The sequence below is a fragment of the Hirundo rustica genome, chromosome Z, assembly GCF_015227805.2.
Source record: "Hirundo rustica isolate bHirRus1 chromosome Z, bHirRus1.pri.v3, whole genome shotgun sequence".
NCBI lineage: Eukaryota > Metazoa > Chordata > Aves > Passeriformes > Hirundinidae > Hirundo > Hirundo rustica.
Genome location: NC_053488.1, coordinates 194001 through 315896, shown reverse-complemented (window position 1 = coordinate 315896; position 121896 = coordinate 194001). Strand labels below are relative to the sequence as shown.

The 121896-nt window shown below is 52.0% G+C and overlaps 6 protein-coding genes across 9 annotated transcripts in view; 3 read left to right on the top strand and 3 right to left on the bottom strand.

Moving 5' to 3' along the window:
* The first annotated feature begins 10202 nt into the window (after nt 1-10202).
* Nucleotides 10203-32036, top strand: ATP8B1 (ATPase phospholipid transporting 8B1). Of its 2 annotated transcripts, none has more exons than XM_040090244.2 (29): nt 10203-10354; nt 12600-12703; nt 18715-18907; nt 21019-21116; nt 21411-21524; nt 22040-22138; nt 22244-22305; nt 22735-22807; nt 22903-22973; nt 23325-23407; nt 23561-23719; nt 23874-23962; nt 24245-24435; nt 24517-24725; nt 25153-25196; nt 25336-25492; nt 26057-26245; nt 26481-26593; nt 26807-26971; nt 27063-27174; nt 27387-27462; nt 27571-27703; nt 27898-28183; nt 28795-29018; nt 29427-29510; nt 29760-30005; nt 30158-30296; nt 30378-30508; nt 31018-32036. In XM_040090244.2, exons 3-29 carry the CDS (start codon nt 18727-18729, stop codon nt 31246-31248), a joined length of 3759 nt encoding a protein of 1252 aa, XP_039946178.1. In that variant the 5' UTR covers nt 10203-10354; nt 12600-12703; nt 18715-18726; the 3' UTR covers nt 31249-32036. The 2 variants fall into 2 exon arrangements, with proteins under 2 accessions (XP_039946178.1, XP_039946177.1); XM_040090243.2 differs by having other exon boundaries at nt 10203-10359.
* A 178-nt stretch (nt 32037-32214) lies between these two features.
* On the top strand, nt 32215-39341 carry NARS1 (asparaginyl-tRNA synthetase 1). The gene is made up of 15 exons (XM_040090759.2): nt 32215-32312; nt 32867-32949; nt 33098-33163; nt 33261-33353; nt 33527-33616; nt 33755-33833; nt 34177-34247; nt 34500-34586; nt 35447-35668; nt 35770-35969; nt 36142-36277; nt 36882-36995; nt 37433-37564; nt 37717-37848; nt 37994-39341. Exons 1-15 carry the CDS (start codon nt 32270-32272, stop codon nt 38123-38125), a joined length of 1680 nt encoding a protein of 559 aa, XP_039946693.1. The 5' UTR covers nt 32215-32269; the 3' UTR covers nt 38126-39341.
* A 1699-nt stretch (nt 39342-41040) lies between these two features.
* On the top strand, nt 41041-53478 carry FECH (ferrochelatase). The gene is made up of 11 exons (XM_040090601.2): nt 41041-41115; nt 43555-43660; nt 44738-44857; nt 45206-45354; nt 48210-48344; nt 48599-48705; nt 49040-49138; nt 49247-49354; nt 49685-49849; nt 50185-50244; nt 50464-53478. Exons 1-11 carry the CDS (start codon nt 41067-41069, stop codon nt 50596-50598), a joined length of 1233 nt encoding a protein of 410 aa, XP_039946535.2. The 5' UTR covers nt 41041-41066; the 3' UTR covers nt 50599-53478.
* Nucleotides 53479-63973: 10495 nt separating this feature from the next.
* Nucleotides 63974-75642, bottom strand: ONECUT2 (one cut homeobox 2). 2 transcript variants are annotated; one of them, XM_040090482.2, is made up of 3 exons: nt 75481-75585; nt 74496-75414; nt 63974-65275 (listed from the first exon to the last, which is right to left on the bottom strand). In XM_040090482.2, the coding sequence occupies exons 1-3, from the start codon at nt 75583-75585 to the stop codon at nt 64989-64991; spliced, it is 1311 nt and encodes a 436-aa protein (XP_039946416.1). In that variant the 3' UTR covers nt 63974-64988. The 2 variants fall into 2 exon arrangements, with proteins under 2 accessions (XP_039946416.1, XP_039946414.1); XM_040090480.2 differs by having other exon boundaries at nt 74496-75642.
* Nucleotides 75643-79067: 3425 nt separating this feature from the next.
* On the bottom strand, nt 79068-86710 carry ST8SIA3 (ST8 alpha-N-acetyl-neuraminide alpha-2,8-sialyltransferase 3). Its single transcript, XM_040091239.2, has 4 exons — nt 86517-86710; nt 85539-85661; nt 83273-83830; nt 79068-83055 (listed from the first exon to the last, which is right to left on the bottom strand). The coding sequence occupies exons 1-4, from the start codon at nt 86693-86695 to the stop codon at nt 82773-82775; spliced, it is 1143 nt and encodes a 380-aa protein (XP_039947173.1). The 5' UTR covers nt 86696-86710; the 3' UTR covers nt 79068-82772.
* A 24984-nt stretch (nt 86711-111694) lies between these two features.
* WDR7 (WD repeat domain 7) overlaps nt 111695-121896 on the bottom strand; it is a 38629-nt gene continuing 28427 nt past the window's right edge. For both annotated transcript variants that reach the window (XM_040089965.1, XM_040089966.1), the window contains 4 exons: nt 121355-121454; nt 113915-114019; nt 112949-113152; nt 111695-112863 (listed from right to left, as the gene is read on the bottom strand). In XM_040089965.1, coding sequence (XP_039945899.1) covers nt 112949-113152; nt 113915-114019; nt 121355-121454 — 409 coding nt within the window. In that variant the 3' untranslated portion in view covers nt 111695-112863. The remainder of the gene's footprint in view (nt 112864-112948; nt 113153-113914; nt 114020-121354; nt 121455-121896) is intronic.

The window sequence follows — 121896 nt, the reverse complement described above, 5'->3', positions numbered from 1 at the left end:
TGTCATAGAAAACTCATCAAAGCTATAAGCTGAGTTGAATCAAGCTCCCACAAAACATAAATTGTTAGTTGTTGCTCAGTTCCCAGTGACAATATGACACTGCAGGCAGGAGCAAGAGAAGAAAGTTAACCCTGGAGAAGTCAAGAGAAGCCATGTGTTTCTGTCTGTAATTGTAGTTTACAGGAAAGGAAAAACCCAACATTTTGGGGCTATTTAAAGAGTAGTAGTAGAATTGCATGAGGTGTGGTGCCACAGCGCTTTGGGCAGGGGCTGCTGATTGTTCTGGAAGGCCTTTGATACAGTCAGTGGCCTGTTTTGCAGACAATTCCTTGCAGCTCACCGTCTCCCATAGCATGGAAGTATTCTGGGTGGTGTGGGAGTGCAGGGGCCAGGTCCCTGGGGAGCAGTGCCACTGGCAGAGGCCAGCTGGGCAGTGCTGTCACAGAGCGGGGGCTTTCCTTCCAGCTCAGTTCTTAACCTGAGGATCCAAATACCAAATACCATGAGATTTGTTCTGCACGCTGTTTCTTTCACTTGGATTTCGCATTCTGCCTGTGTTACTACACCTTGGGTTTGTTGGGATGCGTGCGGTACTGAGAATCCCAGGCAGACATCCCCGGGGAGGACAGCAAAAGAGAAAAAGAGGAAAAGCAAGACGAAACCTGCAGCACTTCTGGAAGTGAAGCTGCTTGGATTTACACTGTGTCGGGCTCTCTGAACAGCGTGTGAGCCCCAGCTGTGTGTGACACTCTGTGTCTGGGTGGGTGGCAGGGAGGGACAGCATCCAACAGACCCGGGGCTGAGAGCTGGGGACAGAGTCAACCACAGGAGCTTTCCACAGCTTCCATGGGAAAACGGCTGTTCAGGTGAGTCACGGGGGCCTGAGTCAGGCCCAGAGCCTCTAATCTCTGGGGCATCTCCCAAGCAATGCTGTCCCTCCTGTTCCACCACCCCACAGGCCACTGCAGGGGCAGGAGCTCTCCCTAGTGCTCCCTGGGCTGCTCCCCCCTTGGGGGAGGAAAAAACCCCAGACCCAAAAGATTGGTGTCATTAACAGTCAGGCTCATCTTGCTGGGTCTCTTGTCTCTCAAACTGGCCGGAGTGGAAAATTACCTCCTTCTGTTGGCTTCTGTGTAACTCTATGCAATTTGATTTCTCCTGGTTCTAATATTATGGTGCACAGGCAGTAAATATCAGCTGTCCATCCTCTCCAGAGATTTGTGCTTTTACAGGTCCATGACCCTCTCCTTCAGTCCCTTTCCTGCTGCCAATATGAAGCACACCCAGTCCCTCCAAGATCCCCAGCTTTCCTTAACCTTCCAAACAAGCCATTTCAGTTCTAAGCAGTGCCTTTGCAATGCTCACCCCCCTTTCCTCCCCTCACAGCCCGTTACAGGGTGGCTCCTTGGGAGTAAGAGCCGTGACAAACACAACCCTGAGCCAGCAGACTTGCACCTTCCTATAAAGCACTTTTTGGCTGCGGGTTTGGTACTTGCAGCATGGGGCTACCCCACCAAACACGGTTTTTCTTAGCTCACGTCCTGCTAAAGCTCTGGAGCCCTGTTCCTGGGAAGAGGGACACAGGAATCTGAGTCTCATGGAAGTTTCCAGATTGTTGCCAGTATAGTTCATTCTGTGCAGGATTATCGACAGGGAATTTGCACTAAAATCCCTCTCTGCAGACCTTTAAGGAGACATTTCAGTGTTCAAGCTGGAGAGCTCTGGGAGGGAGCCCAGCTCTTGCAAATCCTCCATCATTCCTGCCCCAAACTGTAATCAGCACACCCACCCCACCCGTCCCATTGGAATTCCAAATCAAGCATGCATATCTCCTTTCAGGGCGGAGATTTCTCCTGAACTTTGGGTTTCGTAACCCCAGTGTTTGGGTTGCAGCTGACAATCGTTTCTCCTGTGTCTGCAGGGCATGGAATGGCTTGTCCCATTCCAAAAGCCAAGTGCAGCACGGGAGCTTTGTGGAGGTTTATCCAAGTTAGGGCAAGCCCTCCTCCTCCAGGGAGATTTTGGAAGCACGAGGACAGATTTCTCAAAGTAGGCTATCCCCATGTTTAACGTCATCTTTCTAAAGGAGAATTCATTCACTTATCTCATTTTCATATCCTCTTTCTAAAGGAGAATTCGTTCAATTACCTCAAATCCCTACAGCCTCAGGATTTTGCTTCTTGTAGAATAGAAGGCAGGTCAAGCTCACAGTCTCACCTGACCATGTCTGAAGGAGAAACAGGAGTGACCCCTAAGACATAACCTTTAGACCCTTCAAAATGTCACAAGCATAAAATTCATAACAGACAAACAGCTTTAGTGGGGTTTGGCAAGAAATCTCAGCCCCCATCTTTGCTCCTGTCCAAAAGAGAGCTGTTTGGTATCCCTTTCTCAAAAACAGTGTTGATTTACCATTTCTGTGCCTTCATTTCAGTTGTGTGAATTCAGACAATGCAGACAAGTGTTCCTGAAAGCAGGTGTAAGAAGCTTTCAACCATTCCCATACATTGCTATAAAGATTTGGGGGGAAAAGTGACATTTTGTGGTTTCCTTCAGGTGATGTCCCCAAGTCAAATCAAATCAAATCTTTTAGGAAATACCTGCTCTTTAATAAAACATGCTCATTAGAAGAAGGATGATAATAACCTGAAGGCCCTGGAAGATCCTCAGGCACAGAAAGCAACAGCATCCCTCTTAAAGGGGTGAAAGATAGAGCTCCAACCCCACAAACTTCTCACCAGGATGTGCCAGGATGTGGCAGCCATCCCATCAGCTCACACTGAGGCATTTGGATATTCCTGACCAATGGCTGTTTGGTTCCATTTGGGTTTGTACGGTTTTTGAAACTTTCAGTCCATTCAACCTGGGTGGGCAGGCTGAGCACCACGGAGGAGGGAAGAAAAAGGAACAATCGAAACAGAGCACAGGGAAACAAGAGGGATTAGTTTGAGGAGAACTGGGAGGAGAGTAGTGAGCAAAAGGGTGAGTAGGAGGAAAATCAATCTGAGCTGTAGGCGGCTAAGAGGTACATAAAGCCATGAAGATGGTACCAGATTAGAGTCGTGAGTCAAACACTGAAGCATGAAACAAGTCTACAAAGGGTATCCCAGATTCTTCTAATTCACACAAAAACTTGGGGAAATAACCCCTCTGCCTGTTACACAAACCTAGTACTCATCCTGTGCAGCAAGTAATGCTCAAAGGTGACTCATGGAGCTGATACATAAATGTGGGGTCACGTGGTGGCACAGGTTCCAAATGTGTCCAAAATACAGGGAAAGAATAGAATGGGATTAAGAACTGTGCAAAAATGTAAGAACTGAGATTGCTTTGGAACGCCTTACCCTGAAAAGGGAAGAATTTGTATGGTTTATACTTAGAGAGCCAGCTTAAGCTCTGAAGAGGAATCAGTTCAACCCACCCAGCCTCTGAATTACAGTCATGGACATTTTTCCTCAATCAGCCACACAGAGAGCAGAGACACTTGCCCTAGCAAACCAAAAGTGGCCAGATTATAGGAAACCTGCGCTGTTTTCTCTTGCTGTAAAATCTTACCTGCCTTACTATTTATTTCTGTAAGGTTACAAGTCTTTATAGCACCCTCTAAACTTGTAGCAGCCATGGGTGAAATTCAGTCCTGAACTGGCTGAACGTCATGTGGAGACTGTTCAGCTTCCATGTTCATCTCCATCTGCTGTGCTGGGAAGAAAAGCCAGAAGGACGCCGTGAGTGACACCTCCTCTGGCCAGCAGCTCCTGCCAATGGCACATTGTACTCTCCAGGAATGGGGTCACATAACTCACGTACTCAACCCACCCTCAAAAGAGCAAACTCCTTTTCTGACACAGAAAGATGCAGAGATAAATCTTCATCAGCAAGGTAGATGTACAGATCTGTCAAAAACACCATCTGAGGCTACCTGAGGTTCAGAAGGCTGGCATTTCCGTACCAGACAAATATGTTTTGCATTTCTGTTCATCAGTTGTGAGCACAGTCCTTTCTGCTGACGCTCACGAGGATGGCAACACATGGCAGAGGGAAGCTGGGGACAGCACAGCTCCATCCACCCAAATGAGGCTCCTCGGAGCTTCTCTGGCAAGACAACCATTTGCAGGAATTCTGAGAGCAAGAATAGGAAATAGTAATCAACCAGAACCAGAATGTGTTGTTTATGTGTGAGGGTACAGGCTGAACACTGCAAGGAGCCCAATTCCCAGCCTCCCTAAGCAGGAGTCAGGAACAGTTCTCCAGAGATGTGTTAAATTATTCTAGAGTGAGGCTGATAGCGTGGCATCTCTGTGAGCCTGTGCAGCTACTTTTCTCGCTGAGTGGGAGGAGGATTAGTGGAGAGAGAAAGAAGACATCAGGGAAGGTGTTCTGTGTTGTCAGAAGCCCCAGCACGTGTGACTCTGTGGGTGGCTGCACATCCTCACGGAGTCCCCACGGATCGCGCCGGGGCTCTGCCTCTTTTCTCATCAGCCAGAGCTGGATGCATGCTCCTGTGGGCACACACCTACCACGGGAATATGTTAGGGATTTGTTTTGGTCCAAATAGCAGCACTTTTGGAGAAGCTGCACAAATTTAATGCAGATGTGCCTCCATCAAGATTGCTGACATTTTTATAGACCAGCACACACAAAGCATAAGTCACTTTTACCAGCAATCCAGCGCTTAGGCATTTCCACTCCGCTTACTTTGGGAGTTTAATCAAACGAATGTTATCACCATCTAACATCATTAATCAGCCATTTTAAGCAGTAATGGAGGCTTAAAGTAGGATGAGTGAGTGAATTTCTAGTTAGCTCATGCTACTCTACATATTCATTTTAAGTTCTTGAATAGAATCACAAAATATCCTAAGCTGGAAGGAACCCACATGGATCAGCAGAGTCCAGCTCCCAACTGGCCAGTACAACCTCTCCGTGCCCTCGTTCTGTTTCAAATCAATCTTTGCCACAGCTCCACATGAGCTCTGCTCAGTCATTCCTTTTCTGGAATACTTTCCCCTTAATTTCAGGCTTCAAGCCACATCTGGAGGGAACAGCATTTCAACTTCCATAATGCACTTTCCTTGGTGCAAAGACCAAAAGAATTTCTTTTTCCTGTGCATATGGAGCCTGCAAAAGAGCCATAAGCCAGAGAAAGAAGAAAAGGATGCTGTGACAGGTTACATATATATGTATATGTGTGTGTGTGTGTGTGTGTGTGTGGCCACTTTATTGTAATGCCTCTATTTTATATATATATACACACACACACACACACATATATATATGTATACATATATACATCCATGGCTCTTGGTACAGGCCCACTCATGAACATGGTGCATAAAATGACATTGTGAGGTGGATAAAAGCAGCAGCAACTTCCCTGAAAAACCAACAAAGGGAGTCACCTTCACGTGTCTCTGGTAAAACAGAGGGATGCTGCTGGATGATGGTTTAACCCTGCGGATTCTGGGGACAGCAGAACTGTGTGGTCCCAAGGCAGGACCTGGCTGCTCACAAGTGGCTCCTTACCCGTTCCTGCCTGCAGGGAACCATTGCTGGAAATCCGTGCACAGAGCAGGGTGTCCTCCTTGCAAACTGCTCATGCAATAGACAGAAAATACCAATCCACATAACCTATTGTTCCTTTCATGTCTCAAACCTCTGCTTCCCTGCCCAGACAGGCTGCCCGTGTGGCAAGAGAGCAATGGCAGGGCAGAATAATCCATTAGGAGCATCTGGATCCATACCCTGCAGCCACGATTTGTCCATGGTGTTCTTACTTTCCTCTCCTTAATTGTATTCCCTGCCTGCTGGTGTGTGAGCAGCATTTCAGTCTCTGGAATCACTTCACTGGGACATATCTTTTGGAGTTGCTTCAGAGATGATTTAATCTCTGTAAAATGCTTTATATTTGTAAGTAATATTATTGCTGCGTACCTTGCTCTCTCCCGGAGCATTCCCCTGCTGCAGTGAATTTTCATGGAATTATGGCCAGAATTGCCTGGCAGACTGGTTTCTCCCATCTCTTTTTGCATGCCAGCCAGTCAGGAGGACAGCAATGTGCACTGTCCAGGGTGACATCCCAAAGTAAACGCCCGCACAAAGGGCTCTGAGTAATGTTGTAGTAACTCCTGATCACAGGAGTGCCTCCAGGGAAACAGGAGATGGATTCCCTTTTTAAACCACATAAAATAATGGCAGGGGTTTGTCGCTGCCTTAGCCAAGCCAACATACATTCCCTTCCCTCAGAAAGTATGAAAGCAGCAAATTACCCCAAATGGGCCTGGTTTTGTGCAGACAACAATGCAAGTCATAAAATCAATAATATCCCAAAACAATTGCCCAGAGCTGAACAATGGGATACGCTGGGTGAAAGCTAAGCAGTAATGATGCTCCCTTAAGGAAAGACTCACCACAAATCACAGAAGACAGGATGCAGCAAGGAAGAGTGACAGCCAGAAAAGCCTGAATTTTGATTTGTGGCAACACAGACTCATAGGAAGAAAAACAAAACAAAAACAAACTCAAACAAACAAAACCAAAAACAAGCCTTATACTGTTAAAAACTCAAATAAAACCCCTAATAAAAAAGCCAAACAAACAAATTTAAAAATTCCAAAACAAACAGAAAAAACAACGAAACAAGAAAAAGAAGACTTCCTAAATGTACTCTGATGGGAACATTTCCATGGTCAGAAGTGTCCAGAGACCAATCTGTGAGCAAAACTCACCTTCCCACTGAAATTGCAAGTGGGAACCTGAAAAGGAATGAAGCGCTTGGACACTGCACATCTCCAGGACTAAATCAGTTCAGCTCTTCTGGAGAAAGGAAATTCAGAAAGGAAATGCAATGAAAACCGGCACAGAACTCGGGGCAGTGATTTTTAGGTCCTCAGTCTTATCCTCCATTTCCAAATACCCCTGCAAGACCGTGCGTATACTCTACTTGTCTGAAGGTCCCACTGTGCCAGCAGAATTTGTCATTTCCCACATCCCAGGAACTCCGCTCCCTCCTGCTTCCTAAACCAATGCTGGGTGACAGCACGTAGATCTCGTGCTCTAAAAGCATCCTTTTAAAGCCAAAAGCGCCCCGTCAGACCCGCAGCGAAGCTGGGAGCAGCAGGTCAGCCCGCAGAGCTCACGCCGGGAATTCGGCGGTGTGGTTCGCCATCTGCTGGCAGAAGCGAGGAGTGACACCGGAGCTCCTCAGGAGAACAGGCACGGCTCCAAGTGGAGGCAGGGCCCCGTCCTGTGTTCCGCAGGAACGTCAGACCCCGGTTTCACAACGTGGGGAAAACAGCTGCTCTCCACATGGCGAACGTCCCTGCCAGGCCTGGTGGAGAGGTTTTACAGAAACATGGACTTGTGTGAAACCCGCGGATCACAGCCAGAAAGAGGAATGCACAGGAAACAGCTGGTTTTGAATAGCTGGAGTAGGAAAAACCTGCACGCCTCCATGTCCTTGCAGGGAAGTTTGAGTTAGGATTTCTGTGTCTGTAAGCACGGGAGGCTCCCTCATCCAGGGAATAACCAGGCACGCTCCCGGGGCACTTTAGCAGTCACTGCTCCATCTTTGTGGAATTCTCTGCTGAGCTGCACTAACCCCAACAATGGTAATTAACAATTCGGTTGGAATGGAGCCTGATTTAGGGCTGAGCTCTCTCCAGCCAGTGCCAAATGTGAGGCAAGAGAGTACCTGGGCAGAGAAAAGCTCCCTGGAGAAACCTGTGCACAAACACACCAGTCTCTTGCTAATGTGTGCTTAGAAGAACTTCTAAGGTTCTGGCACAACATGAACCCGCCCCTGTTATTGATTTAGTCACCAGTATTGCATCTGAAATCACACTGCTGTGTGAGGAGGCACAAAGGCACCGGGATCCCTCTGCCAAGGGTTATCTCTGGAGCTGTGCCTGCTATTGATTTGTTGGTTTTTCCTCTTTTGGGTATCGATGTTAGGAAATTGAAACTTCCAAAAGATCTGGGCTCAGCCTTCTTGACACTGAAACAGGGCTTTAGCCTAGGAAGACCTCTAATCTATCAATTTTGTCTGAAAGTTTTTAATTTAAATGGAGGAGGGGAAAAGGGAAAAGGAGAAATTCTCCACATTTTAAAGTAGAAGAGCACAAATCTTTCAGCATGTAGAATTGCCACCATTTATTTTCTGCCTACAAACTACACAAGTTGTAGCATCTGCCCTTTCCTCAAATCAATAGTTTTCAAATTTAGCATCTATATCACTTTTGATTCCAGATTAGCTGAAAGGTCTAGAGAATTAAACCCCATTTGGACTAATTGCTAGAGAAAACAATGGAAAGATGGACAGGGAGAGGATTGCTTAGAAAGACAATCTGCATTATCCCCTGGTCTCTGCATATTAGGAAATGAGTGAAATAAGAATGTGGATAAATAGGAGTGTTCAGAACTGCTTAAATACAGGATTACTGATAAGTGTAACCCTTTCCACACAGTCGTGTCCCAAACCCTGACAGAACGAGACAAACAGGAACAGAAGTCAGGGAGGAGAGAAGGAGCAGCGGGACAGAAAGGAGCATTTTGACAGGCGTGTTGTTGTTTAGGGGTGAAGGGGCACGAGTGAAAGATGAGAGTGAGGAATAAAGGAGAGGACGCAGGAGAGAAGCAGAATTGGAAATACCTGCTGGAACTGACCAAGGGCAGGACCTGAGAGGGGCAGCGCTGGATGTTTCTCCTCATGGCCCCAGCACAGGGAACAGCTGCTGCTTCCCTCAGACATGGATCTGCACTACGTAAGTGTAAGACTAATATTTGGGCTGGGCCATTAGTCACTGTTAAGGGGTCCTTTTCTCTCCAGTAGTCTCCTTCCCAACTGTGTGTCCCACAAACCAGTCTTTGCATGCGGCCACCGTGTGAATACTGAAATGGAAGCCAAATGTTCAGCCCGGGACAGGAATTAACATCCTGCACAGAATGGGGATTGTCAAAGGCACAAAGTAACCTCTGCTGCTTTGTTAAACCAAAATGTTCCTGATTTTAATTAACTTTGGTTTTATTCTGGTGTGAGGAATTTGAGGCAGGCAGTAAAAGAGAAAAGTGCTGAAAGACACAGCTCTGGAACTCAGCGTAACATTTTTGGTCTAGGAAAACCAAGTGTGTTTGAACAAGGCTTTTCTGGCACAGGAAAATTGAGTATTGTTGCTGCTGAAAAAGAAACCAAGTGATCTCTCCGATACCTGCCCGTCCAAAACAAAGATCACTTTTAGTGCAGAGCAGCAGCCCATCATCACTTTAACAGACAGAATTCTCCAGGTTTTTGTATTTAATCAGATCAGTGACCATATCTGCGTTCCACTTCCCCTAAATTGCATTATTTGTGAACAAATATGCCTATCAGAAGAGCACTACTGTCATCCCTAAATATGACCACTTTATCTGTTAATTAATTTATCTACTTATTAATGAGCAAAACCATGGGTTAACGATATCCTGTGCATCCCAACTCTCCAGTCCTTCCTCAGAAGGATTTGGGACCCAGGAGTCCATTCTGAGCTTTTAAAAGACCAAAAGGTTAAAACCCCGTAGCCCTTCCTGTAATGCTGGACAGTTCAGTGAACGAGGAGCGATAGAGTAATCCCGGCATTTAGAACACCGCCGGTAGGGAGATCCCGGCTGTCACCAGCTCTTCAGAGGATCCTTCCCCCGGGCTGGCGCTGGAGCAGGGAGCTCCGGAGCACCTTGGCCCCGCAGGGCAGCATCTCCCGCGGGTGCCAGCAGCGGCCGGAGGGACCCGAGCGGGGAGGGCCGAGCACGGGACCGGGCACGGGGCTCCTCCCCTTCTCCCCGGCCGGAGAACCGGGGGAACCCGTCCGGCCGGTCTGGCGGCGGCTCCCAGGGAGCCGGGGCTGGCGCGGAGCCGGCGGCGCTCGGGAGGCGTTGAGCGAGCGAGCGGGGAGCCGCGGGCACAGGTGGGGGCTCGGGGCTGCGGGGCCCTGCGGTGCCCCCATCACCACCGGGGCCGTGCGGTGCCTCCATCACCACCGGGGCCGTGCGGTGCCACCTCCGCGGGTGCCGCGCCCGGCGCGGGCAGGGGGTCAGGGCAGGGCTCCGGCCCGCCCCGCCCCGCTCCACCGCCCAGGAGGGGCCGCAGCTACCCCGGGCGTACCCGGAACGCTTTCCTTTCTTTTCTCTTCCCCTCCCGGAACATCACCTGCTCGCAGAGGGGAGCCCGACGCGTTGTTTTGGAGGGTTTAAAACCCGGCGTCTGGCAGCGCAGGCCTGAACTCTGCGGGAATCGGCCTCCCCCTCCCTCCCACCGGAGCTCGTCGAAGTCGGCGCAGTCTCTCCAGGCTGGAAGTTTAAAGAAAGCGCAGGACTTTGCCGGGAGGTGAGGTAAGGCACAGGGAGCAGCGGAGCTCGGCTGTCTCCGGTCTCTCCGAGCCCCCCGGGCGCTGACTCGGGCTCGTGGCCCTGGGCTGCTTGCCCTGCTCCCGGCTTTCCCCCAGCCCATATCTGGAAATGATGAAAACAGCCTTCAGGGCTGCGGGGTGATTACCCATTAGTCATTATTTATACAGCCGTCAGAGCAGCAATAGGTTTCCGCGTTAATGAACAGTAATTCTGCAGCAGAACATGCTGGACAAGTCACTTGTGAGATCAGTAACTTGCTTGGAAAACAAACCAAAACAAAGAATCGGTATTTTGGTGCTGTTACTTCGTGCTTTGTGCCTGTAGCTTAGACAGCATCCCTTCCTCGGAGCGGGGGTGAAGCTGTGCTAAACGGAGCAGCTAATGGAGCATCTCACCGCTGGCTCGGGTGTCAGCGGGAGCGCTTTGAAACCGAAGAGGCCGAGAAGCTCCGGGAGCTCTGCAGGGACGATGCTGGTAACGAGTAACAGCGCGGGGGCTTTGGTCCCCGGTCCCAGCCGTGTTCGGCTCTGCACAGCCGCTGGGACTTGGTGGCCGCCTGGCCCCTGAGCTGTCCCCACCTGTATGGCTGCTGCTGGAGTCTCCGGATCAACTCCCTGGAAGTGTCCGTGCTCGATCAGGCTTGCTCGGGGTTCTGTTTGGTTCTGGGTTTTGATTTGTCTTTCTCCTCAAAGCCTGGTTTAGATGTTGGGTAGTATCCGGCCATTTTTGAAGTTTTCCTGGTCGGCTTCTGCACTGGTGGTCACCTTAGAGTCTGGGTGCTTTCCTACCTGACCCAGGCCTCTGTTTGTGTTGACTTGTAGTTATTGTAGAGATTATTTTCAGTAACTTCTAAACTGTTCTCACCTCATTCTGCCGTATGAGACAGCGTGTGAATGTTCTGGACCTTTGCTTTGGAGTTCGGGGTGGTGAATTCGTAAAGCCACTGGCACTGAAGCTATTTTAAAATGAGTCTCAGTTTGTTTGTCTGCTCTCCTGTCGGTGTGTCTGTTGTTTGAGGGCCGAGAGCGTGAAGCACTGCCTGCTCTTAAATGTGGAAAGGGGCTTGCTTGGTGTTGTTTCAGATGCGAGGGGTTTTGATGTTCTTCCTGGCCCTGGGCTTTGTCAGGCCTCTGTTAAATGAGATGCTTTGTGCAGCTGTAATTGAATGCGGGAAGTTGGCCAGGAGCTTCTGAAACCCAACCCTGGCTCTGTCAGTGACTTACGCAGTGGCTTTGGGCAAATCACTTAACCTCTCTGTTCCTGTGCTTGTGGGGTGAAGAGCGTGATTCTCGTTCGAGGATTCTCTGAGCCCTGCTCTGCAGGGGACAGGAGCTCTGTGACAGCGCTGCTTTTTGGAAAACTTACAGAATCCCTCTGGAACGTGTGTTGGCTTTCCCCATGTGTTCTGATATTAACGTGAAAAATGGTTTTCATTTGACAATTTGACAATTGATAGTGATGGGAAAGATGTGCACTAATGTCTTTATGAACAGGGTGTGGGTGTTAATGTCTTTGAAATGTCTGAACCAACCTCAAGCCATAAGTTTATCACAGAGCCCGGACAGTTTGACTCCTGAACCTTGGGGTAGTAGGACAAATGGCTCCGCACAAAGCCTGTTGCAGAACCCAGACAGCCTGAGCTTCTGGACTTTGGGGTAAAATGCCAGGTTCTAGGGGGGGTTATGTGGTAGGCAGTTCAGGAAGGCTGCACCCAAGAGTTTAGGCTAAAAGGAGGCTGCACCCTCCAAAAACTCGAGGCAGAAAACTCCACAGGGGAGGACTCTCTCCCTTTATTTGAATGAAGATGCAGGACTCCTCTGTTTCCTTGGTGGACACTGGCTTTTCATAGCACGATTTTTCCTCAAAATGGACAATTTGAGCAAGTCCATGGGTGCTCTTGGGTACAAAGTGCTGTACAGTGATGCACAGGGAGATGTAGAACAATGCATTAAAAGAAAAAAGGGGCTGAGGAGAAGCTGTACAGCTGTAACGGTAAAGGAAAACAAGAAACAGAACAAGGAAGGAACCATTTGCTGAAGTGACTGTCCCTGAGAGGAGCAGCATGGAAAGGTCTGGAGAGCTGAGCAGAAATCTCTCTCTTTCTTAAGAAATTTTGCAAGGCAAATTAATGTCACAATTTTTCTAAAGGATCTCTTTTTGTTATTGCATGCACACAAAGTGGAATCAGGCAATAAACCATTTTCTATTTTGTTTCATTGCAGATGGAGCCTGATTTGAAGCTGAACACAGGGGATTCTCTGTGAGTGGGCAGTGCCAGCATCTGTGATGCAGTCTGGGCTTCAGTTGCACACTCCACTGGATAAAGGTCAGTTTAGGAAAATGGCTTCAGTGTCCACTGTAGATGCTGCCAGAAGAGGTGTATTCATGGAATCTCCAGTCTTGGTAGCAGGGAGTAACCTTTAGTCCACTTAAAAATAGCTGCTGGTTTTGATGGTGACAGTGATTGCTAGGGAAAAAACCCTCTATAAAGTTCCAAAAATCTTCTACTCCAAACAATGCAGTTTAAGCGTGCACAAAAATAATTCTTTTTTCCTCTATTAACCTCAGTATGGGCTGTTGTATAATGTGAACCTCGGGACCAAGGTAATACCTTCTAAAAGGCAAAAACCACTTCAGAGTGCATTGGAACCTGCATCTTGAGCAAAGGTTACCAACCCTCTTATCTTCTGCAAAGATAGCTCGCCTTGCCTTGGACTTTAAATGATGGAACTCTGCAGACCTGTTAATGAGAAATCCTAGGGCAGATAATGGGGAAAATGATGATGTTGTTTCTGCAATGGCCCTTCCCCAACCTCAGGCAGCTGGCCTGTAAGCTGTGGGTCTCCTTCTCAGAGTGACTTTCTGTTAAGTTCTTGGTGTCTAGTAAATCTCTTCCATGTGTCAAACTCTGATGGCTCATCCGGATCAATTCATTGTATTGGAATGTCCTTCATACTTATTTTCATACAAGTTTTAATAAGTAACTACACTGGGGAGTACACAGCAGCCTCTGCTTTCTATTTTTATTTTTTTTTCCCCAAGATGGGACTTGAACATTTGCCAGCAGCATAGAGCTGTACCCTCCTTCCTCTGTCTAGAGGGTTTCAGGGTCTTGGTGCCTCAGCTTGCAGTGCGTTCAGGGGAGGAACTGTCACCTCCCTGCAGCCAGGTTTGGCACGAGCAGCTTTTTAAAATAAGATTATCGGTGTGGGGTGGTGCCAGAGTTAGTTTTACTGTGGTGTTTTCCTCGTGATGTTGCAGGTAATCAGGGTTAACATGGCATTGGAGGAGGGACTGGGGTTGCTTCCTTGCAAAGGAAAGATCAGTGGGTGTTGCAAGGTTAGCTGTGCACAATAGCAATTAAAAAGTCTCTTGGAGCTGGATTTAGTCCTTAATCCTCAGAGTTTATACAGCCTCCAGAGCAGTAACAGATGCCTGTGTTAAGATACTGTCGTGACTCAAATAGATACACTTTGTATTTAAAAATGGTGCGTGTAAAACGTGTGCAATGAGGGCTGGGTGCATGGCAGCACTTGACGGTGCAGCCATGCTGACTCCTCTGGGACCTGTCACTTGCAGAGCAGGATTCCCAAGGATTTCTCACCTTGCAGGGAGAGCTGGAGTCCTTGGTGGTTCTCTTGTGTGGAGATCTCAGGCTGTCTCGGGTGTGACACGTTGTGCTGTCCTGGGTTGTGTGGGTGCATGACCTCCCCACAGCTTTTTATCCACAGCCATACTGGGATCACTCTGATCTGAACCTTCTGGGGGTGATTCTGAGTCGCCTCGTGTTAGGCACATGTTGGCAGGTTCCAGTGGGAGCTCCTGCCAGGGTCCCAGCTCAGGGAAGCTGTGTAGGCTCAGGAGCTGGGTTTCATTAATTACCTTATGCTCTTGAGCCCCAGCTGGCTCAAAGTACAGACCTGAACTCCTGAGCTCAGCTTTCTCCGGGGCATCCCAGGAGCTGGGCTTTACCTTTCTTAGGGTGCATGTGACAGCCATTTGTATGTAGAACAAATGACTAAGGGAAATCATCCCCTTCGAGATATAATGTTTGGGTGTTCAATTACTGTAAAGTAGTCATTCAGGAAAGTAACTGCAGCTGTCGTGTATGAAATAGTTCTATTAATTGATCAGCTTTTAAGCATGTAATTTGCATGGCAATCTACCTGAAGCTCAGTAGTGTTTGGAGTGAAGGTTATTTCCTTGGCCTATTTATGCTGATTCATGCTGTTTTAGCTGCTGTTTTCTTTTCCTCTCAACATGTCATAAAGATTACCTGGAAGGTTTTAGTTGCTCAGAAGACCCTTCTATCTGCCTGTCCAAGCACTTGTTACCAGTAACATTCTGTATGTGCTTTGAGTAACCGGTGACCCATCTCATCTGTTGGAAGCAAATCCAGTTTCTGATTCGCCGGTTTCCCTGTAGCAGTTCCGGTTCCAGGGAGATAAGTTGCTGAATACATTTTTAATGAATGCGGATACTCTGTGAAAGGCTTTGGCTGGGATCCCCGAGGGGAGAGCAGAAACACAATGTCCTTGCTCTGGGGGGTTAAAACTAACCTTAGGAGCATTCACCAGTACCGATGTCCTGACCCGACAGTGGATCCTGGGCTGCCTTTGCAATTCCAAATTTCAGTTCTCAAGTGCTGTTAGAGCTGTCCTTTAATCCTGTGCCCATGGATGAAAGATCATTCTGAAACCTCTCAGGGTATAAGCTGGGCTATGGACTTGAGCCCCTTGAATACAGGTGTCTGTTCCTGTGGAGCCACCCAAGAGCTCTGTGGGCTCTGATTCCTCCTTTGGGTGCTGGCTTGCAGCCCTGGGTGCCCTCTGGGCTGCTGTTCCCTACCAGGCTTTGTCCGTGTTCCCGTTTTGGCTCCGACTCTCCGCCACTGGCGAGTTGAGCAGTGTGGGACAGCTGGAGATGGCAGAATAATTACTGCTGTCTCTTAGGGGAAATGTAATTGGAGTGATCATGCGCCTGCCAGCGGGTCCTTGTAGGAACCCCACCTCAGAGGAAGGTGTCAGACACGGCTTTCTTCTGCAGTTCTGGGATTTTGTACTCAGCCCTCCCGTAAGCAGGTTTTGTTTCACATTGCTCCAGTAACACCTAGTAAAGAAATAAATCTTACATATCTGAGGATCAGGCTTTGCATTTAAGTACCTTTTTAATGCCAAGTTCAATCAGTGAAACATCTTGCTGTAGCTTTTTTTGTCCTGTTTGCACTCCAGAGACCTAAAGCAGTTCAAAAGGATCTCTCAGGGTTACTTTTTGTACCATTTGAGTTTGCTTTATGATTCTTACCTAAAATACTGATGTTGTTGTGTTCTGAAAGAGCAGTGCGAGGCCGGGTTTGAGCAGCTGTTGAGCTTGGCAGTGCCAGAGCGTGTGAGCCGTGCAGAATGTGGTGCCAAGGACAGGAACATGCAGGGTGTGGGCTGTGCACGAGTTGTGGTGGCCAGCAGGTGTGTAATGCTGTAATGCTTCACATCGTAGGCCTTTACATCCACAAGAAACACAAAATAACAGCTTCACTGGCATTTTAATCCTTTTACTGTACGTGTCCCTTGTGCTAGATGGATTCGTTAGCTTTCAGGGCACTTTGAGTGAGGATCTGATTTACAAGAAGTCACCCCAGGTTCTTGCGGCAGTGTCATGTCCAGTGACTCTCCAGAGAAAAATTTAGAGTAAGATTGGTCTGGGTTGTTGTTTATTGCCTTGAAACAAATGCAGTAAGTGGAGTTTTTACAAGGTTTAATTTATTCCATATTATCTGGTGCTTGTCCTGAGGCAGAAGTAGACACAAAACCTGAGTGACTGACGTCCTGTGGAACCTGCCCTTTTAGTAAATAAACTGTATCAGGTATACTTAAACCTGTGCTTAATACTGTTTTGATCTCCTTTACCTCCCCATATATCCATACTGCTGTTGAAACAGCAGGATTTTCCAATCTAGAAGGCAGAACTGGGAGCTGGGCATTGCTCCCCACCTGCCCAGGCAGCATGAGCTGGCACCTCCTCTGGACTGTAGTGGTTAATGTAAGGTTTTCTGATCTGAAATGGATCTGAAACCATGTGAAAGCCCCTGTTGTCAAGTCAGGAATAAAAAATGAGGGCCACGCAGCCCAGAACCAGCTTTTTAAAGTGTTCTCTGAGTGTTTCATCAAGCAGTATCTAACAACTGTGTTCTCCCTCAGGCCCTCCATGAACGGTTTCCACAGTCAGAACAGCGACCACATCAAGAATCAGTAGTGGCCTCCTCTCCTTTCCTCTCCTCTTGCCATGTTTGTCCCCCTTTAGTTTCTGCTGGGTGCTTCCTGCATCCAGGTTCTGCTGGGTGCGTGCTCCCCTCTCTTACCGGCTGCCTCAGGATGGGTTGGCATCTCCCCTTTCACATCGTGATCGCTCCCCACCTGCCTCTGAACTTCTGACATGGCTCTGCCATCCCAGCCAGCCCTTTCCTTCCAGACTAGGTGTCAAGAAACTTAACTCTAAACCAGTTTGTCAGCCTGTCACGGGAGGACTCTTTTGCTCTGCGTCCCACAGCAGCTCTCTCTCGCCTCTCTCCCAGCTGCGGGAGCTTTTCTGCCGGCTCCCGGCCAGCCCCGGGCACAATTCCAGTGCCTCCTGCAGCATGCTAATGGTGTGCCTGCAGCACAGAGCACTCCTGCTGCCTGCAGGGTAACTCTTAATGAGATCTCCGCTCTTAACGAGGTTTTCCAGTGGGCAGTTTAGTTGTCTGAGGAGGGAAAGTGACTACAGTTAATTTAACCTTATCCCAGATCACTTCACTGGCTCTGTTCCTAGGGAGCATTGCAGGCTACTACAGCTGGTGGCATTGTAGGGACTGCCATGTAGCCACACATCTCTAATGGAAAACAAAGGAAGCGTGTTTTTGACATCTCATCTAACCCTTTGCATGACTAATTAGTTCATTAATCATTAAGCAGTTAATCAGTAAAGTTTAATAAGACTAACAGCTGAGGGATATCAGCTTGTTTCAGTTGTAGAGTGAGAGCCAGTCAAAGATCTGGTGGCATTTTGTGTTCTAGGGACTGTGTTTGGGAGGAACTTGTTCCCCCCAGCAGTCCCCACGAGAGGTGCTAGCAGGGCAGAAAAAAAGCACCAAAAAGAGGAGAAATAAGCCAAAATATCCCAGTGAGGTATTCAGGGGCCTGAGTTGGAGCTTTTTAGGAAGGCTATTTAGGAAAACACCATCTGTCACAGAAGTCTCAGTTTCTACATCTGTATTAGCGACCGCCTGTCATACTCCTGGGTAATTCCATCAGGGAGAGGCCTCCAACAGCTTGGACGGATCTTAGGAGAAGTTGTGGATTCCTGTACACTCAGCCTGGTGGATTTGTTGCATTTTGTGGGCTGTCAGTGTGTGCTGGGAGAGCCCTGCAGCTGGGGAGCGTGGCGTGCCTTGGGCTCCCTTGCCAGCAGCCTGCCTCTGAAGCAGCACAGTCAGTGCCCAAGGATTATTTGTCTCGCCCTTATACGAGATACTAGGGATGGGAGACAATGCAGCTTTGCAAAACCAGACGCTGAGGGGGGATGTCAGCAGGTTTGGTGCCAGCCCTGCTGGTTGCTGAGTTTGCTAGCCAAGGCAATGCCATGGTGGTGAGGCAGGTTGAGGGGCAGGCTTGGAAGCTGATGTGGAGCTCAGGATTACAATCACACCCCAGCGATGGCTGGAGATATCCAGAGTTGAGGCACAGCTGAAGGCCACACGGGCACGGCCACAGCTCAGCTGGGGACCATCCCTCCTCTGCTCCAGCTCAGGGCTGAGCCAAAATGCGTCCCACTGTGTCCTCGGGTGCTCGGACACCAAGCTGGGGGATCTTGCAGTGACAAACTCTGATGTTCAGCCTAGGGGAAGAGACAGGGAGCGAGGCTGGTTTGGTGAGGCTGGGCAGGCTGGGATGGAGGATCAGCTGTGTGAGCTGAACCCCTGGATGTCTGACCTGGCGCTCGGTGCCCGGTCCCGTGTCCTACTGTGGCCAAGTAGGGCTCCGGCTGCTGTGGCTCCTCAGGGCACGATGTAATGGCTGCTGGGAGACGTGTCCGTGCCCTCCCCAGTTCCTACGTCCTGTGTCAGGAGCACACAGTGTTCCTGGGGCTGTAGTGTGTAATTACACATAGCAGAACAGTAATGAAGGGCTGGCTGGGACAAGAACTGCCCCCTGACTTCCAGTGCTGGAAAACGAAGCCACTTCTGGGGAAACTGGTTTCAGATGTGGGGTGCGGTTTCCAGCAGCAGCAGAGTCAATTAGACATGTGGTTTCCAGCTTGCTACGTGAGCTCCTTTCCCTAACTTGTCCAAAATGCTGGCAGGGCGCTAGCAGCATGATCTCGGAAAGGGATTCCGAGACCACCTTCGAGGAGGACTCCCAGCCCAACGATGAGGTGGTGCCCTACAGTGATGATGAAACGGAGGACGAGTTGGACGGTCGGCAGCCTGGGGCTGAACCGGGACCGAACCAAACCAGCAGGGACACCCAGGAGAGCCGAGACCCGGGGAAAAAAGGTAACAATCAGGGACTTGATTTGGGGAGTAAACAATGCTGGATGCAGAGGCTGAGCCTCGGGGACCGACTGCACTTCCGTGTTTATTTGTCCGCTAAGGTTGGGAATGGCTTCTCTGACTCTGGAGGAGTGATTGATGGCCGTTCAGTTTAACAGATGTCAGAATGAAACTCAGCTTCATTCCAACCTGCAGCCCAGTTCTGTGCCACTGCTCCTTGCGTAAAGATAATGAGCTGCATGGTGACCTCCTCTTAATTAAGGCAGGCCCTGGATGTACGTGGCCTGTGCTCTGGGAACTGTTCAGACAGACCTTCAGGCACTTGTTTTCCCACTCCTCTGGAAATGTGCTCCAGCATAAACATTTTGCTGTGCTCAGTCAGCGTTTTCCCTGGATTTCTGCTTGTGCAGAACAGATTTCCACCTCACTGCTCACTTTGTAGCCTGATAAATTTCCTGAAAGGTAAAAGGTGAGTAGGAGGAGTTCAAAGGAACCGGCAGGTACAGCCTGTGGCTGCTGCCAGCGTAGGAACATCAGTGGGAGGAGCCTTTCTGGCATCCCTGTTCTGAACCTCTGCCGAAGAAACATCTGTAGCACCCCTAAATTCCCTTTTCTCATGCTGCAACACCAGCATTTTCAATGTAACCAGAGCCTGTGTAAGTCATACGGATTTTTTTCCTGTTTGTGTGGGAACAGTTGATCAGCTCTCATTTCATCACCACCTGTCATGTGTTTTCATTTTACAAGCATCTGTCACATGTTTAGTTTAAGGGTTTTTTTATGACGACATCCTTTAAAGTTGATGAATTACCAAAGCAGCTTGACAAATATTAGGTGGTAGTACCACAGTTTAAAGTAATTTTGAGATGCTTCCTTCCTGCAGGTTTACCTCAGACCTAATTTGCCAGGTTTCCATCAACTTTATCAACACTGCAACGTTTTTGCAATGCGTTAAACAAACATTTATGTAGACTTTGTTTGTCTTTATGCCCTTTCATTTTGACAAAATTTAGTAGCTTTCTCAATTCATACATATAATCTTTTAACTCAAAACAGAGTTCTTTGAGATAAATATTTGCCTGTTATCTTCTGGGCTTCTAACCAAGGTGCCGGAAATGAAAGTTGTGTAGTCACAGCAGAAGTCCAGATAGGTCAGTCTGGAATTTGCTCCATGGTGGGTAGGGAAAAAAAAGTCTTTGCAGTCGGATTTGTGTTTTGAAGTGTTAGTCACAGCCTGCCAGGCCCCACGCCTCTGCCACAGGGAGTTTCACCCCATGCACGGGTGAAGAGGATCTCATGAAACCAGGAAGAGCACCCATTAGGGACAGTCACTGTGGGCTGGAGGACACGGGGAGATGCTTGGCCGGTGAGTCAGGAAAGCCGCATTTCAAAATCCTGCCCATGTCATCCTTCCCAGGCAGGCAGAGCTTCAGCCCAGGAGAAGGAGTTCCGGGCATGTGGGCAGGGCCTGAGTGTTGTGTGGCTGTGGGTGGCAGGGCGTCTCTGCTGCAGCCTCCAGGAAATGGGAACTGCAACAAATGGGAGGGAAAGCGGTGGCCCGTGAAAGAGCGGGCACAGAAAATTACCTGATGGATGCAATTCCTGTTCCTGAGTTTTCTCACAAGTGAAAAAAAGCGGTGGCTGAAGAAATAAATGAGCACCTCAGATTTTTGCTTTTTTAACGGGTGTGAATGAAAACCATAGCACGGTGTGGTTAAATCAAACCATTGCCTTAAGAGGTGAACTGACCTCTTCATTTCCAGCAGCACCGATACACCGGTTGGAGTGTTTAGCGTGTCGCAGGACCAAACCAAAAGAGGGGAGAGAAGGGAATTTAGCATGAATAAATGTTAACTCTGCAGATTTCCCTCAGAACATTCAAATGTTAAGCAACACTTCTTGCTACCTCTGAATGTACTTGAATGTCTAATAAAGACAAACAGCCTGGAAATGTCTTGAAAAGGTTTTTGTAAGGATATGGACTATAAAGCAGGTAAAGTGTATTGCTTCAGTCGAAAGTACCTTTAACATACGGATTTGAGAGAAAACCTGAAAGTGGCAGATTTGTTTCCTCATGTTTATTAACACTGTTTGACCCCTTTTGTTCCTTCCAGACTGCAGCTGGCAAGTTAAAGCAAACGATCAGCGCTTTTATGACCAGCCGGGCTTCAAGAGAACAATCTTCCTGTGCTTCAAGAAAAGCAAATATTCGGTAAGCTGTTTTATCCCAATGAGGTGCTAATTGTCGGGTGAATGCTTCCTTAATCCCGGTAAGGTCTTTGGAATGGCTGGTGAGTGGTGTAAAAGCCACGGTTCAGAATTCCTCAGTGTTTCCAGCAGAGGAGGGGGAAGAGTAACTGGGTTGGGGTTTTGGAGTGGAAAATCAAGGTATCAAAAGACGTGTTTAAGGTGAGACGGAGAATTAAGAGCCTAAAAATATGGACTGTACATTTGTGTGGGAAGGAGGAGCTCTGCTGTGTGACTGATGTTCGGATTTCTCCCACAGGGAAATGCAATTAAGACGTACAAGTACAACCCCATCACTTTTTTACCTCTGAATCTGTTGGAACAGTTCAAGAGAGCAGCCAACTTCTACTTCCTTGTTCTCCTCATATTGCAGGTGAGCAAGATGGACAATGCTGTCTGTGAAGGGGATTTGAGCTCAGTAATATTTATGACACAATTCAGTGCTGTCGTGCCAGGGAATTGAGGGGCACTATCTCATGTGCTGCAGAGACCAGGCCCATCACAACAGAAACCTGCAACAAATCTGGATGAGCTATGGCAGAATTCTGGGATGAGCTAGTTGCACAGAATTAGAGTGAACTTCTTGCAGAGCTCATGAATTTCATGAGGAAAAGATGTTTCTTGAGTTCATCTCATAAATCAGAAGGACCAACAGATTATATGAGCCAGTGCAATTGTTAAAGGGAAGCTGATTCCTAAGCAGCATGACAGCCAAACTCTTCCCACAGAGTTTTGTTCATTTTTACAACCTGACTTAAATTTCTCTCTGTGGTGGTTTTTTTTTGTTTGTTTGGGGTTTTTTTCTCTAGTCACATGACTATGAAATGTTAAATTTGATTTAAATTTGATTGATGACTGTACTGAACCGATTTTTTTGGTCTTTTGTAGTGTATTCCTCAGATAACTACCCTGTCGTGGTACACAACACTGGTGCCCTTGCTCTTGGTGCTGGGAATAACTGCAGTCAAAGACCTGGTGGATGACATTGTAGGTGCCACGTTCTGTTCCTATGAACAGCACACCCCACCCAGTGTAGCTCATGTCTCCTGTTGTGACACAGAGCAGGGAGAACATTCTTTGCTCTGGTTTCAGGCTCGTCACAGGATGGACAACGAGGTCAATAACAGGACATGTGATGTCATCAAGGATGGAAGGTTTGTATGGTCCCTTCGGAGCTCTCTAAGTGATGATTGTTGCACTGTTGCTAAACTTTGCCACAGATCTCAAGCTGTAGATGATAGGAAAAGTTCAGCTCTGCTCTCTACTGCCTGAAAACATGATTGAAGCTGGAAGAGAATTGCTTAAAGTAGTAATTTAAAATTAATTAGCTGGGACCTAAGTCTGTGCTAGGAGCAACTTCTTCGGAGGGAAGGACAGGAATTCACAACCAGGTGAAGTGGGAAGAGAAGAGGTACGTTGACTTCTGAGCTGTAGACCCTCAACTAAATTACAGGTTCTGAAAAGCAAACCCAGAGTGCACCAAGAGGTCATTTTTGTTCTAAGGAAAGTTCAGTATGATAAGATTTATAGAGTGCATCATGTTCTAGATTAGAGTAATAATTATTAAACTATCTTGATATTAGGTTCAAAGCCACAAAATGGAAAGACATTAAAGTTGGTGATATCATTCGTCTGAAGAAAAATACTTTTGTTCCTGTAAGTGCTTCAGATACATTTTGTTTTATGTTTCTAGAGAGCTCTGTAGGAGTCCTGACCTGGCTTTATTTGATGTCTATTTCTTTGTTTTCTAGGCTGATATTTTGCTGCTGTCCAGCTCAGAACCAAACAGTCTGTGCTATGTGGAGACAGCTGAACTGGATGGGTACGGTTCTACTTGAGGAGGTCTTGGAGTTAATTTGGGCTGAGTAGGGAATGAGCGAGGATTATGTACTTTGGAGTCTGCTTGTTAAGCCACCCTGGGGAACTGCATCCAGCTGCTGATTCCCACAGTTCAAGAATCATTAAAAATTGTCCACTGCAGTGCTACACACACATCAAAAGTGCCGGAGAATGTGACATAGGAAGAAAGAGGGAAGGACATGGATTTTTTTTTTTTTTTTTAAACTTTAGTATAGCTTGCCCAGAGAAGTAGTGGTACTTTAATTTAATTGTTTAAACTTTCCTCTTATATCCATGGTTTTAATAAAATCACCTTTTTATCCTTTCTTCTTAGTGAGACTAACTTAAAATTCAAAATGGCCCTAGAGGTGACACACAGACACCTTCAGGAGGAAAGCGCCCTGGCAGACTTTGATGGTTGGTACAGTTCTACACCTAATACTATTAGAACGTAGCTCAAATAGTTTGCAAGTCAATAAAAGTAAAATAAAGCTACTTTGATGGGAGACACAAATCAATGCATTTGGATTTAACTTGTACATTAAACGCATTCTCCTCCAAATTTTCTAGGTCTGATTGAATGTGAAGAACCCAACAACCGACTGGATAAGTTTACAGGAACATTATCCTGGAGAAACTCAAATTATCCCCTGGATGCTGATAAGATTTTGTTGCGTGGCTGTAAGATCAGGAATACAGACTTCTGCCATGGAATGGTCATATTTGCAGGTGTGTGATATTTCCCCACTAAAAGCACTAGAGTGAAAAAGAATCTTTATCCTATAGACACCAACTGTATTTCATGTCCCAGTTTGGTAAAACTCCGAATGTTTGCTTATCCTATTTTTCTCTTCTTTTAATTTTTCACTCTTTTTATTTTTAGGTGCTGACACAAAAATAATGAAAAATAGTGGAAAGACAAGATTTAAAAGGACAAAAATTGACTCTCTTATGAACTACATGGTTTATACTGTAAGCCTTTTTGTTTAAAATTCAGATTTTAAGAGAATAGTGAATGCAAAGTTAGACTGCTTCTTCCTCCGTGTGTATGTGTGTAAATAAATGTGTTTAACCTTTTTTCTGGCCTGCTGAGCTGGGATGGAGCAGGAGGAAATCTGAAAGGTGCCTTAGTGGGAAATGTTTGCTCCGTCACTCCTCACAAATACCTGTCATGTTCTGTTTGGAACACGGGGATTTGGGATTTAAGCCGATCAAATGTTTCTGGAGTGTGAGAGGCCTCTCTGTGTCCCGTAGATCATCGTGGTCCTTATCCTGCTGTCAGCTGGGCTGGCCATCGGACACACCTACTGGGAGCAGCAGATTGGCAACTCCTCCTGGTACCTCTACGACGCACAGGACTGGAGCCCTGCCTACCGGGGCTTCCTCAACTTCTGGGGATACATCATTGTCCTCAACACCATGGTGCCCATCTCCCTCTATGTGAGGTAGGGCAGTTCCTGGAGGTGTCATTGTGTGCCGGTGTGAGCTGCAGCTGGCAGTGAGAGCATTCCTTCTCTCTCATTTAGCGTGGAAGTGATTCGCTTTGGCCAAAGCTATTTCATCAACTGGGACCTGCAGATGTACTACCCCGAGAAGGACACGGCTGCCAAGGCCAGGACCACCACGCTGAACGAGCAGCTGGGCCAAATCCAGTACATCTTCTCTGACAAGACTGGAACCCTTACGCAGAACATCATGACCTTTAAAAAGTGTTGCATAAATGGGCAAAGATACGGTAAGTTGTGCGAAGGCTGTGCAAAGGAGGAGGAATTTTAATGCCTGTTGCAGATCAGGTACACGCAAGTTCTCTTAGTTCCAGCTGAACTTGCACAATTGAGACCTGGCATTGGGTAAAGCATAGGGTTGAACTGTTGGGGTTTTCCCACTTTTGAAGTGGAAGTTAAGGAACTTTAGTGGGAACTTCTCAGCTTCCAGGAAAACTGGTAATTTGCACAAGTTTTTGTACAAATTTGCTTTCGCTAGAAATGCTCTGGGGACAAAGTCAAGAAACAGAGAAGGAAATTTTAGTAAGAGCAGCAGTTTGTGCTTCTCCTTTCATTCCAGTCATAGGGTGGTACGTGTCCTAGCTGTGTTTTCCTTTGTGGTGGGTTGTAAGAGCCCTCTTGTGCCTGGTCCCCTGACTGCAGGTGCTTTCCTTGCAGGAGACTGCCGGGATGCAGCGGGGCAGCTCCAGAGCCACCCAGAGGTAGGTTCATCCCAGCCAGCGCTGTGTCCCGGTCCGTGGGACGGGAACACTCCCTCGGCAGAGCCCCGAGAGGGGTGGGTGGGCACAAAGCGACAGTGCCTGTGGTAACTCAGACTCTCTGCCCCTGTTTTCTAAGCAGCAAGTTGATTTCAGCTGGAACGTGTATGCGGACGGAAAGTTCCTATTCTATGATCACTATCTGATAGAGCAAATAAAGTCTGGAAAGGAGGCAGAAATCCAGAAGTTCTTTTTTCTGCTTGCTATTTGTCACACAGTCATGGCTGACACTTCTGATGGTGAGTATGGCCTTTGGTTTGTTTTCCTCGTGTAGCAGAAAACAATAATTCAAATCCAGTTCCACAAGGGAGAGATCTGTAACTAATGCAGATACCATAAGGGAGGAGTGTTAGGCTGCCCTTTTAAATTAAACAAAACTAAATGTAGAGGTGATCAGCTATTGAATTTGTGAATTCACCGGTTGGAAGATTCCATTAAAACATGAGATATTAATATTGCTTTACTCCCATCTTTGTGGAATCTCCACGAAACCAACAGTGTCCTGTCCTGTCTTGTTCCTAAGGTTTTGGGGGTTGTGTCCACTCACTGTATTGGTGTCTCTGGCAGAGGATTTGTCTTTTGGAGCTTCTTTTGAAAATCTTTAAATGACTGGATTAAGAAATTAGGAATGTCGAGGTAGAAAAGGTGTAGTTTTGCTCTGGTATGTGGAGGGAAGCAGGCTGAGGACTGATCCTGTTTGGGAAGTACGTGTAACAGCCTGGGGGGTGCGTGGTCCCCGTTCTGTGTGCACTGCAGCAGCGTCCAGCTGCACCCTCAGCTGTGTCCTGGCTGCAATCCTGCAGGTCAGCTCAATTACCAGGCGGCTTCCCCGGACGAGGGGGCCCTGGTGACGGCCGCCCGGAACTTCGGGTACGTTTTCCTGTCCCGAACACAGAACACCATCACCATCAGTGAGATGGGCGTCGAGAGGACCTACGATGTCCTGGCCATCCTGGATTTCAACAGCGACAGGAAGAGGATGTCTGTCATTGGTAAGCTGATTGCCACCAGCCTGCATGGAGAAGGCCACTTGTATCTCAGGGGTGAAAGAAGATGTGCAAAGGAAGCTGGGTCAAGAATTAACAGCTGTGTGACAGTCCTGGGGCACGTTTGAGTCCACTAAAGGACAAATGCTATCTTGTACTTTGGTACTGGGCAGTAGGCTGACAAATCCAATCTGAAGTACCCTTTGTATAAGGGTACCACCTCTTCTGTTTCCCTCTGCAGTAAGAGAGTCCGGTGGCAATATCAGGCTGTATTGCAAAGGGGCTGACACGGTGATTTTTGAGCGGCTGCACCCCAGGAATCTAAAGAGAGAAGCCACAGAAGAGGCGCTCGATGTACGTTTGTATTTTGTTTGCTCTTTTTAAAACAAAAATAATTTCTGACAATAGCGTTATTAATTTCCTTTTCCTAAGCTATTAAGACAAATGGAAACCTGCAGTTGGTTCTGAAAGTTGGACTCGTCCTGTCAAACTTGTGAAATGCTCATGTTTGGATTGCAAATGAAGAGTTTTCTTTTGTGGATATGTGTGGGTTTAATTATTTTTCAGGTCTTTGCAAATGAAACTCTCAGGACACTCTGCCTGTGCTACAGAGACATAAGCCAGGATGAATTTGATGTGTGGAATAAAAAGTTTATGGAGGCCAGTTTAGCTACAAGTCACCGAGATGAAGCTCTGGACAAAGTGTATGAGGAAATAGAAAATAACTTGATTGTAAGGAGCTGTATATTTTTAGTACATTTCAATTCTTATATTAAAATGTGTTTCAGTGCTACTAACCACCTGTATTTCAAATCCTTTCCAGCTGCTTGGTGCAACAGCTATTGAAGACAAACTACAGGATGGAGTTCCAGAAACGATCTCCAGACTCTCCAAAGCAGACATTAAAATCTGGGTGCTTACTGGTGACAAAAAAGGTGGGGTTGCTTACAGCCAAAAACAGGAGGACTTTTTTTCCTGTTCATCTACACTGTGGCATTGAAAGGGAATTCTTGTACTGAAACTTAAATCAGAAATTACTTAAGAGCACTTGAGGTGCTTCTGGCTGCTCCTAACAATTACTTGTGACAGAACTTTCAGTAAATACTTTCCGCTATTAATTTTTTTTTTTTTTTTCTTTTTTTTGTAGAAACTGCTGAAAATATTGGATTTTCTTGTGATCTCTTAACAGAGGAAACTGTCATCTGCTATGGAGAAGATACTAGGCAAGTGAAAACACAGAGGAGTTACTTTTCAGGATTTTCAGTCTGAGACTGACGTAGCTTAAAGTTTATCCTTGACTTTTCTCTAACAGTTTCTCCCTCTCTTTCCAGTGCTCTCCTTCAAACGAGGTTGGAAAACCAGAGGAACAGCGCTGGATCCAGTCCAAATTCCTCTCTCAAAATGAACGAGCCCTTCTTCCAGGGCAGCAGAGATCGGGCTCTAATCATCACTGGCTCCTGGCTGGTATGTACAAAGGCTGTTCTCCCGAGTGTTTGGGGTTTTGGGGACTCTGTTCCTTTGTCTGCACGAGCAGTTCATTAAAATGCCAGCAATGGGCGCTGGGAGCATAACGACCTCAGGTGGGTTGTTGGGCAGTGCCTGGAATAGGACTGGAAATGGTGCAGAAAGGAACACAAGAAGTTTTATTCTTTTCACAGAATGAAATCCTGCAGGAGAAGAAAAAGAAGAAAAAGAAACTTAAACTGAAATTCCCCAGAACAGCAGAAGAGAAGAAAAAACAAATGGAGAAAAGGATAAGGGCAGAGGCCTACAAGGAGCAGCAGCAGAAGAACTTTGTTGATCTGGCCTGCGAGTGCAGGGCTGTGATCTGCTGCCGTGTGACACCCAAGCAGAAGGCCATGGTGGTGGAGCTGGTGAAGAAGTACAAGAAGGCCATCACCCTGGCCATCGGGGACGGGGCCAATGATGTGAACATGATCAAAAGTAAGGCAGCTGCCGAGCTCTCTCGCTAGGACAGATCTCCTCTGGCCTGCTCCTGCAGTCTCTCCACTGTCCCTCTCTGTCAGAAGACTCTTCCATCTGCTTTGCTGCCGTGGGGTTTTTAGCTTCTGTGCCTGTTTCCCTTTCTGAGGAAGCACTTTAGGAAATGGTTAGTGGTATTTCCTGATCGATTTTATTTTTTTCTGTATACATTCCCTGAGCAGGAACTTGAATCCCATCTGTTCTCGTGCTGTGTGTTACAGAAGTGTAATATAAAGACCAAAGCAGTAGCTTGGCTGCCCCTTGCCTGGTGGCATTAGCCATCCCAGACTGCACCTGCTACCCTTTGAACAGCTTCTCAAGAGATCCCAGTGAGAAAAAAGCATCTAGGATAGGGTTTATGTCCCGAGGGTGATTGTAAACTGCCTGGCCAGTTTGTTCAGGACTTTACTCACTCTGTCTCATCGCTTGGTTCTCCTTTTGTCAAATATGCTGGGTGCATTCTGACAGAACAAGCACTGAGAGAAAAAACAGGTGGCAGTAGGAATGTGGCCCTGGTCACGTTCCTGTCCCTTTGCCCAACCATGTGTGTGGTGTTTGTCTCCTTCACCCAGCTGCCCACATTGGAGTTGGGATCAGTGGCCAGGAGGGGATGCAGGCTGTCATGTCGAGTGACTACTCCTTCGGACAGTTCCGCTACCTCCAGCGGCTGCTGCTGGTCCACGGGCGCTGGTCGTACATCAGGATGTGCAAGTTTCTAAGATACTTCTTCTACAAAAACTTCGCTTTCACGCTGGTCCACATCTGGTACTCGTTCTTCAGTGGCTTCTCTGCCCAGGTAGGAAGGTGTGCTCGTGTGGGATAACAGGCAGATGCTTCTGTCACTGTGGAACAGCAAGGGCTTAACCTGGGGAGTGTCAGGAATGTGAAGATGTCACCTGCGATTTCTGCAGGAGGATGCGATGAGTACTGAGAGGGTTGGTTACAAGCAGTCGGGTATGATTCCAGAGCACTAAAGTCAGGATCATTGCTGCACAGGGAGGAAGATTTGGAAGGAGTGGGGCAGCTTAACACAGACTAAAGAGTTTCAGCAGAGCCTTGAGCCAAGGTGCTGCTGCCTTTGGGTGAGCACTGAGACCAGGAACTTCATGCTGTAGTAGAGCACATGTGAGTTTTCAAAGTAACTGGAGAGGAGGGCTATGATAAAATGAAATCACTAAGTCCTGCAAATGCCCCTGTGTTGCAGGCAGCCTACGAGGACTGGTTCATCACGCTGTACAACGTGCTGTATTCCAGTCTCCCGGTCCTGCTTGTCGGCTTGCTCGACCAGGTATCCCCATGATTGTTACCACAGATGAATCCAAAGGTCTTTAGTTAGGTTGGTTTTCCATGAAACAAAAAGGGTTTGGTTTTGGGGGTAGCCTTTAAGAATGTCTTCCTTTTGCATTACTCTGTGCAAATCCCTGCTACTAGAAAGAGAAAGGGATCTGCCATTCCCTGTGGGACACTTCAGCTTCTCACTCCTCAAAGCTCACGCTGAGAACAACGATTCACAACTTTCTTTTTCCTCTTTATTAAGGATGTGAGCGACAAACTGAGCCTTCGGTTCCCTAGACTTTATGTTTTGGGTCAGAGAGATTTACTTTTCAACTACAAGAAGTTCTTTCTAAGTTTGCTCCATGGAGCTGTAACTTCACTCATCATCTTCTTCATCCCGTACGGAGCCTACCTTAAATCTATGGGACAAGATGGAGAAGCCCCTGCAGATTATCAGTCCTTTGCTGTCACAGCAGCATCCTCTCTGATATTTGTTGTCAATTTTCAGGCAAGTAAACTTGGTTTTCTGAGCTCTGGCACTCTGAGAACACTTTCTGCTCACTGTTCTATACTTCTCTACTAAAAAGGTAACAACACACAAAAAGTAGTTGACATTATTTGGAATTAATAAGATCACTTGGCACTTTTGTTTGCTTTTAGATTGGCCTGGATACGTCTTACTGGACTTTTGTTAATGCTTTTTCAGTATTTGGGAGTATTGCACTTTACTTTGGGATCACATTTGACTTTCACAGTGCTGGAATCCACGTTCTCTTCCCTTCTGCCTTTCGGTTCACAGGTCAGTCCTGGTGGTTTGTGGTTCTCAGTCCTGTCTCATGTAGGTTTGTCATCAATTAACTTTAGCTCTTTTTATTCCCAGGAACTGCTCCGAATGCTCTGCGACAGCCATACCTTTGGCTTACCATGATTTTATCCATTGCTATTTGCTTACTGCCTGTAGTGGCACAGCGCTTCTTATCCATGACAGTCTGGCCTTCGGAGAGCGATAAAGTGAGTGAAATCTGCGTTATCTGGGTCAATCTGGCAGTGTTGATTTACAGGGGCTGCTGTCAGTGCTGAGGTGCGGGCTAGTGGAAGGTGCCCCTGCCCATTGGGACAAGATGGGCTTTAAGGTGCCTTCCAACCCAAGCCATTCTGGGATTTTATGATGTTAGGGACAAGTAAGTGATGGTGGCCTTGGAGGAGTGACACAAGCCTGGCTTGGGTCCTGTGGGCAGAGGAGTGGCCGCAGGGTGGCCCAGAGGCAGCAGCTCAGTGGGGGCTGTTTCCTTGTGTGCCTGGCTGAGATCTGGTGATGCCACCAACACCCTGTGAGGATGCTGGGGGTCCCAGTTTAGGTTTCATTTCGGCTGGGCCGGTGTGCCAGGGTTGCACATCGAGAGTGTAGGGGATAGGTTTGGCTGCTCCTGCTCTGCCTTGAGCCAGCACACGGCTATGACAACAGTCCAAGCTGCGGGGATGCTGTCCTAATGCAAGACCCACTGTGCATTTCCCTGCAGATCCAGAGGAACCGTCAGAAGTACCTGCTGGAGGAGCAGCAGTGGAAGCGGCGGCAGAGCGCGTTCCGCCGCGGCGTGTCCGCCCGTCGCTCGGCCTACGCCTTCTCCCACCAGCGCGGCTACGCCGACCTGATCGCCTCGGGGCGCAGCATCCGCAAGCGCCGCGCCCCGCTGGATGCAGTGCTGGCCAGCAGCGGCCCGGCCTCCGGGGACACGAGGGACACGAGCTGATGGACTGCCTGCTGGGGAGGAGCTGCTTGTCACAGCCACCGCGCAAAAGTGTTCCGCACAAACTCAGGGTGTCTCTTAACCACGTGGCTGAAGGATGTGAAGATTTTTATGTTTTATCGCAGAAGTTTTGGGGTTTGGACTCCTGGGAACATAGAAGGGCCAAGAGTTCTCTGTGGAGCTACTGATCCTTGTGTGACTGCTCTGTATGACAGTGGAGGATATGTGTGCTGGGAATGGAAACCCAGCAGTGTCAGTTTTCAGTGATGCCAGGAATTGCGGACTTTTCACTTTTTAATACTATGTTGGTATAAAACTGTATCTACATTTCATATTTGTTGTTGAAAGCAATTTTGCTCGTGTGCCCCATTTTATTAGCTGCTCACACATGATGGCACAGGGGGTGCTCTGCCCTGGGGAGGGCCCTGGATGCTCCCATCGGACCTCTCACAGCTGGGCTGGGATGTCTGTGGTGATAGACTGCAGCCAGGGTCAGACCGGATTAGGAATTAGGACAGATCTCAGCTCTAGAAGCTGCCCCTGGAGCTAGGCACAAGCTATTCATTTCAGTTCTGGACACAGTCAGTGATGGGTAACTAGAAATCAGTCACTTTAATTGGAATGTATTTCACCTGCTGGTGCCTTACAGTCTAAAAAGTGTTTTTACGAGTTTCTTTACATTTGCACATTCTTTACTCAAGTCGAGGTGTTTGAATGTTTCACTTTTATCTACTTCCCCCTCCCGAAGTAAAGCTAATTATTGAAATGGTTTTATAGTAAAAATTATCACCTACAGCACTCATTCAATGGAATGTACATTTCAACAGTAGAATGCAAATAAATATCCCAAACTCTATTTCCTCGCAATGCGTCCGCGGGTTAGGCTCGCCGCGCCGCTGCGCGCAGCAGGGGAGGGAAGGGAGGGACGGCGACGCAGGGAAGGGGAGGGGAGGCAGGGCCGGCTGACGCAAGGCGGCGGCGCGTTGGCTCAGCCCGCCCGTGATGCACTTCCTGCACCGCGGCCATGGCGGGGGACGTGCTGGGCAGGACGGCGGCGCTGGCCCTCGGTGAGATCCCGGGGGGTCCGGCCCCGCACCGCGACCCCTCCGCGTTCCCCGCAGCCCCCGCCTGTGCCGGTGTCCCGGGGGGGCCGGGCCGGGCTCTCCCCGGGCTGCCCTTCTCATTTCTGGCCCGGCCGTGGCCCGGCCCCGACCCTGGCTGGTCCCCTGGCCTCCTCTCCCTGCTTACCTGCACCAAGCTGTTCCCGGGAAGGACTGCTCCTTCTGGGTCCCGATGTGCAGCAGTGGCTCCCGAGGCTTCGGTACCTCGGCAGCCCTTGAGATTTTAGTGAACGCACTGCATGGGTTGATTTTTTTTTTTTTTTTAATTAAATGAAATACCTGAAATAATTCTTACCCTGGCTGACCAGCTGGTGCCTTTGAAGGTTTATTACTGCTGATAACCATCAAGATTTGGTATGATAGAAAGCGTTGGGTTGGAAGAGGCCCTTAAAGGTCACCTCATTCACCCCCCTGCAGTGAGCAGAGACCCAGCCGCGTGTGTCCAGTTTATTTCTTGTAAATTTTTTTGAGTAATTGCCTGTATTTATCATGTATCCCAGAAGAGCTGTACGTGTCTGAACGAGAGGGCAACGACTCCACTGGTGATGGGACGCAAAAGAAACCATTCAAGACTGTGTTGAAGGTGAGTGTGTAAAATACCTGCTTTGTTTGACAGAGCATGGAATGTGTTCTGGGGCCAATGATGGCCTTTGTATTTTTAAATGTGAGTTTCATACCTGTTTTTGCAACCTGATTTTGGTAATTTTTGTTATTTCCCCCCCACTTTTTAGGCGTTGATGACAGCAGGAAAAGAGCCATTTCCTACAATTTATGTGGATTCCCAAAAAGAAAATGAGGTGCTGTGGCATTGGAGGGGTTCCTAGTGGGAATTATATTACTGTTTCTTGGTGTGAAGTGACACAGTGTAATCTGCTCTCCCCTTGAATTCTTTAGAGATGGGCCATCATTTCCAAATCACAGATGAAGAATGTCAAAAAGCTATGGCACAGGGAGCAAATGAAAAATGAAGCTAAGGAGAAAAAGGAGGTAGGCTGCAGAAGGAACAGAGCACCATTCTTTTCCAAAAACTTTATGGTGTCATTATCATTCCTGTCCCTCCAAGAAAGCTGCAGGCTGTTCCTCTCTGGTGCCATTGTTTCACATGTTATTTACAACTGGCCTGGTTACAGCTATTTGATAAGTTACTTTTTTCAAACCAGGCAGAAGATCTCTTGAGAAGAGAGAAGAACTTGGAGGAAGCCAAGAAGGTTGTTATCAAGAATGATCCCAGTCTTCCAGAGCCCAAGTGTGTGAGTATGATCCCATGCCTTGGTGCATGGTCTGTGCTAGGGCATCTGGTGAGCACAGAGATTGTGCTGCTCTGGGGTGAACTCTAAGGGGTGGTGAGCAATTCCCCTGTTTAATGGCTTTTATTCCCTGCCTCACAGGTGAAGATCAATGCTCTGGAGGCTTACAGAGGGCAGAGAGTGAAAATTTTTGGCTGGATCCACAGGTTACGGAGACAAGGTAAAGCACGAGCGTTGTTGAGCCCATGCATGGAGATACACTAGGTACAGTGACCTCCAGAATTTGGACACAGAATGAGTCTAGCAGCACCTGGTCTCAAATTTTTAAATCAGTTAGGTGCCCTCTTTGGTTGATCTCAATGATCACTGCAACACTGACAATTCCCCCTGATGTGTGGGCATACGGACATTTCTTAGTTCAGATCCAGCAGGATTTTCAGTTTGGAGGCTAGTCCTCCAGAATATTCCCTTGACTTGTTTTGTGTTTTAAGCTAATGCTGCCAAATGAGGAGCTAACCAGCACCTGCTCATAGTGAAACCAAATTCCTTCTCTTTTTAACTAGGGAAAAATCTGATGTTTATTGTCTTGAGAGATGGCACAGGGTTTCTACAGTGTGTCCTTTCTGATGAGCTGGTAAGTTGTGATGATTCTATTCTGTCATTAATTGAAGAGTTGGTACCTCACCTGGTGTTCTCTTATGTCAGTGTTATTAAGTTCTCCAGAACCTGGTTGTGTTACTGTTAAATTGTTTGTCCTGCCAGTGCAGTTTGTCAGTGTGGGAGCTGTGTAGGAGTGACTATGTGCTAACGTGTGACTCCAGTTGATGCCGTAGGAAAGCGAGGAATAAAAACTTGCTTACCTGTGCCTTTGTCTGTCTCGCTGCAGTGCCAGTGCTACAACGGGCTGGTGCTGTCCACGGAGAGCAGTGTGGTGGTGTATGGCACGCTGAACCTCCTGCCCCAGGGCAAACAGGTACAGGAGCTCCTCCGCCCTCTCCTCCTCCCTCAGGGGTCAGTGGTGTCCTGAGGGAAGCACAAGCAGAGGTGTAAGGAATCACTGGGTTATTTCAGAGGGAGTTAGGGCTAGAGAAAGCACAAAGCTCCCAAAGCTGTGCTGTCACCCGCTGTTCAGTGGGAGACAGGTGAACTGTGTGACTGTTCTGCTTCTGCCTGAAATGATTTTCCACTGGTACACAATTCTTAAAGTATAACGTGGAGAATTATGTTAAATGACATGGCTTCATTTTCCTTAACAGTTTTTATTTTGTGAGGTTAAGAATTTTTTCACATCTCTCTTACTGAGATGTGTGTGTAGGATCGACCCAAGGTGAGGTAATGTGAGCCCCCACTATTACATTTTGGTAAAATCTGTGGGTTAGCCTTTGAAAATCTGGATTTCTACTGTGAAAATGCTGTAATTGAACTAAAAATGCAGTTTGTCAGGGCTGGAAGGCGGCTGTGACCCACATGGGGGAGCTGGTGAGAGCAGAAGTCAGTGACAGACTGTTTAGGTTGGAAGGACCTTATAGCTATAGCTGTATGTCCATATATAGCCATGGGCAGGGACACCTCCCACCATCCCAGGTTGCTCCAAGCCCCATCCAGCCCGGCCTTGGACGCTTCCAGGGGTGGGGGCAGCCACAGCTTCTCGGGGCAGCCTGTGCCAGGGCCTCACCACCCTCACAGGGAAGGATTCCTTCCCGATATCCCATCTGCCCTGCCCTCTGTCCATGGGAAGCCATTCCCCTTTGTCCCATCACTGCAAGCCCTCGTGCAAAGACATCCAAGGGGCAGGCAGTGGATTTTTTCCCCAGTGTTCCTCTCTGCTGGCAGGCTCCGGGAGGCCACGAGCTGAGCTGTGATTACTGGGAGCTCATCGGCCTGGCCCCGGCAGGAGGGGCTGACAATCTGCTCAACGAGGACTCGGAGGTGGATGTGCAGCTCAACAACAGGCACATGATGATTCGAGGCGAGAACATGTCCAAAATCTTCAAGGTGCGCTCCATGGTCGTGCAGGCCTTCAGGGATCACTTCTTTGCCAACGGATACTATGAAGTAAGCGTGTGTTCCCTGTCGGCAAGGGGCTGCTCTAGTGCCCTGACTCACCCGTGCCCTCAGTTCTTCACTCAAGCAGTGACAGCCCTGTTCTCCAACAGGTCACACCACCAACCTTAGTGCAGACGCAGGTGGAGGGAGGCTCCACCCTGTTCAAGCTGGATTACTTTGGTGAAGAGGCATACCTGACCCAGTCATCCCAGCTCTACCTGGAGACCTGCCTGCCAGCTCTGGGAGATGTCTTCTGTGTTGCTCAGTCCTACAGAGCTGAGCAGTCCAGGACCCGCAGGCACCTGGCAGAGTATGCGCAGTTGTCCTTGTTTCTTTATAAACAGCTTGATTTCCTTTACAGTGTGGGAGTAAAAAGGGATCAAAAGTGTGTGTTTGGCTTGTGGGGTTTTTGAATGAGTTTGTTTCGTAGCTAGAGGTGTGTTGTTTGTATGTGACTTTGCAATGGTGTGCCTCTGTTTCAGGTACACTCACATTGAAGCTGAATGTCCTTTTATAAGCTTTGAGGATTTGTTGGACCGTCTGGAGAACTTGGTGTGTGATGTCGTAGACAGAGTCTTGAAGTCACCTGCAGCGAGTTTACTGTATGACCTCAACCCGGTAGGCAGCAATGGGAATACCCAAGAAATTAGGATCCTAAGCCTTTTCCCGTTCAGCACATTCTTCTGGGAGATGCAGGGCACGGCAGTGAGCTTACTTACTATTTGTAAGAAGAAGAATATTAAACATAATAACAATGAAAAATCTGCAAGGCTGGTAATGACCAAAGCAGAGAACTGTGGGGGAAAGATGTTCCCTGCTAGCATGTTCCAGGAGCCAACAGTGTGCCAGGATTTATGGAAGTGTGTGCTGTGCCAGTGGAATAAAACCCTCCATCCCAGAGATGGGATACCGACCGGCTGGTGCTTGCTGGTGGAGCATGAGGGAGCGATGAAACAAGTGGTGTTTCCATTCCTCCCCTGGAATATGGAGTCCTAAAGCTCTGGAAATACTTCCTTATCTTTCCTCCCAGGTGATCTACAAGATTTACTGGGCTTGAGGTGGTTGTGCCTGGTTCTAGCTTTGTAGTACTGAGCTTGGTTTGTTCATTTAAGCAATAATTTGATGATGTGTGAGCTGGGATGGGTCGTGGACATGCTGATCAGCTAGAAAAGTACCCCATTTAAAATGGTGCTCCTCCACCTGTGTTTGCTCTTACCCACAGGGTTTCCAGCCCCCCAAACGTCCCTTCCGACGCATGAACTATGCTGATGCCATCGAGTGGCTGAAGGAACACGACGTGAAGAAGGAAGATGGCACTTACTATGAGTTTGGGGAGGTACGTCCTGCTGGGAGGCGGAGTAATGTCATGTAGGAATGCAGCTGTGGGTTGGGATTTGGCCTGATGTCCTTCAACGTGGTGATGAAAACCTGTGTTGTCACCTGTCATCAGTTCCCTGGCCACACTTCTCCAGCATGTGAGCATTTTTTGAAGGGACCCAGGAGAACTTGACAGCACGGCCAGGATTTTTTTTCCCCTTTGTTTTCTCTCATATATTGTGGAGACTTAGATTTTAATTGAACAGATTTTTTTTTTTCCCTCCCCAGACATGTGGGGGTTTTTTCTTCTAAAATAAGTTTGTTTTAAGAACGTATTCGGATGAAAGCGTGGACATGCTTGGTCTGAAACTCTTTGTTTCATGTCCACTTCATGTGGGAGTTGTGTAATGGAGTCGTTTTGGTGCTGAACACTAATCAAGCCTTCTCTAACGGTAGGATATTCCTGAAGCTCCTGAGAGGCTGATGACGGACACCATTAACGAGCCCATCCTGCTGTGCCGCTTCCCTGCAGAGATCAAGTCTTTCTACATGCAGCGCTGCAGCGACGACTCGCGCCTCACCGAGTCGGTGAGTTGTTCTACCTGCTGAGGTAGCTTGGAGCTCCGGGAAGCTCCTTGGAGGATCTCTGCCAGCTTTTGTCGCCGTGGCTGGCCCGGGCCACGTGCGCTCCCCTGCTGCGGCGTGGTGCCGTAAGCGGGGCGTGCTGCGGTGCGTTGCAGGTGGACGTGCTGATGCCCAACGTGGGCGAGATCGTTGGCGGTTCCATGCGCACCTGGGACAGCGAGGAGCTGCTCGAGGGCTACAAGAGGGAGGGCATCGATCCCGCGCCCTACTACTGGTACACGGATCAGGTCAGTACGGCACCGCCTGCTGCTTGGCTGGACTAGAGCCGGGGCTGCTGCCCTCTTAGAGGGGTCGGTTGGTTTGTTTCTGGGGATATTACTGCAGCTGTGAAATACGAGGAAATGTGTAATATCCCCTCCCTGAATTTCACAGAGAAAATATGGTACGTGCCCTCATGGAGGATACGGTTTGGGATTGGAGCGGTTCCTGACCTGGATTCTGAACAGGCACCATATCCGAGATGTCTGTCTCTATCCACGCTTTGTCCAGCGCTGCAAACCCTAGCCATCCTTAGGAAAAGCTCCTGGAAAACTGAGCAGCTGATGCTCGGGAAAGAATGATACATGCTGCTGTACTACAGCCTGTCTGACAACAAGACTGCCTGCAACCTGTTGCTAGTTCAAATACCAATTTAGGATGTGGAAAGGACAAAAACCAAAACCTCTTTTTTAAAACAAAAATGCTAGTAATTAACTGGAAAAAGCCTTAGAAAAATTGTTTAGGTGCATTTGTGCTCTTAAGTCATCACAGAACAAAGATTAAGTTATCATTTAAAAAAAAAACCACTTCTGCTTTTAACTTCGGTGACTTAAAGTATGTTGGGCATTTGATCATTTTGTTTTTAAATTTGCTTTAATTTTAATCTCTTTTCTCTCGGGGTTTCTTGTTGGGGAAATCAGGAGTTCAAGCTCTTGAAATTCCCTAGGAGTGCCCTGTGAGAATGGTATGGAGAGCCAGGAGCAAAGGATAAAAATGGGAATAAGTACCCTGAGCACTGCACGTTTTTAGTTCCTGCTGATTCTAATGGGGGTTCTCCGAGTTGATTCGGTAGCGAGGTGTGTAGTACAGCGCACAGAGTTCCGCTGTGAGGGACGTGGGTTGGGGCTTGGGGGGTTTTTCAGGTTATTTATTGCTCAGCAGTGCTGAGGCTGCTGGCAAGGCAGGCTTTGCTCCCTTTCCCAAGAGCTGTGGATGCAGCGCTGCCGTGGGTCCGTGCACACCCAGCTGTACGTGTCTGGTGGCTCCTGGCCACGGGGGGTTGTGGCGCCTTGTGCTCCCCGTTTGCGAGCAGAAACGCGTGACTGAGACCCGGAGGAACGGTAACGGAAACACAGTGAATCTCCAGCCTGCAGCCCCAGCAGTGCTTTCCCGTGTCACGCTGAGGTGTGTTCATAGAGCAGCTCCCTGTTCCCTTGTGCTACTGCAGCTGAGCAGCTTCCCTGGCTGTAATCAATTTATCAAGTAGGGATAAGGAAATACTTCGTGTCTTGAGTCATCTGTATCGTTTTTGCCATAAAGCAATTGCTTTACCAGAGAGAAATAGAAAGGCAGGTGCATGATTTGCCACCTGCACTGAGACTTGAGCTGGATTTACCATTCACTCCTGGAACTGTTGAGCTGTGGATACCTGTATTTTTGTAACAAGTGATTGTTTTTTTTTTCATTTTGCATGTTATATAAACTGGTCTAAATCAGCAACCAATAAATTGTGGCAACAGAAGCTGGTGTGCAAGGCAGTACTTGACATTAAGGCCTGTTTCTTTTACTGAGTCCTTGCAGCTTGTGTGATACAGTGTGGACAAAAACCCAGGAAAAGGGAATTTTCAAGTGCAGTAAACATATCCCAAGAACTGGCATGAGCTGTTTGTTTGTTTGTTTGTTTGTTTGTTTTTAAACAAAATCCCCATTAACCCACTTAAAAGCGTGAATTTTTCTAATTTGGAGGGACCACCTCAGCTGCCTAGTGAAATGTCCTGGAGAGAATCAATGTGGTGCTGACTAAGGTTACTGAGGCAGCAGTGCTGGGGGGAGCAGCCTGGACTTCTGGCACCAGGTAAAGACTGTAAAATACTTGACTTTTAGTGCCTGAAGTAATGGGAAGGGAGAAGTGTTGGGAAAAGATGCTTCTAGAAAAGCATCCCTTGTTTGGGATGAGTTTTCAGTCCTTAAACCTGACAGGGCTGAGCTGCTTTGTAAAGGTTAAGGGCCTCCTTATCAGGGGAGCTGCTAGAGGAAGGACTGAGGGCTTAGGAAGTGCTCATGGAAGAGGCAGATCAGATAAGGAGCTTAAAAGGTGACCAGATGAAAGATGCTGTGGAACTTACCAGTGACTGCTGTGCAGTTCCCTCGGCAGCTGCTGGAGAGATGTGGGGTGGGATCTGGGAAAAATGCTGCAGCTCCTTGGAACACAGCCTGTATTTATTTTTATTAGGAAGGAAAAACAAGCCTGCAGAAGAGAAGAAAATGTGCAATCAGAGCTTAGATCTCTCCTCATCTTCACTTTCATTTTCCCTCACAGGGTCTCTAGACAATCAGATTGGTAATTGGATTAGGAACTGGTAAACTGTGCTGCCAGCACTGGTTTCAGGACCTTCAGCCTTGTCATGGCAGTTTTGGGGTGACTGTCCTTTAGCTTTGATTAGATTACTGCTCCCTGTGTGCACTATTTTATATTTATCTATGCTAAAGGTTACCTGGCCCTGCTTTGTAAGGCACTTTTGAGGAGAACATGGTGCTGCCAGCCTTTGGCACCGAGAGCTAGCTCTGCCTTGGCCCTTCCATGAGCTGTCCAAAACTACAGCTGGAGACATGGAATGCAAACCACCCACATGTGCAGGATAAGTGCTGTGGTGTTTTTTCCTTTGTGTTTAAATTATAGTATCATTATCGTAGAATCATCAAGCCCAACCACCAACATAGCACTACCTCTGGAATTCCTAAACCACTAAACCACATCACCTAGTGCCGGATCCAGATGCCTTTTAAACACCTCCAGGGATGGTGACTTCACCACCTCCTTGGGCAACCTTTTCCAGGGCCTGAATTTCTACTGGGAATGGAGGTTACCAGGTGAGCTCTGTGCTCCTGCGCCAGTGTCTGACAGGGTGCAGAACCGAACCCTCCTCTCTCACGAGGCGCCCGCTGAGAAAACCCCCCAGCATTTTTTACAATAACATTTAAAATCTCTTTTTAAACGCTTTTACCGTTTTAAAACGTTTTGCAGTTTGGAGCGTCACTTCAAACCGGGGATTAATCGCCCTTACTCCGTGGGAGTCCGCAGGGACTCTGGAGGGGAGCCGGGGCAGCGCCACTATCGGGACATCCACCTCAGGATCGCCGCCCGCTCTCCCCGGACCGCCCCCTCAGCCGTGTGGGTAGCGGGGCGGTGCCGGGGCGGTACCGGGGCGGTGTAACGCGAGGGGCGGTGTCGGGGCTGTCTGAGGGAATGCGGGCTGCCAAGATGGCTGTCGCCGCCGCCGCTGCCGGCCGTCACCGTGAGTGTGAGGGCGCCGCCGCGATGGCGGGAACGGGGGGCCGGGGGCGGCGGGCGGCCTGAGGGCTGACCGGTCACCGTGGGCGCTGCGCGGGCGGGAGCGCGGCGGCACGGCCGCCAAGGCGTTACACAACACCCGAAAGGCGCCTTTCATAACGCTGACCCGCGCCGGGGCCGTGCTTACCGGGGCCGTGTTCACCGGGGCCGTGCTCACCGGGGCCGTGCTCACCGGAGCCGCGCAGGATAATGGCGGTTTCTTTCCCGCCACTGCCCTGAGGGGGTCCGCGGGGTCTCCCGGCCCGCCCCGCGGGGGCTCCTCGCCTGGGGGCTGCCATGGCCGGGGGGCTCGGCAGCCGAGGGGAGCGCGCCTCTGCTCCTGTCAGCCTCAGCCTCGCCCCCATCTCCCGTGTGGTTGTGTGTTTGACCCTCCTTGGAACTGAGTTCGAAACGAGCCGCTCTCCTGTGTGGAAGCGCAGCCTGTGTCGCGGCTCGCTGCAGGTGCGGTTGGAGGTGTGAGCCCCGGCAGGGTCACCGCTGTCCTCCCGCTGCTCGCCCCTGGCCGGGCAGCGCTCGCTTCGTGTCCCTGCCGGCAGGCACCTTGTGCTTACCCACCCCAGTGTTCTTTTTAGAGTTTAGTACCATAGTGCCACTTGTGAAAGACATGAAAGAACGCTTTTACCTATGTTCCATCAGACTGGGATCATCCTCGTTGCACATCCCGTTCTGCACCGTGTCCTTCATGATGCAGGTGGAAACATGCATAAACCTCACGTTAAGTCAGACAGTTGAGGAATGCCCTGACTTGGAAGGGACTCCTGGTCATTGATTCAGCTCCTGGCCCTGCACGGGTCACCAGCAATCCCACGCTGTGCCTGAGAGCATTTTCCAAGTGCTCCTGGAGCTCTGGCAGCCTTGGGGCTGTGACCATTCCCTAGGGAGCCTGGGCAGTGCTCTACCATTCTCTGGGCCAAGAACAAATGCCTTCTTACAAAACAGAAGTATCAATACAGCCGTTTAAACTTCCCTTTTTATTGTTCTCTATCATTGGTGTATAATGTCAGCACCTCAGAACATAATAACCCAAGAACTGGAAGTAAAAAAATACAAGTATTTGAAAAGAGCCTTTCAGGCATCAGCAGTGCTTGAAGTTCTTTAGTTTGCAGCCTTTTGTATCAGTGCAGACACAGGCATCCACAGCTATGCGCTGGTAATCCCGGGTAAGAGGCTGGATTTGCAGGATGCGTTTCGTTGCTGTTGATTTCAGCAGGTTTTGAGGCCGTTCAGCATCTGTTCAGGAGGTTATTAGAGAACTGTGAGCTGTAAGATGCTCTTCCCAGCGGGTGGGTCTGCTGCCGAGGAGCTCTGTGCTATTGGGGCTCAATTACTGCTGAGCTCCTGCGGTCTGACGGGGGAAATGTCGCACTGAACAATTGCCGGAGAGACGGGCATGCAGAATTTAACCTTTTTTATTTTGCTGTGAGCAATTCACACTATTTTTGCACTGCAAGAATACCACGTAGTGACAATGAACTCTCGAGGAGAACGAAGTGTGCCTTTGAAAAGGCAGGCTGTAACCAGCATGGAATTGTATGGAATGGGTTGGAAGGAACCTTAAGGACAATCTGATTGTGTTCAGCTGCAAGGCCCCTGACATAAGGACGTGGGGGTGCTGGAGAGAGTCCAGAGGAGGCCACAGAGATGTTCTGGTGGCTGGAGCCCCTCTGCTCTGGAGCCAGGTTGGGAGAGCTGGGGTGTTTAGCCTGGAGAAGAGAAGGATCCAGGGAGACCTTGGAGCCCTTTCCGGTGGCTAAAGGGGCACCAAGAGAGCTGGAGAGGGAGGTGGGTGCGTGCAGGCTTGTAAAATGCTGGGGTTTGTCTGATGCTGAAGCCCAGATTGATAGCCATCATCTGGCTGGCTAGTGAGAAAGAAGGTTGTCCAGGTCTCCAGGTAAGTGGATTCTGGAGTTGCTGCTCGGTGTTCCTGACAGGAGCAGATGTCTAACCTACACTGTAGACATGGTGTGGAAATCCTGTGCTAGCCCAGGTGTGTCTGACCCACGAGGAATTACACAGTCTGACACTTACTCCTCAGTGTCAGCCCCTTGTTTCTACTCTGTTGCCACCAGTTAGCTTGGAGTTATGATTGGACCTCACAGACTAGCGAGGCTTTGGTTTGGGTTTTGGTTGCTGCCTGCTATCTGCAGAGCTGTAAGTATAAAGAGAGGCAGTAGCTGGTGATTTGCTGACTTTCTTTGATTCCAGGACCCGGAGCTCGACTGAGAAAGCGCCGAGCTCACGGCGCTGCCAGCGGGCGTGCGTGGCTGCGGAGGGCTCAGCGCCGTGGTGGCGAGGAGCCCTCGGCCCAGCGTTACGGGGTTATGGGCGCTGTTATCTCTCGGCAGCTGCGGTGCAGGCTGTCAGCGCTGTTATCTCCCCGCAGTGCTGAGGAGCTGCGGCCAGCTGCGGGTGCCGGCGCGATGGAGAGGCCAGGCCACGGCCGCCGCGGTGACGGAGAGCACCAAGCCCCAGGTCCAGCCCCAGGAGCGGTAGGTGGGGGGCTCTGGGCCGCTGCCTCTCCCTGATAGAAGCAGAGCAGCCACGGGGCTTGGTCTGCTTTGTGTGTGGGTGATTGTTTATCTGCTGCCTGCACTCCCCCGGCCTCGTGCTCTCCCTTCTGCGGGACAAGGACAGCCTTGTTCCTGCGGGGCTCGCTGAGCCCGGGGCCCACGTGAGGCCTGAGGCAGTGGAGGAGCAATGGAGGGACAGTAGTCATCATTACTGTTTGAAGTTCTGGTTCCTGCCTCCTGGGTTTTACTCAGCAGCCTTCTGGTACACGCTCCAGCAGAAGGGGAGTGGGAGCTGAGGTCCCGAAACATTGGGGCAGGTCTGGGCTCCTCTCAATGCATTGTTGCAAGATTTTGGCTTTAGCAAGAGGAGGGCAAAGCTCCCCTTTGAACCTAAACCATCTCTGGGAAAGTGAGAGGTCCTGGTCTGCGGGCTCCCTTGGGCAGGGGAACAATTCCCTGGGGAATTTGGGTGAGAGTTGTGATCAGCAGCCGTTCTGTAAATGCTGATAGCACTATCTATGGGACCTCATCCTTACAATGGTGTGCCAGACCTGCACCTGGATAGGAAACGCATTCTGGAGAAACCCAACCCAAACACAACTGGCCCTGCAATGAATTTATGTGTAGAAAGGCTTCTTGCTGCTGCCACTGGTGCAGGAGGTGAGATGTGTCCCCACAGTAATGAAGACAAAGACTTGTGTGAGTGGCTTATCTGTTTTCCCCGGAAGCTGTTGCTTGGCTTGGTTGGAATCCACAGCTGAAATCCTGTTTTATAACCTCCCTTAGAGCCAGCAGCTGCCAGGCAGCTTTCTTAGTGTGTTTCCAGCTAAAGTTGGTGTTACACAGTGGTTACTTTTTAAAAAAGCAAAGATCATGTAGATACTTGTGCCTGGCTATTCCTGTTCCTAGCACAAGCGTTTACATAAGCAGGAGGAGCCTTGGAATAGGAGCTGCCTTCGCAAAAGGCAAATCCGGGAGGATAAACTGGTTGTTTTGTCGTCACGATAAAAATAAAAGCAGTGGGTCTAGGGTTTGAACTATCTCTTGCTTCCATAGGAAACCTAAAACAGGAATCTTGATGTTGAACATGGGAGGCCCAGAGCGGCTGGATGACGTCCACGATTTCCTGCTGCGTCTCTTCCTGGACAGAGATCTAATGACGCTTCCAGTTCAAAAGTGAGGAGCGCTGGGATCTCCTGTGGCACTGGGGGTGTTGGGTGCTGCTGCCTGAGCTGTGGGCTCTGATATTTCCCTTCTGTGGGGAGCAGCATCCCCTGTGACTACTTCGTCCTGGGAGCAGTCAGTGCAAGAGGCAGTGCTAGAGCCCCCTGGAAGTGGGTGTGCCACGGTCATTCACTTTTAACTGCAGATTGCAGTGTGGGAAGGGTGGTGGAAGGGAACATCAAACAAACCGTGCTGCTCCGCTGAAATGCACGGGGATTGCCAGGGGAAGCCCGTTGCGGCAGAGCTCTGGCAAGGGGTGGTTGGGCTGTGCCGTTAACACGTCCCTCTCCCGTGCTGCAGTAAGTTGGCTCCGCTCATCGCCAGGCGCCGCACGCCCAAGATCCAGGAGCAGTACAGCAGGATCGGCGGGGGCTCCCCCATCAAGAAGTGGACGGCGGTGCAGGGGGAGGGCATGGTGAAGCTGCTGGACAGCATGTCTCCTCGCACCGGTACTGCTCTGCCCAGCCCGCTGCGGGCTTTTGCTCTCTGCCTGGGAACCGTTTGCTTGCCAAGCAGCTTTGGTTCTTGGCTTTCAGGGTGGGGTGGATTCCAGCCCTGCTGGAAGTCGTGCCAAAGGTAGCACGGAAGGGGTTCTTTTTGTTGGGAGGTTGTTGTCGAAGGCTGGGCTCGAGGAGTCACCTCTGTTTCTCCTGTGATCACGGGAAGATGGCTGTGATAGACTGAGTGTGTTGTTTTCAGGTGTCCCAAAGCCAGGACACCTGGACGTAACACACTTAGTGTGTTATTTTATATGTAAAATAGACGCTCTCCCTTGGTGTGTGGCATCGTGCCTTGCCCTGTAAGCCCTGCTTGAGCCTGAGGAAGCCTGCACTGAGACAAGCGGCTGAGGCTTAGGTGGGAAGAGAGGGGAATGCATTTCATGTGACCTAAGGTGGGTGTGGGAGGAAGGGTTCAGAGTGCTCTTCTCAGCAGCCCCTTCAGGGCTGAAAGGAGAACATTTGCAGAAAAGACAAGGCAGTGCAGGGCATGGCTGAGCGATAGCAGCGAGCCCCACCCGGGGACACAGCAGCAGATAAGGCTGGACAGTTTGGCTGGGGTGGAAGGAGGTGCTCTCTGTGCCAGTCCTTCGTGAAGATGAGAAAACTTCCAACATGAATAGAGCCTCCCTCCCCTGTCTGTGTGTCACAGGATCTCTCTGAAGCTGACTCCCTCCCAGCAAGGAGTGCTGACTGGTATGGGGTGGCCTGTGCCAGTGCCTGGTAGCAGGACTGTGATGGGAAATGGGTGCAGATGTTTCTGTGAATGTCCTTTCACGCAGGGCTCTTTGTGGCACGTGCCTCAGGCTCGTTTAGAAAGGGGCTAGAGGAAAAGGAGTGCTAAAAGGATCTGGAAGGTTAAAAGCAACCTTCTTGGAAGGCTAGAACCAAGTTTATTTCATCCATTCAGAATGTGTTTTGTCACTGGTACCTTCCTTCAGGTGATGTTCAGTCCTTTCTCCACAGATGTGACAGCCTGGCTTAGTTCCAGCTGTGGTCCTTGCAGGTACAGCCTGAGGCCTGCTGTGTCATCCAAGGCAGGAGTGTTCTTGGGGCAGGACCCTTGAAGGGCCAGGCTTGCAGCATGTTCTGCAGATAAGGCTGGGAAGGTTTATCTGCTTTTCCCAGTGTCCCACTCCCACCTGCTTTTGTTTGGTGACCACTCTCTGTGCAGTCACACCCTTCTCTGGGCACCTCTCCCACCTCATAAGTCCTTTGGAGACTTCTTTTTTATTTGACAAGCAGCTGCAGTTTAACAATAGCATGTGCTGAGCGCTGCCAGCCTTTCCTTCAGCATCTCAAGTGACCCTGCAGAGCACGGTGTTCCTTCAGAACAGCTGGATGTGCTTGCAGACAGCATTTGGGGATTTGGTGTGCTTGCAGACAGCGTTTGAGGATGTGGTGTGCTCACAGGTAGCTCTTTGGGAGTGCTGAGCCCTCTTCATGGGTGACTGGCAGGAGGTGCTGCTACCATGTGAAATGTGGCAAAAAAGAAATACTTTTAGGGTCATTTTTGCCTTGGTCTGGTCTGGGCAGGAAGTGAAACCTCAGTGTGTCAGCAACACTGATCTCATCCTAAATCCCACGTCTAAATCCCGACACAGCACTCACCAGCTACCAGGAGGGGAGCTGACTCTGTCCAAGCCAAGCCAAGGACAGGATGTCACTGTTATTTAAACAGTCTCTATACAGACAGCAGCTTCTCTCTTTTGCTGCCCATGGTGCTGAACAAACCCTGACCCTGTGAGGGCATTGCTTCCAGGTTGGGCGTGTTCTTCCCAGGATTTCCTTTCCCGGGTTAAACTCCTACAGTCCCTACTGTGGTTAGTCAGACTTTTGTCTTCAGTGCCATTCAGAGATGTTAATGAGGTTACTGACTCTAGGGCTCCTCAAGTTGGGTCTTTCTTTGCTGCTGCTCCCAGCTGGGAGCTCTCCTGCCTCCTGCAGAGAGCTGGGGCTGACTAAACCTGTTTTCTGAATCCCGCATAAATGAATGGAGCGGAGCCCAAGCACGGGACATCTGCTTCCTTCAGAAACCTGCTAAACGTTATTTCAGAGCCACTGACCTGGAAACTCTGAAAAAGAAACTTTGCTTTTGTTCTCCTAAGAACCTCTGTCCTCCACTTAAAAAAACAAAACAGCAAACCTCCCCAGCCTGCCTCCCGTCCCCTAACCAAGCCATGCTCCCAAAGCTGACACCCGAAAGATTAGAGCTAAAAAATGGAGGAACCTGAGATGTCCTCAGGGGGAATCATATTGCTGCCAAAATTAGGTGTTAAAGCCATGAAACCTTTTGTAAAAGCTCTCCAAAGTCGGAATGGGAAAGCACGTGTCCCTGATTCACTGCTCTGCTGCCCCAGCCAGCAGTGCTGTCCTTGGGGTCTGGGTGTCATTGGGGCAGGGAAGGCAGCTGGAGCTCTGAGGGCATTGGTGTGTTCATTTCATCTCATTTCATTTAAAGCCACACTTTTTTACCGTTACATCCTTAAATTCAGGACTTGCCCGGTGAAACACCGTGGCTCTGTCCAGGCTGGGAACCACACCTCTGCTAAGTGCAGGAGAGGCAGGCAAGTGATGTTCCTGCAGAAGCAAACCATAATGTAAATCCCTTTTCAATTCTAACCACAGCCAGGCGAGGTACCAGCAAATTGCTCAGCCAAAGAAGGGGCTTACACGAGAGTGCTTTACGAAAGTAGCCAGAAAATGATCAGCAAGCAGCTCCAGCCTGCCTGTTCTTGTGTGTGTTACGTGTAAAGCTGTGTTAGTGTGAATCCTCACCTTCTCCTGCCGTTTGTGTCCCGCTGCAGCGCCTCACAAGTACTACATCGGCTTCCGGTACGTGCATCCGCTGACGGAGGAGGCCATCGAGGAGATGGAGAGGGACGGCATCGAGAGGGCTGTGGCCTTCACCCAGTACCCCCAGTACAGCTGCTCCACCACAGGTGAGCCCTGAGTGGGGCACAGGGGCCGTGGGCAGTGCCTGGGAATGTGGATGGATCGTTGAAGCTCTGCTCAGCCCGTGCATTGTGTGCTCTGGGGTGGAATTGTTCCCACTGGAGACTCTCAGCTCTGATTTACTGTTGCATTTTAATTAGGCAGCAGTTTAAAATATGATAATAGCCTGCTGCCAAGCTGTGTCAATCTGACAGCTCGCTGGTGGCCTGGCTGAACTTGTGTTGTTAATTCTCTGTTTCAGGAAGCAGTTTAAATGCCATTTATCGTTACTATAACGAGAAGGGGGAGAAGCCAAAGATGAAGTGGAGCATAATTGACCGATGGCCCACACATCCCCTTCTCATTCAGGTGTGGATCTGAAGGCTTGGAGGTTTATGTCTTTTCTTTTAAAGCAGAGAAACAGATACTGAGGAAGGATAGCAGGGAGGCTTCAATCTGAGGGTGCATTTCAGTTGTGTGATGAAATGGGTCTTGTCTACCCTGTCTGGAATTACAGAGGGGTTATTTCATGGCCCGTGCTTTGGCCAGATGATGTGTGAAAGTGTTTTAAAGGCTGGGTGGTGGCTGGAAGGACCCACTACAGTGGGAGCCCTTAACGTGGGAGCTGCCTGCCTGGGTCACTGAGAGCAGGACGCCTCCCGGCGCTCCCGACTCAGCTCTTTGTTTCTGTTTCCCCGAGCAGTGCTTTGCTGATCACATCCAGAAGGAGCTGAACCTGTTCCCACCAGACAAAAGGAAAGAGGTGGTCATCCTCTTCTCAGCCCACTCGCTGCCCATGTCTGTGAGTGCCCTCAGGGGAATGGTGGGGCCGCAGCTGCACGAGTGCCAGGCCAGTCTGGTCCTTCCCGGGGTGTTCCCTGCTGACAGAGGTGTGCTGTGTCTGGTGCAGGTGGTGAACCGCGGCGATCCGTACCCTCAGGAAGTGGGAGCTACTGTCCAGAGGGTCATGGAGAAGCTCAACTACTCCAACCCTTACAGGCTGGTGTGGCAGTCCAAGGTATGTGCTCAGGGGGGCCGTGCAGGTAAACCCTGTGCAGGGTCTTACTGGACTGAACAAAATGCACCCTTATTTACGTTTCCAGTTCTTTTTTTCAGTCTCGTTCAGGCCAGCCCGGGTTCTGTTCCTTTGAGATGGAACGGTGGGAAGTGTGTCTTTGTTAAACATTCAGTGGAGAAAGTGAGAAGTACGCCCAAAAGCAGGGAAATAAAAACGACTGTTTCTATCCCCTCCACGACCTGCTCTGTCACCCTGCCTTAGGAAATGTGGGTGTTCTTTGTAGGAATGATTTAATGGTGCTTTTCCTTTACCTCTGCTGTTCTGTTCCAGGTTGGACCGATGCCTTGGCTGGGTCCCCAGACAGATGAGACCATTAAAGGACTGTGCCAGCGAGGAAAGAAGAACATGTTGCTGGTCCCAATAGCATTTACCAGTGACCACATTGAAACTCTCTATGAACTGGATATCGAGTATGCCCAGGTTTTAGCCAACGAGGTGAATGCTCTGTGGGTTTGGTCCCTGTGTGTTGAAATGGTTTATTTTCCTGTAAATCAAAAATTAGTCTGAACTGGCTTAACCACAAAACAGGTGGGAGGTTGTCTTTCTAGATCTGGGTCTTTAAACCATTACCTATATTGCTAAAAAAGAATGAATTGGTAGCAAAATGTAGTGTTGCCCCACAGTAATTTTTTGCTGTGCTAAAAACCATGATACCGCATTTAATCCTGACATTTTGGGGCAACTTCTGAATGAAGTGGGAAGATTTTGAAGGCTGCCCAGTGAAGTATCAGATCCACAGGTTTACCTTTTTCCTCCTTATTTTTGCTTAGTGTGGAGTTGAAAACATCAGAAGAGCGGAGTCTCTCAATGGAAATCCCCTGTTCTCCAAGGTATCTGCCGTGCTGGTTGGCTGTCAAGGTTTGCAGTGTTGTTTCCTGCCGGGTGTGGATGTTTTCAGGCAGCTCTGATGTATTCTGAGTTGCAGAGCAGCAGTGGAACTAACGGGTCTAGCACAGAGGGGTTTATCGGGGGCGCAGCGCGCCCGGGCTGGGCTGGGGGGCATTGCCCAGCTGGATTTGCTCGCTCTGACCGTTCCCTGTGCCCCGCAGGCCCTGGCTGACCTGGTGTGCTCCCACCTGCAGTCCAACGAGGTGTGCTCCCGCCAGCTGACCCTGTGCTGCCCGCTCTGCGTCAACCCCGTGTGCAGGGAGAGCAAGGCGTTCTTCAGCAGCCAGCCCCTGTGAGCCGCCTGTCCCCAGCCCCGGGGGACGCTGCCCTGGCCCGGCCAGCCCACGCAGCCGCACTGCTGGGCTCCCTGCTGTTACCCCTGTGCCGGCATGGAGAACTTCACCTTGGGGTCACTTTCCTTTGTTCCAGAGGGGAATAAGGGCATTTATCCTGTGGGGTGTGAGGAGATCTCATCCGACTCCGATGGGACTGAGCGTGAGCCCAGCAGTGAGCACTGAAAAACCTACACAGCTTTTTCACAATTAGCTTCTATTTCTATTTCTATGCAGGGATTTTTTTGTATGCAGGGGCCTCCCTTGCCAGGTCAAAGGTACAGTTGCTTTGGTTTTGCTTGAGTCTGACCAGCACAGTCTGTTGTCTGTTCTGAGAGGGACTTTGCAGCTGGCTTTGGAGATTTTGGAGATGGAGTGACTTCTAATGCTTTTTAATAATGTGTGTGTATATATGTATTTTTATTTTTAGAACGTGAAGATAAGGCTTTGTTTTGGTTTGGTTTGGTTTGGTTTTGGTTTTCTCCTGCCAGAAGCTTCTGGTGAAAGCTTAGCTGGGATAGTAGAACGCACAAAACTTGTTTACATTTTCTAGGAAAAACATTTTCATTATCTGCAGGAAAGTATTTGAAGAGCATAAATTGAAAGGAATTGGCCTGCTTGGGTGATACTGGAGAATTTGCTCCACTGAAAATGGCTTATCTGTTAAGCAGAATGGCTTTTGAAGTTCTTCTTATTTTTATTACAAAGGGCTTTCTGTGTTTGGTGAAGTAAATTTAGGAGGCCAGGCTTGTTCTCCAGGATGTTTATAGATCCACTCTGTGCTATCTACTGTGCCACAGTCCTGTGGTTTAGTGGGACACCCGTGGAGTGCCATAGGTAGGGTTGATCCTGTTTAATGGCCGTTATTTAAACGGAGATGATCAGTTAGGAGTAATTTAGTCTCACATTGCCAGTGCCTGAGAACAGGCAGGGCCCTGGCACTGAGGGTGTCCCCAGGGTCCCCCTCCTGCCCCACACAAAGCTGTGACCGTGGCGCTGAGCCCGACGTGCGGCGCCTGGCTGGCACCTCTGGGGCCGCACGTTTACTTGATGTCCTTGGCACTGAAATGCCAGGACCTGGGCACCGCAGGCTGGTCCCTGGGCATTGCTGGGGCTGGGCAGCAGGTGCCACGCTGCTCTGCTCGGGTAACCGTGAGGCACGAGCAGTTTGGACCTCTGGTCTTTGGAGAACAGGGCGTTTAGAGAGAGAAGAGGCTTCTTGTGGTACATCAGGGTTCGTCCTGCTGTGTTTTGTTGTTGGAATTGAAGGTGAGGTACTGGAGGAGTGGATGGATGCTGTGTTGAGTGCAGTAAATCTCTAATACCTCTGGAGAGTTGCTTGCTCCACTGCCATACCTGCTTCCCAAGGTGGAACAGACCGAGGTTCCTTCAGTGCCAGAACCTCCTGTGGCACCCTGTCGCTCACAGGAAAGTCTTCCTTGACCCTTCATGCCTGTGCCTGTTTCAGTGGCAGGGAGCCAGAAGCTTCTCTTCTCCCTCCTCTCCCTCCCCATGGGCTCTGCTCGCTGCCTGGGCAGGAAGAAGGAGCACAAATGTCCAGCCTGTCTGGGAACACTGGCCTTACATCTCTCGTTGGGCAAAGAGCTTTCTCTGCTTCACTTCTCTGAGTGACGCTTAGGGATCAGTGCAAAACAATCTGGTCTGGCAAATCTTCCTACTCCTGTTTCCTCACAGCTGGAGGGAACGTGGACCTTCAGGTGGTCCAGGCTGTGACTGCCACGTTTACAAGTGTGGAAAGCAAAGGTTAACTCCAGATGACCCTTGTGGTGTTATAAATACAGACGGCTTTTCATTTTCATACTGGAGAGAGCCCTGAAAACACTAGCTGGCACTGATTCCGAGGCATTACCTTTGTCCCCAGTAATAAAAGGTACTTAAAATTCACTTTTGAGTGTTCTAACCACAAGCGGTATAATTACTCTGTTGCTGGTATTACACCATCATGTAGAAATCACTTAATTTTCCAGCTTTTAGCAGATGGGGCCTGTCTCACAGAGCTGGTAGTGCTGTCTGCTGTCAGAGGGGAGTTTTCATCAAGGTTTCTGAGGAGCTCCTCATCTCTCAAGCCAATGCCCGGCGGGTTGGGTGAGTGTCTGCCCTGAGGAGAGGTGAATCCCGTGGTGCAGGTGCCTCCCTGAGCCCTCCTGGAGCCCTGGGCGCTTTGGGGAGGGCAGAGGGTCACCATCCTCCTGCCCCAGGAGTGAGCTGGGCAGGGGATCTGCCCACCACAGCTCCCAGAGCTGGATATCTGCTGGAAATTGAGGAGATAGGAACAGCCCGTGGTGTCCTGGGGGAAGAAGTGGGAAGTAAAGGGGCGAGGTTGTTTTCCTGCTTTCACACTCTGCAGTTTGGCTTAGTTTTTCATTATTTGAGTGAACTTTTCCCTCTTGAGTTTCTTTTTTAACCTGTCCCTCGGTCCTGGCTGCATTTCAGAGAAGGTGGAAGCTTCCAAAAGGTGCTGTGACACCAGAGGGTGTGTGGATGGTGTCAGAGCCGGCCTCCTGCCGTCCCCCAGAGAGGAGGATGGCACAGCTGGGTTCGTGGGGCCAGGGTGTCCCTAGGAGTTCCTAAATTCGGTGAATTCTCCCTTCCCACCATACCCAGAGAGATGGGGATCACCGTGAAGTGTAAGCTGCAAGGCAGAGCAGCTCCTGGGATTTTGTTAATGCCACATGTGTACAGATACTTGCTTTTAGCCCAACATATGCATTTCAGATTGACCAAGGACTTCCATTTGATGGACCACAGCGAATTGGGATAATCCTACTGTGTGTCATTTGCCATAAGGGTGGAATTCCAATTAAAGGGTTTTTTAAGAAATAACCGAGCTGTGTGTGTTTGTAAGAGCCCTTCATGCTGGTGTTTGGAGTTCTTGCTGCACCTCTGGTGTCAGGCTGGGATGAGTTAACACCCCCTAAAAAGGCTGGAGAAATTGCAAATTTAGACCCGGTCTAAAACCTGCCTTTGGTTTTCCTGCTAAATTTGTGCTCAGCAGTAAGTACCAGGAAAAGGTTATTGAATTAACTGGCCTGGCTGATGAGCATCCTTTCCATGACTGTGGAGATGGATTATCTGTCCAGAGAGGGATCATCTCCAGGACACGTGGCCTTTCATCCCCCGGGGTCTCTCCGGGAGCGGCTGCCCGGTGACATCTGAGCCCCAAAGGCCAGCAGAGCACAAGGCCACTGTGGGGAGGAAGTGCTCCTTGCCATCCCTCGAGCTGTTCAGAGCCAGGCTTGGAGCACTGCTCTCCTGGAAGGTGTCCCTGCCCTTGGGGTGGTGGTCTGTAGGCTCCCGAACCAGTCTGGGATTCTGTGAGTCTCTAGAGGTGCTGCCTGTGATCCCACTGCTCCCTTCCAACCCAAACCACTCTGGGATTCTGTGATTCTCTAGAGATGCTGCCTGTGGTCCCCACTTCTCACGGGGCAGGGAAAGGGGCTGCAGAACTGAAGCCTGCTGGCAGTTCCGGGAATGATGGAGAGGGAGCTGTCACGGGGAATCCAGAGCACTCCCTTCTCCTGTCATGTCTAAGGATGATCCATAACGTGTGAACATCACCCGCAATTGAGGCCTAATTGTGTTTCTGCAGCAAGCAGGCGGCGCTTCCCAGGAAGCTTAAACGAGCACTTAAGGGATAATGCTCAGAGCAGCCCAGGGGGCTCCGTGCCCAGGCCGGGCTCCTCGCAGCCGACTCCCCCAGCGCTTTTAGCCCGCAGTTACTGGGCCATTACGGCCTAGGCTTGTGTTTTACTGCCTCGGATCTCTTGTGCTGTCAGGCGGGAGGGGAGGGATGTGTAACACGACCCAAAGTGGTCTTGTATGTTTTAATCTGCTGGTTTAATATCTTATGGCTTCCTGCCATTATCCCTTTCGGAGCTGCACCCTGGAGTCACTCCTGGAGGTTTGCTGCGTGCAGGGGCTGAAGGCAGCTTCCAGTGGGTGCAGCTTGTGGCAGGCAGAGCTGGCCTTGGCTTCTTCTCTGTCCGTGGGGGCATTGGTGACACTTGCTCCCACCTGATGATCCCACCGTGGTGTCCTGCTGCGCTGCCTGTTCCAAGGGGGTTTTTGTCCTGGTTGTTTTCCTTCAGCACCTCCATCCCACGTGTGCTGTGGCATCGCAAAAGCTCCTGCTGCTTTCCTCCAGAAGGCACAGCTCCTGCTGTTTTCCCTGCCTTGCTGTTGGTGTGCAGCTTTCTCCGCAGGCTGCATCCCAGGCTGTTTCCCGAGGGAATTCCCACAGGGTTTCCAGTGCTGCATGGTGTTTGGATCAGAAGAGCTGCCAGCACCTCATCTGCAGTCAGGGTCCCACAGGGCCGATAGTTACTGTCGGGTTCATCCTGATGGATGCACTGCCGCTCCCGGCACTGCCCCAGCAGCAGGAGGAGGATGAGGAGGGTGGGAGCGTCTGCTCCTTCCAGGGAGCAGGGACAGCATCCAGCCTGGCTGCAACCCCGGGATGGAAGGGCTGGTTCGGTGCTTTGCTTTTCCACCTTTGCTGACAAAACTGAGGGGGTTCTGCAGCGCTTGAACCTGGAATAATTGTGATTGTTGGCAGGGTTAGCACACAGCGAGCCGAGGGGAATTCACAGGAACGAGCTGCACGGGCACAGAGCACAGGGGGCACAGCCCGGCACCGGGAAAAGCTGACGCTGATCCAGCGTCCCAGCCCGGCTGCGATCCCACCACACCCCCAGCTCATCCTTCAGCTTAATGAAACGGTCCCATTTCCTTCTCCCAGCTGTGCCCATTGCTAAGTGCCTGGAAAATGCATTCCCGGGGGAACAATCCTGCGAGCGGGATGGAAATGACCCGCCGTGGCTGCATTAGTGTCGGTGTCACCTCGTTGGCCTCTTTGCCCTTGAAGGGTTTTTACCCTTCCTGCGCTCGGCCCCCATCCCGGTGGCACTGGCTCCTGCAGTCCTCACCTCCCTGTGCGGGAAGGGGGTCTGGGCAACCACTGCGTGGGCTCAGGGCCCCCTCCTGCTCCAGAGGAGCCCCCTGCACACCCCAGAGGGAGAGGAAAGGAGGCTGCAAGGGGCACCGTGACACAAAGTGCTGAGGAGGCAGCTCGGCCTTTATCTGGCACCCGCGGCCACTCGGCAAAGTGAAATGAAGCAGCGTAAATTTAATTAATGGCAGGATCTGGCTCGGTGTGGAGAGAGGGACACAAAGAGAAGGAGCATGAAAACAAATTTTTCAGTGAGTTTATTAACCCCAAGGTTAGACACTGGTGCCAAGGTTAGGTCCCAGACAATAAACCCTGCAGTGCCTTGTTACTGCTCTGGGGCTGGGACACTGCTGGGGGCTCTGGGGTCCCCCCATGCCCTCCCCAGGCTGACCCTGCTCCAGCTGGTCAGAGAGGAGAGTTAGGGCAAGAAAGGGCTGGTTTCCTTTGGATTTTAAAGGCAGAAATACAACCAAGTGCTTTCCCTGCGCACTTTGTTTTGCTTTTTTTCGAGGAAACAAAACAAACAAGACTTGCCCACAGCTAGGGTAATTGACTGACTGAAGGAATGAATGAAGGCAAACCTGCTACATCCTCCTTGCCATGGAATCTCAGCTCCAGGAACCTCCTGCCTCCTCCCGTAGAGCTGCTTCGGGGAAAGAAAGTGCAATAACGAACAGAATTTTACAGCAATTACATTGCATCATATAATTCTGTGACTTACATAAATATAAAGTGATTTCTCCTGCAGTGTCACAGCCACACAAGCTGTGCTCGTGGGAGAAGGTGCCAGATCCTCTCCCAAGTACTTTTGCTCCCACTTGGCCAGGCCCTCAGTGCCAGGTAGCATTTTTGGGATGTGTTTCCCCACATTAGTCCTGCATTAGTCTGGCCACACTCAGCTCTCCTCGCCCCTCCCACCCCTGAGAGCTGTAGCAGCCCAAGCCCAGCCAAAACCCTGTGGGATGGGGCTGTGGTGGAAAAAACCCGGGGAAAAAAACCAGGAACTTTTGATTGCACAAGGAAGCAAAAGCATTGTTTTCCTCCTTTATTGAACTTTGGCAAATAATATGTGTGTGGGGGTTTTACATCAATAGCTATAAATAAAACTTTGAAAGCAACATAATACTCGTCATTGAGATAAAGGACATCTATTGGCACAAATCAGTGAGTAAAAACCCTTTAATGATAAAATAACATTCACTCTTTAGCTACTTTATTTGTCTGAAAAACTCAGCTTACACTCAGTTCGACGTACCACCTTCCACAAAGTTAAAAAAGGACATAAAATGACATAATAAAATAGACCTTAAATTTCATAATACAAGTACCTTGGCAAATTCCAGCCAGCTGGAGCAGCTGGTGGCAGCCCCGCTGTGCCCGTGCCACGGCCTCACACAGCCCTGGTAGCCTGGGGACTGAGCAATGCAGGTGTACTGGGCGCCTGGTCACAACAACTGCGTGTCGGCGAGGAGCGGCGGCGTCTGCCAGCGGGGCTCTGCCCAAACATCCCGGCTCTGCTTATTGCGGAAGAACGTGGAAAGCTTTTCTGGAAGATGAACCACTGTTACAATCATCAACTGTCTTACAAAAACCCCTCCTTAAAGTTCTTGTGTCTGGTACTGTCTTTGGCAGAGAAATCAGGAAAGAAAATAACCCGACTGTGTCACACAGCTTTCGTTATTATCACAACCTACCGAGTAAGGCCAAAGAGGAACGTCTCCTTGCACTATGCACTAACGAGAGCACGTGTCTAACTTACCCTTAATGACAGACGGCAGCAACGCCGCACTGCCAGGACCCAGAGGCGTCCTGGGGGGCTGTGACCGCCGCCTCCCCAGGCCTCCTCTCCCACGCAGAGGAAAGGGTACGGAGCAGTCGGTTTGGCTTTGTGGCCAGGACGGCCCGGGATCAGCGGGACATGGGGGCTCCGAAGCCGCGCCCGCAGAGAAAACACAACCCGTTGTTAAACGGGGCGGGCTGGAGGGTGGCTCTGGCCGAATCCGAGATAAAGCGCCGTGACAAAGCCGGCCCCGGGGCAGGGCGTGGGCAGGGGCTGCCCGCGGGGCAGGGGCAGCGCACGCAGCGGGAGCGCCGGGATGGATGGATCCCCGGGCCGGCCCCGGGCCGGGAGAGCGCTGCTCAGCCCGGCCGAGGCCAGGGGTGCTCCTGCTGTGCCCGGGGGCTGCCCCAAAGCCAAAGGAACTCCCCATGCTGGGAAAAAACGCCCGGCAGCCTCCGTGAGCGGCGGGAGGCGGATCGCCACGTGAGGGAAGGAAGCGGATCGCTGGCGACAAGCCGCCGCTCGGCCAAACCTCTCCCCGGATGGCAATTTCGTGGGAATTGAATTTGGGTCTGTTCAGCGGCACGGGGACAGAGCAGAGCCGATCTGGAGACCCGCCCTGAGCAGCGCTGGGAGGCACGGGGCGAAACCGGGCGTGATTTCACAGCGGCAATGCAAACACGAGTGCGCCACGACTGCGAACAGCTAACAGGCTCCATGCATAAATAAACACCATCAACCCAAAGACCTCGTCCCAAACCCAAAGGAAGAAGTTGCCATCAAGAACCACGATGCATCACACTGCTAAGGGTTTGCCTCATGCATAAACATGGCAGGGCTGATTGGCAGTTGCTAATTATAATACTACACCGTCACACAGGACAATCAGCTCTTCAGACCAAGTAGCACAAATGTAGAAAATACTTTTTTTTCCTTTTTTTTCTTTCCTTTTTTTTTTTTTTTTTTTTTTCCTTTTTCTTTTCCAACAGAGCAAATGAACACAGATTGTTTCTTCAGCAAAATATGAAACTGTAAACTTTGGGCTCATTCTGCAACTTTTCCCCGATCCATAATAACAAAAAAAAGACCAAAAAACAATGGGAAGAAAGACTGACGTACATTTTTAAGCGCACCTTCTCCGTCTAGTACAAAAGCACAACCTAAAACATATAAAGCTTCTTCTGTTTGGTTTTTTTTTTTTTTTTCTCCTTTAAATCACAGTTACCAAAAAAGAAACAGTGAATAATTTATTACATACGCTATAATAACATTACGCTAAACAGCTATTCTCTATGAGGTATATCTGAGAAAATTCGGTAAGGGATTGCACGGTCTGCGTTGCCAACATGCCCAGTTCGTAATAAAGCTTTGGAACCATGGAGAAAGAGAGATCAGGGAGAGGAGGGAGGAGGAGGAGGAGGAAGAGGAGGAGGAGAAGGAGGAGGAAGAGGAGAGCCTTTGGTATTATCAGGAGTCTGTTCTTTGCAGGGCTGCCTTGCAAAGCACCACAGTACAAAAGCCCACCAGGTACAATTCGGCGGCCCAGTCGAAGCTGAGGTATTCACAGGAAGAATTAAAAAAAAGCACAGAGAGGTCTAGACTGGCAAAATCGTTGCTTTGGTTCAAGCAAGGCACTCGTCCCGTGGTAACATCACTCTTGGCAAGTGAAGCAGGAGTCGGGGGGGGCCGCGGGGACCCTGCCAGCTCTGGGGACTGTCTGCGTCCGAGGGCACGGGGACAATCGGCTCCCCCCGCCTGGAAGGCATCCTGAGAATTATTATAGCTTTGTATTGAAGGAACACAGAGACACAGAGAAAAGCACACTTGGCGAGTCCTACCGTTTCCAACACGGACTTAAAGCCCCAAAGAAACACCAAATAAAAGGCAACACTTAATTAAAGCGGAGCATTTGTGTCGAGCTGTCGGTAACCTCTGTGAATCCAAGGGCACGGCTCGGGCAGATTCCTCAGGGAAAGGCCCTGCAGCAGCTGTCCCAGCCTGGGCTGGGGCTCGGGGGGAGCCAGCAGCGCCCATTCGGCTCCTCAGAACGTTGCTTCAGCCGTAGCAACAGCATAAGACAGGCTGAAAACCCCGGTGCCAAAGGGCACCACTAATTCCCCAACCAAGCCACCAAGCAGCTTGGAAGCAATCACTCAGGAACGGGATGCTAATGGAGCTTAATGTAGCCTCGCTTCATTGCTAACTTGAGAAAAGTAATTAATTGATTTTTATCTGAAAACTGTAATTGTAAACAACAACCAAAGGTGAGGAGAGGGAGCAGCTCCTGCATCTGTGCAAGGCTGTGAAGGGGGGCACAGGCAGGAGAATCCTTCCTGTGCCCCGGGCTCTGCGGCCTCACGCCAGCCCTGGGCCCTGCTCAAGCACGAGAACAATCATAATAATAATTAGCAATGCTAATTGCTGCTGCAAACACAGCCCGTGCCGGCCCAGGCAGCTCCTGCAGAGCCCTTCCCCAGGGAATGTACGGATGGACAAACCCCAGAGTCACGTCCGGGTCCCACGAGCTCTCCGCTGGAGGGACCTGGAGCAGGAACTGGCTCCATGTCTCCGGATGGTTTTGGCTGGCAGGAAGGAGAAAGGAACACAGAAAAGGGCATCACCAGAACTGGCAGCTTCCAGGGCAGCGTTTCTTTGGGAGTCTGGGCTCTGCTGGACATTTCTGGGCGTAGGAGAGAACAGTGGGAGTTATCAGAGAGCACAAGCAGAATGCAGACCGCACAGAGAAAGAAATCTTTGGTATCTTTGGTATCATCAACACGATTAAAATTACAAATGGAAAAGTCAGTGAGGTAGCCTCTTTGGTTCTCACTAGAAATAGAAAGGTTTTTTCTGATTTTTTGTTTCTTTTTTCCTTTTTTTTTTTTCCTTTTTCTTTTTTTTTTTCCACACACAGAAGTTCATTCTTGGAAGCAGCTAGTTTAAGGGTTTCTCTCTTTTTGCTTAGCATGGATTATTTCCCCCCCAGCTTAAGTTTTAAGAAGACACAAAGTTCAGGCAAAGTATCCCAGTGGTTTTTTGGGGGTTTTTTTTCCCTATTTTTCTGAACTCACAGTTTTAGGTTCAATATTCTTTGCTTGTCTTCAAAGTTTGCTCTGCTGTTCTTACAGGAAATCAGCCGTAGTGCTTCATAAATAATTCTAAATAAAAAATAAAAACTCTACAAGGGCATCCCCGGGTGATGATGAATAAGTTAAATAAATAAGTTATATTATGAAGGCTTCATGTGCCATAATAGAGGTATGTCACGCTTCCTAACCAGGAGAGAAGAGATTAACTTAAATAATTTAAACTTTGATATTTAAACAATTAATTAAAAGAAGGAATTAAAACTAAACTTCTGTTTTAAGGAAGGAGTTGCTCTTCCCCTGTCTGACAGAACCTGGCTGCCCTACAAAGCAAAACCAGCTCTGAAGTGTGTTGCATCCCCGATGCGATGCAACAGTCCCATGGACAAATAAACAAAATCACTCCCAAATGAATTCACAAATGGCTGAATTAAATAGATACAAATAGCTAACGTCAGAGCCTGACCCCACACCCCCCCCCCATCAAATTCAGGCAAAACTCCCACTGAATTCAAAAGTTAAACCGAAACACAATGGGGTTCAGACCGAACTGAGATCTCAGGACCTGCCCTAAGACTAAATTAAATAAATTACATTATCCATAGATAATATATCAGGTTAAAACCCACGAGTGTCTGGGAAAAAAAAATAACAAAACCATTCTAAGCTTTGCCTTCTTAAAAAATTTAAACAATAAAAATTCCCCACAATAAATATAAAGGAGGCCAAGTAGAAAGTTTCCCCAGATCATAAAAATACTTAGGACTTGTGACAAGCGAGGGCAGCATCGGCCGTGCCCGAAGCCAGCTCACTCTTTGCAATCCCACGTCTTTCCCCGGCCCTCCCTGGGGAGAGCAGAGCAGAGCAGAGCAGAGCAGAGCAGAGCCCCTGCCCTCCCCTGGAGCTGAGCGGGGTTTGCTGGGTTCAAGGTTTGAGTCCTCGAGGTCTTTGGGTTCAGCTGTAGGTAAGAGAGATCCACAATAAAGCTTTGCAACCGAAGGCAGTGAGCACATTCTTTGTTCCTGCGCGGGACACCCAGCAGTATCCGGGGTTTCTGGAAAGCTGAATTCATCTTGGCTGCGCCCAAGGTTGTGGCTCCGAGCTCCTGCTCCAGAAGATGCTGGGGTGCTCTCTGTACACACGAGTCTTTGGCAGCACAATAAATAAAGCGACAAGTTCCGTGACACGGCTCTCGAGAGTCGTTGACACACGGCCCAGGGATGGAACACAACGCTTTGTGGGCAGAGCACAGCACGGGCCCTGCCCACACGGACAAAGATCTCCACCACGGGCTCTGCCTCCGAGGGAGCTGCTATACGAAAGCCAGCAGAGCACACAGTGAGAGGGAACACGTCACACAGGGCCACGAGGGACGCAGGGATAACAAATGCAGCGGGATTTTGGGGTGAAAATGGATTGTGACTGCTGACAGATTTGAGCCTCCCAGCCCAGAGAAGCCTCGTGCATGTTGCTACTCCGTAATGCTACAGAACAAACACTTCCACAATCTGGAGAGAATTTCACTGAGGAGAAATTGGCAAGGAATTCAGTACCTGGTCTGAACTCCCTTTGTTGGGACTATTGGATGAGCTCTGAGCGGGAGCAAAAAGCTGAGGTCTCTGCTCCCAGGCCTCACCAGAAGCTGTGGACAGCTGCCCTCCGCCTCTGGGGAAGCTACCTCCCACGAGGCAGAGCTGTGGCACTCTGGATGTCCCTCAGGTGAGATGAGCCTCAGGCAGGTGTCCCAAAGCCAAGCACTGCTCAGAGGATGCCTGGGCTCCTTCCCTGTGGGATCCAATGCACTTCCCTGCCCTCTGACTGCAGGAAAGGGAGGTGAGGAAGGAGCACTGGGGGTTTCACTGCTCCTGTGTCCTCCCCTGCCACTGCAGATTGCAGGGGCACGCTTCCAGCACAGCTCCCCTGAGGGCAATGCCGAGCTCAAACTGCACCAGGGGCTGGTCTGATGGACACTTGGGTGGGAATGAAAGTGAAACTGCACTATGACCACATCACCTCAGCTGGGCCCTGCTCCACAGCATGCTGGCTCCAAACTCCACACTCAAATACCGGGCATTGGGGTGAGGGGCCTTCAGAACACATCAGTCCAGACTGGGACCATTTTTGGGCAACTTTATTCCATGTCTGGCTACAAGGATTCTCCAAATCTCTTTGGAATCTGCCTGGAAATCTCTGCCAAGGGATCCTTTGATTCCCAGGGCAGGCACATGCTGTCAATTCAGCTGTGAGGATCCTGAATTTGCTTTCCAGAAACTTTTCCTGTCCTGAGCAGATGAGGCTTCTTGATTATTTTTTTCTATTTTAAGTGCAATCATTGGAAAGTGACTGCAGCAGTTCTGTGAAGCAGTTAAAATGAAGCCCTTGTTTAAAGGCAGAGAGGAGCAAGGTGCGCTCCGGCTCTGAGGATAAATTTGGACATGCCATGATCCGGATCATCACGACCTGGATCAAACATTACAAGGCTACCGCATCAGAAACTGCCGAACTGCCCCAGGAACCGCTCAGTGCTTGGCTTTGGTTCAGGTGGAGTTTGGAGCCGGGCTGTGGTGCCGCTCAGCACTCACTGTGACAGGATGGGAACACACGTATTGCAAGGTTTATCCCTGGGGAAGGGAGAGAAGGGTGGAGGTCACTCGACCGATGTCACGCACAGGAGGGTGCCTGTTCACAGCTCCAGACACACAGGAGACCAACACACAAGTCACAGCCAAGCCACAAGTGTCTCCTGCAGGGAGGAGACGCACCAACGTAGCACCCCAACATCCTGCACTTGCAGGAGTCCGTGCAGCTCCTGGAGAGATGCTGTGGGGGGCAGAAACAGGGAAAACAGAAATAAACCCACCCTTTGGTTGCGCAAAGATTCAGGAGAGGTTACCTGTCCAGAGATCAGTGGGCTTATGTGCATTAGTCGTGCAAGAGGAGAAAAAAACTGAAACACAAGTAGTGAGAATCCTCATCTTTGGTATTGTAGCTGTTGAGGTTTTGGTTGCTCTGTTCCTTGTTCTTTTGAAAAAACTGCATAGGCACAAATTAAAGACAATCTTCAACTTTAAGATGACTTGAGTTGTCAAATGAAGCAGCAATTGTACTGGCTTTGCTTTGTTCTCGTTCTCGTCAACCCTTTCTTTGAGATCTGCTTCCGAAAATGTCCAAGATGTCTGTAGAACACAGTGTGGGACTCATTTGCTTCCTGACATGCTTCTTTGCCTGTTTGTTTTTTTTGGTTTTTTTTTTTTTTTTTAATTTTCGTTTCATCTTTCAATGGAACAGTTCGTTGCAGAAGAAGTAGGTGCAGAAAACGTTTCTTTGGTTTCGATTAAGTAGCACATAAAAAAAGTCTCAAGTGTCTCTAGCGGAGCACGGCCGCGCCGCGCCGGGCACCGGCCAGCGGCCGTTCCGCTGCCGCCAGGGCGGCCCCGCTGCACGGAGCTGGAGAGACGGCTTGGAGCTTGCCAGGCTTCCCCAGCGCCAGCCAACCACCCGCACCAGCCACGACAAGAGAAATGGCGAGTTAGAAACATCTTTGGCTTGCAGAAATCCTGTCTCTTTGGTGTGCTGTGTTCCTGCTGGCTCGGGGAGCCGGCAGGGAAAAGGAACTTAGGGATGCAATAGAGCGAAACGCGGCACATCTGAAACGGTCAGTGGCATCTGAAGGGCTTGTTTCTGTTTGTTTCCCTGCTTGAAAGTTACTGTAAAATACTGATAAAATGAACAAAAAATACACTGAACGCTAAAAAAGGTTTCGGTAACAGCTGTTGCCGAGGAGAAACCAGATTCCCAGAAACTAAAAAGGATGTAATAATGTAAATTCATCTAGATCTTCCAAAACATCGTGTTTGCTCCACGAACTGCAGCAGTTCCATCAACCTCCTGAGTGTGCACTGGGTACAAACACAGAGCCTGTGAGGAACTGCCAGCTGTGCTTGAGGCTCGTGCCGTCTCTGCGGTGTTCCCGGGACGTTGGGCTGCAGCTGGCACGGCCGCCCTGGGCTTTGTGCTTGATACTTTGGGCTCAAGAGAACTGAACTTTTCTAATCCGAGAACAAGCTGATTAAATTAAACTAAAAAATCGACAAAAAAAACCCTTTAATCTGATTTTTTTTTTTTTCCCCCGAAAACACTTAACAAAACCATGCCTGAGTTTAAAAACAGGGTCTTGGGTTTTTAGTATCCGACTTTGTGCTCCGTTGTCGTGCGGCCGCAGGGTGGTGCGGCCAGCACGCGGCGGGCGCCGGCCACGGAAACCTGGGGCTCGGGGGAAACCTGCCTCAAGAACGCCTCCCCTACGTTTCAGACCTGCCTCGCCTGTCCTGAGCATAGCATCGTGTGGAGAGAGGTTAATGCGGAGCCTGCGCCTGCTAAGAGTGACGAGAAGCCGGAGGGATGTCCTGGGGAACGGCTGGGCTGGGGTTGCTTGCGGGGGGATTGTGCTTTAGGTCACCAGCGAGGGGCCACGCTGCGAAGCCGCTCTCTCTGCGCTGTGCCGGCTGCGCCGTGCCCCTCACGCCTTGGTGCAGGTGCTGGGGGCCGAGGAGGAGCCCCCGGAGCTCAGGTCGTCCTGCCACTTCTCCAGGCTGCGCCGGCGAGCGTTCATGAAGAAGTTGCTGACGGTGGTGAGCTCCAGGCCCAGCTGCTGGGAGATGGTGATCTGCATTTCTTTGGAGGGACGCTTGTTCTCCTTGAAGATGGCGAAAAGCGTTCGGCGCTGGAGGTCCGTGAAAACCAGGCGGGATTTCTTCTGGGAGTTGTTCCGCTCTTTGTTGGGCTCTTGCTCTTTGCGTTTGCAGGCTGGGAGGGGGTGGCAGAGACAGAGAGAAAGTGTCAGGGTGGTGCACACAGACCCCAGCAGCCGCCCCGATGGCAGGCACTGTCACACGGTGCGGGCAAGTGTCACCAGCTGAGCCAGCACCACTCTGGCACAGGGCGCCAGAGGGCTCCCAGAGTAATCCAGTGGGCTGCACTGCTTTGGCATTCCCAAAACCTCTCAAGAGCCAGGAATAACAGCTGTAACTAACTTCTGTCCCTTTAAACAGCCCAAAGCAAACCCCAGCCAAAGCTCTGATAGCAGCAACTCTGTGTAACCACCAAGGGGAAAAACTCCCCTGTGCCTGCTCGGCCTCCCAGCACAGGGGTCAGGCACTGGCTTACCTGGTGCTGCCCTGCTCCTCCCCTGCTGTGCCACCGCCCCAGGGCACCACTCCCATCGCCTGTCCCCTTCCTGGGACATGTCCCGAGGGTGAAGCCAGGCAGAAGCACGGTCACAGCCCAGGTCAGGCAGGGCAGCAGTGCTGCACATCGCTGAGCCGTGCTAATGGATCCTAAACCCCATTTGTATTAATAGCTGCTCTGTATTTATTAGCAGAGAGAGAACAGCAAGTGCCGAAACCAATACCACTGCCGGAGCACACCCACACTTAAAAATAGCCTGCCCGGGCCGTCTGCACCGGGCACAGAGAGAAAATCCATATGTTGACATAGTTAGGTAATGTGCTGGGACAAAATGAGCCCAGAGAATTGATAAGCGGGTGGGTTTTAAGCAGCCCTGTTAAATAATTCTGCAGGTCTGGAATGTGAAATGAAGCTGGCCCAAAAGTAAAAGTCAGGCTGTGAAAATGTCTGTAATTAACCCAGTCAGGTCTGTACCTGTGTGGAGCCTGGCTCAGGCACTGTGGTACTGACTGCATCTCTCCGTGCAAGGGCAGGACCTCCCAGCATTTCTGCAGGAAACTGGAGTATTTTGTTGGAGCGCCTCACCCTGACCCCCATCAGCTGCCAGATTCCAGTGGCTGCAGCAGAGCTGCCTCTGGGAGGGAGGTGAAGGTGACACCTCAAAATGCCCCCCAGCGTAAGAGGAGGATGGTCCTGAGGGTGGGGCTGAGACCCGTGGGAGGCACGGCAGCAGGAAGCAGCACGGGTGCTCCTGCCTGGACACACCCGAGGCATCACGGTGAGCCTGCAGCCGTGTCCCAACGGCCAGACGCGCCTCTCCGAGGCCATTACCCCAGAGGCAGCACGAGGGAAGGATCTGGGCTCTCTGACACTGCACCGATAACACCCAACTGCCTGTGTGAGCTGAAAAAGCAGATTTGAAACTGGGATTGCTTGGCCACGCGTCCAGAATCCACACGGAGATGTCCCCGGTGCTGGGGACATGATGAGCACCTGCATCTCTGCTGCAGCTTCTAATAGGTTCCGGGACACTGGGACGAGTGGAGTATTTCCTACCATCACTAATTTATGTCCTGAGATACTCTGCCTTTTACAGTTATTGGTATCTGATAATAAATAATGCAGAGGTATGTGCTTTTTGATGCATTCAGTAAATACTTTCCTTGAACTGTTGAGTTTGCTCTTGAAAAGGCCCCACAAAGGCAAACGCTGCACCTGACGTGCATCTCTCACCAGAGAAAAATGGGGTGACCACTCTAATAAAATCAAGTGATTTTCCGGGAAGAAAGAGAAAGGTTTTAACAGCGGAGGGAAGGGAAGAGACCATCTGGATTCTAAGCACAATTTGATTTATTAGCTGCGGTTAAACCTGAACACATCCAATGGAAGAAAATGGACAACCAGCGAGAACTGAAAGCCTTAACTGTGGGGAAAAAACATAAAAGCATAAAAATAAATTTAAAAAATTTTTCTTCTGCATTGGATTAAAGACACTCTTTCAAAGAAACAATATAGGAACTGCTCAGAATTGGGGTCAGTGCTGCCTCCCTTAGCGCGGACCAAAGCAGAGCCCCACAACTTGAAGGGCATTAAGAGGGTGCTGCGCCGTGACACCCTGAGTATCATCGCACTGAATTTCCCTGCTAATAGTTCATTTGTCTGATTTTCTGCAGCAATGACTCTGATTTTCCATTTCCCTCCCCACAAGAGAGGAAGCTAGCCAGCCCAGGCATTCCAAACAGCCACAAATCCTGAAAAATATTGGGAAGCTCTTAGTGCTCAGCTCAGTGCCACCTTCTGAGCCCTCAGGCATGGGGCAGGGATGCTCCAGGGCCTCCCTCGTCTCCTACACTTTGAGGACAGGAATGTTACCAGCACTGGGAGGAGGAAGAGGCCGGGGAGGGGTCCCAGGGGCCAGAGCAGTGCCTGAGCAGGCCTGGGAGAAGCGGAGCCACTTGCTGGGATACTGGAAACATCACCAACACAGCTCCCGTGCCTCTGTGGTTCTGGGGGGCAGAAGTGACTCTGCAGCCATGAACAAAGAGCAGGCGCTGAGAGGGAGCCAAGCAGAGACCAATATTCCTTTAACCCAGCACTATGTTCTCACTCTCCCTCGTTCCTAAGGACGAGCCGTGAATGTTGATTCCGCCCCAGTGGTTTGTGTGGGTGCAAAGACACCCAAACCCAGTTATCTGTCTGATGGAACTAAAACTGCTCCTCTATTCCATTTTGGAGAGGACTCAATGCGAGGGAAATGTAATTACTCTGGTAACACTGAACGCAAGGAAATGACCACGAAAACGTTTTCTGAAGATTTTAAACGTTTTTCTTTTGCTGTGATTCACTTAAAGCAGCCCTTCGTACATCCCTGTTACTACAACCTCTTAAAAACTAGGCCTCAGAAATCAATCTGATTACCTCTCTGAATTAAGTATGCACGAATGAGAGCGATTGAGATCAATACAAATTAGGTTAAGTACTCCGCTGTGTACAAAATCATTATGGAACAAGGAGCAATCAGAATGAAGATGCAAATAATCACATTGTCAGGGTGGGCAGCCAGTGCTGCTCATCCCAGCTGCTGCACGCGCATCAAACTCCTCATATTTGAAACCCTAGGAATGCCCTTGATGGCATTTATCCAGTAAAAACAGATTGGATGTGTAGCACAAAGTTAATTCTGTTCTTCCAGAGAAGATCTGCTCGCTCATCCATTGTAGTGGTGAGGTGTCCCCTGTCTGGGGATCCAGGGATTCCTGCAGTGCTCACAGAAAAAATAATCTCACAGCCTGGCTGTTCCCAGGCAGGAAGGTGTTTTCTTGGTACCACACCTGATTTTTCCCTCTCAATCCTGTCACAATCCCAGGGAATGCCACCCCCCTCCAAGCCCTACATCCCGCAGCTCTCTGAGAAGAAAAGATGAATGGTCTGGGGGCCGTGGCTCCTTTTTGTTTCCTCCTGGCACGCCACAGCTCTCGGGCTGTTAGCTTCCAGTCTCCTGTAAATCTGCTGGATGGCTGAAATTGGGCTGTAAATTCTGCTTCCTCCCTGCAGTGCTGCAGCACCCACCTCAGCACAGCCTCTGGGTACCACTGGAACCTTCCAGCACGGCACAGCTCCGGATCCTTCCAGCTGCACTCAGAGCGTCCTTCGCAGCTAACACCTGGGAGATTTATGATTCGTCTTTTTGTGGAGATTCTCCCTTTTGAATCCCTAAACAGTTTCCAGCTGAATTATAACACTTTGCAGTGACAAGGATTTATACTCCCCCTGTCAGAGCACAGGGATGAGGCCAGGCCTTCCCCACACCGAGCGCTCTGCCTGTTGGAGCAGCATCTCCAGGCGATGCACCAGCACATCCCCAGAAGTACCAAACACAGCTGTGTCCTTCTCCTGTGGAGAAAGGGAAGGACTTTGGGCATCTTTTCCAAGAAAGGGCTGGGAATTTAGAGCAGGGGTGGGTAAGCAAGAGCTGAGTAACAGCATGAAATCTCACTGCAAGGGGAAGGACAGATCTAGTGAATCCTTGCTGTGTGCTCCTGTTTTCAGGAATTCCGGGCCCTGGGAGAAAGCAGGACATGAGCATTTCCTTTTACTGCCTGTTCTCAAGAGGGTGGAATTAGGAAGAAGATGAGATGACAGGAGCAAAGCTCTGCCAGGTTATCTGGGAAAGCCTGACCTGTGCCGCCCCCTGAGCTCTCCTTGCGCTGCAGCTGAACACAAAGCAGGACCGCACACTCAGCTCCCCATTTCCTTCTTCCCAGGGGCTCAGGAAAGCTCAGCTCTAGGAGGAGAGGGTCCCTCCTCCCAGACAGGTGGCGGGGAGGAAGGGAGGGGAGAGGGGCCATGGATCCCACCCTGCCTGCAGGAAGGAGCGGGCAGAACAAGCTCAGGGGAGAAGGAACACGGAGAAGAAGGTGTGTGGGAAGCTCTCCGAGGAAGACTTCCTCTGCTCTTCCTTCACCTCCCGCAGCCCGGTGCTGCTTGCCAAAGCTTAATGCCTGGGCACAGGCCCCGTGCTCCCATCCCATTATGAGGGGATGAGAACTGCTGGAAAATCACTGCTGCTCATAAATATGTTCCCTGCTTACTGAGAGATATTTCGGTCTTGGAGACAATTTGCGTTTTGGGAACCTGCCAGCCTCTATCGCTTGTCTAATAATTCCTCTGTGCAGCATTTACCAGTGGTTTGAGTCCCTTTTTTTCACAATGGAGCAGTTTGATTTTATAGCTCAAAACCCCCAAACAACCCCAAAACACTCCAGTTTCTGTTCTGATTGCATTTCTCTCTGCCATCAGCGAGTTGTCTGGCTGATGTTATCAACAAACCCATTTGAGATTAGTCTGTTTGGTATGATTTCTGTGTGCAAACCCCACTATAAATCAGAGAGCCTTTTATGCAGAAGTCTGCAAGATTGATAGAGCTGGATACAAAATCTTTTACCCCGGAAAAAGAGATGTATTATCTGTCCCGTTGGATAGAGTGCTTTCCCTGCATATTCATCGCCCAGGTATGACGGGCTTTTTCCAGAGGAGACAGGAGACAAGATGGGAGCCTTAAATACAAACAGATTGCCAGCAGAAAGAAGGGAGCGCTCTTTTTTTGCTGTGTCTGGTGGGGATAAGATGAGAAGCAAAGGATTTAAAAGACAAAAAGTGAGATTAAAGCCAGTCATTAAGGGGTTTTTTGTACCTGTAAGCCCTGGAAGAGATTGCTTAAGGTAAAAAATCCCCCTCTGGAGATTCCTGAAGAAAGGGGCAGACTGTCAGGACAAGTGACGCCCGCAGTCCCTTTCAGGCCTGCTTTCCCTCTGAGCTCCATTCTCTGCACACCCGCAGAGCCCTGTTTGCACTCTGAAGGCAGCTCCAGGGGAGCCGCTGTGATGAGAGCAGCCTGCTGCCTTTAGTGCTCAGAGGCTCGGCACAGCCGCGGCGGGTACTGCAGGACGCTTGTCATCTCCCAGACACGGCTAATTGGAAGGGAAGGGAAAGCTCCTGCAGCTGCTGCACGGCAGCAACATCCAGGACGAGGTTTGGTGAATAATACCAGGGAGGAGCACCAAGGATGAGCACCCGGGGCCACGATGCAGAGCAAAAAACAGAGCGGGAAGAACCGATACTGGTTACTGGGAAATAATCCTTTTGGCAAAAAAATGTTCTCCCCTTTTGGCATTCCTCACCACAAATAAATTGTGGCAATTTTCAGCTGCAGAGGGATACATGAGTTTGGGATATTTCAGCTCAAACAGTGATACAGGGAAAAAAAAAAAAAAAAAAAAAGATGCTGGGGGAAAAATCTTATAAGGAAATAGTGAAGAACAGCTTCAGAATGAGTAACACATCATGACAAATTAATTGTTTCTTTTAAAAAGTAGCGGGGGGGACATAGAAACGCGTTTAATCCAAAATGTACTGAGAATTAACTTTATCAGATAATCAAAAAAACCCGATAAAACTCGTTGGCTTGGCAAAAACAGGATTCAGATCTCCGTGCGGCAGAAACGCCTTCAGAAATGATGGGGAACAAAGAGCCGGGGCAGGGTATCATTTCAGAAAGTTGGTACATGAGAAATGAAATTTATCAGCTGGCACCACAATTTACTGCATGGATTGTTCAAACACAACCACTAATCTACAGCTAAAGAGAGCACCAATATTTCAAGCCGCTAAGCACCTTTCAAAGGACCTTTACATACCTGTATATTTAGTTCAAGGCTAAGAAATAGCTTTATAAACAGGAAACGTGCCTGACACAGACGTTACCAGGCCTTAATTTTTAGCTGGAAATACAGACAACAAAACCACCTCAAAATTCCGGGAAGAAGCATTTGGTAGGGCACAAAGAGGCAGAGTGGGTGGACAGCTGTCCACAGCCCACTCCTCACTGTGGCACCCCTGTCCTCGGCCTGGGGCACTCGGGGTGCAGGGGCTCAGCCCCGGGCTGTGACACCGCCACCGCCCGCTCCTGGAGCTGTCACCCACGGCTCGCCGGGCCCGGGCCGAGGTCTTTCCTCGCTGCTGCACCCGCTCTCCCCCTCCCTTCCCTCCGTGCCTGCTCTCGTCCCTCCCCGCCGCTCTCCGTGGTACTGACAGCTCTGGGCACGGGATCGGGCACCTCTGCGCACGTGAACCACGGGGGTTGTTTTGGTACTAAAGCGTTTCACCACCGACAAGGCGAGCCGGCACCGCAGAGGGCAAACAGGCGGCGCAGCGCTCTGCTGAGCCCGCAGAAATTGAGGGATTGTCCGTCAGCTCCGCTTTCCCGAGACGGGAGGGAGGGCAGGAGGGAGGCTCCGGAGCCCCGATTCCCCCGTCCCGAGGGCAGCCCCGCTCCCCCGGCAGGAGCGGGCACTTCCGGGGACGAGGTCCCGGGGCTGGTGTTGCGGCAAGAGCGTGTGTCCGAGCCTCCCAAAGCCTCCGGCGTGCTCCGGGGGGCAGCGCGGTGTTCCCGGGAGGGCACTGGCCGCTCCCCCGGCTGCAGCCGCAGCGAGACACGGGGCCCCAAAGGGTGCTCTGCCCTCGGTGCTCCACAGCACCCGTGGGACTCCCCATCCACAGCGGGTCCTGCCCGCACCCTCCCGCACAGGAACCCCCAGCACCGGCCCCTGACAGAGGAGTCTTAAAGACCCGCAAGAAGAGACAATAAACACAGAAACAACAAGGTTATTTTGGATTAGGTTAGAACAGAATAGACAACACTATGTATCTCCTATAATAAAAAATACTAAGCACACCCACGCTGCTACTGCTCCCACAAGGAGAGGGGGATTTCTCTTCAAGGACAGCAGATTTGCACCCCACTTGGGAAAAATTTCCAGGAGTATGGGGCAAATAGCTGGTGGGTCTTTTTTGTTTTTAAAAACCTGAAATACTTGCAGCTTTTCCCCCATGCTCAGAGGGATTTAAGCAAGCGAGTAAAGGGGGAGAAGGAAGCACTGAGGCAATGGGGCCGCATATTCACACGTGGTAATAAAAGAAAATTAAAATAATCGATTTCCTGAAGGGAAAAGTAATTTGCAAAGGTCTTTCCCGCTCCATGGGGAGTCCCTGGCCACTCAGCATCTGAGCTCTCTCCAAACTTTACTCCTGCCTGCAGAGGCATTCAGGGAGACTGGTAAAGCAGAGATCCAGAATTATATAGGCATAACTCTGCATGCCGATGTGATTCCTGATTTTCTGCTCTATATGCAAGGCTCCATGGGGAACCCCCACCCGGGACCAGTGCTGGGAAGGAAAAGCACCAGCCACGTTACTGGAAATGAGCCGGCTCAGGTTCCAGATCAATGAAAACTGGGTCCACGCGTTGATGCTCCCGTTGCCAGCATTAATGCTCTTTTAATCTTCTAAACATTATCTGCATCGATTTCCCTCTCGGTACGCGTTTGTTTGTGAAGGCGACATCACCGCGTGCTCGGCAAAAAAGCCAAACCCCTTTTGGCCCTGACGCGCCTGTCTCAGACAGCAGATTTGGCTGCAAACACACAAGAGCGGGATGCCCGCGGGTGCCGGAAGGGACGAGAGGAGTTTGCAGTCGGCTTTAGAGCCCAGGAGGGGATCAGCGTCCCTCTCCCGACCGGCAGCACAGCCGGGACTGCCCCGCACCTCGGGAAAGCCCGAGCGCTCTCCGCGGGGACTCTGGAGACCCCAGGCCGGGGGTGTTTAACCCGCAGCACCTCTGCTTAGAGGTCGGGCAGGGATTAAGGCCATCAATCATCCACGGCTCCTCTTTGCTCTGCTCCGCCGCATCCCAGCCTCGCCCGGCGGCTGCCCCTGGTGCAGGAACTCTCTGTGCCCATTTCCCCACCGCAGAGACCCCCGCGTCCCCTCAGACCCCTCCGGGTGTGCCGGCAGAGCGGACAGCCCGGGGAACAGCTCGCTGTGTACCTGCCCACCGGGAAACAATCTGCCCGCGTCGGGATCAGCTGAAATAAAAGGAGGACGGACTCGGCAGCACAAATATCCCCGGATTTTCGTCGCTGTCAGAGCAGAGCGCCCCGGCCCCTGGCTCCCGCCCCATGCTGCGGTCTCTCCCACGCGCGTCTGCCCGTCTCCTTTGGAGGAGCAGGAAGGCAGCCCCGGCCGTGCTCCACAGCGGGGCCCTGCCCGCACTCGTGCGGGACCGGCCGGGGGGCAACCTCCGGCACCCACCGTAGCGCGGGTGCACCCCGCACGGCCTCACGGCAGGGACGTCTCTCGCTGTCTCCGTCCCGCTCTTCTCGGGTGCGGGCGCTGCCGGGGGTCGGTAGCGGGGTCGGTGCCCGCCGCCCCCCCCCATCCCCGGCCCCCGCAGAACAATGGGGGCTGCGGCGCTCCGCGACCGCGCCAGGGGGCGCCCGCGCTCCCTCCGCGGACAATGCGGCCGGGCCGGGGCCGCGGGGGCTGCGTGGGCTCCGGCCCCCGCCCGCTCCCACCGGCCCCGCCTGTCCCGGGACGCCGAGCCCCCGCCTGGCCTGCCCCGCTGCGCCCGGCAGCGGCGGCAGCGGCAGGAGGGATGCTCGCGGAGAGCGCGGTGCGGTGCGGTGCTGTGCGGAGCGCGCACCTTCAGCACCCGGCCCTGGAGAGCAGCCGCGGCCCCGCCGCCCGGCAGTGGTAGCGGAGCGCGTCCCTCCGCCGGGCCCGGGCCCGAGACCCGCACGGCTCCGCCGGATAGAGCCCGGGCGCGCGGTGCCGGCGCGGCGGGAGGCGGGGACCGGCCAGCTCCGCGCAGCCCCGTGGTTCACGGCGGGAGCGCAAAAGCGGCCGGGCCGGGCCGGCGGAGGACGGACCGCGGGGCCGGCCGGCCGGCGCTGGGCTCCGAGGGTCGCGCTTCGCTCCCCGCGTGGCACCGGCTTGCACCTACCTGCCAGCCGCAGGGCAGACATCCTCTGGAACTCCGGCTCCTGCAGCCACTTCCACATCCTGCGGAACGTCTCCCGGCCGGACTTGAGTTTACTCCAAGGCTTGGGGTTCCGCAGCAAGTCCGAGAGGGTCCCCTGGGAGCGGCACAGCACTCGTTGGGCGAAGATGGCCTGGGGGATGCTGTAGCGCTTCAGCTCCGCCGTGATCCTTTGTGCCACCTCCTTGGTGTTGATCTCCTCCAGCTGCCCCGCGCCGCTCCCCTGCGGGCCGGCGGCGGGGGGCGGCCGCTCCCGGCCGGCGGGCAGCGCGGGGCCGTGCGGCGGCGGCGGCCCGGTGGGCGCGGGGTGGTGCGCGCCGTTCAGGGGCGGCAGCATGGCCGGGGGCGTCCCCAGCCCCCGGGGCAGGTGCTGCTCTCCCCGCGCCAGCATCGCCGCGTGCGCCTCGAAGTTGGGGCTCAGCATCTTGTCGTGGCCGGGCGGCCCGTAGCCGTGCAGGCCCTGTTGGGCGCCAGGGAGCGGGCCCAGCCCGTTGCCCAGCGGCGAGAGGCTCTGCCCCACGGCCGGCACCTCCTTGTAGGGCCCGTAGAGGCTGTTGACGGCCGGCAGCCCGCGCTCGTCCCGCATGAGCGCGAAGCCGCCGCCGGCGCTGCCCGGCAGGCGCTGGTGGTGGTGGTGATGGTGGGCGTGCGGGTGGGCGTGCGGGTGGTGGAACTTGTCGGAGACGGCGGAGATGGGCGGCAGGGGCTGGAGCGGCGTCAGCGTGGTGTAGGTGCCGCTCATGCCCATGCCGGGCGGCGAGGCCTCGCAGGGCACGCTCATGGCGTGGTGCAGCGGGATGGAGAGCTCGGGCCGGTACTCGGCGGCGCCGTCCAGCAGCGAGGCCATGCTGGGCACCATGGCGGGCCGGGCGGCGGGGGGCAGCTCCTGGTGCGGCGGCGGCGGCGGCGGCGGCGGCGGCGGGGGAGGCGGCACCCGGAGCGGCCCCGCGCTGCGCCCGCCGTGGTGAGGGCTGGGGCTGCCCATCAGCTCCGGCTCGTGCCCCGTCGCCCCGTGCAGGCTGCCCAGCGGCTCCATCGCCAGCTCGGGGTTCATGGCGCACGAACCCGGCTCCCCGCCCAGGCACCGCCGGCCGCCGCGCCCGCTCCTCATCCGCTCATCGGGGCGGCGGCCGCCGCGGCCCGGGGCCGCCCGCCCCGCGGGCAGCGGCGGCTCAGCCGGGCCCGCCGCGCCGGCCCCGCGCCATGTCCTCGCCTCGCCGCCGCCGCCGCCGTCTGCGGGCGGTGGGAGCTCTCCGGGGCCGCTCCGCCCCGGCCGCGCCCGCGGGGCCGGGCCTGCGCCGCGGGCGGGCGGCAGTGAGGGCGTGAGGGCGTGAGGGAGATGGGGAGCGCGGGAAAGGTATTGGCGGGCTCAGGGCAGAGGGGCGGGGTTTCCGTGAGAGGATGGCAGGGGCCATGAGGGGACGTGAGGGGCCGTGAGGGGACGGCGGGGGCGTTGAAGATTCCGCAGCCTTTGTATCGTGTGGGGCCGCCGGGATCGGCCCGGAACCGGCCCGGAACCGGCCCCGGCAGCGGCCGGGGTTCCGCTGTGTTCGTTGCCCGGCGGCCGCGCGGCTCTCCTCCCGGCAGGCGGCTCCGCGACCCCCGGTCCCACAGCCCAGCTCCCGGGGACCCGCTGCCCACAGCCGACCCTGCTGCCTCCCTGCAAACCAAGGTACAGCGCTGATCTGTGCTGTGGTTACTGGTTATTAGTTACCTTAATATGAATTCGGGCTCATGAATAAGGTGCGATGGACGAACGTCACCCGGGGTGGATGGAGAGTCCCAGAAGCCCGCCCTTCCCCGTGCCGCCCCGCTGGCATATGGCCGCGGGGTCCCGCTCACCTTGCACACACGGGCCGGCCGTCTCCCCTCTTCCCGCCGTTTCCCAGACCGCCCCTCAGCCCCGCGGCCGGCAGCGGCAGCGCGCAGCTCCGCAGGGCGCCGCGGCTCTGTGGGCAGGGGCGGGACGGATGGAGGCGGGCAGGGACGGGGAGCAGGGAGAGCGGCCGGGGGGCAGCGGGCAGGGTCCCGGTGCGCTCAGGGCCTGAGGGGACATGGAGCTGGCAAGGGGGGACTTGTCTGCTGCGGTACAGCCCGTGCAGGGCACCCGTGCCAACACATATCGGGCCGTGCCCTCTGCTGCCAGCTGTGCAGTTCACTACTTCTCCCTGCTCCTTCAGTCAGTAGTAGCAGCAACAGCAGCCGCGTCCTTGTGTTTTGTGTCATCCTTATCTCGGCTCTGATAACCATCTCGGTATTTGTGAAAGTCCCACATCCACTGGGTCTTTCCAGTGACTAAAAGAGGGGAAATGGGGAGAAATGTCACTTTTTGGACCCTCCATCATTGGGCCACTCTCCAGAGCACCTTGTAAGCAGGTTGTGTATGACAGCACCCAGTTTCCCTACTGATTAGATCCCAAAGAATAACGATCCATTTCTCTCCATGCTGCCATCGCAGCGTCTCTGGAGCTCACAGTGTTTTCTGAGCTGCTTTTTGGCACTAATCAGGCGGGTATAAAGTGGAGTTCCCCCCCACCCCAGCTACTCCTCCCGCTGCCAGCTTGTGGTGAAGAAGGAAAAAGAAAGGAAGACAAAAAAGAAAGCCCTGGCGTGAGGTGCCTTTGTTCAGGGCAACTTATGCGTGAAATCTTTTTGTCCTTCCTAAAGGGAGGCAAAAGTTGCAGTTGATTTGGGGAAAAAAGAGGCGAGTGCAGCGCTCCGGAGAAGGAGCTGCCTCTGTGGGCAGGCGGGAGGAGGGTGGGTGGGCAGATCCTGATGGGAGTCTGGTGCTGCAGATATGCTGCTGTCTGTGTCTTCCCTTTTCCTCTCTTTTCCTCTCTTTTCCTCTGTTTCCCTCTCTTTTCCTCTCTTTTCCTCTTGCCTTGCCTTCTCCTTCTCCTACAAATACATCAGGCCTTTGACCTTTTCTTTCCAAACCTGCACCTAATGGCTGCATCGTCTGAGGATGTTTTGTGACCCACAGTAGTGCCCAATTCTGGTGCCTGTCCAAACTCATGTCAAAATCTCCCTGGGGATCAAGGTGTAATTATCCACGCGTGGTGCAGTTGTACCCGAAGCGGAGGGTCCATCCTAATGGGGCTGTGCCTGCCCTCAGAGGCAGGAGGGTGCTGGGTGTCCTTTGTCACCCAGGCAGGACGAGGCGCAGCCGGGCTGGGCACGGTGGGCAGGAGCAGTGCTGGGAGCCAGGTGGCTGCTGCTGCTTCCAGCCCAGCGAGCTTCGGCTGCCCAGCGGGACAGCGTTCCCTGCCTGCATGGCTGCCTTTGCCAGAGGCTTTCCCTCTGCTCTTGGGGGAGGGAGGAGGGAGTTTCTTTGTTAGCTTTCCTTCTTCTGTCTGCCTGCAGCCGGGGCTCCCCGTGCCACAGACAGGTGCCCTTGCACCTCCCAAAAGAGGGAGCGGTGGGGTGTCCAGGGATGGCGGGGTGGGACAAACCTGGCGGTTGACCTGGTCTGGCTGAGCTTTCTTGCCCAGCATCCTTCTGGCTTGGGCTTCCCTGGGAGTATGAAATTTAATTCCCCTCCTCTTTTGTTCTCTGGCGTTTGTCTCTGCGGCGTCCTGCAGCACCCGCACCTGGCACCTGACCCAAACCGCGCAGGAAAGGGTGACTCCAGGGTGACACCTTAGTGCAGAACACGGCAGTTTCTGTTTAGAGTTCTCCTCTAAAGTAGCCGTCACCAGCTGGCAGGGCCTGCAGGTGTCATTTTCACCTGCTTTTAAACAAACCTTGTAAGTGTTTTCTTTGGTATTTTGAAACTGCTGTCACAAGCGCGTTCTCTGCAGAGGGAGCAGCTCCAGCCCCTCAGGACACTTTCCCAGGGATGGAGGCACAGCTGGACATGGGCTGAGGGGTTCAACCCACGCTGACCACTGGCACCCTCCAACCCCAGCACCAATGGCCAGCAGAGCCTTCCTCACATTTGCCAGTGGGAGAGGAAGAAAAGGATTTTTCCTATCCCATCCCCAAATTTGGTTATAGGACTATAACTCCCTGCCTCTCTGCCAAGATGGTCTCAAGGATAAATACCTGAGCTGTAGTGGGTATTAGTGGTGGGAAGCACACAGGTATCACAGACAGGGTCTGGCATGGCTCTGCTTCTGTGCCTGCCAGCCTGAAGGACTCTACCCTGGGAGTTCATGTGAGCTCCTAAAAACCCAGGGCAGAATTCCTGTCGGGAGCCACTGGGGACACTCAGCAGTGCTGGAGCAGGCAACAAGCACCTGGAACAAGTACCAGCAGTGGGCTGTGAGAGGTTCCTGGGGATATAATTCACCTTAATGAGCAAATGCCCTGACCAATCAGTGCCCAGGTTTCAAAACTTTTTATCTCCACCTATTCCACCGGAGTGCAGAATTTGATCCATCACACCAAGATTGTTGCACTGCATAATGAAATACAGGGAGCATTAAGCAACACCTTTGGCAACTCCTCTGGGGAATTTTCCAGTAAAATCTATCAGTGGCCCCGAGCAGTTCGGGAAACAATAATAAGGAAGAAGCAGAGGCAGTGGAGTTTTAGAGACTCCCAATGCACAAGAAACCATTTTATTTAAAAACAATGCATTCAGTATCAGATTATGGCACATGAGTCAATGCTGCAGGCACATCACACCACGGGATCGCACTGAGAGCTCCCCAGCCCCGATGCTCACGACGAGGATGTGGCACGGTCACGAGGGGAGCTGGGGACACGCACAGCCCGGTCCCAGCCCCAAGCCTCAGTCCCAAGGTTGTGAGGCTGGAGCAGTTCTGCTTGCAGCGTCCTTCCCATTGCTCACCTGAGAGGTGCCCTGGCCCTTTATGAACATCAGCCATTGGAAAATAAACAATGCTTTTAGCATGGCCCTTAATATTGAAACCTTTATTACAATTATGGCATTTTTTCTTTTTTTTTTTCCTTTTTTTTTAACATTTATCTTTTTTTTAATTGAAAACAACTCCATCAGGCATTGAACTGTAGAGCCATTGAAATAAAGACACATTCATTTACAGAAAACCTGCTTTTTCCTATTTGCCCTGTTTTTGCAGCCTCCATTCACAGTTAGTTCTGTGTCACAAACTCTTGCTTTTTGGCTTAGTCCGCAAGTAAACCTGGTAGCCAAATGTCTATTTTCACATGCCTCGCTACCATTCACTGAGGAGATGCAAGCAACAAAAATACAGACCCAAGATGTATAAAAGAGGGGAGGAAACATGTATTCCCAGTCCTATGTACAGCCCCAGCACCTTGGCACCCATCCTGTTGGCACAGGGGCTGGAGTGGGATGTGGCTGCCACTGGATACTGTCCTGGCAGCCCAGGGCCGAGCAGCCTCTCCCAATGCAGAGAGCTGCTCAGGAGGACTTCTCTGGATTTTGGAACCTCAAATGTTTTGTACTTACAGGTATTGATCACGCTGCATTAGCTCTGTTGGCTTGTCTAGACATTCAGTCATGGGAAGGAGAATTCTCCCTGAACCATCAGGAATTCATGCAGGGAGGTTTGGGGCCAAAGAGAGGGAAGGGAGAGCCCAGCTGAGGTGATGCCATTTGCAGGGACCACTGGCTGTCCTGAGCAGGGAGGGCAGCCCCCAGCACCTTGTAAATAACAAATTTAAAATTAAGATCCTTGCTTATTAATGCAAAGGCATTTCTGCAGCCCCAAAGAGCCTCTCCTCCTCAGCCACTGTCTGCTCCATGCTCACCTCTCTCACAGACCCCACCTGGCAAAACAAAAGCTGTGCACTTTGAGATGGTTTTCCACCTTGCATGAGCTTGGGTAAAAAAAAAAATATATATATATATCGATACCAAGAAGCAATTTACTTTGGGCTGTGCTGTGCCATCGATCGCGGGGCAGAACTCCCCATTAAAATCAATGATTCTGAAATGTTCAATGTGGGTCTGGAGCATCGATGGGGAGTTTTGCTTAAAAATCAATGACGTAATATGGCGCTCTGTCAATAATTTTTCTGTATTCCCATTTTCAAATATTTGCAGTCAGTTTTGTGCTTCCTTCTCTGCGTTTGGTGCCTCTTTGTGCCTTTGGAAAGTTCTGGTGGTGATGCCAGGGCTGTGCCCAGGACTGGCAGGGGGTTCTGCCGCTCTCCAGGACCATGGGAGGTTCCAGAAACTGCATGGAGCACATTGCTCCTTGCTTTCATGCCAATATAATGATAATAGTTCTCATTTCTTTAATTTGCTGATGAGAAATGATGGGTCCCCACAGGAAGCTGGTAGAATGCCTCTTGATAAAAATATCTGTCATTCAGACAAGCCAGCGAGGATCACTAGGGGTTTGGGGTGACCCTTCTGCCCCGGTGGGCTCGTGGTGAGTTGCTGGGCACTGCTTCACCATGGGCCCCCGTGGAACAATATTAGGAATTATTCATTCCTGCACTTCATTAATGACCAGTGCAGAGCTCTGCCTTCCCTGTGCAATTTCTGGTTTGGGGGTAAACAATGTGTCTGCTCCAGCACGTGGAGAAGGGTCCCTGCAGGCTGTGTTGGCACCAGTGCTGCCCAGCCACTGCCGGCCCCACGGTTTGCAGAGGCTGTGATCCCACAGCCCGTGCTGGCACTGGGGGGACTCAGCCCTTCCCTGGGGGCCCTGGGACATCACCCCTGCACCACTGACACTGCACGAGCACAGGTACTCGAGCTGGACTCTGCTGGGGAAGGGTGAGGAACACAGGGCTGGCAGCAGCTGGGCAGGGAATGGCTGGGGCAGCTCCGGACATGGGGCAGCAGGGGGTGATCCAAGCCCCAGCACAGCTCTGAACAGCCTTTGGAAAAGCAAAGCTGGGAAATGAGGGATAATTCAAATGGAGGAGAAAGCCACCAGCTCCTTTTCCACCCAGGGATGTGGGGGAGAACTGTCCTGGCTTGGGGGGGGGGCCAGCAGAGCTGCGGTGCCACAGTGGGCACCAGGACACGCCTGGGCTGCTCGGGTTGGGTGTTGTGCTGGAGAGCTCCCTCCTCATCTCCCGTGCCTGATCGTAGGTAAAGAAGCTGAGAATAATTAACACGTGCCATTTCAAATATTGGATTTTGCATCTTCTTTCACTGTGGGGTCAGTTCTCACTCAGAATAGTAAAAAATGGTTAAATACTTGCCAACATACTCACAAGAAACCCAGTTATTTCCCAGGCTCCTTTATCCTGAGACATAATGGCCAACACTTCCCAGCTGTAGGTGACCCTATTGTTTGTCTTGTCCCCAAACAGCTGGATTTCCTGTGGTACCAAGGAAACGACTGCCCTGTCTGCCTTGGAGTGCTGCTGGTGACGGGAAACTGGGGACACTACTCCGGCTGTCTGACTGGTGAGTTAGAGACATAAATGGGGAAATTTGGTAATGGCATTTCCTCTTCCCTGCACTCCAGCTCTGCTCACTTCCCTGCAAAAACTGGTGTTAAAAATCCCAGCACCTGGATTCCATTTTTGCCCTCCCTGCCAGTCCCTGGCCCAGCAGAGGGACAGGGTTTGGGACTTTTCTTGCTCAATTTGTCTCCAGAGAAGCCTAATTCCATTTATTGTGTTGGTTTAACTTGGAAATCAAATGACAGAATAGTATCAGATGGATGGGAATGGACATGCTTAGAACCTGTATAGTCTGGACTAGGATCTGTCCCCAATGGAATTAAAACACTGAAGTATTCCAAGAGTGATATAAACACCTAGCTAAAGTATGAGCCACTTTGTGACCTTCTTCCTGTTATTCTTTAAAAAATGTAAAATTCAGTAAATACGAAAATACCCAAGCAGTGGAAATCAGGATCCACACTGAGGAGCTTGCGTGTGACGATGCGCTGGAATTCCGAGTGGCTTCCTTCACTGGCCACGGCAACGCTGAGCTATTGAGAGCAACAGATACAAAAGAAGCAAAACCTTTTAAAAGTAGCATTTCTAGCTCTAATGGGAAGGAACAGTAAAGTGAAAAGGTTTAGGGCGTTCAGTAGAACGCTAAAATACGAACAGATATTAAAACATACTTGTGGCTTACTAGAAATGCAAACTGTTTCAACTTTGCAGCTGCACAAATCGCATCCACAGAATGTGATAAAAGCTTCTGCACCGCTAAATACGCTGAAACCCTTGGATGAGCAGTAGCTAAAAAGCATCTTTAAATTATGGAAAAGATTTTAGGGTGGGTTTGTTTCCTTTTTAGAATTCTATCTGAAGAATGTTTAATTTGGCTTTGGGCACTTTTTTCGACAATCGTTTGGCACTTTGAGATTTAGGTTCTTAGGCACAATGCGACAAGGTGAGTTTGGCCAGTCCTTCACCGTGCATCCTGTAGAGCAGCTGGAACTCTGCAGGCAGCTGGTGGGACTCCTGCCACTTGGTGGTGAACTTGGTTCCCTTCTTGTCGTAGTAGTGGTACGGGAGGTCCTCCCGTGTGTTGGGGTCGAAGCCGAAGGGCCAGAATCCGTACAGGTGGATCTCGTCACATATGGCCGAGGCCAGGGTGTACATGAGGATACCTGTGCTCAGCCGCTTCGGGGACAGGTGCTTGTTCCTCCAGTACCTGGCAAGACAAGAGGGCGAGTCACAATCCATCTGCTCAGAAATAACTCAAGGCTGCTCTGGAGCAGCCACAAAACTCCGGTGTCTCTGCAAACAACTGGTCCTGACTTGCCGGACTGTGCCTGCCACGCCAGGCATGAGGGGAAAAAATCAGTTAAGAGATGTATTTGTAGAAAGAGGTGTATTTAGCCAGTTAAATGCAAGGCAAGCCCACCCACCTGTTAACGTGCTGCATGATGTTTCCTGGCCAAGCCAGCTGGACCTTCAGCTGCCCTCTGTGCTCAACAAAGAAGTCGACCAGTGTTCTCGTGACTGTCGCTGACGTGTGGAAGAAAAAAGCGGGAATCCAAAGAATGGCCCCATCGAGCTTTTTCAAACTTAAAAAGAAGTTGTTGCGATCCTGAATGGTCAAGAGGTTGTTGTAGTACTTCTCCAGGATGCTGGGGTTGAAGGTGGTAAGGTTGGTTTTCCTTCCAACATCTTTCTGGAAAGCCTCGGTCGGAGCAAAATTGCACCGAAAGACAAAATCCGACTTATCGATTTCCTGCCCACACTGGCTCCCGGTCAGGATCCCGCTGTTGCCGACCACGGCGCAGATGTTGTAGTGCTTGTTCAGGATGGGAGACACGTCAGGAAGCAGAGACTTGAAGTTATTGCTGATGGAGAAAACGTACTTATGGCTGGAATAATCGTAGTGCATCAGCTGCCCGATCCGAACGCTGCTCTTGATCAGGGAAAAGTTTTTGATGACGTCGACATGCTGAAGGATTTCTTGCCTAAAACAAGAGCAAAATAACAGAAAACATGGAGTTCTATTTCCCCTTTTTTTTTGCAGTGGATTTTTTTTTTTTTTTAAGTGTACTGAAGTAGTTTCCTGAGCAACAAGGTGCAGTGGCTTTTAAATTAATATAAATAGATGGGAATGAGGCAGCTGGCTCCTCACCTAGAGCTCCACTTGGTTTTACTGGCTGGTCCCTACTGATGCCAGCTCAGGCTGTGCCTGTGCCTCTTGGAATAGTGTCAGCATTAAAATATGGGATTGGCTGCTTAGGACCAGGGTGCAGCTCCCATTATATCCCACAGTCACCAGCTGTGGGGTGTGCACTGCACTGCCCTGTCTGGGCTTTCTGCTGGGGCTGTGTGTGCCCTTCGTTCTCTGTGCAGCCATGAGGCACGTGGAGCAAGCCCAGGATATCCAACTGAATTAACAGGAGACAATTTATATGTACAGATATATTTGTGTTTTCATTAACAAGCTTCCAATCGCAAAACCAAGCGACAGCTGCTGTCTCCATCTATGCAAATATAGTTCCTTAATTCATATTTGGGCAAGCACAGCAGCACTTTTAAAAGGGTTATTAGGGATACTTACAAAGCAAACAAAACCAACCCTGCTTGGGAATTTCCCTTGCAGAGCATAAAACTGGAAACTGAATGAGACTTTATTTGCTTATGTTTATGGAAAACAAACAAGCGTTCCTCCAGCTCACATCCTCCAATGTCTGAGCATTAATGGAGTCCCACTGGGTGCCCTAATTATGGGTTCTGGCTGACGGACAAGTGCAAAGGCAGCTCCTGAGGCATCAGCTAAAGCCATCAGAGGGGTAGCACAGGCACAGGCTCTCGGAGCTGCCGGTGCCAGGGATGCAGCAACACTGAGGGTGCCCACTGTCACACAGCCTGGGAGGTCCTGGGGAGAAGATGGGACAAAGTGCCACCTCCTCTCTAGCCCACGGCTCCTGAGGGCAGCGTGTGGCAGCACTGGAAGGGAATTCCTTGTGCTGCTGTCCTTGGACCGCGGCCTGAAGGGAGGAGAAAAGCCCAAACCCTGCACTGGGAGGTGTGGCAGCCCCATCCTGTGTGGCCATGGAGACAGATTCCTGCTCCCCAGGTGAGATATGTGAGGCAGACCCTAAACCAGCAGGCATTTGGCAGGACAAAATTACAGTCCAAGCTGTCTTAAATGGCTGCATGGTTTTATTTTCTTTTATAGCAATGTTTAATATATGTCATCAGCAAATAGATGTATGTATAAAGAGTACAAAGCTCTGTGCCTGCCCCCGCAGCTGGAGTGGAGCTGGAGGCAGGAACAGTGCTGCACTTGCTCAGAGCTGCCAGCAGCTGGGAAGTTTCTCTGTGTGTGTTTGGCCTCCATGAACACAACCTTTCGTGGCTGTTACAGCCCAAAGTGTTTCCAGTCTTAAACCACAGCTCTTTATCCTGGAGTAATGACAATTCCATTTGCGCACCAGCAAACTGGGTCACATTCTAGTACAATAATGTGGGTTGCAGCCTGGTGTCCTGCTCTGGAATAATCAAATATTTCAGGACAGCTGAAAGCGTCTGGGGAAAAGCTCTGGTTCAGCCTTTGCCTCTTTCCGCTGGTAAATTCCTCGGAGCTCAGAGTATTTAGCGGAGCTCTGCATTCCCTGAACTGCCGGTGGGAACGGGGACAGCCCGGGCCGTGCCCAGCTGCTTGCTCACCTCTGGTGGGCAAAGGCGCTCCGGTTGAAGACCCACTTGGAGGGCTTGTCCTGCAGCTCTTGGCCCAGGGAGTTGGTGATGGGGACAAACGAGGGGTCCAGGAACTTCAGCGCGAACTGAGACCTGGAGATGGGCACAGACACCAAAACATGTGCACACATGGAGACATGTGGGGACACAGAGACAGCCATGCACACACGTGGAGGCACCCACATGCACACATGGAGACACATGGAGACACAGAAACAGCCTCACACACACATGGAGACTCAGACACAGCCATGTACATACATGGAGACACGTGGAGACACACACACAGAGACACATGGAGATATGGAGACTGCCAAGTGCATACACGGAGACCCATGCACACACATGGAGACAAGCCATGTACATACATGGAGACACAGACACATACATACATGGAGACATGTGGAGACACAGACACAGCCATGCACACACATGGAGACACCCACACACGCACAGACACCCATGCGCAGACATGGGGACACCTGTGCACAGACATGGGGACACGTGGAGACACAGAAACAGCCATGTATATCCATGGAGACATATGGAGACACCCACGCACACACGTGGAGACACCCACACAGCACACATGGAGACACCCACACACACACATGAGACACCCACCAACACACACACACGGAGACACACAGAGACATCCGTGCAGCACGCGTGAGGACACCCACGCAGACACAGAGACACCCACGCAAGCACACAACACACACACCCCCCGCACAGCCCGCACACCCCCGCAGCCCTTACCGGCCGTGTCCGCCCCGCGGCCGCCGCCATCAGCACCACGGAGAGCGCTCGGCGGGGCTGCGGCCGTGCCCGTGCCGGTGCCGGTGCCCCGTACCCCGCAACCCGTGCCCCGTACCCCGTACCCCGCTCCCCTCGCTGCCCGGCCGGGCCGGGCCGGGCCCGGGGCCGCCATGACGGGCCGCTCCTCACCTGAACCCCGCGTGGAACATGTACATGCGGGGCCCGGCTGCGCCGGCGGCGCGGGGCGCCCCGAAGATGTTGTCCTTCTTGAGCGAGACGTAGCTGATGAGGGACAGGATGAGCAGCGCCACGCTGAGCATGACGAGCCCCAGCACGCTGGCCACCCGCACCATCTTGCAGCTCCGCATGCCGGAGGCGGCCCCGCGGCTGGGCGGGTGCGGGGCGGCCGCGCCGCTACATTGGGGGCGGCGGCGGGGCCGGGGCCGGGCCGGCTCCGCCGCGCTCGCAGGAAAATGGAGGGACGGGGCGGTGAAATGGCAGCCGGGAGCGCCCGCACGGCCCCGCACGGCCCCCCCGTTCCAGCGGCACAGCCCAGCGCCCTGGTGACCCCCCACACCCCCGTGTTTCCCCTCCCTACAGGCCCAGCGAGCCCCCGTTAAACCCCTGGGCAACCCCCAGCCCCTGTGTGCCCACCAACAACGCCAGGTTTCCCCACCACGTCCCCAGCGTGGCCTCAAAAGCCCTAGTGCCCCCCAGCAGCCCCGGGGTCTCCTCCTCAGCAGTTCCCAATGTGCCCGCCCTGACATCCCCAGTGTTCCCGCAGCAACCCTAAGGTGCCCAGGCCATCCTTCCCACTGCCTTGGGGTGCTCAAGTGACTCCCCAAAAGCCTGGCGTGGCCCAGCCTGGCAGCCACAGGGACCCCCCTGGAATCTTGGGGCTGCGGGGACATCACAGAGCTCCCAGATGTGTGTCAGTGCTGAGCATGGCTCAGCCATGGGGGGCCCATGGCTCTGCTGGGGACCCTGTGCCTCTGCTGGGGGACCCACATCTTGGCGGCTGCACGGCATCCCCTGCTCCCATTTCCCTGTGACACCATGGAGGACGGGTGGCATGTACAGAACTGTGGGAGCCTGTGCCGGCTCAGAAGACCCCTCGCTCTTTAAAAGCCTGGTGTCTGAAGCACGGGTCATTAAACTGCCCCCTAAACCACAGAGCAAATCCCGTGTGAACTCCAAGAGAGCCTTCTGCATGCCCAGGGATGTCTCTTATGAACATGACCTCTGTGTGCTGCATCGCTCTCAGTGTTTCTTCAAACTCCATTTTTCCCCTCACAAAGCTCCCCCCAGCCCACTCTGCCTCTGAGCCCCGAGTTCACTGAAGTGCCTCATAAATAATAGATCCTGTCTTTGTAGCCCCGTCCTTGCTCTGGGCTATTTCCTACCCACTCTCCACTCACGGAGCTCTCTTTGAAGAGCAGAAACATGAGGAGCTCGCAGGGTTGAGGTTTGCATCAGTGTGGTTCTTCAGCCTGCAGTGGGAGTTCGGCCAGAGGACGGCCTGAGGTCTAAATCCAACAGCTGCGGGATGCCTGTGGCTTTGGTGGAGTGAGAAAAAAGGCTGGGAATGCAGGAGATAGCAGTGGTTTGATAGAGAACATAGGCATTTTGTCTGATTGTCGCCTGGTGTCCCTTATTGTCCACCCAGGGCATGGTGTCCCCAGCTTCAACATGGATAGTGCTGTCCCAGTGAAATCCTAGGCTTCCCAGGATAAACCAGCTGCAGAGTCTTTCTTTAAAAAATGTAGAAATCAGTTTTATACCATTTAATATTGTCTCCTGCAGTTTCTGACCTTGGGTCCTGGTGGTGGGAATAAATCCCAGAGTGAGACTGTGCAGCCCTGGTGTCCCAGTCCTGACCACCTGGCTTTTCTCTTGCAGGAGAGTTCACAGCATCTGGACTGGGAAAGACCATTCAGTTCCAAGCCTCTTCCACTGGAGCAGGTTGCTCCAAGCCCCGTCCAACAGGGCCAACAGGAGAAGCAGCACTCCTGCGGTGTCACCGCTTTTGGGGACAGCTCAGCTGGAGCAGCCTGGAGCCGGAACAAGGACATCGGTGGCACTCTGCTCCCGTGTTTGCACCCATTTTTCCCCTGATTCTGCCCGTGCAAAGGAGATTTGGGAGGACCTTGGGAAGGTGTTTTGGTAAGAAATATTTAAACCCTGGCCTGTGCTGCAGCCTCTCCCCTGACCCTCAGTGAGCCCCAGCCCCACCAACAAGTTGCAGTAGAAACAAAGGCAGTTCTTGCTTCAGATTCTTCAGAGATAGCAATATGTCAGGAGCCCCTGGAGAGGCCGAAAGTAAATGAATCAGTGCTAGAAAGTGAAGGATATCATCCGTGCTGAATGGTGAAAAGGAGTCCTGAACAGTATCTTCATTGATTTTCCTGTAATTGACACAGAGCTCGGCTCGCCGGAGGCTGCGGCAGGAGTGGGGAGGCCCAGGTACCGCTCCTGCCTCAATTAGGCAGCTCGGGGCTGTGGGCAGCTCCAGAGGGGCCAGAGGGCTGGCAGCCCATGTTTTCACTGCTCACAGGGTGCTCTGCAAGCTGCCTGGAGGACAAGGGGCAGCTTGGGAGGACGTGTCCAAGGCTGCCAGCAGCTTCCCACCGGCCCTGGGACAGCCCCAGGTGCACCGAGACCTCGGCTGGTGAGAAACACGGGCTCTAAAGTCAGCAAAATCCAGCAGTGGCAGGAAACCTGGTTAGCTCTTGGAGATCTGAGGCTCTCCAAGGAGAAACGTGCCTTCTGTGTGAGAGCTCTCAGCTGGGCACTGGGACAGACCCCGCTCTCGGGCACCCACGGACACTCTGTCCTGGGGCAGAGCCCCCTGGGCAGCAGGGATGGCACTGCAGGAGGGAGGGGTGCCATGGAGGAGAAGCACGGCTGCACCACATGAGAGGAGCCAGGAGCATCGATCTGCTTTACAGCCCAGCAGAGGAACCACCTGTCAGGTTGGGCGTGCACTTAGAAAACGTTCCCACTTCTTGATTTATTCATGCAAAAGGTACACGGTCTTTATAACGGTGTGGGTAACTTGTGCTTTGAAGACCTGCCCCCACTGAAATCCACTTTTTCCTGGCTATCTAACCCAAATTTCCCTCCCTCCTTTGAAGCTGGTGTTTGGGGTCTCCAAGCATAAGGGGGTCTCGGTCTGCCTCACAGCACTCCAAGTGGTTTTACAGTCTCTTTAAAAGCAGGTGCTTGTCAGCCTGCTGGGCTGTGAAGATCCATGAATTTATTACCACCAGCATTCCCCCTCCTCCAGGCTGCTGGATTACAGCAGCTCCACTTGGACTGCAAAGGTATTCCCGGGGGAAGGGTGTGAGGAGTGAGCTCCTGCGGCTCCTGGGATACCCTGCTGGGCTGAGGAACCCTCACATCCCGGCCCTTAGGGCAGTGGGAGCAGCCACAGAGGCAGGAGCCGGTGGCAAACGGGGGGCACAGCGGGGACACTGCCGTGGGTGCTTGGGGCTGGGCGGGACCCCAGTGAGGGCTGGGTGGGATCCAGGATCCAGGATCCAGGTGGGATCCCGTGCACCACCGGCTCTGGCCCTGGTGGGACCCTGGCAGTGTGCAGGCGGGACCCAGGTGGAACCCCGGGTGTGCCTGAGCCCCGCGGTTTCCCTGAGTCACTCCCTGCCCGGAGCCCCGCATTCCTGCTGATGCAGCGCCGGGGTCACTAAATGCTTTGTTGAACGCCTGCCCGAGTGTGCCTAAGTGCTTTCAGCCCGGGTGGCTGCTGAATCGGGTTTCCTGGGACAATTATTTTGAACGTAAGTACCCAAAGTCTGCTCTAGTCCTTTTCTAAGTGCTTATGTTATTTTGTTTTAAAAACCTGGCGTTGCATCCTTACCCCTGTGGTCAGAGCCGTCCCTGAGATGTACTTATCTTAATTATATTTGGAAAAATGCTTGCTGGGCACAACGGGCACGTCTCCCCACCTGACTCTAAAACGTGTGGTGTTTTCTGTCAGCCTGTGAGCTCTCACCCTTCTGGCAGTGCCAGGAGTCCGCTGAGCCCCAGGCACAGGGTCACATCCCATCAGGAATCTTTGGGAATTCGGTCCCAAGCCTCAGTGGGAAATGATGGGAATAATCCTGGTGTGCCCACAGGGAGGGATTGGGGTGTGTGTTGCTGCCTCCTCCCCTCACTGCTGCTCAGTGCAGGATCAAGGTGAGTTAAGCCAGGCTTGGCAAGACTGGCAGCTGAAGGAGGTTCCTCAGGGCTCAGGAGAACACAGAGACAGCTCCCCCTGGAACAGGGAAATTGCCAGTTCCCAGGTTCTTATTCACACTTCACCCACTTAAACCACCAGGAATTTACTAAAGGCTTCAGGATTTAAGCTTATAACTTCTTTAAACAGTTTATTACATTTTAAAACCATCCCCCCACCTGGCTTGTTGCACTGCATTCACGTCTCCCCGTGCCAATCGCTCCAAACCGGAGAGATCCCAGAGCGGGGAGCCTCTTCCAGAGGCTCCTCTTTGTAGTGGAGAAAGAGGTGATGAGCCCAGCCATGTCCCCAGTACGGGGATGCACAGGGATTCGTGGCACCGCGGGGACGCACAGGGATTCGTGGCACCACAGGGATTCGTGGCACCACGGGGACGCACAGGGATTCGTGGCACCATGGGGATGCACAGGGATTCGTGGCACCACGGGAACACACAGGGATTCGTGGCACCATGGGGATGCACAGGGATTCGTGGCACAGTGGGGATTCGTGGCACTGCCGCTGGCCCAGGCTGCTGCTGCGGGCTGGCATCCCTGGGGATGTGTCTGCCTGCCTGTGTCAGCCGAGCTCAGCAAGGACAGGCAGCCCCACTGTGCAAAAGCCTAAGGAAAGAGCTGAAGCTGGGAAGGGTACGGAGCGATTAGTGGTGTGCATGCAGCTGAGCTTCTTGCAGATTACTTGTCTTTAGACCTAATCCTCCGCGCTGGAAAAAAAATCCCAAATCTCTTCATTTTTTTTATGGAGTGATTATCACAGACTGCGGAATGATTGTGTAAAAAAATTAATCCTGGGGGATGAGATCAGGTTTGGAGGAGCAGTGTGGTGCTGGCCAGAAGCTGGTAAACAAACCTTTCCCGGAGTGAGGGAATTAAGCTCCAGTGGCTCCCTTGTTTTCCCAGCGTTGAGGGGGCTTTATCCAGAGCAGGAGCAGCGGATCACGGGGTGGCCAGGGATGCCCACAGGCCCAGGCCCCAGAAGGCTTCCCTGAGGTGGCAGGAGGACTGTGGAGCGGGCAGGGGGCTCTGGCAGGACAGATGGGGATGGGCCAGCAGTGGGACCGTGCCGGCACCCCTGGCTCCAGGCCGTCATCCATCCTCAGGGCTTGGGTTCAAGAAGGTGCTTAAGCCCAGCATTAGGAGAGCACGCCGTCCCCATCCCGCTGCCAAGTGTGATGGATCTGTAACTATTCTGAAGCCATCCATGAATATTGCATGTGGATCCACTTATTGGAGCCTCCCCTGCATGGCTGCCTGGGCCTGGTTTAATGTCGGGCTGTCAGGAAATGCAAGCCAGGGAGGAATAACTGGGGATCAGCCCTTTTGGTGCCAGCAGGCCAGGGTGTGGGGGGAGAGGCAGGGAGTGAGCCCGGGGGCACTGCCAGGGACGGGGCTCTGGTTTAAATCCCTCCCTCAGGTGTTTGGCCCCTGGAAACAAGCAGCACATGGCTTTGGGGAGCTGCCTGCTGGCAGAGCCCTGGGCAGGAGCACAGGGACAGGGATCAGCTCAGCCCTGTCTGGAGCCACTGGAGGGAGAGGTGACAGTGACTTGGGGTCTTGCTGTGACCTTCTGCCGTGTTTCTCAAACCCAGGGCACCCAGGACCTGCTGCTGTGGTGGCAGAGCACCGCTGGTGTGCACAGAATTGCTCCTGGAAAACCACCCCAGGAGGGGGCTCTGCAGTGATTCACTCAGGCAGGAGTTGGAGATTAGGCCTGGGTTAATTTTATGCATTAATCAACAAGAGAGGGAGCATTTTATTTTTACTGGATGGCCGGCGTCCCTCCCATTTACACCGCACGGCTCCATTGATTTCATTAGGATCTGCCAGGCAGGAATGAGAGCGGAACTTGGCCCCCTTAATTAAGACGACTGTTGCTAAAGGCAGAATGATGGAAAATAATTAACCCTGTAAAAAAACCACACGATGCTGAGAAGGAGAAATACATAATTTAGGAATCAGGAGGCCATTATGCAATATTAATTGCAGACAGCATGTCTGAACAGCACGACACACCGCGAGCTGTGCCGCTCCTCACAGAGCTGCTGGGGAGGCCAATCTGGCTCTTGATGTTCAACCAAGAGCCCCAAAGTTGTATCTCTGGAATAAATGTCCTCTACAGCAGGCTCTGGGAGCATCTGGGGGCCCAGGGTGTGCTCAGGAGAGCCAGTAGGGAGCTGCTGTCCCCACTGCCAGAGCTCCACAAATACGCTGCTTCTGCTGGTGGAGGCTCAACCAATTTCATTAATTAAAGTTCTAATTGTGCTAAGGGAGCTTTGACCTCCTAGAAGGACCCTTGCCCTTCTTTGCCAAGAAAATTGGATTATTCCTCCTAGTGCTGATTGTGAGAGCCTTCTCTGCTGCTAAAATATTCTCTCTACTTCCTAATCAAATGACTTAAAAAGGCCAAACACGGAACTTTCAACAGCAATAACAAACACACCCGTTTATTAAAACAGACACGAGAAACAGCAGTTCCACAGGCATTTTCTGGGCAAGGCTATAAATGGATGCAAAGGGAAGGTCCCCTGGTCCCTGGTGATGCTTTGGGGGTTGGATACCGGGCTGTGAAGCTCCTCTTAACAGAAAAGGAACCAGAGCAATGCCCTGGAGATCGGGATGTCGGTCACTCCAGGGCTGGGATAGCAGCAGGGACAGCTGAATAATTTCAGGATGAGGACATTGCCACAGCTGCATGGCTCTCATATTTATTTCACCCCCGGGAAACCTCTTTACTCCACTGGTTCCAACATTTTGTTCCGTGGCAACTCCAGAGTTGTGACAGGGAAACATGGTGGTGAAAATTCAATTAATGTTAATTTCCTATACCATCGTCATTAATGGCAAAGCTGATAAGAACCATCTTGTTGAACTCTTGGTAGGAGAAAATGGTTTTCCAGGGGTCTTGGCTCCCAGTTGCCTCCTGCTCGCAGGGAAATGGTGGAGGTTGTGCAGGGCTGCACATAAATAAGGCAGAAAATCCTCTGCTTGGCTCCAGTTCTTACCCCTGTTTTGCAAACGTACCATGACATACATCTTATTTTTATTTATCTCTTATAGTTTGATACTTAACATTCTTAATTCAGCCTTAAGATTCTCCTTCCAGCTCATCATTCTTGGTCCCCAGAGCAGAACAGGCCTAAAGTTGTCTGGACCCAGCAGCAGGTGGAACTGTGCGATACACAGTCGTTAAAAAAGTGTCAGCAATTAGTCATGCTAATGAACTGACATAGCCATGGAATTGCTTCCAAGAAAACAACTTAGAAACCTCCTGCTGCTGCTGCTGCTCCCATCACACCCCGAGGTGTGTCAGGTCCGTGGGGTGGTGCAGAGTGAGGGCAGGAGGGGGCCCAGCTCCCTCAGGTGTGCACACCTGGGCAGGGGAGCACACAGGGCCGTGCCCAGCAGAGCTCAGCGCTCTGTCCTTCAGCCACCTCTGCTTACACACTAAATCAAGGAATTATTTCCTAACCGGCTCTAATTTTGTTTGGTAGCTCTCACTAATGAGCTCTTTGTGTAATGTATCATAAATTACTTACAGCGAGATTTTTCTTTTACTTAGAATGGGTAAAAAATCGGCGCTGGCTCCAGCCTGTGCCCGCCGTGCCCACACCGTACTGGATTTTTCCAGCTGAAGCTCAGCTACGCTCGAGCCCTCATTTTGCAGATAAACAGCTTCTATTTCATTAAATGAGCTCTGCACAGAATGTTTGTCTTAGTTATTTCCAGAAAATTAATTCATAGGGCTTAATCTATTTAGCATCTGATTAATGGGATTTTTAATCACCCATAATAATGATAATAACAGGCTTAAAGTAATAACCCAGGCAAAGGTGTGTATTTGTCTTCGCTCTGCCCATTGTCCTGACAGCCATCAGTGCTGCACAGTAACTCCAGATATTTGGCATCCTTCCTTTCAGATCTATTGATCAGGTGGGAAAACCAGGCCTAATTTGAATCCGTCTCGTTTAACAATGTTTGTAAAAGCACCTGTTAGCAGAGAGGGACTTTGGGAAGCAGCACCGGCGGCTCCTGGAGCCAAAATGCATCCAAACTGCTCCCTGCTGGGACACAAATGCCATTAAGCCCTGTCTCTGTTAATTTAACACCTGCTGTATGACACCTAGAATGAGATTTGTTACCGGACCCAGCAAGGGGCACCACAGGGATGTGTTGGAGTGTGGATTTAGTGTGGATTTAGTGGGACAGTGCTGTGGCAGAGATGTTAGGGTCTGTGGTGTTTCACGGTGGGAATTCCATATTTATCTGAGTGCCACATCCTCGAGGTCCCACCTGGCTGTGAACAGAGCAGCAGAGACCAAACACAACTCACTGCAGTTGTGGGCAGAGCTCACCCTCCTCCTGTCGGGATTTATTCCCTACTCCTTTCTGTGCCTTTTTGAGGGGAGAAACTCCTTTTGTGCCTTGCAGCCGGCTGGTTTTGGCTCTGGCAGGTGAGCAGGAGGTCAGGGCACGGGCTGCAGCACTTCCCAGGGAGGGATCAATACCCAGCCAGCCATGCTCCCGCTCTCGATGGGGAGGAACGCGGACAAGCACGTGCTGGGGGAGGCAAAAGGCATCCTCGGCCTCTCCCCAGCTGAAATTGGAAAGAAATGGATCGATCTTTGACTCTTTTCGGGGCGAGGGGAAATTGCAGAATGAGGATGACTTGAAAGAATGAGATGGATGGGAGTAACTGGAGCTCATCCTCCACGGGAGAGGAAAATGCAGCACAAATGATGATGTTAGCCATCCATCCATCAGTCAGGGGCTTTATTCTCAGGTCCATCACGGAAGGACTGGGCTCTGCTGGCGCAGGAACACGTGCAGCCTTGATCACCCATCGCTCCCCGTGGCACAGCACATCCCCGCAGGGGCCGGGGGTCCCGGGGGTCCTGGGAAGGAGAAGACTTCCACACCCGGCTGTGGTGAGAGGCTTGGAGCCACGTGGGCTGGGGAAAGGTGGCCCTGCCCATGGCAGGGAGTGGCACTGGATAGGCTTTAAGACCCCTTCCCAATCAAGCCATTCTGGGATTCCCATGCTTGGAAATCCTTCTGCACACCAGAGGCAAAGCCCCGGGACATCAGCAGGCCCAGAGGTGAGGCAAAACCTGCCTCCCTTTCCCTGCTTTTTTCCATGAGAATTCCCTTTTGCCCTCCTGACTCAGGTCTGTGTATTCCTGACAGAATTCCTAAGAGAATTTCTAACAGAAGCATTTCCAGCTGTGCCACAGATGGGGGTTCCCATCACCGTGCTCACTCCCCAGGCTTGGAGCTCTTTGAGGGGGTGCTGGGGGTTCCCTGTGGGAGCCAACACCCATCCCAGGGGTCCCGCAGCTCCTGTCGCTGCTCCTGCAGGAGGGAGGGATGAGCTCTCCCTGCCGGGGCAGTTATAAATTCCCAGCATAGCAGGTTCCAGGCTGATTGCCTTTCCTGACGGAGTCTCTCTGTAAATGAGGCTTTTCACAGATGACAGATAGAGCTGCTCCTGTGGAGCATAAATCCTGGTGGCCCAAAGTGCTGCCACAGCCTGTTTAACAGCCCTGCTTCCCCCAGCCCCGAGCTGAGCTCCTCGGGATGACACAGCGCTCCGGTGGCAATTCCTCATCAATTAGCCCTGTCGGCACTGCCGAGCCGAGCCGGGCACTGACCCTGCTCCGGGATAAACCTCCTCCCAGGATGGGCTTCCCTCCATTGCCGCAGGCTGAAAGGCCGCTTCCCCTCGTCTGCCGGCTTCTCCAGGACATCTTCCTTCCCCTCGTCCTCTCTCTACTTGCAGGCTCAGGATATCCCAGTGCAGGAACTGGCTCAGGGATATCCCAGTGCAGGAATTGGCACAGGGATGCTCAGCACAGGGATATCCCAGTTCAGGAATTGACACAGGCTGCCCCAGTGCAGGAATGCTCCATGCTGTGCCCTGTGCCAGACTGGCAGCAGGGAGCACCAGCAGTGCCAGGGAAGGACACAGGGCCCTGTCCATGGTGGTGTAAAGGTCTGTCAGTCCCTGAGTTGCACGCAGCTGTGCCGATTTACACCCTGTGCCACACGGGCTGGATCAGGGGGCAGCTCCCTGCAGCCTCTCCCCTGAACCACAAATCCTGGCCCCGCATCGTGTGGAGGAATCAGCCTTGCCATGCACCCTGGGTACTTCTTCCTGGAGAAACTCAAAGTCTTCAAAGGAAGACGAACATTTAGGCCGTGCTGTCCCTTTCCCGAGGCAGCTGGTTCCTGCCGGCGAGCCATCGGTATTCCGGCCGAAGCGGGAGCCGCGGCCCGGCGCTCATTACTCTGCTCCCAGATGAACAGTAAGTCTCTGGAACAGTACTTACAGCCTGTAATAATATTACTGCTCGCTCTGCTACATGGTCCCTCAGTCATTTTTTCAATTAAAAAAGGCCCAATGCTCTATTAACCTTTTGCCTGCTCCTCCATCCTTCATCTGCCGGCAGCCGGGATCGCAGCCGTGTGTTAAAGAAGGCATAGATTACTGTAAAGCAGCGCCGAGCCCTCTGTCATGGCCACGATGAAGTGTCATTTGTTCATTTAAAAATATGAGCCAGTTTATCAAATTCCCCACCTCTGAACCGGCGCTGGAATCTCTTTGTTACCCGCGCGGGAGGCAGGCGGAGCGCAGCCAGCTGCGATGCCAGGGCTGGCAGGGCTCCTGCCGTCCCTTCTGCCCCCAAATCCTTTGGCAGCTCCAGTAAATGTAAATAAATACATCTATTTTCATCCAGGAGCTGCTGTTCCCGGCTGTCCCATGCCTGTGGCCCTGTGGCCCATCCCACCTCGCACCTCTGCACCTGGAAAACTTCACCCCATTCGGGTTCCAGGGCCTTTTCCTGGCAGGAAGTATGGACCCAGGGAAGGTGCTGCCGCCTGGGGGTGCACCCCATATCCCACCCCTGCCAAACATGCTGGGTTTTGTTTTATTCCCATTTATTTCTGATTTGCTGCTTTTATTCCTCTCTCAAGGCACCAGCTGCTTGGTTCTAGCTACAGGGACTTGTTAGACAAGAGCCCCAGATGCTCCAGTTTGATTTCCAGGATCCACAAATAACAGTGTACAACACATTATTTGCTAGAAATTACCTGAAGCTCAGCCCTTCGGAGCTCACTGCGCTGTGCAGAAAAGAGACCCCGTTCCAATCAATATCCTTTCCACGGTCTCTGCCTGTCCACTGGCCATTATTTCACTGGGTTTATTTTGCTTACAGTCCCAGCTGCATCAATAGAAGAGCTCCAAGTGGTTTGGAGGTGGGGTTTGAGCTCTAACCCTCTCCCTGACAAGGTTACAGGTCCTGGAAAAAGATGATACCCGTAAAAATCGCTTCAGAAAAGTCCAGCAAAAATGCCTGTCTCTGTCCCAGCAGTGGAGAGAGCAAAAGAACAGAGAATTTGCAGCACCATCTCCAGTCTGGGCAGTGCCCACATCCATCCTCTTCCCTTCCTGGGGATGTGTGAAACGGCTCGGATGAGCTGGGAGCCAAACCAGCCAGGGTAAATGGGGATAACTCCGTGGGAATATTGCTATTGAGCTTTATCATACTGAGTTCACAGATTGCTCATTTACCAAAGGCCCTGGAATTTCACTCCTTGTTCCTACTGGTGCCTGTGCCAGTGGGAAGGGCTTGCACAGCTTCCCCCATAGCTCCAATCTGTGGACTCTTCCCTTACGGAGCAGCCTCAGGTTAAAGGTGCCTTGTAATTGCGTCATTTTTCCCGCAGAAGTTCCCATATCCAGCTATCAGGGCATTTCCCCCTCTTTCCCTGATGAGCTAAATGTGTCAGGCTCTTTCAGCTGGTGGCTGTGTGGTGTATTTTTGGCCGCAGGTAATTCTGATGGCTATTTTCTGTTCTCCGCCCAGTTTGCAGCCTCCTTTCGAGTCCTCAGTACCACAACAGGCTGCAGCACCGCAGTATCTCCCTACAAGTGCCCCATGCTGAGGCAGGAGCAGCTCCCCTCTGCCTCGCCTGCATTTACCCGGGGCTTCCATTAGCCCATTTTCCCAGGGCAGCTTTTTGGGTATCATGTTCCATTATTTATCGGAGGATAAACACCTAAAAGCTGGATGCTTTTCAGAGCAGACCTGTGCCCGCGGGCTCTCCCTCTCCCAGCCATGCTGATCTCCCTCGTCTCCCTCCTTGGCCCCCAGATTTATTATTCTACAGCGATTGTGTTGAATTGCATTTGAAATCAATTAGCACAGGTACTCGGAGATGAATGTTCATGCTCTGAAAAAAGGTGATGAAAACATACCATTTAAATAGAAATCAATTTCCCTTTCATGTATTTCTTCCTAGCTGCTGCCCGAAATTAATAGTTTTTAGATATTTGTGCTCGGAGAGGAGAGGCTCCCCTTGTAAAGCACTTCCCTCTCCTCCTCTTCCTCCTCCTCCTCCTCCTCCTCCTCCTGGCCCCCGGGCTCTCCCACGCCGCTTCCCTCTTCGGCAGAGGGGCTGCTGCTTTTACCTCTTCCCTGCTCATCGTTTTGGGACATCAGCAGCAGCTTCTCCACGGGACACTCTTTAACTGGAGCGCTGCTGAACAGCGGGGCTGCAGCACAGGGAGCTCAGGCAGGGCCGGATCTTCATCTCCAGCCCGTGTGCTAGTTACCCTAGCAGGGAGAGCACGGCGGGGCTTAAGGGATGTTCCCTCCGGAGCCGGGAGCTCCCAGGCTTCCGGCAGCCCCAGGTACCTCTGAACGGGCTGGGTTCCCACCTTGGGTCTGCTTTGGTGCTGCTCGGGCTCCAAGTTTGGGGCAAAAGCCAGGAAAAAACCCCGAAACAAAAGCGCCTCTTTGTTCAGGGAAGCTCGGAGTGTGGAGCCTGGGGACCTGGCTGAGCTGAGCGTGCACCTGCACCCTCGCTGGGCTTGGTGGCTCCACACATCCTTGCCCTCCCAGCTACCCCAGTAAGATGTCCCTGGAACTCTGTCCCACTAAAATGCCATGATTTTCCCAAAGCCCAGATAGTGCACAAGCCACATAAAAAGGGGGAAAAAAAACAACCCAAAAAACACAGCATTTTTTTGCTAAACTTTCCTGATAAATTGTGACCAAAGGATCCTTGTCCCATGCTCCTGGATCCCCTGAAGGAGGAATTTTCCCTGGGTAAAGCAGCTCTCAGCAGTCAGGAGATGACCTTTGACAGGGTACCCTAAAACTGACCTCTCCCCTCATCCCTGGCTCTTAATGCCAAGGGTCTTCCCAACCTGCTTGTCCATGGGGACCAGCACTTTAATGCCGTAATCATTTCATTTATCATCTTCTTTAGGCTACAAAACCTAATCCCCAAATTTAGGCGAGCATCTGTCCTCCTCATTTCCCACAAGGCTCCAAATTATCGCTCAGCCCCTCCGCTATGCCCTGATCCCTTCGATCTGGTTTCCTATCGGTGTTATCATTAATCTCCTCCTCCAATCAGTTTTCCTCACCATCTGTTTCATGTAGCAGCGCTCCCGTGCTGAGGGAGGACCCTGGATCCTGGGGCTCCCCGGCTCTAATCCCGGCCATGGCGATCCCCAACGCGGCGATCCCCAGCGAGCCGCTCCCTGTGACCTCCTTGTGTCCCAGACTGAGCCGGGGTGGAAGTGGGATGACAGGAAAACTGCGCTGCTGCTGGGCTCTCATGGGGAAATGAACTGCCAGGGCCAGTTAGGTTCACATTTTTAGGAAACGGCGGGAGTTTTCCTAACGGTGAGGGCGGTGAAGTGTCCTGGAGAGGCCGTGGCACCCCAGGCTGGAGGTCTGGGCCTGCCGTGGGCGTGGGGCTGATCCAGGTGCTCAGGAGCGAGCCCTGTGCCGGGATCATTCTCTGTGGGACGATGCCTCTCCAGCTCTGATCCCTGCTCGTTTCTTTCTCACCATGGATGTGCGGGAGCACGGACATTTCCCAGCCACTCCGGATGCCCCGGAGCCCCAGATGCCCCCCCTCCAGCACCCTCAGGGCAGCAGCAACAGCAGCAGCCAGTCACTGTCTTGGGACAGAGGCACATTCCCTGATCCCAGAACGGGGCTGTGCCCGTGTGGTTGGGCAGAGATGCCCCAGGGTCCCCTTTCCCTGTGCCAGTACCCCCACCCAGCCTCTGGGAGCAGCTCACGAGTGCCAAAGGCACAGGGACACCTTGCACTCAATGCCCTCATTTACATGGTTCATTTTTAGACATGTTTGAGCTACACCTATTTCTCTAAATCAGGTTTAAATCAGGTTTTCAGCTCAGGTCCTGGTTGCACAGGTCGGGAATAAAAACTGTTCACATCCTCTGCGTTCCTGGTCTCCAGGTATTGATCGCCATCTCCATTTTCCCCACTCTCTGCTTGATTCCTGCCACTGCCTATTTTTGGTTTATGCTTCCTGCCAGCAGATCCTTCTGGAGCTTTTCTCAGGCTCCTGCTTTGCCTCCCACCGGCACTGCAGCATCTCCAGCCCTCCCCAGGCCCTCCTGACTGGCTCCCAGCCCTGCCCCTGCACTGTGCCCATGGAGGGGCTTTGCTTCGTAATTACAGCGCATGTTCATGTTTTAATCAGAGATCTCATTCACCTCCCGACTAGCCCCTCTGCGTTGCTAGGATTTCTATCCCCCTTTTATTTTTAGATCTAGATATTTGCTAAAAGTATAGATTTTCACCCTTCTCTCGGGCTGGCAATCGCTCTGTGTGGGTAGGACTGCAAATCCGAGTTATTAAATCTTTGCATATCCAGGACACCACGCTAAAGGCTTATTTGGGGTTCTCTTTGCTTCCAGGGTGTAAATAGAGCCTGTGGTATCCAAATCCCTGTCCTCCACCCCATCCATTTGTTCTGCTGGGACTGTGATCTCTTTAATTTCCCAATTTTTCCCTCCCCGTGTTATTTGTTACCTGCTCAGACGAGCGCAGGCAGCTGGCAGGCTCAGAAATCAATTGAGCACTGGAGTTTCAGTCTCAGAAGAGCTGTGTGGGGATGGCTGCCACCTTCCCAGGATGGCTGGTGACAGAAGATAAATCGCTGTGGATTTTTTGCCAACGTGCCATATTTCAAACTCATAATCAGTCCAGCATCACCCTCGGCTTCCTTCAGCATCTCCTTCCCATCGAGGGTGATTTATGGCCCCGGGTACCGACACCAATTGTACATTTCTAATCCTCTCTTGTATAATTTCTCTTTGCTGCATTTCCTTAATTACCCTCTTCCTGACCTTCCTTTTCTTCCCTTACCCCTGCTTCCAGCTTGCTCCTGGGCTTCCTTGCCCTCGCTTGACTCCTTCATTTAATTTACGGTGTGACCGTGCTTTATGAGCCCCCTCAGCCCCGGTGACATTGGGGTTCTGGGGTGGCTGGAGCAGAGGTGGCAGCAGCCCCTTGCCAGGCTGGATTTGGGCACGTCCCCTGTGTGTGAAGGACTCCTGGTCCCAGCGCTGACATTTGTCACCTCTGCTGTCAGTGATCCCAAACAAAGCCACGGACACATCCCGGTTGTTCCCTGTGCAGAGGATCTGGGACAAAGCACCCCTCCGGTCCTGGGTGGGACCATGGCAGGCTCTGGGATCCTGGAGCAAGAAGGGCCTAGAGGAATGACAGGATCTCTAAAGGCTGGAAAAGCCCCCCGAGGTCATGGAGACCAACTGTTCCCCCAGCACTGCCCCACGTCTCCAAGAGCCACATGCACAAAGCTCTAAATCCCTCCAGGGACGGGGACTCTGCTCCGGGCAGGGCTGGGGCCCAAGGGCAGAGGGAAAGCACAACAGTTAACTTTAAAGAATCACTGGAACATCTTCTTCATAATTAATAAATGGGAGATGTTGCTGCAGCTAATCAATAAAGTTGTTAGAGGGAATTGATCGCAGGGGGAGCTCTTTTTGTGGGTACAGTTTTTCACCTCTGTGGAACAAAGGGCTCCCCGGGGTGCTCTCACTGTGATGGGCGCTGGGAGCCTGACCCAAACAGCCAGCCAGGGAGAGACAATTAATTCATTCATTAGTTTAGGCCCCGTGAGAGCCACCAGAGACCGGTGGCTGTGCATGTGTCACCCCTGGGGTGACCTGGGGCACACTCAGTCCGTGCCACTGGTGCCAGCACCGAGCACGGCAGTGCCCCTGGAATGCTCATGCCAGGATGTTTTCCCTGCTCCCTCTTGGGTGGGTCAGCTTTTCCATGACAAATCCCACTTCCCGGGCAGGAAACATCCCTCTAGCAGGGACTTTGCAGACTGATAATGAGCACAAAAAAACCCAAAAACCCCTGGGACTGACACTTGACATGAAAGGATTTGCCTTGAGAGATGACATTTAAAGAGCTTGGTTCTGATTTTCTACTCATTTGGGGTTTTGGCTTGTTTGCTTTTTTCCCCGGTTTGGGTTTTTTGAAGCGGTTTGAGCCTTGAGCACTTCCAGGGACAGGACCTTGATTAAACCGAGGGGATTATTCTCAGCAACAACTGCTTCTTGTGCCCCAGGTAGCTGATCCCAAAGCCCGGGTTGAGGCAGGCACGAACCAGGATGTCCCTGGAGCAGCAGCCCGGCTTTCCGGGCAGCCAGTGCAGCCAGTTATTGCTTGTAATTAACTCCAGCAAGCAAATCTCCTCTAAATCAATCACAGCTTGACTAATAAATAAATCTTGGCTCGGTCGCTACCTGCAGAATGTGTAGACAAGGGTGAGTGTCTCCGATTTACCACTTCCTCAGCGCTGGGCTGGGGAATGGCGGATTGACGGCGGGAGGGACATGGGGATCCGAACCTGCTGCATTATTTAAAACTTCAGGGCTAATAAAATTCTGGAGGAGCCTAGCCCATTAGCTCAGCGTCCCCATTGACACTTCTCCCACTGTATTAGGCGCTGTGTTAATGATTTTATATTCCCTCCTGACTCCCCGCTCATTTTTCTTTGTCTTTTTGTCATTTTAATGGGGCACTGGGCCGTGTTCCACAGCAACATCCCAGCGGCCGGAGCCTCCGTGGAGCAGAGCACGCCCGGTGTGACTCCTCTGGCCCCCTCAGGTCCCACCTCAGCATCACATCACACGTGCCTTTGCGAATTCCGGGGCCGTGTACCTTAATCTAATGAGGATTCCAGGAATCTGTCACTCCACCATGGGCTCTGCCCCCCGGGATGCCCCAGGGAGGGGCTCTGCCGGGTCTGGTGCTGAACAGGGAGCATCCTGTGGGGTCTCAGATGAGAGGGAAGCTGGCTAGAATTCCCTCGTTAGCTCATTAACTCACTAATTGTGGGGTATTTGTAAAACACAGAACGTTTCCTGGAAATGGAGGGAAAGGAGGGAGTAGCGCAGCCGGGAGACTCCGTGGGAGGCGGCACCTGGACTCAAACCCACGGATCTGCTCCCATCTTCAGCATCTCTGACGGGGAGGTGCTTCCTCAGGGGAGAGGAGCTGTGTGAACGTGGCACGTGGTGAGAAACCCGGTGGAGCGAGGGGACAGAGCTGCTGGCCGAGCTGGGAGTGCTGGCAGGGCCAGGTCCATGGCACTCCCGAGGTGTGAGCCCCAAAGCTGGCAGCGCCAGGTCCTGAGCCAGGGGCGCTCCCGGAGGGACGCAGCCCTGCTTTTGCCCAGCCAGGGAATGCCGGGGCTCAGGTGGCACAGGGGGCAGGAGCCCTTGGAAGGGACTGCGTCCCCTTCGCACAATGCAGCCTCGACTCGGGTATTTTTCATGCCGGTTGAGGGTACAGTGTCAGCGGATGACCTTTGTCACACCCCAGCGCTTTCTGGGATGTAAATTAGGGCCTTTTTTTCCCCCCATCTGGACAGATAAGACGGACTCTGACTCGCCCGGCTCGGAAGCCGATATTTATTGTGAGCCCACCGCTCCTCTCAGCAGGTGGACAAAGATAATACTGTCATTATGCGCTCAGAAAACGCTTTGTAAAATTTGGTAAAGTCCGCGAGATAACATCTGCCTCGAGGACCGCTCCGCCGTAAACAGGCCTTGGAAAAAATAGCACCCACCGCTTCTCCCCGGGAATATCGATTTTTTGGTGTTGGAAAGGGTCAAATTCAAATCGGCCGCACAAAGAGCGGCTGCAGCTCCCGCTTTTGACAAAGAACAAAGTGCTGCGGCGGCAGGAGCAGCGCAGGGCCGGGCCCGGGGCCGGCGCCTTTCCCACGGGAGCGGGCAGCTGCTGCACGCGGGGACACGCCGGTCCCCGCGTCCTGCCGGGAGCCTCGGGGCTGCCAGGGGCTCAGCGGGGCTGTGAGGGGCTCAGCGGGGCTCAGCCCCCCCGGAACTCTAGGGAGGTTCCGCATCCCGCTCCTGAACTGGGGTGGGCGGGACGGGATGCGTAGAAGGAGGGCGACGTGCCCTGGCTGCTCCTGCATCGCGGCTCACCTGGCAGCCGGCTGGTGACAGTGACATATCGCTGCCTGGCGCCGGAGAGCCGAGGGCTTTCCCTGTCTGTCCCGAGACGAGCGAGGAGTGTCGGCGTCACATAGGGAAGGGAAGCACTGCAGGGAACCTCCGAGCGGTGTGGTGTGTCCCAGGTGTGTCCCATCCTCTGGTACCCGTTCTGGGCACCACTGCTGTGTCCCGGCATCCCCCCAGCAGGGAACAAACCCCAGCCAGCAGCCCAGGCATGCTTTGCACCCCCAGGTGCATCCCAGCAGAGGGACTCAGCATTCCCGGTTAATCCCAAATCCCTGCTCGCTGGGTGGAAACCAAGGCCCTGCATTGCAGCAGCAGCCCACAGCAAGGGGTCCTGGAGCATTGGCAGCGTCGTGTCAGCCGTGGAAATTCACCATCCCAGCTCTGGTCCCGCAGGAACGCCTTGGGCACAGCTCCTGGTGTAATGGGAAGCAAAAGCCTCCAGCTCCAGAGGGCACAAGCAAAGGAGCAGAGGAGCAGAGGAGGGAGCTTCTGGCTCTCCACAGCTCCCTGACAGCAGTGGGTGAGCCAGGCAGGCTCTGCTCCCAGGGGACAGGGACAGGAGGAGAGCTGGAGGAGCACGTGCTGCTCCCCAGGGCAAGGACGTGTCCTTGGAGGGTTTGGCCTCCCCTCCTGCTCGGAGGATGAGGAGATGATGCTGTGTGGTTGGTTACACATAGGAGGGAGCTGCCATCTTGTAAGGGAAAAAGAAATGTGTTTGCCACTCAATTAAATGTAACCAGAGGCTTTGGAAAAGCCAGTGGGCTCCCTCCATGGCTTTGGCATGGCAGCAGGGCAGGGCTTTGAGAACCACATCGTGCCGGGAGCCCATCTGGGGCAGAGCTCTTTGTTCAGCACATCGACTGCTTGTGTGGTGTGAGCAATTAACACCCAGTGCTCAAAGCCCGAGTTCTCCAGAGCAAACTGCTCCATGTGCTGTTTTCCTGGGGTGCAGGTGAGCGGCTGGGACACGGGGGAGGCAGGGTGACACGCGGGGATGGGCTCCCTCATGAGCAGAGTTTGGACCTTGAGGGCAGCTCTGCACGGCAGCGTGTGACAGGGACAACTTCCCTGTCCCTGTGGGTGCACACCCAGGGAGCTGCTGCGCGGACGTGTGCACCGCTGATGCTCAGAGCTGTCCTCCACGCTCCATGCTCCATCCTCCATGCTCCACAGCTCCATCTTCCACCCTCCACGCTCCCTCCCTGTGCCACGGAAGAGCAGCCCTGGTTGCCTCACAGCAGGTGCTGGATGCCCTGAGGCCCAGCCCATGCCTGCCTGCGTCCCTCGCTCCCTGCCCATCCCTGGATGGATGTGGGAACAGCAGCACCCAGGGAAGGCCCATCTTTCACCTCCAAATCCCCAGCACTGCTGCCACAGAGCCCGGAGAGGGCCTTTAAGCTGTTTCAAAATCCATCTCCCTGCTCATTATTATGCCGGGCAATTTTTCATTCATCGGGAATCTACGGCAGCATTTTAATGCGAGAAGCTCCCCGCTCTGTTTCTCTTCCCCTGAAGAAAAATAGCTTAATTTCTGCAGTTTGATAGATTTTCCTGAGCCTTCAAAAGGTAGAGAAAGACTCTTGAAAATCGGTCGTTGAACTATCCACAGGCATTTTATAATGGCCGTAAATAGGCCTGGACTGAATAGCTCTCCAGGCATCAGCTTGAATGGTGTCCTTGACACTGTTATTATTATCCCCACGGAGAGAAAAAGGGAAAAAAGAAAGGGAAAGAAAGTCTGGGAGCCTCTCCACACTGCAGTTGGTGTGTGTCTAGGCTGTGAGAGCTAAATCCCTCCCGATGGATCTACACCCCACTTCCCAGAACTGCCATAAATTTCATGGAATTTCTTGCATTAAAAAAAAAAAAAAAAAGAAAAGAAAAAAAAAAAAGATCAATGAACTTGAGAAATTTTGCAAACTCCGGAGCAGATGAAGTACAAGAAGTTTTAGGGGAATTTATTTGCTGCATTTTTGCCCCTTTGGCCACCCAAATCCCTGGTTGCTTTCCATCAGGGAATTCCTTTTGTAACTCCTGAGCTGTTGTGTCCCACTGCTCTTTGCTGAGGAGCAGCCTCTCACCCCTGGTTTTGGGGGGGGTTATATTTCAGGGTTATTTTTTATTTACAGCACCCCAACACATCCCCATGGAGCAGCTCGAGAGGTTCTCAAGCCCTGTTTGGAGCCTCCACCGCTGCGTATTCCAGCTCCTCCACTACACCCGTCCTTTTCACCCTAGATCCTGTGGGGTTGTGGCACCAGAGGCACTGCGGAAAAGCTTCAGCTTCATCAGCCAGAACAATTCTCTCAGCTTAAATAAGGTGCTTTCATTTCTTGAAAGCCACTCTGATTTTTCCAGCCCCCTCACAGGGCAAAAATAGCGTGTCCTAGAAATGTCACCAGCCTGTGGATTTCTCCGTATGGAGCACAGTGCAGCGATCGGCCCCGTCTCTCCTGGAGCAGCCTCAGAGCCCTCCCCTCGTGGTGATGTTCTGCCAGGGTGTGGGCTGTGCTGAAAGTCAGACAGTTCCGGCATGGGTTGGTTTGGAAAGGAGCTTAGAGCCCGTCCAGTCTCACCTTCCACCGTTCCAGGCTGCTCCCAGCCTGCTCCAAGCCTGGCCTTGGACACTGCCAGAGATCCAGGGGCAGCCACAGCAGCTCTGGGCACCTGTGCCAAGGCCTGCCCGCCCTCCCGGGGAGGAATTCCCTCCCCAGATCCCATCTAAATCCTCTCCAGGAGGGGTCTCAGCGTTCACACACGGGGAGCAGCTCAGTCTGGGGCTCAGCGCGGAGCCCGGCTCTGCCAGCGCTGCATCCCCGGGATCCGCTCGGTGTCCCTGCTGCTCCGGGCTGCTCCGGGCTGCCCAGCGCGTCCCCCGCGGTTTATTGAGGTGGTTTTTCCTCCCCACGCCGCCGGCCTTGGCAGCGCGGCCGCCTTTCCCGGCACTGCCGGCGCTAATTGCTCGGGAGCTCGTTAGGGAGCGACAGCCGCGCTGCCTCAGCGCCGCTCCCCGGGGGCTCTTCCGCTGCCTTTCCTGGAAGTGTTTCCTCCTCGGGCCCCTGCAGTTCCGCCTCAATCCATAATTGATGCCCGGGTGGGATTTCTCGCAGAGCTGGGATTTGGGGTGGAACGCTGGACCGCACCCTGTGCGATCCCGTGCTGGTTTGGGGGACGTGGGCGATGGGAACCTGCTCAGGGAGGAGCTTCATCCCGAAGTGTGCGAGCGCCGTCGGCAGCACTGGAGCCTCCCTTCCCTTCCCAAATCCACGGGGACACCCGGCTGGTGGCCCCCGCTGTCCCAGAAAGGCTTCAGCCCTGCCAAACTGCTCCTGGCTTGCTGCAAAACCCAAAGCCCCCGACCCAAACTCTATACTTAATGTCCCCAGCCCACCCAGGGGTTTCATAATTCCCAGCTCCGGACACTCGGAGTTTTTAAGCCCTGGGTTAATTGTCTGCCTCCTCCCCGGCAGTGCAGGAGAACAGACAGAGCAGGCACGAAATGAATCCCACAAAACCGCAGCTGACAGCTTTAAAAATCTATTTTCCTGCACGGTGCTACGGGAAGGACGGGTGATTAATGAAGACTATGAAGAAAAGGTTTTATCCAGCAGATTAATTTCAACGGGTGTTTAAATCCTTAGCGGAGTCGGCCACGATGCTCCGAGAAATTGGGAGGGGCTGCAGGGGCCGGCTGGGCACTCGCCCTTCCCAGCTCCGTGCCTCCCCTGGATCTCCTCCCATCCCGTGCCCACCCTCGGCCCCTCGGGCACCCCTCGGCTGCGGGTGCTCCAAGCACTGCGGGGGGAACCTGTAGGGATTCTTAGCTTCAAGCGTTGGTTTGGAAACCCAGGTTTGGCATCGGTAGGAATAGAGTTCTGAATAATGCAGTGTTTTACCACGAAAAGGGAATGTTTGTTACCCTCCGTGCAGAGACAACCAAGGAGAGCAGCAGAAGGAATCTGCTGTAGATGGAGGGCGGCCATTTTCAGCTTTCGCTTTCAGGGAGCGATTAATTATCCAAACCTCCAGTTTGGGAGAAAAAAAAAAAAATCCTTAAGGAGGTGACCTCCGCCCTGCGTGGTTTGGCTTGGAAAGGGCCTTGGAGACCACCCAGTTCCAGCCTCCTGCACGCTGGGATACCGGGCCAGGTCTGGAGCTGGAACTCCCGCTCCCTCCCACAGAGAATTCCCGGGAGCTGCAGAGGGAGCGCAGCAGCTGTCCCTGACAGGCAGTGCGTGGTTCTGGGCCCACAAGTGCCATTTATCCTCCTTCCCAATCCCCTCGTGGTGTGTCTGACACTTCCACCAGGGGAGCTGCCAGCCTGTGCTGTGCCCCTGCCCGTGGCTGAGCTTTACTGTCCCTTCCAGCCCAAACCACTGCGGCGCTCCAGGATCCTGTACCTCCCCCCGCAGCCGCGCTCCAGGAGCGGGCGGATGGCTCTGGAGCGCCGAAAACCACCGCAAATTGACACCGAAAGGAGCAATCGCGGCAGCGGCGGCTGCAGCCCTCCCCATTTCCCCTGGCAAACCTTCCCCAGGGACCGTGCGCGCCTGACCCCAAACCTTGCCCATTTTCCAAGCCAGTGCACTTGATGGGAACTCATCTCTGCGCTCCCCACGGCTCCCCCGCGCATCCCCGGGGTGGGACACGGCCGCTTTCGGCTTGGCTGAGTCCGAATGATTTCACAGATTGCATTCGGGCTCTGCTTTGCTTTGCTCCCGCTCCTTCCACATCCCCACCGACGGAGCCCACGCCGTTCCCGCAGCCTCGGGAAGGCAGGGATGTGCTCTGTCAATCAAACCCGGTGGGGGAACGGCCCCGGGATCGGTGCCTGGACCTTTTGGAGCTGTTTGCTCCCCTTTTCCCGTGTTCAGTACGAATCCATCGGGCCGTGCTCCATCTGCTGTCCGCCCCGGGCTGTGGGAAGGGGGGCACTGGGGGGAAGCGGGAGCATCCGCGGAGGAATGACAGAATTCTTTGGGTGGAAGAGCTGGGACAGACCCCGTTCCCGCTGCTCTGCCACAGGCAGGGGGCGGCTTCCACCTCAGGGAAGGGGTGGGATGTCTTCCACTCCCCCAGAGGGATTTCCCTCAGTCTCGGGGTGGAAAACAGAGCTGTGCCGGACAGACACCCACGAGGGGCAAGGAAACCCCTCTGGGACCCTCCCACTCCTCACCCTCCTCCCTCCTGCTTCTGCCTCCTCCCACCAGCAGTACCCTCGCTGTTTGTTCCCGGAATAAAGTGCATTTTAACCCATTTTCTGCCCGAGTCCATTGTTTTATAAAAAGGCCAAATGAAACCTCGCAGGTTGTGCAGATACCAGCATCACTTCCAAGCTGGCAGCATCGGTTTCCTTTCACTGTGTTGTAATCTGTGAGTAGCTCTGCAGGAGTGAGTAAATGCCTGTTTAAGGTTATTTACATCAATAAATAAATATTTACCCCTTTTTAAGCGTCTCGAGTCCTGTGCAAACAGGTTTCCAATTTACAAAAATCAATTAAAATCTGATATTAGAATGCACCAGCCCACGGTGATGTTCCCGGAGATGTCACTCAGCCTCCATTCCAAGCCCCACATCAGCATTCCAAAAGCTCTGCTGCTGAAAGAGCAGAAAGTTTCACCTTTTAATTTTTCATAGCGGATTAATTTTTAATTTTCAGACATCAGAGAGAGGGGGATGTTCCCCAGGAGCGTCTCCCGCTTCAAAGCACGCTCCAGGCAACCGCTGGATCGAGTGTCAATTTATCACACCGGAGGCTCCCATCCAGATTTTTCCTGATCTTTAATATTTTTTTTGTTGCTGTTGTTGTTGTTCAGACAAAAGTATTAATGCTGCTGGAGTTTTCTGGCCAGAAGCAAAGCCTCTTCTGCTGCCTCCCTGAAAGCACGGTGAGCTCTCCGTGAGGGCCGTGGGCTGTTCCACGTGAGACCCAGCTCCGAGTTGGGTGTTCCATGACCCTGAGCTCCCCCTGTGCCTCCCCCACCCGTGGGACAGCAGCACAGCCCGCGCTGGAAATTCTCCGGGCTCTGCTCCACGACCTTCGGTGTTTGGCTGTATCCTTCGACCGGCCCCAGCTTGAGGTGTCAGGTGTTAAAAATGACTCTGCTTCCCTCCCTCTCCCGCTGCTGGAGCATCCTGGCCTTGGCACTTGGAGCTCGGAAGTGTTTCCCTCCCGGCTCCCAGCTACCGATTCCCTGAGGCTCTGCCCTGCAGCTGGAGGAGAGGAGAGGCTTCTCGAGGCACTGCCTCTGTCCCCTTGGCCCACCCAGCCTGCAGGGAACAGGGGCTGAACACATCCACACACGCTGGAAGGGGAAAAGTCACACAATTCCTGTGGGGTTTGTGTTTGGAGACTCATCAGGTAACTCCTGACCTGCTCCAGAGCATCCCCTGGCACGGGGGCTTCCTCTGCAGGCCCACAGCTGCCATTCCTCAAAAGCAGTGGATAGGCCAGGCACACGGTGCAGCACAATTTATTTACTGCAGGTGATTCCTTAGGGGGGAATTCACCTCTGCTCTGGCGCCGGCCTGGGGCTGCTCACCTGCACAGGAGAAGGCTCCAGGGAGAGCTCAAAACCCCTGCAGGGCCCAAAGGGGTTCCAGGAGAGCTGCAGAGGGAACAAGATGTTCCCCAGTATCCTTCCAACCCCAACCATTCCAGGATTCTGCTCTCATTCCAGAGGAAAGGGGGGAAATCTGTTAAAGAGGGACTGGGCAAAGACTCAGCAGCAGCAGATCACTGACAGCCAGGAAAACAAACACGTTTCAGTGCAGCTTTATTCCACAAGCATATTTACACCAGGAATTTCAGTCCAGAGAGGGCGGGGAGTGGATCAGCGGGGCAGCAGACACCGGCACCATCTCAGGGTGACTCCATCACCCCCCTGAGCCAGGCGTGCCACCGTGTCACCGGGACGCTGCCACGGAAGCCACGGACACCTCCATGCCCACGGGGACAAACACAGCACGGAAAGCTCACAGCGGAACAGTGGGATGGGAACAGCCTCGGGGACAGAGCAAAACCCTGCTCAGCATTCCCAGCGGCCTGAGCTCCCTGCCCTGGAACTGAAGTGGAACAGCGCAGAGATACCGAGAGCCTGGGCTGCAAATCCCACCCGGGCACTACACAAAGAACCCCAACCGCAATCAAATACATCTGTTTTCTCCTTCGGAGCCATGTGAAAAATTGATTCCTTCATTTTTCTGGACTCCAAGTACCATTTTTAGCTTAGCAGGTAGTGCCAGCCTCAGGTCCAAGCTCTGCAGCCAAGGAAAAGCTGCACAGACAGAGATATTGAAATAAAAGAGGATTTGAGAGGTTTTTTTCCTCTTTCCCACAAGCAGAAACCAGCAAATTTTACACAAAATATTCCACAAAATCAGATATGTAAGAAGGAAACACAGTCACAGCGAGCGTCACACAGGAATGTTCCTACTGAAGGAAATATTTCAGTACATCCAGTCAGTAATTCATTTTTTCCGTAATTTTGACCATTTTCCCATTCAAAATGCCCCCCTTTGTCCTTTATTTAAATAAATACCTGGCAGCAAAAGCCACCTTTCTATATAAATACTGCTTTTTTCCCCCAAAGTCTGCCATTCACCAGGATTTTTAAATTATTTATTTACACGTGCACTATCATTTTTCCTTCCAATCCCCTCAGAAATGGAGACTTCACCCCCACGGCAGCAGCACACAGGCCATGCCCCTCCGAAATTCCAGCCTCCCATTCCCGGGGGGCATCCCAACAGGCACCGGGAGAACGTCCATGTAAACACTTTGCGGTAAACACTGACATTCTGGGAGGCTCCCAAGGGAAAAGGGCTTGGATGACCCCCACCCAAGGAAGGCTCCTGCCGAGATCCTCCCGATCCCGATCCCGCTCTGCCAGGCCACGCGCGGAGCCGCTCCCGGCGCCGCCTTCCTCCTGCGAGCAAGGAGAAGCCGTCAGGGCCAGCAGCCCCTCGGCTCCCGGTGGGAGCCCCTCGGCTCCCGGGAATGCCCGGCCTCACCTAGACCATGAAGCGGTGCTCCTTGCCGTCGTGGGCCATAAGGATGACGTTGCGGTTGGAGGTCCAGATGAGCCGGGCCAGCCGGAGCGCGTTGTGGGAGCCGGGTGACGCCGGCTGCACCGGCGGCACCTGGTAGGTCTTGACGCAGCGCAGCTGGGGCGCCGAGTTGAGCATTCCGATGCTTCCCAGGAGAGAGGTGTTCATCTGCGGGGACGCGCTGCCTGAGCCCAGAGCCGCTCCCGAGTCCCCGCAGAGTGCCGGGAGCGAGAGGCCGCACCGAGGGATCGGGGAATGGGAAGGGAGTTCGGAGCTCAGCCAGTCCCACCCATCCATCCCCACTTCCCTCTCCAAGCTCTGTCTATCCCGGCCTTGGACCCTTGCTGGGTTCCACTCCTGGGAAAACAGGCTGAGCAGTGCCGGTGCCAGCTCCCAATTCTCAGAGCTAAGATCGCCCAGCCCAACCCTTCAGGACTCTCCGTCTCCCCACATGCACGGCAACCCCAGGATTCCTGTCCCCGGAACCCCTGGTAAAGCCCAGGGTGCGTTCACCGCCGCTGCCATGTCCTGAAATTCCAGCAGGCCGGTGTCCCAGCCAGCCCCTCTCGGCTCCCCTGGGCAGCAGCGGCGTGTCAGGGGTGTAAATCACCGCCCCGCTGACATTTCCACAATTTAAATCATCCTGAGTAATAACCCTTTTAAGATGACTAATGCGCCTGATTTTCCCGCATTAATAATCGTGCCAAACAGGGCACGGAAGGAAAAAAATCACCGGCGCACGAGGTCGCGTTTGAGAAGTACACCGAGGAGGGTTAACCCCTGGCGTTTGGGTGGGAAGGGATTTTAAGGATCACCTCATTCCACATCCCTTCCAGGAGTCCAGGCCCAAGCCAGCTGTGACCTCCTCCCCCTGCTGGAGCCATCAGCAGAATGAAGGGCACAGAGGGAGGGCTGCCAAGGCATCCTCACCTGCCAGAAGCAGAGGTGGCTGTCTGAGTTGGAGTACGTGGCGAGGTACCGGCCGTCGGGGGCAAAAGCCACGGCTGTGATGGCTCCTTTGTGGCCGTGGATGGTCTGGGAACAGGGGAGAGAACAGGAATGCGGGAGATCCGGGAGCTGCCAGCCCGAAAAACAGGAGCAGCCCATCGGAACATCTGCCCGGGGAGCCCTCTCCCGCAGCAGGACCCCCAAAAGGGATCAAATTTCATACCAAGCCGGTATTAAATCCGAGATGCCATGGGATTTTCTCCTGGAAAATCCCATTCCCTACTGGACTGGCATCAGCAGTGTTCCTGTGCCCATCCCCGGGTTATTAAAGCCCTGCTCAGCGTGTGCACCTGGAACGAGCCTGATGAATTAAGAACCCATACATTTATTAATTCACTCCTTGTGGAAAAGGTGAGCGACCCCAAATCCCTCTTTAATGGGATCCCCACAGTTAATTAGCTGATCCCACATTTAGTTCCATCCCACTCTTCAGCACTTAACAAACAGGGAATACTTGTCAATAAAATATGTTTTGGTGAGACCAAGGTGGAAATCAATAGGAGCAGCGCACTTGTTGCTCTTTTCACTCCTGGAATACGTTCCAAGAAGTACAAATCCTTCAGGGAATCCAGCTGCTTTGTTATTTAAAGGAAGTGCTTCTCTAATTGATGCTAATCCTTTCCAGCCAGGATTTTTCTGTGAGGAAGTGAAGCAAAGCCAGATCACTGCTGCTCATTCCAAATATTGCCAGTTCCCCCACGCAGCTGCTCAGCTCCGGAGCAGTTTTACGGACACACAGTGGAAATCCTGGGAAAATCTGTGTGATACCGGTTTGGAAATGTCTCAATCCTGTCCTCCAAGGACGGTGGGACCAGAGGCAGCTGCTCCCAGCTTCCCTCTGCCCAGGTTTTTAATGGGAGCTCCTGGGAGCCCACTGGTCTTCTGCACCTCCCCACTGCACCACAGGACACACTCGAGCTATTCCAACAATTCCAAGCCCAGTTTTTGGGAAAGTCTCAGTTGAACTGCAATATCCCACTAAAGGTGAAGTAAAAGCCCAGCACTGAATCAGTTTTATATTACTAAATGCAGATTTCAAACTGATAATGCCCTCCTGGAGATACCCACTAACATCTGATCCCCTTTGTTATCTGATATTTATCATTCCAGACGCCAGGGGTTCCTTAAATAAAAATCCCTGCAGTGCCAGGGAAGTGTCAGCTCCAAGGATACAAAACACCCAGGGACAGCCACTGGCAAGTGAAGGAGGTGACTCTGCAGCCCCTTCCTGGATGAGCCACGGATGAAAAGCCACGGAGAAGGGAAAATAAAAATCTTCTTAGCAAGCCTGTCAAAGGAATTCCCTATTTTGGAAGCAAGGTAATGGAAATCTCTGTTAACTCCCAGCTGTTTCGGCACCTTTAATCATTTAATGTAATAAATCAATTAATGAAAAACCCTTCATCTGTTATTGGGCACGTTTGGAAAAGGTCTCCGGCCCATCCAATTAAGGTTATACTCGGTAATTACCTTTTCTCTGAAATGTAGGGATGTGCTTTCCAGGCTTTCCTGCCTCACCTGGACGTGGGAATGCAGGTGGGCGTTGCAGGATAAACACCTTTCAAGCGCTACCCTAAAGAACAGCATCTTTTACTCTGTAATTAATTAAGCCAAGCCACGATTCATTGCAAATGGAATATTAAATCCTCCTCTGCCTTCCACATAAATCAAACTTTGCCAAGGCAGCCAGGGCCGAAATAAAATCAGCCCTGCACAATCCAATTAATGCTCGGATTGCTGGGATTTTAATTCTGGAAGGACCCAGGACCAAACATTATTGATTCCAGCCCAGGCTTAAAAGTAGTTTTTGCTTTGAAATAAACCCAAAATAACTTATGTTTCTCTTTAATCTTCCGGTGTAAATGACCCAGGTTTTAGGTACAAAAATTGCATGTATTTCTGAAATGCAGCTCTAAATATTTATGATGAATCCCAAGATTTAATCAATAAAAATGGAATATTTCAGAGTCTCTCCTTACAGACCCAAACACATTCCTAAAGGAAAAGAAGATAATGAAATAATCTGTCCTGAGGAATGAATTGGGGGAGTTGGGGTCAGACTCCAGCACTTGGCAAGAATTTACCTGGGGAAATATTAATATTTTCCCATCATCCCAAAATCAACCACCAGGTATCCTAAACTTCAGTTACCCGTAGCCTCTGTCTGCAGTCTGATTTTAGTGGTTGATTCAATCTGTAAAATCGCGTTTTATAGCATCAGTATCTTCCTGTGTTACTGTACCTTTCAGTGCAGGATTTCTAACTGAGTGCTAACAATTAGCAATCTTATCCAGAATATTAATAATTTGGTTGGAATTTGATATTATTTCCGTGTTTAACGGGGCAAACGGAGCTCGTGCTCGATGATACCTTAATCCTGTTGCCTAATCCTTTTCATCCTGTTATAAATTAATTAGAGTCGCAATTATTAATCCAAGGGGTTGGTTTTGGGCTAAACTGCGCTTAATCCCGTGTGTTTGGCTCGGGGCCGGGGGGGTTTCAAGCTGGGAAAACAAAGGGCTCCACATTCCCAGGTGGAGCTGCTGCTCCCGGAACTGTTTTCCAATTCCCCGTGAAGCATCAATTATCTTTATCAAATCCCGGGATCTCAAGGCAGCCCTGATCAAGATGGAGCCTCACCGGAGCAGCGCCTGCATCAAGGCCAGAGCCAGGGAAAAGCCAGGAAGGAATCGATAGTCATCATCATCGCACTTCGCTGCTGGAAGCTCCACCTCTTTTTTGGGAAGCTGCTCACGCTTAACCTTTGCCTCACCTGAGGTCTGGGGCTGCGTCTGAGCAGCGAGAGCACCCCGAATCCCGAAACCCACCAAACACCCCTTGGGTTAGCACAGCACCACCGCATCCCCCTGGGTTCCCAACGGGGAGACAAAACCCCGCTCAGGCCCCCGCCGGGGGAAATCACCAGCCAGTAGCTGGATGTTGGCAGGGAAGTGGCTTCCTGGGATCCAGAGGGAAGTGGGCTGAGATAAAACACCAGGATAAAATCACACATGGATCTCGTGGGGCAGCTGCAGCCGCAGCCTCTCCTGTGGGGCTGGAAAAGCCAGAGCCCCACGCTCAGTGTCCAGCTGGAAACACCCTGCACTCGGGGATTCCACAGGATCTGCTCCCGAGGCGCTGCAGAAAGCAGCGCGTGGGTAACACGGCAAACACCGCAGCTGTCCATTGCCAATGTTACAGCCAGCTTTAGCCGGATTTTTGAGGAATTCGGAGCTTCGGGATGGAGTTCCTAATGTCTGTGGGGGAATGGGTGAGGGGGAACATGGAGGGGGAATGAGTGAGGGGAAACATGGAGCAGGAATGTGTGAGGGGGAATGTGTGAAGGGGAACATGGAGCAGGAATGTGTGAGGGGGAATATGGAGCAGGAATGTGTGAGGGGGAACACGGAGCAGGAATATGTGAGGGGGAATGTGTGAGGGGGAACATGGAGCAGGAATATGGAGGGGAAATAGAGAGGAACAATGTGTGAGGGGGAATATGGAGCAGGAATATGTGAGGGGGAATGTGTGAGGGGGAACATGGAGCAGGAATATGGAGGGAAAATACAGAGGAACAATGTGTGAGGGAGAATATGGAGCAGGAATGTGTGAGGGGGAACATGGAGGAGCAATGTGTGAGGGGGAACATGGAGCAGGAATATGTGAGGGGGAATGTGTGAGGGGGTACATGGAGCAGGAATATGTGAGGGGGAATGTGTGAGGGGGAATGTGGAGCAGGAATATGTGAGGGGGAATGTGTGAGCGGGAATATTGAGCATGAATATGGAGGGAAAATATAGAGGAACAATGTGTGAGGGGGAATATGGAGCAGGAATGTGTGAGGGGGAACATGGAGCAGGAATATGTGAGGGGGAATGTGTGAGGGGGAATATGGAGGGGGAATATGGAGCAGGAATATGGAGGGAAAATATAGAGGAACAATGTGTGAGGGGAATATGGAGCAGGAATGTGTGAGGGGGAACATGGAGCAGGAATATGTGAGGGGGAATGTGTGAGGGGGAACATGGAGCAGGAATATGGAGGGGAAATACAGAGGAACAATGTGTGAGGGGGAATATGGAGCAGGAATATGTGAGGGGGAATGTGTGAGGGGGAACATGGAGCAGGAATATGGAGGGAAAATACAGAGGAACAATGTGTGAGGGAGAATATGGAGCAGGAATGTGTGAGGGGGAACATGGAGGAGCAATGTGTGAGGGGGAACATGGAGCAGGAATATGTGAGGGGGAATGTGTGAGGGGGTACATGGAGCAGGAATATGTGAGGGGGAATGTGTGAGGGGGAATGTGGAGCAGGAATATGTGAGGGGGAATGTGTGAGCGGGAATATTGAGCATGAATATGGAGGGAAAATATAGAGGAACAATGTGTGAGGGGGAATATGGAGCAGGAATGTGTGAGGGGGAACATGGAGCAGGAATATGTGAGGGGGAATGTGTGAGGGGGAATATGGAGGGGGAATATGGAGCAGGAATATGGAGGGAAAATATAGAGGAACAATGTGTGAGGGGAATATGGAGCAGGAATGTGTGAGGGGGAACATGGAGCAGGAATATGTGAGGGGGAATGTGTGAGGGGGATTATGGAGCAGGGATATGGAAGGGAAATACAGAGGAACAATGTGTGAGGGGGAATATGGAGCAGGAATATGGAGGGGAAATACAGAGGAACAATGTGTGAGGGAGAATACGGAGCAGGAATGTGTGAGGGGGAACATGGAGCAGGAATATGTGAGGGGGAATGTGTGAGGGGGAACGTGGAGCAGGAATATGGAGGGAAAATACAGAGGAACAATGTGTGAGGGGGAATATGGAGCAGGAATGTGTGAGGGGGAACATGGAGGAGCGATGTGTGAGGGGGAACATGGAGCAGGAATATGTGAGGGGGAATGTGTGAGGGGGAATGTGTGAGGGGGAACGTGGAGCAGGAATATGGAGGGGAAATACAGAGGAACAATGTGTGAGGGGGAACATGGAGCAGGAATATTGAGGTGAAATACAGAGGAACAATGTGTGAGGGGGAATATGGAGCAGGAATGTGTGAGGGGGAACATGGAGGAGCAATGTGTGAGGGGGAATATACAGGGGGAATATGTAAGAGAAATACGTGAGGGAGAATATGGAGGGAGAATGCGTGAGGGGGAATATGAGGGGGAATATAGAGGAGGAATGAGTGAGGGGGAATATGGAGCAGGAATATGGAAGAGGAATGTGTGAGGGGGAGCACGGAGGGAGAATGTGTGAGGGAGAATATGGAGCAGGAATGAGTGAGGGAGAATGTGTGAGGAGGAATATGGAGGGGGAATATGGAGCAGGAATATGGAGGAGGAATATGTGAGGGGGAATATGAGGGGGATCATGGAGGAGAAACGTGTGAGGGGAAATATTGAGGGGGAACGTGTGAGGGAGAATATGGAAGAGGAATGAGTGAGGGAGAATGTGTGAGGAGGAATATGGAGGGGGAATATGGAGGAGGAATATGTGTGGGGCAATATGGAGGAACAATGTGTGAGGGGGAATATGGAGGAGGAATGTGTGAGGGGGAATATTGAGGAGGAATGTGTGAGGGGGAATATTGAGGGGGAATGTGTGAGGGGGAACATGGAGCAGGAATATGGAGGGGAACTATGAGCGGGAATATGGAGCGGGAATGTGGAAGAGAAATATATGAGGGGGAACATGGAGGAGCAACGTGTGAGGGGGAATACGAAGGAGGAATGTGTGAGGGGGAACATGGAGCAGGAATGTGTGAGAGGGAGTATGAGGGGGAATATAGAGGACGCATATGTGAGGGGGAATGTAGAGCAGGAATATAGAAGAGGAATATGTGAAGGAGAATATGGAGCAGGAATGAGTGAGGGAGAATGTGTGAGGGGGAATATGGAGGAGAAATGACTGAGGGGAAATATGGAGGGGGAACGTGTGAGGGAGAATGTGTGAGGGGGAACATGAAGGAGGAACATGGAGGAGAACATAGAAGGCTGTCGCGGCTGTGCAGGACAGAACCTAAGGACACGGATCCTTCTTGGAATGGGGGACAAAGGCGTGTCCCAGGTGTCTCCCGGAGGGAGAAGCTCTCTCGGAGTGCTCCAGCAGGCTGTGGTGAGTGCCATGGAGACGGGGTGAGAACGCGGGGCCAGCGGCTGCGGGTCAATACCTCCCGGGGACCGCATGCAATAATCAACAGCCCGGCCCTGGGATCCCTGGGAGCTGCCAGCAGCTGAAGGACAAATCAATAGCGCCATGGGAAGGGCACTGCCCGGCGCCCAGAGCTGCCAGAACCCCGCGGGGCTGAGCGCCCGCGTCCCACACGGGAACAGCAGCAACCCAGGGAGGGGCTCAGTTCACAGGAGGAGAAACAGCCTGCTTTTGATACTGCACTGTGGGAACACAGATTGTGGTGTGTGCATTTGGGAACAGCCATAATGCCATCTACTCATACAGTGCGTGTTACCGAGGGGAAACCCCGTCCCAGATAAATCCTGGTTTTTGTTAAAGTGGGGGAGGTTTGATATCCATCATGCTGGTGGTCACACCGACCAGTCAGTTCCTACAGCTGCCTTTCTTAAAAAAAATAAAATTACCTGGAATGGGGAAAAAGAAACCCAAACCCAAAATGCTTTTCAGGATCCCAAAACCCCTCAAAGGAAAGGAAATGACAACCCTGAGCTTTTCCCAATGACACAGCTTTTTCAGCTGTACCATCCTCGAGTTATTCCATGCTTTTGAGCAGCCAGAAAAATCTGCAGTTGGGAGAAGTTACACGTAAAATCAATCTGTATCCAATAGATGGTGTTGCCACACAGTAACTTACCTGGAAAACTTTTGTATCTCATGAATGATAATTAAACCTGTAAAGGACCTGGCCTAACTATCCTGGGGCTTCCTCTGGTCACCCCCAGCTCTCTTTTCCAGTTAATGTGGAAGGTTATCAAGAAAAGTAAGGAACCAAGTGCTGTGAATATTCCCCAGAGTAACTAACTAGGAATTTTTGAGGAAATAACTCCCAAACTTTCCGATCAGGAGATAAGCCTGAGCTTTTCCTTATTAATCCAGTCCCAGTGAATGGAGCCAGCAGGGTTCAGTCCTTTAGCCCTTCATTAAACCACGGATCCCATGGGTGTTCAGCACAGTGTTCCAGCGGCTCAGCACTCAGGAGAGGCAGAGCTCTGGGCAGGAATTCCAGGCTCTCCTTCCCTGGCTCTGTGCTGCCAGCAGCTCCCAGGTGGGAAGGGATGGGATGGGATGGGATGGGATGGGATGGGATGGGATGGGATGGGATGGGATGGGATGGGATGGGATGGGATGGGATGGGATGAAGAGGAACTCCAGGCACCCCTTACCTGGCACTTGCCAGTGCGGATGTCGTAGAGCGCCACGGAGCCGTGCCGAGCTCCCACGGCGATGCGGTGGCTGCGCTCGTAGTAACTCACCATGTAGAACCTGAGGGCAGCAGGAAAAACGAGGTGAGACTGGGAATTAAACCCATTTAGGATCCCACTGTGTAATGAGTTAAGGGCTGGAGCAGAGGTTTGATTTCAAAATTCACTCGCTGCCGGTTTAACACTTGGCGTTCCACAAAAGCAACCGATGTTACCGTGGGGTGTGATCAGATTTATTTCTTTGGGAATAGTCTGGGATGATCACCAGGTCCCTGGATTGTTGCACACCGGCACGGGTGGATCTTCTTTGTGCTCGGTAAAGCTGGGAGTCCAATGTTAAAGTGCCCACACGGAAAGGAAGGGAAGGGGAAGGAGAAATGAGCAAACTCATCCATTGTTGATGAAAGAAAAAGGAAGAGGACAATTCACCATCAAACACTCTCTACTGCAATAACACCCTTGGGGTAAAGCCTGCAGTACGCCTGTGGCATTTAATGGAATTC

Coding starts and splice junctions, on each gene's coding strand:
- ATP8B1 (XM_040090244.2), top strand. CDS start 18,727: ATGATCTCGGAAAGGGATTCCGAGACCACCTTCGAGGAGGACTCCCAG. Junction 25,197..25,335: donor AGCTCCAGAGCCACCCAGAG/GTAGGTTCATCC, acceptor TTTTCTAAGCAG/CAAGTTGATTTCAGCTGGAA. Junction 25,493..26,056: donor CATGGCTGACACTTCTGATG/GTGAGTATGGCC, acceptor GCAATCCTGCAG/GTCAGCTCAATTACCAGGCG.
- NARS1 (XM_040090759.2), top strand. CDS start 32,270: ATGGCGGGGGACGTGCTGGGCAGGACGGCGGCGCTGGCCCTCG. Junction 36,996..37,432: donor CTTACTATGAGTTTGGGGAG/GTACGTCCTGCT, acceptor CTCTAACGGTAG/GATATTCCTGAAGCTCCTGA. Junction 37,565..37,716: donor ACTCGCGCCTCACCGAGTCG/GTGAGTTGTTCT, acceptor GGTGCGTTGCAG/GTGGACGTGCTGATGCCCAA.
- FECH (XM_040090601.2), top strand. CDS start 41,067: ATGCGGGCTGCCAAGATGGCTGTCGCCGCCGCCGCTGCCGGCCGTCAC. Junction 44,858..45,205: donor ATGACGCTTCCAGTTCAAAA/GTGAGGAGCGCT, acceptor CCCGTGCTGCAG/TAAGTTGGCTCCGCTCATCG. Junction 45,355..48,209: donor CAGCATGTCTCCTCGCACCG/GTACTGCTCTGC, acceptor GTCCCGCTGCAG/CGCCTCACAAGTACTACATC.
- ONECUT2 (XM_040090480.2), bottom strand. CDS start 75,642: ATGAGGAGCGGGCGCGGCGGCCGGCGGTGCCTGGGCGGGGAGCCGGGT. Junction 65,276..74,495: donor GTCTGCCCTGCGGCTGGCAG/GTAGGTGCAAGC, acceptor ACCCCCTCCCAG/CCTGCAAACGCAAAGAGCAA.
- ST8SIA3 (XM_040091239.2), bottom strand. CDS start 86,695: ATGCGGAGCTGCAAGATGGTGCGGGTGGCCAGCGTGCTGGGGCTCGTC. Junction 83,831..85,538: donor AGCGCCTTTGCCCACCAGAG/GTGAGCAAGCAG, acceptor CTCTTGTTTTAG/GCAAGAAATCCTTCAGCATG. Junction 83,056..83,272: donor ATCATGCAGCACGTTAACAG/GTGGGTGGGCTT, acceptor TTGTCTTGCCAG/GTACTGGAGGAACAAGCACC.